Source organism: Dendrobates tinctorius, unplaced genomic scaffold (assembly GCF_039654945.1).
Source record: "Dendrobates tinctorius isolate UK_male_01 unplaced genomic scaffold, ASM3965494v1 ptg000006l, whole genome shotgun sequence".
Lineage (NCBI taxonomy): Eukaryota > Metazoa > Chordata > Amphibia > Anura > Dendrobatidae > Dendrobates > Dendrobates tinctorius.
The window spans coordinates 3,154,775-3,298,953 of record NW_027361674.1 but is presented as its reverse complement, the minus strand read 5'-3'; the positions used below and the strand labels follow the sequence as shown (position 1 = coordinate 3,298,953).

Below are 144,179 nucleotides of genomic sequence, written 5' to 3'. Positions count from 1 at the left end.
TTGGAGACAGCGTCTATATCGAACACACGGCGGATATAGTAAGTGGCATCTTGGATCTTCTGAGGAGGTTTGTGCTCAACAGTGACCACAGTCAGGGTGTCCGTCCACCATATGAGCCCATACTTACCTTTGCATACCAGATGCAAACGTCACAGAAGTCTCAAAAAAACAACGTACACATGAATGATTAATAATAATATTCATGCAAAGTGTTAAGTGATATTGTATATTATTCTATTTTTATCACCACATGTGTACCATGGATATAATATAGGGCAGTGATGGCGAACCTTTCTGAGACCGAGTGCCCAAACTGCAACCTAAAACCCAATTATTTATGATGAAGTGCCAAATGCCCCATCATGATCCCCTTCATGTAGAAATATGTCCCATCATGATCCCCTTCTTGTAGTAATATGCCCCATCATGATCCCCTTTATGTAGAAATATGCCCCATCATGATCCCATTCATGTAGAAATATGCCCCATCATGATCCCATTCATGTAGAAATTGCCCATTCCACCACCTCAATCATTTCCTCCTCCCCATCACCCCATCGTTGCCCTTTCCCCATCACTCCCTTCCTTGGCCCTTTCCCCATCACTCCCATCACTGGCCCTCTCCCCATCCCTCCCTTCATTGGCCCTCTCCCCATCACTCCCATCATTGGCCCTCTCCCCATCATTGACACACACACCCACCACAGCAGCTTCACTGGCACAGCGGCCACACTCACCTCTCCACGCTGGCAGCTTCCTTCCTCTCACTGGCACAGCGGCCACAGAGCTGAATGACGATGTCATCCAGTCGCGGCCACGCCGCTCAATGTGTGAGGCAGGAAGCTGCAGCTCCGGTACAAGGATGAGGCGATGCCACGTGCCAGCTGAGAGGGCTCTGTGTGCCCTCTCTGGAAAGCGTGCCATAGGTTTGCAATCGCTGATATGGAGGTATATTGGCAATAATAGTTCAGAAATGGAGAAACAAGCAGAGTGTAAAACCCAAATTAAGTAAAAAACATATTTTATTAAATAATTGACAAACCTGAAAAGAAGGTACAGTTGGGAGCAAGTACTCAGAGGAAAAAGGGGATGCAATGCACAAGGGAACAGCTAAACAATGGGAAACTATGACAAGGGCAACAGCAACATTTATACATGATGGAAGTGAATACATAATGATAATAATTAGTGACAGAAATATATGTGTATTATGCTGCCCAAAGTAAAATATTCAGTGCAAAAAAATTGCAAATAATACCTCTTCACTGCATTTTTTGTGATTATTTTGTCAACATTTTTACCTGGTTTTTTTATGTGGATTCATTATTCTGATTATTTTACTTTTGGCAGCATAGTACATATATATTTCTGCCACTAATTATTATCATTATTTATTAACTTCCATTGTGTATAAATGTTGTTGTTGCCCTTGTTATAATACCCCATTTTTAGCTGTTCCCTCATGCATTGCGTCTCCTGAGTACTTGCTACCACCTTCTTTTTAGATGCAAACGTGCAAGACTGAGGCCAAAAGATGTCATTTTTGACCTCTGTTTGGAGAATGGGGACCTGTAGGAAGTATAAAAAGTGAATATCAGGAAAAATCGCCAACGTATACAGTGGTTTGTGAAAGTATTCACCCCCTTGTTTGCTTTTTTACCTATTTTGTCACATTACAACCTGTGCTTACATATTTTTGTAATCCGATTTTTGTGCGATACATTAGCACTAAATAGTCTAAGTTGATGAAGTAAGAAAAATGTAGGCATAAATTAAATTTATGGGATCAAATAACTAAAAATTGTCATGTGCATATGTATTCACCACTTTTGCAATCAAACCTCTACAATTTTCTGGTGCAAGCAATTACCTTCATAAGTCACACGTAAGGAAGTCCACTTGTGTGTGATCTAAGTGTCACACGTCTGTGAGTAAATACACTTTACCTTTTCTGACAGGCCACAGAGGCTGCAACACCATTAACAAGAGGCTCCTCTAACCAAACACAATGAAGACCAAGGAGATCTCCAAACAAGTCAGGGACAAAGTTGTTGAGAAGAACAAGTCAGGGTTGGGTTATTAAAAATATCCCAATCTCTGATGATCCCCCAGAGCACCATAAAAACCATTATCATCAAATGGAAAGAACATGATACCACAACAAACCTGCCAAGAGAGGGCAGCCCAGCACACCTCTCAGCTCGGGCAAGGAGGGCATTAATCAGAGAGGCAGCACAGAGACCAAAAGGTAACCGTGAAGGAACTGAAGAGTTCCCAAACAGAGACTGGAGTATCTCTCCATACGACCACAACAAGCCGTACACTCCATAGAGCTGGCCTCTGTGGAAGAATGGGCAGAAAAAAACTTTACTTACACACAAAAATTGTAAGGCTTGTTTTGAGTTTGCCAAAAGACGCCCCAATGTATTGAGGAAGGTGCTGTGGTCAGATGAGACCAAACTTGAACTTTTTGACCAAGATAATCGCTATGTCTGGCTCCAAACCAACACAGTTCATCACTTCAAGAACACCATCTACACAGTGAAACATGGTGGTAGCAGAATCATGCTGTGGGGATGTTTTTCGGCAGCTGGGACAGGGAAAATGTTCCTAGTCAAGGGGATGATGGATGGTGCGAAGTACAGGGATATTCTTGAGCAAAACCTGCTTCAGTCTGTCAGTGATTTGAGACTGGGACGAAAGTTCACCTTCCAACAAGACACTAACCCAAAGCATACTGCTAAAGCAACACAAGTGGTTTAAGGAGAAATCTGTGAATGTTCTGGAGTGGCCTAGTCAAAGACCAGACCTTAATCCATTGAGAATCTGTGGTCAGAATTGAAGCTCGCTGTTCACCAGAGGACACCATCTACGTACTGTCCGGCTCATCGTTATTGGCACCCATGAAGTGTAAGTACATAATGTGGAATATCTCCTGAAAAAAAAAATGAATAAAGTGAAAGTTTTTTGTATAGAACACTTGTGTTAAATACAAAAGAGCAAATGATAAACAATAATTTAAAGTAAAAAACAATGGGAGGGAAAAATAGAAAAACCTAAAGCTTGCTGTGACACTGGTATGGGCACACTTTACATTAAATTAGTATGGAAACACATTTTGAATCGCCTGTGGTAAATCACAAATGAGAATCATCTGTGATTAATTGTCGGTTCCCATGTGACATGAATTAGCCAATGAATAATGACTCCAGTGTTTTAAAAAAGCTACATGCTAGGCCCTGTTCCTTTGTCACAATGATGAAGACAAGTGAGCTTTCTGAGGACATCAGGACTGCTATTATTAGCAAACACAAGACTTCCAAAGGGTATAATGCCATCCTCAAAGACCTTGGTATCACAGTTATAAAAGTGCACAGTGTTATTAAGAAGTTTGCCAAGCATGGAACCGTCCAGAACCTCCCTTGATATGGGGGAAAGAGGAAGATTAACAAGAGTGGTCTTTGAAGGTTGGTGCGAATGGGAGAAAAACATGTCAAAGATCTGAAGGCCAACCTGGAACACTCTGTGGACACGGTTCCAACAAGTACCGTACACCGCACATAACCAAGCAGAGATTTACGGGCGAAGGATAAGAAAGAAACTTTTGGTGAAGAAAAGACATAAAAGGAACGATGGATCTTTGACAAAGAGTACCTTGACATACCACAATGCTTCTGGAAAAATATTCTGTGGACAGATGAAACAAAAATAGCTTTTTGGCAATGCAAAGCAACAGTTTGGTTACAGACGGCAAAATGAAGCTTATAAGGAAAAGTACATCATACCAGCAGTTAAGCATGGTGGAGGATCCATAATGCTGTGGGATTGCTTTGCTGCGTCTGGTACTGGAGGCCTTGACCATATCACAGGAATCATTAAATCAGAGAATTATCAAGTATAAGAAAACTTGGTTTGAATCGAAGATCATGGATGCTCCAGCAAGACAATGACCCAAAGCACACTTCCAAAAGTACACAGGAATAGTTGAAAAAGAAAGAGTGGACTGTTTAAAAATCACCAGCAATGAGTCGACTTCAATCCCACTGAAAATCTTTGGGGTGAGCTGAAATCTGCCATTGGGAAAAATAACCCAGCAAACATTCAAGAGATTGAACACACTGCAAAGGAAGAGTGGGGGAAAATACCAGCTGAGAAGTGCAAGAAGCTTATAGATGCCTACAAGAAATGTTTGGAGGCTGTCATCAACGGCAAAGGGTGTGCAACCAAGTATTAATTAGGGGTGCCTTTATTGCTGCACATGCTATATATTCTGTTTCTTCTTTGTAATTGCAACATGTAAGTTGGAAAGCAATGTTTTATTGTTGTTACTTTGGACCACTAATTAAAAAATCCTGAGGATATTACTTTAGTACATTTCCACTTATTTCTGAAGATACTGTAAAGTCTATGAAAAAATGAAGGGGTGCCAATAATGGTGAGGAGCTCTGTAACTTGAGGGCGCTGCAAAACACAAAAATGCCTAGAGGGTGAATATTTTCACAAGACACTGTATTTTCAACTAGGTACCAAAGTGAACTCATCAAGGAGTTCTGCAACTTTCTTACATGCTTAAAGGGGATATCCGGGACTTTATGAAAAAAAAAAAATGTATCTAAGCAGTAACAGGCAGATAATTGCAGCTTACCTCCTGTTGTGTACAGTGCTGTTCTTCCCCGGTCACAGATGCTCCTGCAGGGGATTCAGAAGCCTCTGTTGGCGTCACGTCTACAGAGTGGAGGCTTCTTTTCCGCTCCGCTGTGTCGACAGGGCAGGACTTCTAGGGTCATTCTGATTGACAGCCAGATCCCGCTGCCTAACTGGTGGAGTGGATAGTCTTAAAGATGCGCGCTCAAAAAATAGGTAGCAGTGCTGGCTAGACTGGGATCAGACCCAAGTTCTAAGGTATATAATACACAGCAGCACTCGTGAGGGTTTCTTCAAAATATATACTTTTGTATTATTATTCACACAAGTTCACCACAGTGATAAATGACAGAGTGAAAAAAGAAAAATTATATCCAAGTGATTTCTTAACGTTTCGACCCGAGTCCCGGTCTTTCTCAAATTCGCAGTGAGCTTCTGATAAGAAGGTAAGTAAGTTAATACATTGGTGGTAGTGGGTTCCCTGGTATCAACAATGGGGCCTGTGTCATCAGGCTATTCACATAATGTCCACACAGTGTGCCCTGCGTTCACTGTGGAAGACACAGGGGTCGGGTCGAAACGTTAAGAAATCGCTTGGATAAAATTTTTTTTCTTTTTTCACTCTTCTGTCATTTATCACTGTGGTGAACTTGTGTGCAGAATAATAAAAAAGTATATATTTTGAAGGAACCCACAGGAGTGCGGCTGTGTATTATATGCCTAACTGGTGGAGTGGGCTGTCAATCAGAATGATACCTGCTGTCCCACCCCGTCACGTCAGCAGAGGCAGCTGAATCTCTGGCAAGAGGGATCTGTGACCACTCTGTGGCGGGGAAGAATGGCGCCGCGCACACCAGGCAGGTAAGTTGCAGTTACCAGCCTGTTAGTGTTTAGGCCCATTTTTGTGATTGGTTCCAATAAGAGCACGCTGGTTTTCTTTAGCAAATCTTTTAAGAAATCTTCCTCAATTTCCTGGTTTCTTCTTTTTCTTCTAGGACATGTTTACTGACTGCATCACTAAAAAGCTTCCCATCCTGCTGCGCCGCGGTCAGGTCCGCCTGGTCGTCATCGATTCCATCGCGGCTTTGTTCCGTTGTGAGTTTACAGCCAAGGACGCTGCCCTTAAAGCAAAACATCTGCAGTCGCTCGGGGCCAAACTTCATCATCTCAGCAGCAGCTTCATGGCTCCAGTATTCTGCATCAATCAGGTAACGCCCTGTGACAATCGCTCCCCTATCTCACCAGTTTGTGACCGAATGGTGATTTTTCTCTTTTAATCATAATAATTGTAACTGGTTTCTTATTGATACATGGAGCCTAATTTTTTTATTTTATATTTTTATTATTGGCAATATCAGGAAGGAAAGAAAAAAGAAATATGTTTTTATTCATTTTTTTTTTTTTTTTTTTTTCAAAGAGCACAAACCCACTCAGATCCATTCTAAATCTTGTTGCTCTTTCAATTATTTTTATATATCATACCTGTTTTTTTTTTGTTTGTTTTTATATAGAGGTTGAGACTTTTTTTTTCCTTTGTTTTTATTGCTTTTTCTTATTTCAGGCATTCGTTTGTCCTATAAAGTTATAAAAGAACTTTGTGGACATTTCAACATCACAATTTTTTTTAGTTGTTTTCCCCTGTAACTTGGTCTCGGTTACAGTAGAATTTCAGCCTTCTGCCTATACTGGTGACCTGATAGCTCCTGCTCCCTCTCGACCTTCAGCAAACACATTGCTGGTATGGGAGGAGGAAGTGCTGTTGCAACTCTCATTCAGCATGTGTATATGGCGATGAGGAAGACAGAGGTGGTATTAAACCATCTCTGCCTTCTATATAAAGAGTCCAGCCATCTTTGACAGCCGCCTCTGTGCAGTTGCTTACTTTGTGAAGATGTTCCCAAACGTCCTTGGAGCCAGCGAGTCAGTAAGGCCTTATTCAGTCCATATTTCAGATCAACTCTTTTGTCTTACTGAACCTAATCACAGTATTACCCCAGAGTACAGATGGTTATAGAAGTTCTCCTTTTAAAGCATGATCAGTGGAGGTCCAGTCTTGATCTAGGTATAGTCCAGTAAAGCTGGGGGCAACTATGGACCTTATCTCATAAAATAAAATCTTTACTCCTATTCACCAGGTCACGGACACCATGAAGGAGATGGACTCAGTCCTGAGTGATTTAGGGTAAGACTTCCTACATACGTCAGTGCCATGGAGTTTGGTTTGGGGGCACCATGGCGCATGCACGATTAGCGGCTCAGTTTGTTTCCTCCTTGCCGTCCAGCTTTGAGAGAAGGGTTGGGGGTGACGCTGGTCCCCCCCCCGTACTGGCGTTCAATTATATCCTGACTTAACGATTTCATAACTACAAGGATCGGTTATAAATTTGTACAATCTGCTAGAGGGTGACCATGGCCGCAATGTTGATCAACCGCCAAAGATTTCTATATGCCGCTGCCACGTTGCAGAATGTAGCAAGTGAATGGGATTATAATTCAGACTGACTTTATTATTTTTTTTTTTTTTGGACAGGCTACAGGATAAAAAAGTACAGCCGGCACTGGGCATCTCCTGGACCAACCAGCTATTAATGAGGCTTATGGTCTCCCGGACTCAGATGATGGCGCCTCCCCCCCATCCAGGAGGGATTTTACGGAATATGGAAGTTGTTTTTGCACCTCATATTCCGCCCTCCACTTGTTACTACACAGTAGACCTGGAAGGAGTGAAGGGAGTTGACGTTTCTTGAACAGTTCACGCTCTGACCTGGTGAATGTGCAGATAGAAGAAAGTGTAAAATGTGAGAGAAAAGTCTGTAAAATGGGGCTTATGGCCCCAACAATCAACTTTCTCACCCCCCATTATATCCTCTATCCATAGATGCTGAACGACAGAGATATTAGGAGATATAATGCGGGGTTTATATTTATCCTCCCAGCTGCACTTTTTTCCGGATATGCACTTTATGTTTTGTAATAAATATTTACATAACTTAATCCAGTTGGGTTTTTTCATTCTTTAATCCTAGACAACGATCAAAGTTACTAAAAAAAAATTATATATTCTTTTTAAGAAAACCTGTTGTTAGGCCAAAATCTGTAATTTTTTCTCCCTGGTGTAAAAGCCGCTGTTCTGAATCTGGCACAGTTTTTCTTTTCATCTTGCATCTTTCCATTCCTGAGATATGGCCACATCTTCCCTGTATAGAAATTTAGTCTTGTGATCCACAAGAAGATGCACAAAGAAGTTAAGGACCACACCCACTTCTACAACAAGACTTGATTTATAGGGAAGAGGAGGTTGTGTCTCAGGAATGAAGAGGGACAGAAACAAAAGAAAAATAGCGCCGGATTCAGGAGAACAGCTGCATTTACATCACATAAAAATGACAGATTTATGACATGTGACAGGTCCTATTTAAAGGGAGTGGATCTCCACATCTAACCCTCAAACTACTAAACCACTAGTTGATATGGAAACAAGTTCTTAGAGGAACAAGCAGCCATTGAGCTTTACTACCTCCTGGCTTTATAAAGGGGTACTACTATAATGGCAAATGTTCTTTGTATATTTTAATGTTAGAAAATGTTCAATATTATTTTCTGTGACATTTCGGTCCAATTTATATATTCATCTGAATGCACCCTTAGTGTATATGGCCACAGGATTTTAATTAATTTAACAAAAGAGAATATTTTGGTGTAGAAACTGAATGCAAGGTTTGCAAATTCTCGTTGAAACCTGCAGGATTCTAGAATCAGAATGGTAGAGTTGGAAGGGACCTCCAGGGTCATCTGGTCCAACCCCCTGACAACCCTGGAAGTCTCTTAAGGGTCTTAAAAACTTTGTCTGCTGTGAAAACTCTGCATAAAGACTCTGTGTGCACATACCCCAATGGTGTAGTTTCCAGACTTAGGTGCATGTGTGGTCTTCACAGCACTATGACTTTTTCTTTTTTCCATCCCCATATAAGCAAACAATAAAAAGGTTTACACTGAATGACAGCAATGCAAAGGGTGAAATTTGCATAAAATCCACATTTCTCCACGAAAAGTGCGGCTTTTGTTTGTCATTTTTCCCATGTGCAAAATCCCCAGCATTTCTTTATGTTGTATCCTAAAACTGGTAAGGTAAAATGTACAAGTATTCACCTGCACTAAACTGAAGAGGTTCTGAAAAAAGTGGTACATAAAAATATAGTAAAATAATAGTAGACTTACTTAAGATAATCGATGTAGCATGTAAGTAGGACCAATAGATGATCAAATGTGGTTATCTGCGGATGTAGTTGCTGAAAATGGGAGCTCTGTTGCTAGGTTGCGAGAGACGCCAGCACCTCACGCGCTCCGGCCGGAAGCGACGCTGAGGACGCGGCGTATTTGAAGGGGGGCGGAGCTGATGTGACATCACAGAGCTGCAGGATGGATAGGCGTATGGGACAACATATATATTTTTATGTGCCGCTTTTTTCAGAACCTTTTCAGTTTAGTTTAGCGCAGGTGAATACTTTTACATTTTACCCTTCCTGATTACCTTTAAAAGAGAACCCACAGAACCTGTTCTTATCACCAGCTGCTTCTATCTTTACGGTTCTATCCTCTCTGGGTGGCAGGTGCCAGTGTACATTTTTTTTATTGAACTTTTACTAGTATCCTAAAACTCTTTGGGTTATGTTCATACAGATTTTTTTTTTCACGTATTGGATATTTGGTGTTGATTTTCAGTGCACAAATCTTCAGCAGCAGCGACGACATGCATCGGATCCCCACAAATGTCATCAACACATGGACACTGACCTTAAGTGTGGAGATTTGAATCCTTCATGCAGAATCAGCGCGGTAATTACCCTTTGTAATGACAAAGATAAATTCTGCACTAAATCTGCATGTAATCTGCGCATTTCGCTGCAGAAAAATCCACATCAGATAGGCAACCTGTGAACTTAGCCTATAGGCATGTTCACACAAAGGTTTTGGACCAAATGGGTTACCCAGGCTCCTACACCTACTTCTCTTAGATGTGTAAAAGGTCCAGAAAATCTCCATCAATCACCTTATTAATTTATAAGGTGGGAGCATCTAGGAGCCCCCCAAAAAAATTCGTCTGTGACCTCCTGATAATGGAAAACTACCTAATCTTGCATTAGTCCAGGTTCAGATGGGTGCAATTCTCAGTACATACCCAGACTACAATGCCCGGACTGACCGCAAACCTCCTGACCTTCAGCCCATAGCCATATATAAAGGCTGTAGCCACCGGTCAGCTCGGGCATTGCTGTTTATACGGACAGTGAGATGCGCTAGTGTGAACCCAGTCTTATGGTGTGAGGGATGTACCAGGATTATCCAGTTCTGCTTTCCTTCTCCCATAATCAGTGTAGCCTGCACATAATGGAGATCTAAAATTTCTAATTTTCTGCTCAACGATCGAGCTGCAAAATGTTCCTAAAGGCAGCCATATACCTCAGATAGCGACCAGCTGACTGCTATTACCCCCAAGCCTTCTAGCCCCAAAGTAGTCTGCAGACCCCCATGCATGGAAAATGATGGAATTCATTAAGTCATTGGGTTCAGGCAACATTGCTGTTATCCATGTTGATCCCTAAAGGGGTTGACCACTATTAGGACAACACCTTCTTAAACTAAATGTTCGACCTTTATAAAATAAACAAATCTATACTCTCCTCCCATGTCGGCTCCATTCCTGTAGCGTCGGAACTTGCGGTGTCGGGGCTGTGTTGTGGTGGAATGACACGTGATGCCCTGTGACCAATCACTGCTGGCGTCACTGTGTCCGCCTCCTGTCGAAATGAACATGAAGAGGAAGTCAGAGATAAGCTGCAGCCCGAACTGCCTCATGTTCAATTCGACAGAAATCACATGTCATTCTACTGCATCACAGCCCCTGGACCGCGGGTGACAACACCGCGAGCACGGAGCCGGCACGGGATGAGAGTATAGGTTTATTTTATCAAGGCCGATCATTTAGTTATAGAAGGGATTGTCCAAGTAGTGGACAACCACTTTTAATGTTTGCAATCCCCACCCCACCCCACCCGATATGAAAAAGAAACATGGATGCCAGGTCAATAGTAAAAACGAACACATGGAATAAAAATAGAGTAAGACTGGAAAATACACACTGCTGAAAAATGGTCGGTTTATTCTCAAGCAAAGAAAAACAAATTATATAGCTAATTGGGGCTTAATAGAAAGTTCACACTGATTTTTAAAAGGATTTTGAAGCAGATTCTGCTCTAAAATCCACATAAAAACACTTCAAATAATGTAAATAATGGGAAAACACGTCTATAGACTTTTGATTAGCATCAAAACACAAAAAGACATTGTGATAATCTATATATATAAAAGTGAATATATGTATGTGTGTGTGTGTGTGTGTGTATCACCAATCACGAAACATCTTTCATTTCACCAGAGCTTTTTAGAAGAAGCTGAGCTGTGACTGGTTGCTATGAGCAATAGTTTTCTCACTCCATGACAACACCTCAGCAGACATTGCCATGGTGGGAGAAATCTAGCATTCCCAGGAACATAAGCTCCCAGCCATTGTCTGCCCCCAGAAAGGAGCAGAAAGCACATGACAGAAATAAATCGCTCCTCCTTGCCATTTACCCATCACACATCCTCCATTCCATAGAAGATGCAGGATAGGAAAAAAGTGGTCAGACAATCCGCGCTGCGAATCACTATGAACATTTATTATTACAGTGGTCGTTATTCGACGTGTTTCGAAGTTTCACAGAACTCCTTCCTCAGGTGTTTTTTTCCTGAGGAAGGAGTTCTGTGAAACTTCGAAATGCGTCGAATAACGACCACTGTAATAATAAATGTTCATAGCGATTTGCAGCGCGGATTGTCTGACCACTTTTTCCCTATCCTGCATCTTCTACGTCGGTCCCTCGTGGATCTGTGGTTTCTGCAGCAGCGAATCCTCCATGCTTATTACAAGCTCCATCTGGTGAGTGTATTATTTTTAAATTGATATAACTACACTGGATAATGCACTATTGCGCTATTTCTCTTCAACAGTATCCTCCATTCCATAGGCACATCTTCCCTCTTAAAGGGATCTCCGGTATGGAAGTCAGGGCAAATCCATCCAGCGCTTTGGTTTTGACCCCAGGCCTCTCTTAAAGGGATCCCTGGTATGGAAATTAGGATGTCGGATATTAGGGGTAGTAGTCCGATGGCTCTGTCTGGCTGATGGGATGATGTGGGATATTAGGGGTAGTAGTCTGGTGGCTCTGACGGAATGATGTGGGATGATAGGGGAAGTAGTCCAGTGGCTCTGGGTGACGGGATGATGTGGGATATTTGGGGAAGTAGTCCGGTGGCTCTGGCTGACGGGATGATGTGAGATATTAGAGGTAGTAGTCCGGCGGCTGTGACTGGATGATGTAGGATATTAGGAGTAGTAGTCTGGTGGCTTTTACGGGATGATGTGGAATATTAGAGGTAGTAGCCCGGTGGCTCTGACAGGATGATGTGGGATATTAGGGGTAGTAGTCTGGCAGCTGTGACGGGATGTGGGATATTAGTGGTAGTTGTCCGGTGGCTCTGGCTGACGGGATGGTGTGAGATATTAGGGGGTAGTAGTCCAGTGGCTCTGGCTGATGGGATGATGTGGGATATTAGGGGAAATAATCCGGTGGCTCTGGCTGACGGGATGATGTGAGATATTAGGGGTAGTAGTCCAGCGGCTGTGACGGGATGATGTGGGATATTAGGAGTAGTAGTCCGGTGGCTCTGACGGGATGATGTGGGATATTAGGGGTAGTAGTCCGGTGGCTCTGGCTGACAGGATGATGTGAGTTATTAGGGGTAGTAGTCCGGCGGCTGTGATGGGATGATCTGGGATATTAGGGGTAGTAGTCCAGTGGCTTTGACAGGATGATGTGGGATATTAGGAGTAGTAGTCCGGTGGCTCTGACGGGACGATGTGGGATACTAGGGGTAGTAGTCCGGTGGCTCTGGCTGACGGGACGATGTGGGATATTATAGTGAATGCGGCTATACGGAGTGGACGGGGCTATACACTCAGAGATATATATACATAATCATTATAATTTGTTATAACTAACCGTAGTTAGTTACTATGCTCAGGCAGCGCCGGGCTCTTCAGCTAGTCTCTATATATAAAACTGAATGTATGTATCACCATCCAATCATGAAGCATCTTTCATTTCACCAGAGCTGTTCAAAAGAAGCTGAGCTGTGATTGGTTACTATGAGCAACAGTTTTCCTTGCAACCAATCACAAAGCATCTCTCATTTCACCAGAGCTGGTTAAAAGAAGCTGAGCTGTGATTGGTTGCTATGAGCAAGTTTTCCCACAACACCTCAGCAGACACTGACAGGGTGGGAGAAATCTAGCATCCCCAGGAACATAAGCTCCCAGCCATTGTCTGCCCCCCCCCCAGAAAGGAGCAGAGAGCACATGACAGAAATGAATCCCCCCCCTCTCGTGGCCATATACCCATCACACATCCTCCATCCCATAGGCACATCTCTCTAAGGCCTCTTTCACACATCAGGTTTTCGCCGTCAGGCGCGATCTGGCTCTTTTGACAAAAACCGGATCTGGCGAAATGCAATGCCGGATCCGGTTTCCCCCCCATTGACTTGCATTTGCGCCGGATCGCGCCGGATGGCCATGCGTTTCATCCGGTTTTCGCCGGATCCAGCAATGTGTCGCAATCCGGCGTCTGGGAAAAACAGCTACTGTAACGTTTTTTGTCTCCGGCGAAAAAGCCGGACCCGCCGGATCCGGCGCGTCTGGCTTTTTCACACAATGAAAGTCTATGAGCACCGGAACCGGCGAAAGCCGGATCCGGTGGCCGGATCCGTTTTTTTGGGTCTGAGCATGCTCAGTAGCTCTGCCCGCAGCACACATATATAAAAGCATGACAGTGGGACCCTCAGCCACACCCAACATGCCACCCAAGACAGGAACCAGGCGCAGGAGAAGGCAGGAGACCACTGCAGCACCATCAGCACCACCACCACCCCAAATGGAGCAGCAAAGGGAACATGCTGAACAACGGGAGGGGAGTCCAGCAGCAGATGAGAGACGGTAATTATCAAATCCCCCATTCCTCAAAACTAGGGCCAAGGAATATCAAGATATTCATTGGCCCTTTGTTTCTCTTTATTCAACAGCCGCCCAAGAGATGCAGCAGCAGCAGCAGCACTGGCAGCAGCACCACCCACAGCCATGGAGTCTGGCCAGCAAGAGGACAGCACATCTTCTTCTGGGAGCCCTCCCTCGCATCGTCAGCGTTTGACGGTAAGTTTTTATTTCCAAAATCCATCATCTCTGTAATATATGTCTATTCATTGGCTTTTATTTCAAAACAGGAATCACAAGCTGAAGAGGAGCTCCCAGAAGAAGAAGGAAGGGGTGGACAGACACCTGGAGTGGGCTCACAATTGGTAAGTTTTTTGCATCAAACACAGAAACACAACATCACACTACACACAACACATAGAAAACAATGTACCGCAGACATCACACAGCAAACAAATATGCCAACATCCAAACACATAAATTTTTTTCTTTTCTTATCTAGTCTTCCCAATCTGGTGCTCGGCCAAGAGGTCCTCGCAGTGCCTCCCAGGGTCGTCGGCGACAGCAACGCGGCGGTCACCAGCGTGTAAGTATAATATTTAAGTTAAATTTTGGTACACTTTTTATTTCATGTCTTAAAGTGTGATGACTAATTTTGCTATTTTTCTATTTTACTTTAACAGCCTTCACAGCGTGCTCCCGACTCTGACGGTGAGGATGGAGGAATTGATGTGGACCACCTCATCGATCTCGTCAGAGAAAGGGAGCCGCTATGGAATATGGCTGACCGCCGCCATGCTGACCTGATTGTTACCCGACGGCTCTGGGAGGAAATCTGTTCGCTCCTTGTGGGCCGCTGGGAGGACCTCGATGCTCGGGCCCAGATTAAAGAGCGTAAGTATATACAGTACCGGTTGCTTGATGTAAACCAGTGTTTCCCGAACTCCAGTCCTCGTGGTCCCCACGGATCATGTGTTCAGGATTTCTATTTACTATGGAAATCCTGAAAACATGACCCCTGGGGACCATGAGGACTGGAGTTTGGGAAACACTGATGTTGTATACTAACCACTTTGTCCTTTCTCGTTTCAGGGGACAGAATTGTGAAGCGGTGGCGGTCTGTGAGGGATCGTTTCAAGAAGGAGTTCAATAAAGAGATGCGGGCCCCGAGTGGATCTGGAGGACGCAGGAGCAATTACAAGTACGCACGAGCCCTGTCGTTCCTCCGGGATTCAATGGTCACCAGAAGGTAAATATTACACACCACATGTGAAAAAAAAATGTTTAGATGTAACTTTTTTTTTTCAGCCAGGGCCATGCCATGTCACTATTTTAATTGTTTTTTTTTCTCTTTATTCCACAGCACAGTGAGCAGCACTTGGGAGCCTGCACGGTTGGACCCTTCTGAGGCGATCCCTGAGGAGACCGGCACCGAGGGACACTTCGACCGCCCCGGTACATCTGCACCTTCCCAGCCTTCCCACACATTCGACCCATCTGTCCCATCCACCAGCACAGGAGCATCGTGGCCGCCTACATTACATGAAGCTGCTAGTGAGGAGATCGCTTTCCCTTTACCCCACCCTTCTGCCCCTGCCACCTCTAGTACACCTGCGGGTACTGGGCGGCAGCGGCAGAGGGGTCAGGAAAAGACTTATGCGCCAGAGTTCTTGCATCTGAATGCATCTTTCCAGAACTGTCTAAAAGTCTTGTCAGAGCAAATCTCCGCAGGCTTTCAGCAGATCAACTCCAGCATTCTGGAGGTGAAGACACTTCAGCAAACCATGCACTCAGAAGCAAGATCTTCGCCAAACCACACCTTTTTCAGGTCTGTTGTGGAGCGCATGGAAACGCTCTCTCCTAGCCAGCAGATGCATGTAATGCATTCATGCCACGGTGCTCTCCAGCACGTTACCTCCCAACCTCCTCCTCCCACCCCAGTAGTTCCTCCACCTGCACCCCCTCTAGCCACTTTCCATCCTCCCCCTCCTATTACATACCAGCCACCTCCCCAGTACCAGCCACCTACCCAGTACCAGCAAACTCCCCAGTACCAGACATCTCCCCACTTCCAGCAACCTGCCCCGAACCAAACTCCTTCCCCATACAACTTTCCATCAACATCCTCCGCTCCTACAGTCCCTGCCCAACCCTCCACTCCACCGCCCACCACCTCTTCTGCCTCCCACATGTCCACCCATTCTGTAGCTTTTTCCACACCTTCACCTCTAACTGTTCCTTCCCCACCACGATCCCAGTCCTCTCTCCACACTCCCAGTGTCGAAGTGTCCCGCAGCCCCTCCAGCAGTATTTCCATCCCACACTACACAGATTTATGATGTGTTTTGTAATAAAAATGCCCAGTTGGTTTCAAACCTTTATTAAAAAAGTTTTTTTAACTTTAAAAACAGTTTACAAAAAAAAAATGTAAATAAAAGTTACATTATCGTTTACACTGGTTGTCTGTCATTTCTCTCTGCGGCGAAATATGTTTAAAAAAAAGGTTAAATACAGGGTATTTAAAAGGTAAAAAGGTATTCAAAACCAGGTATATAACTGTGGGTAAATTTTAGCTTTTTGCCACAGTCGTGTTCCTGGTTGTGTTTGAAGCAAAGTATTTCACCTAAAAAGTTGTGTATCTTGTTGGTGATTTCCTAACAATGTACACAACTTTTGTTAAAAGGTGAAATACTTTGCATAAAACACAACCAGGTACACACCTGTGGCCTAAAGGTAAAAATAGTAAGACCATGACAAGATAGCCAACTTTCGTTGTCAAAGGTACATACTGTTGGTACAGAAGGTACACAAGTTTGGTTAAGGGCACAAATCTTTCACACTCTGTCATCCTGCCAGTGTACTCTGCCTTGAGGTGACATAAAGTATAGTGCAAAATTGTCCCTCATTACTGAAACCGTCACAGAACTTCTAGTGGTAATGTCATGGTAATCTTGCAAGGTGGTTTCTTCAGAGGTGTCCTCAATGGAAATGGGTTCCTTGCAGATAACAAAATTGTGGAGTACCACGCAAGCTTTGATCACCTCGTCCACAGTTTCTGTCTTGAGGTTGATCGCAGTCAATAGGACCCGCCATTTGGCTGTCAGAATACCAAAGGTACATTCAACCATTCTTCTTGCTCTTGTGAGGCGGTAATTAAAAATGCGTTTTGTTCTTGTCAATCCCCTGCTAGAGTACGGTTTCAAAAGGTGTTCTGACAGCTGGAAGGCTTCATCCCCTACACAGACAAATGGCATAGGTGGACCAGATGTTTGCGTCAGCGGTCTAGGGGCTGGGAACTGGAAGGTGTTTCCATACAGTTTACGCCCCATGGCAGACAGTTTGAAAACTTGAGAGTCATTGGAGCGGCCATAGGCCCCAATATCAACAGCAATAAATTTGTATTCCGCGTCAGCGATGGCCATGAGTACAATTGAAAAATATTTCATGTAATTGAAATATTCCAATCCCGATCCGGCTGGCTTTACAATGCGGATATGTTTCCCGTCCACAGCGCCCAAGCAGTTCGGAAACTGACATATCTGTAGAAACTTTTCTGAAATTTCAATCCACCTCTCTGTTGTGGGCTCTGGTAAAAACTGTTCATCTAAGGAGTCCCACAGTGCACGGCATGTGTACTTCACTATTCCAGATATGGTGGAAATCCCAAGTCTGTACTGGAAATACAGTGACGAAAGGGATTCTCCAGTTGCAAGAAATCTGTGGGGAATTAAAAAACAATCAATTAGTTTAAAATAACAGCATTACATACCAAAACTCAGCTACCACCAACAAGATTGCAGTGTAAGTGTGCTCTGATGCGAGCATATCCAATAAATGTGGCTTACCTTAAAGTCACCATCAGACGCTCTGCGGGTGAAACAGAGAAGCGGCAATAGGTGTCCGCTTTTCTTATGAGGTGTGCAATGCGCTCCACCAAGTAATCAGAATTCTCCATTTTCATCCGAACATATCCAAAAAATTTATCTGGGTTTCGTCGAAGGTCCATGCAGAGTGTAGAATAGACCCCACGCGTCATTCTCTTGGCTGTGATGGGGTGGATCCACAAACGTCGTCTACGATGCCTGATGCGCTGCTGTCTCGCTCTCTCCTTCTCCAGAACAATCACCCTCAAACGATTCGCCTCCGCTGTAAAATCCGCCAAATTCTTCAAAATATTTCCAATCACAACATCCATCTTCGCCAGTCACTTGCTCTTCTCTCCAACCTGCACTTTCTCCTCTACAACCTGTCAAAGAAGGTCTGTAGGAACACGGTATATATAGTTTTTCAGTAGCCAATCCCGTTCGGACGGCCACAAGGGGCCTTTTTAAAAACCGGATCCGGCGTAATCCGTCGAAAAACGGATCGAAAACCGGATGAGACGGATCCGGTTTTGGCTGTCATGCGCAAGACGGATCTGGCAGAAAACCGGATCCGTCACATCCGGTTTTACAAAACATTTGCTGGATCCGGCGCGCCGGAACGCGCCTGACGCCGAAAACCTGATGTGTGAAAGTAGCCTTAGGCTGTGTTCACACACAGCGTTTTTTTAGCGGTTTTTACAGCTGTTTTCACTTTAAAACCGCTAAAAATAAGCTTCCCAGTCATTTGTATGCATTTTGCACTTTTTGTGCACATTGATGCGTTTCCTACCGCGAAAAAGCCGCATCGTGGTAAAAAACGCAGCATGCACATTAATTTTGCGGATTTTTCCACGGTTTAGGCTTCTTCCATGCGGTTTGAAACCGCTGCGGAAAAAAACGCACAAAAAATGCGCAAAAACCGCCGGGGAAAAATAGGTGCGTTTTCTGGGAAGGGATTCAGGTTTTTGAGCAGAAATTTTCTGCAACGTGTGCACTTAGCCTTAAAGGGATCTCCGGTATGGAAGTGAGGACCGTTCCACTCAGCTCTGTGGTTCTGACCCCAGGGTTTCTTAAAGGGATCATTGGTATGCAAGTTAGGGCAAATCCACTCAGCGTTTTGGTACTGACCCCAGGCCTTTCTTAAAGGGATCTCCGGTATGGAAGGCAGGGCAAATCCATCCAGTGCTTTGGTTATGACCCCATGCCTCTTAAAGGGATCCCCGGTATGGATGTCAGGGCAATTGCCTTCAAATGCTCTGGTACTGACCCCAGGCTCTCTTAAAGGGATCTCCTGTACGGAAGTTAGGGTAAATCCCTCAGCGCTCTGATTCTGACCCCAGGGTTCTATTGAAGGGATCATTGGGATGCAAGTCAGGGCAAATCCATCCAGCGCTCTGGTTCTGATCCCAGGCTTTCTTAATGGGATCTCCGGTATGGAAGTTAGGGTAAATCCCTCAGCACTCTGATTCTCACCCCAGGCTTCTATAAAAGGGAGTATTGGTATGGAAGTCAGGGCAAATCCACTCAGCGCTCTGGTTCTGACGCCAGGCCTCTCTTAAAGGGATCCCCGGTGTGGAAGTTAGGATTGTTCCACTCAGCGCTCTGGTTCAGACCCCAGGCTGATGGGATGATGTGGGATATTAGGGGTAGTAGTCCGGTGGCTCTGGCTGACAGGATGATGTGGGATATTAGGGGTAATAGTCCGGTGGCTTTGACAGGATGATGTGGGATATTAGGGGTACTAGTCCGGCGGCTTTGACAAGATGATGTGGGGTATTAGTGGTAGTTGACCGGTGGCTCTGGCTGATGGGATGATGTGGGATATTAGGGGTAGTAGTCCGGCGGCTGTGACGGGATGATGTGGGATATTAGTGGTAGTTGTCCGGTGACTCTGACTGACGGGATGATGTGGGATATTAAGGGTAGTAGTCCGGTGGCTCTGACGGGATGATGTGGGATATTAGGGGTAGTAGTCAGGTGGCTTTGACGGGATGATGTGGGATATTAGGGGTAGTAGTCCGGTGGCTCTGGGTAACGGGACGATGTGGGATATTAGGGGTTGTAGTCCGGTAGCTCTGGCTGACGGGATGATGTGGGATATTAGGGGTTGTAGTCCGGTAGCTCTGGCTGACGGGATGATGTGGGATATTAGGGGTAGTAGTCCGGTGGCTCTGGGTGACGGGACGATGTGGGATATTAGGGGTTGTAGTCCGGTAGCTCTGGCCGATGGGATGATGTGGGATATTAGGGGTAGTAGTCCGGTAGCACTGGCTGACAGGATGATGTGGGATATTATAGTGAATGTGGCTATGCGGAGTGGGCGGGGCTATACACTCAGCTTTAAATATATAGATATAATCATTATAATTTTTATAACTAACCGTAGTTAGTTACTATGCCCGGGCAGCGCCGGGCTCTTCAGCTAGTCTACTATAAAATAAACATCAAAGATCCTCGTATGACCGTACCCCATCATGTCAAATTTATTGGGGCATTTCTAGTAGTAAAAAAACACAACCCAAATTTGATTACTGATTAAAGCAGAAAAAAAACCTATACTCAAAAACGGCATCAAATACTGACCCAAATAGGTAAGCTTTTTTGTAATCATCTGTATTCTTTAGCCAGAAAAAATCCACGTAAAACAAAAATTGTGTGTGAATATATCCCTAAGTCCGCATTCACACGTCAGTGTGGCGTCGGCAGTAGAGATGAGCGACTTTGCCTTTTTTTGGGTCGAGTCGGGTTTCGCAAAAGTCGGGTCGAACGAAATCGGCCAATTATCGTGAAAAGTCGAAGGCCGACTGAAACAGGAAACCCAATGCAAGTCAATGGGGAAGAAAAGTCGGCAGGGAGTGGAGGACAGGAAACACACCTACAGTGCCCATTTTAATGCCCAAAACATCAATTCTTATTCCTTAAGCTTGTCAACCTTAATTTACTTTATAATAATAGTTAGGCATTGAAAACTGGGGGTTATTTGGCTAAAGTTGTGAGGGGGGGTAGGGCTGGCTCCAGATTTTCGTGGGCCCAGGGCAAAAGAGTGTCAATGGGCTCATTTAACACATGCCACAATTCATGATTCTCTGATACGGCAGAGAAATAGCGGTATAGTACAATGAAAAATACTTCACTTCTTACATCTCATGACTGCTATCCATTTTAAATTTTCCAATAGCTCCAAAAACGGACAGTATATTACTTCGTTTTACAGAGCTATACAGAGTAATAATGCCCATATATTTCTCCATACAGAATCATTGGTCCCATATAATGTTTGAAACAGTATATGATGAGCTCCACATAATGCTACAGTATATGTTGGTCCCCATGGATGAAGCTCCACTGTCTTATGGGCCCAAATAATGCTCCATATATAATGGGCCCCATTTCTAATGCTCCAGTGTATAATGGGCACTGTAAATGCTGCTCCAGTGTCTGATGTCCACCTTTGGCATGCTCCAGTGTATGGTGGCCCCCATATATCATTCTCCAGAGTATAGTGCTCCCCAAAAATTGCTCCCAACCTTTAAAACAATTAAATAAGTCTCCTCGCTAAGGAATCCCTGTACTAGTCTGGACTCCTCATCGTCCCCATCTTCCATCTCTCTGCACTTGGACTGTTTAGGCAGAGAGCATACAGACATGATGTCATCGCGCTCTCTGACCAGAATGTCACTGTCAGGAAACGCGGAAGACGTCACGGCGGTGGAGCAGGGAGAGGTAAGTATTTCAACTTTGCAAGTGCTGTGATCCTGAGCAAGTGGGGGGGCCCACTCGTTGGCGAAGGCACTGGCACAGGGCCCCTCATAGTACGGCAGTGTGTCTGACAGCGGTTGGGCCCTCCCACCGGCAGAGACACTTTTGCGTACTATGAGGGGCCCTGTGCCAGTGCCATCGCGCATGAGTATGCCCCCCCACCTGCTCAAGGAACCTGCACTTTCATCTGCATCTTCCTCTTTGTCGCCGTGTAAGGTAGTATAGTATGCGGGAAGGGGAACCTGAGTTTCATCAGGGTCAGATTCTGGCTCAGTACACTGCGAGGACAATGTAGTACTCTGAGTGAATGTACCAGCAGAAAAATCTAGCAGTGGCTGTGCATCAGTGCACTCCATGTCCGATTCATCTTGGACTGGGGAATTCACGATTTGACTTGATAACCCAGGCATGGTATGTGAGAAGAGCTCCATGGAGTAATCTGTAGTGTGGCCTGCCGTATCCTTCACTTTTGGTAGGGGTGAAGGACACAAGGAATTGTGTTGTTCCTGACCAGGAGCCTCCACTGACAACTCAGTGCTTTTATTTTTTGAAACTTAAGAAGAGGAGGCGATAGAGCTGGAGGCTGTGTCAGCAATGTAAGCCAAAACTTGTTCCCGAAGCTCCGGCTTTAAAAGCGGTTTACCTACTCACAGAAAAGGGAGCCTTCGAGGCCTTGTGGAGCCAGACGATGATGCAGGCTCAACACCTCCTGCCTTAGGTGCTATTGTGCTTTTGCCACTACCAGCAGATGCACCGCCACCCCCACCACCCTCAGTACCAACTGGCAACCCCCGCCAATTCCACGGCCTCTTCCACCATACTTCCTCATTTTTGGAAAAATGTACCCAAAATGCCACCCGCTATATGGTACTGTAAAACAAGGTACACTGTGTATATAGTATTGGGGAGAATTTGAATCTCCCTAGAGATTTTAGGAGGCTGAACTATTATCTCAGGCCCACTATAGATTACACCTCAATTTAACAGGCTGAAATAGGCAGGTGTATGACAAAGTACAAGGTGTGTATATAGTATTGGGGAAAATTGGAAGCTCCCTAGAGATTTTAGGAGGCTGACAATGATGCTCTCAGTCCAAGTATGGCAGCAGGCAGCCTAATAAGCAGGACTGCTGCACACAAAAGTGTGGAAAAATGAACGCTTGGTAACTGTGCAGAAAAGAGGAAGAAAAGTATTTTTGCTTTTAAAAAAGCAGTTTGCACAGCAGTGTGCAAACAGCAATGCAGCTATCAGGGAGCCTTATAAGGCAGCCTAATAACCAACAGAGCTGATGCACAAAAAATATAGCCTCCCCTGTCACTGCACATAAGCTGTTGTGTTGTACAGTGGAAATCGCTACCAGCAGAAGCAGTTTTTTTGTATCTTCTTCCCTGCCTAACGCTCTCCCTACAGAATCAGCAGCAGCAACCTCTCCCTAGGCTAAGATCAGCATAAGTAAGATGGCGGTCGGCGTGCACGCCCTTTTATAGCCCCTGTGATGCCACACAAAGCCAGCCAATCATTTGCATGCCCTTCTCAAAGATGGTGGTGACCGCTGCCTATGTCATCGCGTTGCCCACAGTGTGCGTCCTTCATCACTGGCTGAAAAAGGGAGCTGGAAGCATCATTTGAAACGCGACTTTGGCGCTCTGGTGGCCGACCTCGTGGCCGACCTCACGCTATGGTCGGGTTTCGTTTCATGAAACCCGACTGCAGCGAAAGTCGGCGACTTATGAATTTGACCGACACGTTTCCCTCAACTCTAGTCGGCAGTACAAACAGCTTTAGGCCGGGGTGACACTTACAAGTGTGATGCGAGAAACTCGCTCGAGTCTCTCGCATCAATACCCGGCACTGCCACCGGCACTCGGACCGGAGTGTGCGGCTACATGTATTTCTATGCAGCCGCACACTCCGGTCCGAGTGCCGGCGGCAGTGCCGGGTATTGATGCGCGAGTTTCTCACATTGTACTCAAAAGTCTGACCCCGGCCTTAGGCCGCTTTTAGACAAGTTTTCATTTCAGGCTCCGTAAATGAATCATCTGCAAGTCTACTGACCTAAGCTGACCCCCTCATAGGCATACATATGACTGATAGAGAAAGTCGGGCGAAACTCTGTACACAGAGCGTGAAATACACGTCAGAAAATAAACTATAGCAATGTGCAAAGGGTTGAATACATATAATAAAAAAAAGTAAAGTTAATATAAAAATATATACAGTGGCTTTCAAAAGTATTCACCCCCTTGGCATTTTTCATGTTTTTCTACCTCACAACCTTGAATTCCACTTTTTTTTAGTGATTTGCATCAGTTCATGTACAGTAAGGAACATGCCTACATCTGTGAACATTTTGTTTTCTTTTTATTGTGAAGCAAACAACAAATAAGGTGCAATAACTGAAAAACATCAGTGTGCATAACTATTCACCCCACCTACAGTCAGTACTTTGTAATGCCTTTTTTTACAGCAATTACAGCTGTAAGTCGCTTTGGATAAGTCTCTATGAGTTTTCAAGTTCTTGCCACTGGGATTTTTGCCCATTCCCCAAGGCAAAACTGCTTCAACTCCTTCATGTGAATGGTTTCTTCTGGTGAACAGCAATCTTCAAGTGTGACCACGTATTCTCAGTTGGATTAAGGTCTGGGCTTTGACTAGTCCACTCCAAAACATGTACACTAGTGATGAGTGAGCATGCTCAGGGGCTGTCAATGTTCCACCCCTTAGTGTGTCTGGGATGCAGTTACTGACAGCTCAGCCATCCAGTCTGGCATAGGGGCGTGCTGAAGCTGTCATACTTTGATTGACAGCTTGGCCATCCAATCTCATACAGGGGTGTGCAGAGCTGTCAATGTGTTGATTGACAGCACAATTATCCAATCTGATACTGTGAGGCGTCGGCTACCTTCATGTGTTCATTATTCAAGTTAATTGCCATGCTTCTTAACTGAGCTGTGTCTAAACAGAACCAGAAAAAGAATAATCCCTAAAAATTAACTTTTAATTCAATCACTAAAAAGCATAATACAGCAAAATTACCTCAATACATAGGGAGGTAGATAAATAGATAAGAGGGTCAGGTAACCAAATGGTTCAATAATTCACAGACAATAAGGGCCAAAAGCTACTTCGCCCTAGTATGCCCTACCAAGACCCTTCCTGACCGCGGAGGTTGGCACCCTAATTGTTGACGATGTGGCGTCCCCGCTCAACGTCGGCGTCCCTAGTAACGCCCTAGACCTCCCTACATATACAAAAATAGGGGACACAAAAAATACCCACACTCACACCCACAATACCGAGAATAGTGGAGAGACAATAATTGTCTCGTGCTAAAAAAAAAGTGCTAGGTGCTGTAAACTTATCTCGTAGTATAGGACTGTAAACTTATCTCATAATAGAGGACTGTAAACTTATCTCGTAGTATAGGACTGTAAACTTATCTCGTCGTATAGGACTGTAAACTTATCTCGTCGTATAGGACTGTAAACTTATCTCGTCGTATAGGACTGTAAACTTATCTCGTCGTATAGGACTGTAAACTTATCTCGTCGTATAGGACTGTAAACTTATCTCGTCGTATAGGACTGTAAACTTATCTCGTAATAGAGGACTGTAAACTTATCTCGTCGTATAGGACTGTAAACTTATCTCGTCGTATAGGACTGTAAACTTATCTCGTAGTATAGGACTGTAAACTTATCTCGTCGTATAGGACTGTAAACTTATCTCGTCGTATAGGACTGTAAACTTATCTCGTAATAGAGGACTGTAAACTTATTTCGTAGTATAGGACTGTAAACTTATCTCGTAGTATAGGACTGTAAACTTATCTCGTAGTATAGGACTGTAAACTTATCTCGTAGTATAGGACTGTAAACTTATCTCGTAATAGAGGACTGTAAACTTATCTCGTAGTCTAAAAATTCTTAATAATTCACAGAATGGGTATCAGCAGAAAAAATAGAACTTATCTCGTAGTCAAAAAAATTATACTACCCTGCTGAAATAAATCAAACCCATAATAGAAAATCTTAGAAAAAACGTATACAGAGAGATCAATGTCGCTAGTCTGCAATAAAAGTACACATATTTTTTCAAAAATTGAAAACCAGCAAAAAACACTGTAAACACTGCACACTTAAATAATGGAAAAATAGTATCTGTTAGACAGCTGTTGCACATGCGCATAAATTTAATCAGCCCAATATGTCCTGAGGCTCAGTCAACCTCAAAAGATGTACACAATGTCAAAATGAGCAACAGTATTGATATAAGGCGGTACTTCATGAGGTTTAAAGTTGAATCACCTCCATACGCCTAAATTCCTCATGGGGCACAATAAAATATAACACCGTGCAGTAACCCTTCATATATGCAAGCAAAATAGATGAACTATATCAGACATCCTCCCCATGGCAGTATCTTCCAGAACTCTGCCAGATGTACATTCAGCCTGTGAGGTTTGTGCTTTCCTGTGCCTTGAGTTCTGTATGCTTAATCTGTTGCCTGACCTTGGACTTCGTTCTGACTAGTCGCCTGTTTAACCCCATTCAGCTCTGATCCGTTATCCTCCTGGTACTCTGACCTCAATGACATTCTAATTTTCTCACCAGACTTGGACACTCACCAGGAACATGTCTGTGTTGTGTTACAGAGATTGAGGGAGAACTCTCTGTTTGCTAAATTAGATCAATGTCTTTTTCTTGTGCATGAAATCTCTTTCTTGGGTTTATCTTGTCAGCAGAAGGGCTTAAGATGGACCCTGGGAAGGTGCAGGCCATAATTGATTGGGTTCAACCTTGTGATCTTAAGGCTTTGCAGTGTTTTCTGGGATTTGCCAATTATTATAAAAAAAATTATCAAGGGGTTTTCACAGATTGCAAAACCACTTACTGACCTTACACGTAAGGGGGTGAATCTCAATGTTTGGTCGCCAGGTGCTATCAGGGCTTTTGAAAGATGAGTGTTTTATGCCCGCACCCATTCTGATCGAACCTGATCTCCAAGAACCGTTCATTGTGGAGGTGGATGCTTCGGAGATCGGAGTGAGGGCAGTTTTATCGCAGGGGCCCAAAACTCTATCCTGTATCCATGTGCTTTTCTTTCTAAAAAATTTTCACTGGCCGAGAGAAATTATGATGTTGGGAGTTACTTGCTGTCAAATTTGCCTTTGAGGAATGGAGGCTTTTTTTGGAGGAGGCGTTCATCCAGTTACGGTGATCACGGATCACAAGAATTTAGCTTACATTGAATTGGCTAAAAGGTTAACTCCTAGACAGGCCAGATTGTCCTTGTTTTTCTATCAGTTTAATTTTTCTATTACATTCAGTCCAGAGTCTAAGAATGTGAAAGCCGATGCATTATCTCGTAGTCTAGATTTGAATAATTTCTCCTCCAGAACCTCCATCCTCCATTATTCCTCAGGGAATTGTGGTGTCTATGATAACCTCGGAGCTGGAAGAGGAGATTCGTAAAGCCCACTCATTGGCTTCTTCCACTTCCCCAGGGTCCACATTTTTTGTGCCTGTGAACCTAAGATTGCAGGTGTTACAGGAATTTCATGATTCCATTTTAAGTGGTCATACTGGGGTTACTGCCACAAGGAAAAGCCATTGCTAGACTTTTTTGGTGGTTGTCCATGCATAATTATATTAAAGATTTTGTATCTGCTTGTGAAGTCTAAGTCAGTCATAGCCAGTCGGCTGGGGAATTGACTCCATTGCCTATTCCAGAAAGACCATGGACTCATTTGGCCATGGATTTCATTACAGATTTGCCTCTGTCTGATGGGAAGACTATTTGGGTGGTAGTTGATCGATTCAGCAAACAAGCTCATTTTGTTCCTTTGTCAGGAATACCTAATGCAGAGACACTCTCCAAGTTGTTTATTTCTCATATTGTAAGGTTACATGGGATCCCTCTGAACACTGTGTCTCTTAGGTTAGTACAATTTGTTTCTAAATTTTGGAGAGCTTTTTGCAGTAAACTAGGGATTAACTTGTCATTTTCAACTCTTATCACCCTGAAAGCAATGGTCAGACTAAGAGGACAAATCAATAATTGGAACAAATTTTTAAGGTGCTTTGTGGCAGCGCAACAGGAGGACTGGTCTTCGTTTTTACCTGTCACTGAGTTTGCTTTTAACAGTCGAGTAAACCAATCTACCAGAACCTCTTCGTTCTTCTGTAATTATGGTTTTCATCCCCGTTTTGGTGAATTTTCTAGAATTAGCTCTGAATGCCTTGGGGTTGAGGTTGCCGTGCAGAGACTTGAGGATGTCTGGAGGGAGGTTCAAAAGAATATTGGGACTGCCCAGATTCGCCAAAAGCGAAAGGCTGATAGATGTTCGGTGGGTCCTGTTTTTGAGATTGGGGATAAGGTTTGGTTTTCTTCCAGGAACATTAAATGTAAAGTACCGTCGGTGAAGTTGGGTGCAGATTATTGGTCCATATGAGATCCTAGAGGTGGTCAATCCTGTGGTATTTTAGATTAAAGGTTCCTCATCCCTTCGCATCCCTAATATAATTCATAAATCCCTATTAAAGGAGTATGACCCTTCTGCATTATCTTCCTCATCCCTGCCTCCTCCGCTTTCAGTAGATGGTGGCCTGGAGTATAAGGTTCAGAGGGTTGTGGATTCTCGGAGGGTCCGTAATTCCCTCTAGTACCTCATCCACTGGAGGGGATACGGACCAGAGGAGAGCCCTGTGTCCCTTCTCGAGATGTGAAGGCCGATTGGTTAGTCAGGACCTTCCATCTAAAATTTTCTGGGAAGCCTGGGGGTCCAGTGGCACCCCTAGAAGAGGTGGTACTGTCATGGTTCCACCTCTCAGTGTGTCTGAGATGCAGTTACTGACAGCTTGGCCATCTAATCTGGTACAGGGGCATGCTGAGCTGTCAATGTGACAGCTCAACTATCCAATCTGAGATTGTGAGGCGTTGGCTGTCTCCATGTGTTCATTATTCAAGTTAATTACCACACTTCTTAAGGCCGGAGTCACACTAGAGAGAAATACAGACGAGTGCTATGCGAGAAAAAAAAAAATCGCAAAGCACTCGGACCAATGTTAATCTATGGGGCAGCTCCCATCATCCTTTTTTTTTCTCGCTCTTATTATACGTGCAGGTGAAATCGCAGCATGCTGCGATATGCACCATATTACGTCCGAGACTCGCCAATGCAAGTCTATGGGTGCGAGAAAAAATGGATTACACACGGACCATGCGTGTGACTTATGAGAAATACGCACTGGTGTCCTTTAGAAAAGCCGGCAATTCAGTGCGCTATACAGTAAACTCACACTGACAGGTTAACATAGAAAAGATAGTATACTTGTATACACATAGAATACAGTAGGTATATATACACTGCTCAAAAAAACAAATTGAACACAAGTAAATCAAACTTCTGTGAAATCAAACTGTCCACTTAGGAAGCAACACTGATTGACAATCAATTTCACATGCTGGTATGCAAATGGAATAGATAACAGATGGAAATTATTGGCAATTATCAAGACACCCTCAATAAAGGAGTGGTTCTGCAGGTGTGGTCTGTGGTCCCCAACTCCGTACCAATGCTTTCTGGCTGGTGTTTTGGTCACTTTTGAATGTTGGTTGTGCTTTCACACTCATGGTAGCATGAGACGGACTCTACAACCCACACAAATGGCTCAGGTAGTTCAGCTCATCCAGGATGGCACATCAATGCGAGCTGTGGCAAGGTTTGCTGGGTCTGTCAGTGTAGTGTCCAGAGGCTGGAGGCACTACCAGGAGACAAGCCAGTACACCAGGAGACGTGGAGGGCGCCATAGGAGGGCAAAAACCCAGCAGCAGGACCGCTACCTCAGCCTTTGGCGAGGAACAGAATGAGCACTGCCAGAGCCCTGCAAAATGACATCCAGGAGGCCACAAATTTGCATGTGTCTGCACAAACGGTTAGAAACCGACTCCATGAAGATGGTTTGTGGGCCTGATGCCCAAAGATGGGGGTTGTGCTCACAGCCCAACACCGTGCAGGACGCTTGGCATTTGCCACAGAACACCAGGATTGGCAAATTTGCCACTGGCGCCCTGTGCTCTTCACAGATGAAAAGCAGCTTCACACTTAGCACATGTGACAGTTTGGAGATGCCGTGGAGAACGATCTGCTGCCTGCAACATCCTTCAGCATGACCGGTTTGGCAGTGGGTCAGTAATGGTGTGGGGTGGCATTTATTTGGAGGGCCGCATAGCCCTCCATGTGTTTGCCAGAGGTAGCCTGACTGCCATTAGGTACCAAGATGAGATCTTCGGACCCCTTGTGAGACCATATGCTGGACCGGTTGGCCCTGGGTTCCTCCTAATGCAGGACAATGCCAGACCTCATGTGTATGGAGTGTATCAGTAGTTCCTGCAAGATGAAGGCATTGAGGCTATGGACAGGCCCGTTTGTTCCCCAGACCTGAATCCGACTGATCACATCTGGGACATCATGTCTCGCTCCATCCACCATCACGTTGCACCACAGACTGTCCAAGAGTTGGCAGATGCTTTAGTCCAGGTGTGGGAGATCCCGCAGACCATCCACAACCTCATCAGGAGCATGCCCAGGCGTTGTAGGGAGGTCATACAGGCACGTGGAGGCCACACACAATACTGAGCCTCATTTTGACTTGTTTTAAGGACATTACATTCCACTTTAATTTTGTGTGTAACTCTAAATCCAGGCCTCCATTGGTTAATGAATTTGATTTCCATTGATGATCAGATCTAGGATGTGTATTGGAGTGTTCCCTTTATTTTTTAAAGCAGTGTATATATAGTTGTGTCTCACTGACTATATATAGACTGTATATATGTTTTCACAAATATTTGAGGTCATGGATTGATTATATGTCCATTTTGGAAGCCGGCGAGAAAATCTCGCCGTACGGATGCTTAGATGCGAGAAAATTGTATCCTCACATTGAACATGGATGACATACTGATCACTGTTAAGGGAACATTTCTGCGATTCTCGTCCGTAGAAAACGGACCATATTTTTTTACGGTGTGTGTGACTCCAGCTTAACTGAACTGTCTCCCAGATGTATGTTCAGCATGTGAGGTTTGTCCTTCATCTGTTGCCTGACCTTGGACTTCGTTCTCACAATCCGCCTATTTAACCCCTTCAGCTCTGATCCGTTATCCTCCCAGTACTCTGACCTCAGAATATTACCTGACTACGCTTTTGTCTCTTCATTTTGTTTATGACAAACCCTCCTGGCTTCTGACGGACTCCTTGACCACTCTGTTTCACGGCTTGGCCACGAATAGTGACTAGTGTCACACTAACCAAATCAATTTGGTTACGCTTGAATATGTTTGCGTTCCCGGACCTGCATGTCTCGAAGCTGTTCGACACCTACAACACATACAGGGATTGCCTAACAGGAAATAGAATAGAATATGCAGCCATGGCGACTCGAACATAGTATTCGAGCATGCCGAAGATACTCTATTATCACCCTCACTCATCACCAATTTACACATTTCCGCTTAAACCACTTACGTGTTGCTTTGGGTCAGTGTCTTGTTGGAAGGTGAACCTCCGTCCCAGTGTCAAATCACTGACAGACTGAAACAGGTATTGCTCAAGAATATCCCTGTATCTCACGCCACCATCATGTTTCACTGTGGCAATGGTATTCTTGGAGTGAGGAGCTGTGTTGGTTTCGGGTTAGACATAGAGTTTACCTTATTAGCCAAAGGGTTCAATTTTGGTCTCCCAGGTGTCTTTTGGTAAACTCAAAATGAGCCTTAAATTTTTTTTTATATAAGTAAACGCTTTTTTTCTGGCCACCATTCCATAAAGGCAACCTCTATGGAGTGTATGGTTTATTGAGGTCGAATGGACAGATACTCCAGTCTCTGCTTGGAAACCCTGCAGCACCTTCAGGGGTACCTTTGGTCTCAATGCTGCTTCTCTGAGTAATGCCCTCCTTGGCCCAGCTGAGGGTATTGGTGGGCGTCCCTCTCTTGCCAGGTTTGTTGTGGTACCATGTTCTTTCCATTTGATAATAGATTTTTTTTTTTTATAACCCAACCCTGACTTGCTCTTCTCAACAACTTTGTCCCTGACTTTGACTTGTTTTGGCAATCTCCTTGCTCTTCATGGTGTTTTGTTAGTGGAGCCTCTTATTAATGGTGTTTCAGCCTCTGATGCCTTTCAGAAAATGTGTATGCACAATGTAAGTGCATATTAACACATGACCATTAACCAAAGAAAGCATGACCTTTTATTATTATTACCTTTATGCATTATTTGCAGTTTATTTTTTACTTTTTAGTTCAGGATATTTGTGTTTTTTGCTTTTTCTGGTTAATGGTCATGTGTTAATATGCACTTACATTGTGCATACACATTAACTTACTTTTCTCAGTTCAGATTTGTTTTTTATTCATTTCATTGTGCATTCAGTGCATATATGGGTGTGACCGCCCTCTTTCTGAGCTGGGAAAGCCATCCAGTCTGGCCTAAGCTGTTACAAGTGGTTCAGCCGCTCGACCCTTATTCACATTCACGCCACTTGGCAAGTGAAAAGGTTTTAAATACTAGAGTAGGGACTGTCCCACAAGGGTTGCCGTGACATGGCGGGATGACTTGTACATTATTTTGATCAAAATTATGTTTACTAAATACCATTATTATTACCTTTATGCATTAATTGCAGTTTATTTTTTACTTCAGGATATTTGTGGTTTTTGCCTTTCAGAAAATGTAAAGTGTTTATACTGACAGACATGTGACTCTTAGTGACAGGATGTCCCCTGTGTGCAATTTAAGAATGTGACTTAAAAGGAATTGCTTTCACCAGAAATTTTAAAAAGGAACTTGTCACGAGTTTTGGCCAACATAAGTTACGGCCATCACCTTCTATAATGCTGTATTATCTGCCCTCAACCCAACCTGTAAAAGAAAAATAACTTTTATTATACTCACCTGCAGGGTGGTCCGGTCTGAGGGGTGTTGCTCTTCTTGGGCCGGTTCCTCCCATCTTCATGTGATGCCGCCCTCCTGCTTGCTTCGTGTCACGCTCCTGCGCAGGCGTACTTCAATGTACTGCAGTGCGAAGGTGCTGGGAAAGTTTAAAGAACCCCCGCACTGCAGTACTTTGCTCTGCCCTCAACAGGACAGTGTCGAGGAGGCTGTCTGGATGACGCAGGGACACATCATCCACAAGAAGCAAGCAGGAGGGCAGCATCACAAGAAGATGGGAGGCACCTGACCAAAACAAGCGACACCCCTCAGATCGGGCCACCCCGCAGGTTAGAATTGTCATTTTTCTTCTTTTACAGGTCAGGTTGGGGGCTTATATACAGCATTATTGAATTCTGTATATCAGATCTGAAAGGTGATAGAGTGAACCTGTCACCAGTTCTGGCCAACGGCCTTCATAGCAAATGTACATATGCACAGCTAAATGTTTATTTTATCCCATAAATTTAATTTTTGCCTATATTTTTCTCACTTTACCAACTTAGACCATGTAGTGCTGATTATATATTTTGTAAACACAGGTTGCAGTGTAAAAAAAAAAAAAAAAAAAAATCTATGTAGTTATAAAGCCAAAAGAAATGAATACTTTCGCAAGACACGCATATGCATATAACATAGGCCATTTCCCCTACCAACCAATCACACAGCAGCTTTTACTTTAAACTAATTTGGTAAAGGGGTATTCCCATCTCCAAAATCCTATACCAATATGTTATAGGTGTAATAAAAGTAAAATACCTCCAATTACAAATGTAGTATAGGTTCTAATTCGCTAGGTCTCTTTCCTCATATGCAGGACCTTAAGTATCCATGGTTACGACCACTAGCAACCAGCTGTTGCTATATCAGTGGTCGTAACTATGGATACCTAAGGTGAAGCTGAGGGCCAGCGAGGGTGATATCCATAAAAAAAAAAAAAAAAACCTATTCCATTTTCATTAAAAAGCACATTGGTTATAGATGGATTTTGTACTAGAGACACAAAAACGGGTAATTCTTACCAGCGACAGTCACAGGCTTAAAGTGCATTTAAAATCATACGTGTTTCAACGGTCGTGCCGTCTTAATGTTCACAATGATTAAGACGGCACGACCGCTGAAACGCGCATGATTTTAAATGCACTTTAAGCCTGTGACTGTCGCTGGTAAGAATTACTCGTTTTTTTGTCTCTGGCTATAAAGATAGATTTTGGACTAAATGTGCTTTTTAATGAAAATGGAATAAGTTTTTTTTATGGCTATCACCCTCGCTGGATTTCTGCTTCACCTTCATACTACTTGCAGCACTGCATGATCCGCGCGGTGGGACTAGAGAGGAGGTGAGCTGATCTTTGTTGCTTCTTTATGGATACCTAAGGTCCTGCAATGGAGAGACCTTATGAATCAAACTACTACACTTAAACTGGAAGTATTTGCTGCTATTATTAAACACATTATATAGTGTCAACTTCTGGTTTCAACTGTATGTAAAGAAACAGCTGCATGTTTTTCCTCAATATCTGACAGGAAAACAGAATAAACCTTTCCAGTTTTAGATCAATTAGGATTACCATAATTATTAACCCCTTTCTGCCATTGGACGTACTATTCCATCCATGTGACCTGGGACTTAATTCCCATGGACGGGATAGGAAGTCATAGCGATCAGCGGTGCTCCAGGGGGGAGGGGGCACCATGTGTCAGGGGCAGTCACGGACCGTCCCCGGAACATTAACCCCTGGCACACTGCAATTAAACATGATCGCAGTGTACCGGGGGCACAGGGAAGAGCCCCCTCTCTGCGCGCTTCCCTAAGACCCCCGGAGCAGCGCAATGTGCTGTGTCGCTCCGAGGGTCTCCTCCGTGCAGGCCCCCGGATCCAATATGGCCACGGGGGCCTTCGGGTTCCTGCAGGGAGGCGGCTTCCTCAGTGCCTGCTGAGAGCAGGCATGGAGAAAACCTGTGCAGCGCCTGTCAGATCGCTGATCTGACAGAGTGCTGTGCAAACGGTCAGATCAGCGATCTGACACTAGATAGGGATGTCCCCTCCTGGGACAATGTAATAAAGTTAAAAAAAACTCTTTAATTTTTTTTAAATTCCTAAATAAAAAAAAAAATTCCCTAAAATTTTTATTTCTAAATAAATAAAAGTACACATTTAGTATCGCCGCGTCCGTAACGACCCGCCCTATAAATCTGTCCCACTAGTTAACCCCTTTAGTGAATCCCTTCAAAAAAAACAAAGCAAAAAACAAATGCTTTATCATCATACTGCCGAAAAGTGCAATAACACGCGATCAAAAAGACAGATATGAATAAACATGGTATAGTTGAAAACGTCATCTTGTCCCGCAAAAAAGAGCCACCACACAGCGTCATCAGCGAAAAAATAAAAAAGTTATAGCTCGCAGAATAAAGCGATGCAAAAATAATTTATATAAAAAAATTTTATTGTATAAAAGCGCCAAAACAAAAAAAAAAAAAAAAAAAAAAAAAAAAATATAAATGAGGTATTGCTGTAATCGTACTGACCTGAAGAATAATTTTATTTGTATGGCTCTACGTTATAAAGTTCTATGAAGCACTTGGGGGTTCAAAGTGCTCACCACACATCTAGATAAGTTCCTTGGGGGAGGAGGGTCTAGTTTCAAAAATGGGGTCACTTGTGGGAGGTTTCCACTGTTTAGGCACATCAGGGGCTCTCCAAATGTGACATGGCGCCCGATCTCAATTCCAGCCAATTTTGTATTGAAAAAGTCGAACAGCGCTCGTTCCCTTCCGAGCTCTGCCATGCACCGAAAAAGTGGTTCCCCCCAAATATCAGGTATAAGCGTACTCAGGACAATTTGCACAATAGCCTTTGCAGTCCATTTTCTCCTGTTACCCTTGGTAAAATAAAAAAATTGAACCTGAAGTAAATTTTTTTGTGAAAAAAAGTTAAATGTTCACTTTTTTTTTTTTTTAAACATTCAAAAAAGTTCCTGTGAAGCACCTGAAGGGTTAATAAACTTCTAGAATCTGGTTTTGAGCACCTTGAGGGGTGCAGTTTTTAGAATGGTATCACTTTTTGGTATTTTCTATCATATAGAACCCTCAAATGAGAAATCGCTGGTCAACTTTTAACCCTTATAACTTACTAACAAAAAAAAATAAAAAATTTGGTTCCAAAATTGTGCTGATATAAAGTAAACATGTGGGAAATGTTACTTATGTTTGTGTGCCGTATCTCTGTGATTTAAGGGCATGAAAATTCAAAGTTGGAAAATTGCGACATTTTCAAAATTTTCTCCAAATTTCCTTTTTTTTCCACAAATAAACACAAGTTATATCAAATAAATTTTACCACTAACATGAAGTACAATATGTCACGAGAAAACAATGTCAGAATCACCAGGATCCATGGAAGCGTTCCAGAGTTATTACCTCATAAAGGGTCAGTGGTCAGAATTGTAAAAATTGGCCCGGTCATTAACGTGCAAACCACCCTTGGGGGGTAAAGGGGTTAATATTTGCCAAATGCCAGAATAATGTGAGAGAATCTTCTAAGGCATTTTTATTACTTACTGCAAAGTCAAAAGTTTCCATCCATTTCATTAGGATTTGGTACAATTGCCCTTAAAAACTGAATGACTTGAGTCAAACATTTGGGATATCCTTCCACAAGCTTCTCACAATGGTTGGAAATTTGGGCCCATTCCTCCTGACAAAACTGGTGTAACTGATCCAGGTTTGTAGGTCTCCTTGTTCGCACCGTCCTTTTCAGCTTTGCCCATAAATTTTCAATAAGATTGAGATCAGGGCTCTGTGATGGCCACTCCAAAACATTGACTTTGTTATCCTTAGGCCACTTTGTTACCATTTTGGCAGTATGCTTTGGGTCATTATCCATTTGGAAGACCCATTTCCGCCCAAGCTTTAACTTCCTGGCTGATGTCCTGAGATGTTGCTCCAGTATTGCCACAATCTTCTTTTCTCATCATTCCACCTATTTTGTGAAGTGTGCCAGTCCCTTTTGCAGAAAAATAACCCCACAACATGATGCAGCCACCCCCATGTTTCACAATTGCGATGGTTTTCTTAGACTTCCAAGTTTCTCTCTTTTACCTCCAAACGTACCAATAGTCATTATGTCCAAAAAGTTCAATTTTAGTTTTATCAGACCACAGGACCGGTCTCCAAAAAAGTCTTAGTTACTCACCGGTTAACGGTATTTTTCGGAGTCCATGACAGCACCACCTGAGAGAGGGGATCCGCCCTTCAGGAACAGGAAACCTACAGATACAAAAGGGCGGCACCTCTCCCACGCATCAGTTGGATTACAGAGCACAAGAGGACCTCCAAGGTTAATGCATGATTTATGCACAGTATTATCTAAATATTTATCACCAGTGGACATATGCAAGAGTAAGACGTGCACTCCCGATTTAACTAAGGGAAGGGAATATACGGGTGCTGTCATGGACTCCGAAAAATACCGTTACCCGGTGAGTAACTAAGACTTTATTTGGTCATCCATAACAGCACCACCTGAGAGAATTACAGAGAGTAATAACTACTTTAGGGAGGGACTACAGCCTGCAGTACCCTTATACCAAAAGAGAGGTCTGCGGACGCACCCAGGTCTAGCCTATAATGACTATAAAAGGTGCTCTGAGAGGACCAAGTAGCCGCCTTACATATCTGGTCAATGGAAACTTCCGATCTCTCAGCCCACGAGGTCGCCATGGCTCTGGTGGAATGCGCCCTCAGCTTCCCGGGTGGCGACCTGCCTTTTGAGGTGTATGCTATTGAAATCGCATCTCTAATCCACCTGGCTAGTGTATTTTTTGACACTCTACAACCTTTCCTAGGGCCTTGATGGGAGACAAACAAGGCATTCTCTTTCTTCCAGGGATCGGTAACTGCCAGATATTCTATGAGGCACCTCCTAACATCCAGGTGTGTAGTTTATCTTCCTTTTCATTAGCTGGATTAGGGAGGAAGGATGGAAGGACTATCTCCTGTGTCCTATGAAAGCTAGAAACTACCTTAGGTAAGTACGCTGGATCAGGCCTAAGTATTACCCTATCGTCTTTAAACTGTAAACAAGGAGGATGCCTAGATAATGCCTGGATGTAGCTTACTCTGCAAGCTGACGTCAGGGCTACCAGGAAGGCTATTTTGAGGGACAGGTTTTTTTATGGAAGCTGATGAGATAGGTTCGAATGGAGTTTCCGTCATAGCCGTGAGGACTAGGTTCAAGTCCCACAGCATGAATCTATCCTTCACTATTGGCCTGGATTTACCTGCCGCCTTAATGAACCTACTGACCCAGTAATTACCCGCGATGTTGCAGTTAAAGAGGGCCCCCAAGGCTGATACTTGTACTTTAAGGGTACTGGTAGAAAGCCCCATATCCAGACCTTTCTGTAAAAACTCTAGGATCTGAATAGGCGCAGAATCCCCAGCGACTACTCCTGAGTTCTGAAGGAATTTTTTCCAAATTCTGACGGTATTTTGTAGTAATGATTTTTCTACTTTTAAGTAGGGTGTTAATCAGGTCTGAGGAAAAACCTTTGTCTATTAGCAGTAACCGTACAAACTCCACGCCGTCAGATGTAGGCCAGCCACTTGAGGATGGAAGACTGGGCCCTGGGATAGGAGATCCGGGATGTCCGGAAGAACCCATTGATCGGACACTGACATGGTCCTGAGGCATGAGAACCATGCCCTCCTGGGCCAAAATGGAGCAATAACTATCACCCTTGCTCTGTCCTTTCTGATTTTCCTCATCACCAGGGGTAGTAGAGACAAGGGAGGGAAGGCGTAGGCTAGCCTGTAGTCCCACTTTATCAGAAAGGCATCTATCGCCAGAGGATTCTCTCTGGGATTTAGGGAGCAGAAATGTCTTAATTTCCTGTTTTCCTTGGTGGTGAAGAGATCTACCTCTGGATGTCCCCACTTTTGTACAATCAGGTTGAAGATGGAGGTGTTTAGGGACCATTCTCCTTGCTTTAGCAGATTGCGGCTTAAAAAGTCTGCCGTGATGTTTTCTTTCCCTTTTATATGTAGAGCTGTTAAAGATAGAAAATGCTGCTCTGCTAGTTGGAACAACCGCTCTGCTACAATCATCAGGGGTTTGGAACGAGTCCCGCCTTGGTGGGTAATATAAGAAACGGTGACCTGTTTGTCAAAGAATATCCGTACGTGATGGCCCTGTAGATACACAAGGAGCTTTTTAACCGCCTGCTCCACTGCTGTCAATTCTTTCAGGTTAGATGACAATTCTATCTGATGATGCTCCCATAGGCCCTGGACTAGAATCTCACCCATATGAGCCCCCCAAACGGAAGGGCTAGCATCCGTGGTGACTATGCGGGTTATTTTATACTCCCCAGGGTACCCCTCTGGATAAATTATCATTCTCTAGCCACCACTCTAGGGACTTCCTTGTGTTTCGGGACAAGGTTAGCTGGTCCTCCAAGTAACCCCCAAGGACTCTTTGATGTAATAAAACCTCGCCCTGTAGTTTCCTTGTATGAAACTGTGCCCACTGGACTGCCGGAATACAGGATGAGAGGGAACCCAGAAGGGACATGGTTTTCCTGAAGGACATGGTGGGGTTATTGGAAGCGTTCAGGACCTGGTAGTGTAGGCGAACAAGCTTCTCCGGAGGCAGACGGCATTGTTGTTTCTCAGAATCTAGGATTAGGCCTAAGAATTGCTGGACTCTCATCGGCTGTAACCGAGATTTTTTGATGTTCAGCAACCATCCTAACCGCTCTAGGGCAAACATTGCCCTTTGCAGCTGTTCCAAACAATGATCTGTCGTTTTGCCTACAATAAGAAAGTCATCCAGGTAGGGGACCACTAGAATGTCTGATTCACGCAGATTGGCCATGACCTCCGCTACCACTTTAGTAAATACTCGGGGAGCGACTGCCACCCCAAAGGGGAGGGCCGCATATTGGAAATGTCAAACTGACCCATCTAACTGAACCGCCACTCTGAGAAAACGCTGATGAGCTGCATGAATGGGTATATGGTAGTAGGCGTCCTTTAAATCTAACACCACCATAAAGCAGTTTTGAAACAGCAATTTTATTGTGGATTTAATAGTTTCCATTTTGAACGGATGTATGACCAGAAACTCGTTGAGGGCCTTAAGGTTTATTATAGTCCTAAAGGAGCTGTCTGGCTTGCGGACCAGGAACAGAGGGGAGTAGAAACCCTTCCCCCATTCTCCCTCTGGAACTTGTTAGGACCTTCTTGCCGCATAGATCATGAACCTCAGCCTCCAGGGCAGCTTGTTCTGATGTGGAAGATCCGCTATCATCTTCACAAAGTCTTTTGCTTTTGTCCTTGGGTTAATATGCACATGTCGGACCAAAGCACATTCATCTCTGGGACACCGAACCCATCTCCTTCCTGAGCGGTATTGATGGCTGGACATTCCCATCTTGTTTGTACTTGTGTATAATTGTTTGTACAGATGAACGAGTCACCTTCAGGTATCTTGAAATTGTACCCAAGGATGAGCTAGAGTTTTGTTAGTCCACAATTCTCTTCCTGATATCTTGGTTGATTTCTTGAGCCTTTCCCATGATGCTAGACAAAGAAGCAGTGTTTTAGGTGTTCATTAAAATACATCCACTGATGTGTCTCTAATTATGTCAGATGTTGCCAAAAAAACAAAATCAGAAGCTTCCAAACAAATGACCTCATCATATGGGCAGTCCAGAATTGTTTAAAGACATAGTAATCTTAGCGTATGTAAACCTTTGACTTTGCAGTAAGTAATAAAAATGCCTTAAAACATTCTCTCTCTCTCTCATTCTGACATTTGACAGATAATAATTATGGTAATCCTAATTGACCTAAAACGAGAAAGGTTTATTCTGATTTCATGTCAGATATTGAGAAAAACATGCAGATGTGTCTTTTTACATAGTGTATGTAAACTTCTGGTTTCAACTGTATTGGGATAGGATAGGAATACCCTTTAAGAAATGAAAGCTCTGACTATTTGCTTTGAACAACAAGGCTAGTTTGATGAATGAGGCCTGGCTGGAGAGAAGGAAAGCTTTATACAGCCGCAAAATGTGTTTGAGGTGATAAAGAAAAAGAACATGGAAAATTTACAGACTCACATTTGCACAAATTCAAATACACGGCGTTATTTCATTGCATACAACATAAAAAGGTGTAAGAGTAACCATTTATTTCAGTATTGAGGTCTTCAGTTCACTGTGAAAAATCCACAAGGATATAAACATTTCACTTTAGAGATGATCGGAAAAAATAAAAAAAAGTCACAAAAGTGCTGCATGTAAACCAATGTCTACACAAAATGGAGCATCATTACCCATAGCAACCAGTCAGATTACACTGTTCATTTCTCCAAAGCAGGCTGGTAAATGAAAGACGCAATCTGATTGGTTGCTATGGGAAGAGCTCCATTTTGTTTCTACACCAGTTTTCAGATCTGATCTTGGATTAAAATGTGTAGATGTAGATTATCCCCAGGCTGTGATTATGTTCATATGACTCCGCTTTGGAATAATGCAATGGAAGATATTAGACTTAATAAAATGGTGGTCCATGGTTCATGTAGTAAAAGAAGTGCGCAGTCCCTGTCCGGGCAATGTAAACAGTTATTTACAATATAATGGATTCCTTCCCTACCTCTAGAGTGGTCTTCATTGTAACAAAGTCCCCCCCCACCCTCCATGAACATGACCGAAAGCCAACAGGTTTTCTGCCTATGGCTTGGTGGCTGTAACAGTCACCCAATTATGCGTTTTCGGCATTTTATATATTATATTTCTACAGACAACAGTGAAAGCAGCAAATTATATACATCATACACACCTATAAATAAAGGGGCCAGGGAAGAAGAAGAAAAAAAAAAAAAAAAAAAAAAGGAAAAAAAATTATATAAAATCTAAATTTGTCTTAAAAAAAAAAAAAAAAAAAAAAGTAAAAACATCAGACGGGAACAAGCTTCTTGTTTGGGGAGGGGGAAGCTTAGTCTCAGTGCGTTCTTCGTGGTAGCGAGTCTGCGCGCAGCTCAATGAGCCAGGTCTGTGTGACTGGCGCTCAGACCTCGGTTCTCAGTCAGACAATTATTTCGTTCCTGTGAAAAGAAAAAGGGGAAAAATATATTTAATTTTTTTAATCAACGTGTATAGAGCTCAGCAAAAACGCCTGCCGACAAAAGGTCACCTCTACAGACCCCCATTGGAAACGACAGGGGCCAGTAGGGCGCCATTCTCATGTCAGATCGGATGGTGACGTCAGCAATAAATGGGTGCGAACAATCTTTGAATGGCGTACTGTTCCCTAATGTAGTAGTATTTAAAAAAAAAAAAAAAACTATTGTAATTACTAAAAGTTTTCAAATGTAATAATAATTAAAAAAATAAAGTTAAAAGTTTTCAGTGTCAAGTGCCAACATGTCATTACAGCCTACACATGGGTTTTCTGCCAAAAACAGCACCCCTGTTGTCTAAAGGCTGTGTCTGGTACTGCAACTCAGCTCCACGGATGTGAATGAGGCTAAACTGAACTACCAGACACCTTATAGCTTTGGAATTTAGGATTACATTTTTTTTAGTAATAAAAATAAAATTTGAATTACCGTAAGAAAATTTTAGAGAACCCCTTTAAGGTAAAATTCCACAGTACAAACTTATTGCTGCAGGTTTCACTCTCTACATTGTCAAAATATGCTGACTGCTTCAAAATCTGAACTGTTTGGCGCCCCAAAAGTCCCTAGTGGTTTTGCTGAGGATAAGTTGAGTATTTCAGCTATTATTCTGTATGTATCTGGCTTTTATGCATGCATATGGCAGAAATGGGCAATCACCCATGTAATGGGCGTACTGTTGGTTGCCAGATTGTGTTGCAGACAAAAGTGACTGTATAGCCCCAGTAAATATTTAAGGTGTTGTGCACCTTTGGAGCTTTTTATTTTTTGTTAAATGCATGCACTTGAGGCTAAAAATAATTTTTGCTATTGAGATGTTATGTCCTAATACATGAACATTACCAATATTCGCCATATCCAAGCATAAAACCCACTTTTTTTTTAGAAAGGTCCCTTAAACTAAAAATTAAATCCCAGCTTGGACAAAAAGTAAAATCTGTAAGGACAAACGTGCCATTTTCCTGCAGCACCTCCACAGGAGAAATGAAGTATTACACACTGCTCATTAATAATTTGCAGGGGAGAGCACAAAACACGATGAGTCCTCCAGAGCAAGAAACGCTCTTTGCAGCCTCTCTACTTTGCCAGATAGATGGGGGTCCTTGAATCTCCTCCCGCCACAATCATGTTTTAGCTTAGAGGTCCGATTTAGGTATTTAATAATGAGGTTTCTTGTCCTGGACTATTAATGGCCTATCCTTAGGACATGTCACCAATATCAGACCGGTGAGGTTTCGACATCTGTCCGCAGTATCGGTGGTGGCTGGTTGTTCGCAGCCGGGACGGAGCAGCTCCAAGCGCGGTTTAACATTGTCTGTATTGCAGATCAGCCCTTATTCACTTCAATAGGAGCTGAGGTGCAGTAGCAGAGGATGGCCACTACACACCGCGTGATGCTGTGCACCGTTCAAATTTGGCTGTCAAAAGACCTGCAAACAGATGATCAGCGGGTGCCCCGGGTGTCAGACCCCCACTGATCTGATATGGACAACCTATCCTAAAGATGCATCAATATGTCAGGGCAGACAACCTTTTTAATGAGCTAGACGATCATAATTAAGGTACTAGAGAATGTGGATGATATCCAGAGAGATGGAGCAAGGGAAAAATCAGATCTAATCTCCCCTGCACCCTTCAGGATACATAAAGTGGGCACAAGTAGTGGTAAAAGCACGTTAGTCCGTTATTAGGTTAGTAAATAGCGGTGGACACAAGTAGTACATAAGCAATTTAGTGCTAGGATGACTTTTCAGTAAAGATCTTGACAAGCAGAGCTCCCGAACTTGGCACAGCCTCTAAGCAAGTCTAAGTTGCACTGGCACAGCCGACGCACGTCATGCATCCGTACACACACTAGCACTACAGGAGGTAAGGACTGGGCGTCTTACTTGCATGTGGTCCTCAGCAGCTTTGCCGCCCGTGTTAAGAACATTCAGAGAACTGGCACGCTTCATGCTGCAACCAGGGTAGTGGACATGCAAGGACAAACCAATGAGAGTCACTGGAGGTCTGCACAAAGTAATACAAGACATATGCCCCTTGCCATGTGCTGGCAGGCAAACACTATTCCTTCAACACTAATGGTACCTGCACTATTACCGCACGATACCGATCACACCCTGCTCTACAATAACTGTGGCAGAAAGAAAGGTTTCAGCAGGTTCCAATGTCCTCCGAGTCCATAGGCACCATACCAGTCTTGTTAGGCCAAGTTCATACTTGGTGCCTGTGTGTGAGCGATTGGCATATCTGATGCACTTTACTAATTTCAGGCCCTTTGCAAATTCCCTAGAACCTTTACAGCAAATGTAATGCATCAGTTAAAGGGATTGCTCTGTAGTAGAAAAACATGGCTGCTTTCTGTCAACGCCACACCTGTTTACAGTCGTGTATGGTACCGCAGCTGAGCCCTATTCACTTCAGTATGGCTGAACTGCAATATCACACAAACTGCATCCCTGTTTATGGAAGAAAGCGACAATGTTTCTCTAACCCCTTTAAGCCATTTACTAGTGTTAAAGCGTTCCTGTGGTGTAATAGTTTTGGGTTCATTAGGGTAAGTTTTCAGACAAAGCTCCAAATACCCTGCTCAAATTCCCTCTATACAGGGAAATATTTTTCTCTGCCTGCCACCATAACTAGGGGGAGCTCCCTGCATAGGGACTTCTTTAACTCAATAAATCTGTATGTAGGGAGCTCCCCCTAGTGGTATCTGCATGCAGAATGTTATCATGCATCTCCGTATACAGGGAGCTCCCCCTAGTGTTTTCTGCATGCAGACCATTATCATGTATCTGAATGCAAGGAGCTCCCCCTATTGGTAACTGCATGCAGACCATTATCATGTATCTGAATGCAAGGAGCTCCCCCTAGTGGTGTCTGCATGCAGAATGTTATCATGGATCTCTGTATACACGGGGCTCCCCGTTGTGGTTTCTGAATGCAGATCATCCTGTATCTGAATGCAAGGAGCTCCCCCTAGTGGTGGCTGCATGCAGATCATGTATCTGCAAGCAAATTTTCATGCATCACTACATGCAAGGAGCTCCACTAGTGGTGACTGCAGGCAGAATTTTATTTATCCCTGTATACAGGGAGTTCCCTCTAGTGGTGGCTACAGAAAACAAACATTTATCTATATGGACTTTTAAAAGGCAGCCAGAGATTTGGAGCTTTGTATCATCCATACAATGTCAAATCAGCAGAGAATGTTTGACTCCTTTAGTCTATGCCTTATGTCCATACAAAGTGAACCAGGTTTACACATCCTATAACATACAAGGTGATAAATGTAAGGCCTTTTTCTGCAGCTTATACTGGTTAGGATTACAGCTGTAAGTAAAGAACACAGAGAAGACAGGTGTATTCACATAGATGCATTCTGCATTAGTACGATCATGCGGCTGAAATCAACGCTGGTTAGGAACAAACCCATTAGGGGGTTAAAAGTGATTAACAATCAGGGAACAGGATTATCAGAAGCAGATTTCCTTTACATTTCACCCATTAAACACCACAAGGTTAAAAAAATAAAATAATGAACCAGGGTTAAAACTTAGTCAATTTATTCAGCAATATGTTATACAAATGTTTCACATTTTTAATGACCTTGTTAGGGCAAATAGGATTTTTCCCAAAAGAACATAAAAAAAAACAAACAAAAAAAAAAACAACAAATTATTTAGCTTTGTGAAATATTAAAAACACACTTCTTAAATTGGCATCCAGTGTAAATCTATACAAAACGGAAAACGGGGTTAATTTCCAATACTCCATTTTTTTTAAAATCATTATAAATGCAATAAATTAAGAGCAGCAGAGATAATATCACTATAGCGCCATCCAGCGCGGGCGATGAGCAGGACATGAATGACTACAGTGTATGCACAGAATTGCAGTGGTGGCTGCAGAAAACCACAATGCCTATAATACAAAGTGGACAATCCCTTTTCAAATAATTCACTTCCTCTCTGTAAAATAGTAACCATCTATTTTTTATGCTGCAGTAGTATTGCTAAAGGGGGGTGCAGTTCTAAAGTGAGTAATTATATAATTTACCAAATATTGCCCTCCTTTAAGTGAACATATTAAAGGGGCTTCCAAAATTTAGGGCAATTTTTTCCATTATTAAAAGTGTTGGTTGGAACAGGTCATCAACTATCCACAAAATATCCTTTAGATCGGTGGGAGTCCAATTGCTGGGACCTGCCAGGATCATCCCACTTTGAATGCAAATGCAGTGCGCGCACTCGACCGCCGCTCCGTTATTTCTCTACAGGGCTCCTCCACAAAGTCACAGAGAATGAATGGCGCAGCGATCGATCCACCAATGGCCTAAAAGTCATCACCTTATCCTTTAGACAGCTGAAAACCTTGCTCCATCTTGACATCCCCTCAATCTTCTCCTTTGCTCCGGTAGCCCCAAGGGTCACTGTAGACTTGGTGGTTTTGTTTTTGTGCATATAGGCACAGACGCCAATGACTAATGCAAATGTTGCATGGGTCTATGGCACAAAATCACTGCAGAAAAGTAAACAGACAGGCAGGGACCACCACCAGATCCCGGCAGGAGGGGGGCGTTTTATAACATCCCTTGCTGTTAGTATAGTGAAATCCATACAAACTCTTCAAAGGGGCTTGTGCCGCCACACACTCCTGCTCAATCTGATATCAGGCACTGAGAAACTAACTGCACACTGGGGTAATGTGCAGGGGTCTTACTCCAAGTAATAGGGAGCAGATGCACACTGGGAGACCATCCAACTGCCATCGGGTACCATAAATGGGACCTATTCTAATTAGACCCTCTTTATTGCCCTCGGTGATGGTCGAATGCCACAACAGTTGGATCTTTCCATTTCCAAAGTCATATCGGGCAGGGGGATAAGTCTGCCCAACCCATTTAATGGGAGATACTGGAGTTGATAACTTCAGAACTGCTCTCATCAGGCAGCTTCTTGAAGGAGCACTTAAGATTTTATCACGTTTTAGAAGTCTTGGATTATCTGGCCTGTGTATTATAAGCAGTGCAGCCTGTGCCACGTTAAGCCCCGCAGATATGAAACAAGGGGTTCTCCCTCTAGCACAGTAAAACTGATACCCGTGATCTATACACACATTTTTCGCATTGAGGGCCCCATCCTTAAAGTGAGGAAACACGTTGGATCTTTCACAGTTGCAGTCACACAAAAATAAATTCTATGGATTAAAATCTTGTAAGTGTTCACATCGGTCTGCGATCCCTGAGGAATACTACCACCAGCAGAAATGCACGCTCGGCTCATGCCCTCTCCAGCCACCAAAGTGTTAAGTGCTACAGGCGGGGGGGAATACAGCAGCTCAGCTAGATTTGGATAATTACCCCGGATTCTTTGGTTCACCGTCTCGTGAACTGCCTCCTTTCAGCTTCCTGACCAGCTTCTCGCTGCTGCGTCGTATGGAAGCTCGGAGTTTGCTAAAAGAACCGCTGCGTTTTAAAGATCCAGTGCCGTCCTAGAACAGAAGGTTGAAAGGGGGTGAAAAATTGACTTTGGTAATGTGCGGATCGGGAGAACATTGGAGTATATAACTTATGAGGCTACCCCTTAAGATACCAGTTGTGGCACTTGCTAAATTAAAAGTGGGCTAGTTCCATCTTCATAGATGGATATTGTCAGATAGTACGTGTAAAATCAAGCACTTCTGCAATTTAGGCTATGTGCACACGTGTGGAATTCCATTCCGTGGGAAATATGCGAGAAACCCATATTTTACATTCCCACGTATTTCCCGCGGGAAAACTAGCGATTTCCAAGCGTAATTAGCTTGCAGAACACTAGCGTTTTCCAAGCGATCTGTAGCATCGCTTGGAAAACTGACAGGTAGGTCACACTCGTCAAACAGTGTTTGACAAGTGTGACCAACATTTTACTATTGAGGCCGCCTGTGCAGCATCAGTAGTAAAAAGATATGTTAAAAATAAAAAAAAAAAATAAAAAATAAAAAAAAATCGTGTTCATCTCACCTTCCGGCGTCCCGCGCAGCGTTCCCAATCATCACGATGCTTCCGGCATATCCCGTTCCCATGGATGCCTTGCAGCAATGACCTTTGAAGACGTCGCGGTCTCACGAGACCACGACATCAAAGGTCATTGTCGCAAGGCATCACTGGGAACGGAAGATGCCGGGAGCATCGCTGAGGCCTGCTGATGCTGCGAGGACCGCCGGAAGGTGAGGATATCATGATTTTTTTTTTTTTTTTTTTTTACAGGGATATGGTACCCAGAGCCTGGAGGACAGTCTCCTCTCCCCCAGACCGTGGGTACCATCTGCAAATGTTCTACTTACTTTTCACATGGTGGGCACAGCCACATGCAAAGTAAGCGGAACAATGCATTCCCATGTGATTCCGCAAAATTAATGCAATGCTGCGCATTTTTTCACGATGCGATTCCGCCACGGAAAAATACGCAGCATTAGCACAGCATGTGCGGAATGCCATAGGATTGCATGGGATGCTTTTTTGCTGCAAAATCGCGTGCGAAAATGCAAAAAAACGCTATGTGTGAACTCAGCCTTACTGCTTATTAAAATTTGCATCCGTTATTGAGATATTAACACTTATGTTTTCTAGCAGTCGTGGTCGGTCTCCTAGGCAACAAGCTTTTTTTAACAGTTAAATTGCAAATATGTTGGTATTTACAAGCACTGGGACAAAACCCATTTATGAAGAGTAGAATAACCCCTTAAAGGGGCTGTCTCCCATAGGCAAGGTTTTGGGACACATTTTAGAGGGGTGGTCACATCTTTCATCTCTTAGAATCTAGAGAAAAGACTAGCTATGTAAGAGCAGCCCCCATAAGCATGGTGGTCACACAAGCACAATACCACTGTAACACATGGGCCCCTTATTCTCATGGTCCCAGCAGTCAGAGCCACATTGGTCGAGCGATTAACACTTATCTGGTATACAGGAGATATACACACTTAGACAACTTAGTATTATATTTCTATGCAGCGCCACCACAGGACAAACTAAACATTACACCAGGTCTATTAAAATCGATAGGTTGTCTGTAGTGCAGGAAAGGACTGTGTGATAGAAGCTCTTTGTGCCGGCTCTACACTCTCACCGAGAGAGGAGGATCCTAAACATACCCCTCCTATATCAACTCCATATTTCTTTATAGGGTATATGAAAATGGGCAAGCCCTTTAATTTAAACAGGTTATCATGTTCAGAAAACGCTCGTATATTCACAGCTCAGTGTAAAAAAACACACACAAAAAAAAAAAAGTGCATTACTTCACCTCCCCAGGTCCAGTGCAGAGTCTCACCACTGCTCCAGTTTGTCTCGCATTGTCTGCTGTGCTAACATCACTGCAGCCAATCACTGAACTTGGCGGGTCTTCCTGTATACAGTACAAGCTGCTCGGCGTCACAGAGCTCAGTAATTGACTGCCGTGACATCACAGCTGCAACCAAACAGGGGAGACAGAGGAAGCAATGGAGACTCAGAATTGGACCTGGGAAGGGTAATGAAAGAAAAAGTTTCCTTATATAGGATAGTTGCACACAACGTCTCTTTCAGGTGGTTCCGCTCTGTAAACTGCCTGAAAAAGCACTAAATCTTTGATCGCGTCACATTTGCAAAGTCGCAAAGCGGTTAATAGAAGTGATCCGATCTACATCACGTGCAGATAGAATTCTGTGTGTTAGGAGCTTATTCTCGGCACATTTTGTGCGCCCCTATTACAAGTGTTAATCCTGGTGTGAACAAGAGTCTATGACCCAAAGTGACAACTTCTAGAGATCACGGACTCTGGCCGGGACTTGCCTCCATAATAAGCTCACACAAACCGGTCCATAATATGCTGGTCTGAGACATAGTAACCCACAGACAATATGAAAAGGGAAAAGTATATGCACACAAATAGGGATCACCACAAAGATATGAAAAAAGTATCAATTTTATTAATGGACACAACAAACAGACACTTTGTGATTAAAAACAATTAAAAAGTCTGAACAACCAGACATTGATAACAAAACAAAGACAATGGGTTGTTTTTAACCACAAAGTGTCTGTTTGTTGTGTCCATTAATAAAATTGATACTTTTTTCATATCTTTGTGGTGATCCCTATTTGTGTGCATATACTTTTCCCTTTTCATGTGCTCTAATCCATTTATATGCACCAGGTGATCCCACCTAAACTGATATTGTGGTTGGTGCCCGTTTACTCTATATCTTGTCAGATAGTAACCCACAGACGTGACGACAGTGGGGATCGGGGCTTCTGTACTCTACAGCACCAATTCAGTAGTGATGGCAGGAGAACGTCATTCCTTAGGCTCTCCAGTCACTGCTGCATACATGAAACGGCAATAGATTTCCTTTTTCACACCAAACTGCAGCTTATAAATATAATTTTCTGAAAACGTACCACAGCCATATGCACAGTTGGCTTTATGTTCTATATCATTTTAATTACATTAAGACCAAGTATAACAGGGCCATAATATCTGACACCCGCCACCATGTCTGCATCCGAATCCCGCAGTATGTTAGAATGCAAAGGCCCCACGCTACCTGCAAGAATCCACAGGAGAGATGATAAATGATTGCAGGTGGTCCGACTGCGGATACCCTCCACCGAACCTGAGAATGGAGCCGTAATGAGCATGTGCGACCACCACTCCTATAAGCAATGAGTGGAGCAGAGGTCCCACATGCTCACTGCCATTTCATCAAGACCCCAGTTCTGATTTGTTTAGGAGTCCCAGCAGTCTGACCCAAGTGACTTATCTGTTGATCGTGAGGATAGGTGAAATATATTGTATATGGGACAAGCCCTTTAAATGAAGCAATCTTTCACTGTTCTGCAGACGTTTGAGACCATAACAGGGAAATTAGCGCTGCCCCTGTCCTCAGGTTCCTTGGCTGGTTGGTGCATGATCAAAGGGTCCCTCATTGACTGACAGAACAGGGCATTTATATCCCTGCATGCTCGAGCACCTCATTCATTTCCTATAGGGTTGTCAGCGGCCAGGAATGCTCCATTCCAAAAGAGTATAAAAGTGCCCTATCGGTAAGTGTGGGCTCTCAAGGTCATACACCAACCGATCAGCAAGTTATCTACGGAGAACCCCTTTAAGTCCAGAAGGATTCATATTGCACAACAACCATGGTTAGCCTTCCAAACAGCAAATATCTAAAAATGGTCTGTGTCTCCATATCACTGTGGGTTCAAAGGGGATATCTGGCACCTCTTATTTCCACATCGGGAGGTAGCACTACGGATGTGGCGTCTATCATGCACTGGCCAGGCTTTGTGCATGTGTCCGCGCCACTCCTGCATCAGATAATGTTGCGTTCCTACAAATCCAACAGGACAGGTGGCATGCATGATCGGCAGGTATCCTATTCAGTAGAGATGGAAACCCCTTATCTCACACCTGTAAGATACTTGACAAGATGTTGGATGCTCTGACAGTGGCGCCTCTGGCCCCTTTAGGCAGAAATGGAGGCTTACTAGAACATTCACCACTTTTCTCTATCTACTGCTTCGTAGATGTCCATCTTGAGGATTTTAGAAACACCACATATTACATGCATGTAGGTCACTCCTTGCAGATAAGGTCCACTCAGGACAAGTTAGCAAGAAATAGAAACAAGCAGACAAGAAGACGGACAGAGGTCAGGTGGAGAGAGTTTATTAGAAGGTAGAAAGACTTATACACAAATCACCATACACTTTTAGGATTAGTAGAAGAAGCACAACTGCCATGAAGTCACACTAAAGACTGAACGAGCTCTAAATCCAGTGAAGACTCAACGCCGGAGACCCATGAAGCAAACGTTGGATGGTAACCACACCATGGGTCTCCACATCCGGGTTCAAGCACTTGCAGAACATGCTTTGTAATTCTACAGCGTACAGGTGGTCTGGTTAGAGGTCCACTTCATGCCGTTAACGGACCACAAGATTATTAGTTACCTTCCATGAGAGAGCAGCTAGTTGAGAAGTGCTTTCCTAGTGGCGTAATACATTATAGTAACACATGGCTTCATGATTGGTTACAATTCTCCATTGCTAGATTACAGTTTGGACAAAGCTACAGATATACAGTTAAGAGAAAAAAAAAAAAAAGTGTCAGCTCTTGTGGTGAAAATGGTCAATTTACAAAGGAAGTGTGTATGACAGCGTGGACGGGGATCCTACAGAAGTGCTAGACACTGCGCTCAGTACTGGAGAGAGAGGTTAAAGCTTGAGTAGATGGAGCACGTCCGTCATGCAGGAGACAGAATTAGTATCACACAAGGCATCTACGCCTGAGGAGAGGAAATGGAAAGAGAAAAAAAAACAAAAAACATCTCCATGAAAAGGCTGGAGAGTTAATTCACAGTTTTTCCCCTTAAGACAGTATTTCTAGGTCGCATGGCCCAGAAGACATCACAATCTGGTCATTTGGAGAAATAAATGCTTTAACTTCTTCCCAGATGTCTGGAAGAGGTACGAGTATAGAGCTACTTGAAGGAGAAAACCATTTGTTCTATGCACGAATGGTTGGCGAAGGTCTGCAATTTCCAATCGCCGATCTATAGAAGTTACTCAGACAACCCCTTCTAGTTGCTTATGTTTCCACCCACTAAAATAAGAACACCTATACTCCTCTCCAGCACTGTTCCAGCAGTGCTGGCACTTGCTCTCCCAGGGCTCTCATGACATTATGCACCGCCATCCCTGTGGTCAGTGCTGGCTGTTCTCATCTGTCCTATGGACGTAACTGACATCAGGGGAGCGCGAGAGAGCTGCTGCAGCTCTCACTTCCTCCAGATGACCGATTTGTCTGAAGGAGGGTAAAGCGAAGCCAGCGCCAATTGGCAATAGGGATCGCGTGACAACATCACAAGAGCCCTGGGAGAGCTTGTGCCCTCACAAAAGGGAGTATAACTTATTATTTTACTGGGGGTAAATCGGGATTGAGAAGGGGTTGTCTGAGCAGTGGACACCCCCTTTAGCACAGAAAGTTCTGTTACTGAAAATCAGACTAACAGGAGAAGAGCAATGATTTGTTGGAACAGTGGGTAGAAGAGGAGCCTTGCAAACTGCAGTCAGCTGACATTCCCGACACCTTTTCCAGTTAGCAGGCCACGTCGTCACATCCTCCACAGAGCTTTGTTCTGGCTGCCATGGAGTACAGGCCAGGGTCCTGAAAATTGTTTTGCTCAACTCATTAAAAGTGGGTTGTCTTATACACAACCTGTATTACCTACCCACAGGATAGATGATAAAATGCATGATCGCTGTGGGAATAACCAAGAACGAGGGTCTTAAAAGTTGTTTGTAGATGTACAACCATTGTGCCATTTACGGTCTATTCACACGTGTGACTCTGGGACCCTCATTCTGGAGTTTGGGAGTATCGGCGGTGATCATGCATTTGTTGTCTATCCTAAGGACTGGTGATAAATGTAACTGTAAAGTGAAGGGGTCGCAGAAAGGAGGTTGAACTTGATCATGGACTATGCCAAACTTTAAATGGATTTCTCCTTTAAGGTCTTGGTTATAAGGTCAAATATAGGAACCAACATGGACCAGGTTAAGAAAGGCAGTATATTGTAAAGGCTAAGTATCTAATCTATTAGCAAAGGGAGAAAGAGCACAATGACCAAAAGTCACAATGCAAATCACTTATAGCAGTCACACCACTGATATATTCTGTGTGTCCAACGTTACAGGGCTATCTGCTATGGGCCCATACATAATACACTCTAGAGTAATACAGCCAGAGGGAAGACACCCCCCGAGTACTGGGATCCCTCGGTGGATGGAGTGGAGGGGGCTGATCGCAAATTACTGCTATTAACCAGGTAGGAGTCTATTCTTGAGACTGGTATAAGTGACTTTGCATGGCAAGCACCAATAGGGAATACATGCAATAATTACATGAACCTAATGACCACATGCATATAAAAAAAAAAAAAAAAAAAAAGAACCAAAACAAGTGTGAATGGAAGGTATCAATGAAAGAAGCGTTTTGTGATGAGGGCAGGATGGTGTTCATGAGAACGAGTAGAAGGAGCTTTAGCAAATATCAGGATATTTATCTGCGATGATCGGAGGTCGGTCATCACATCCGTCTCATGGGATCAGAAGTGCAAACTGCCATGTGTAGAAGCAAATAATGACCATGCAGAGGGTACATGCCCGTGCCAGAAATGAGATTTTGTCGGCTACCTCTTGCTAAAATCCCTAAAACAGAGACTTGTATCCAGATAAACTCCCTGCACTTTCATATGTGGATGGTGATAGCCTATACACCCCAATAGCATCACGAGGGTCCAGAAGGTAAAAATGGCAGCGGCCGCAGCAAAATTAATCACAGACTGCAGATTGGCTTATTTCCATTTCAAAAAGGATTTCTAACAAGACAAACCCTTTAATATTAAAGGGGTAATCCAATCTTACAATGATGGCGCATAGAAAACGCCACCAATAGGAAGAATGAAGGGGGAATGATTTAGTGCTGCAGACCCTTCAAACCGTCCTATACGCGTTGGTGCTGTGGGGAATAGCAGCGCCGCTGCAAAGGAAGACAGTCAGCAATTTTCACCTCTTTCAAAACTGCTGATGCTACATAAAAGAGGAGAGCAGTCTAGTCCTACCTGGAGTAATGCTCATGCAGGATGCACGACTAAGAAAGCTGCATTTTAAGGCTATGTGCACACGTACTTTTAAGAGCTGCGGATTTGTCCCCACAGATTTGTAAAATACCGCAGGTAAATCCACAGGTCAAAAGTCCTGCTGTTTCACACCTCATAATGGAGACGGTGTGAAACCGCAGCGGATTCCGCACAAAGAATTGACGTGCTGCGGATTGTAACCTGCGGAAAAATCTGCAGCATGTGCACTGCGTTTTTGGTTTCACCATTGAAAACAATGGTACTGTACAACGCAGCAGAAACTGCTGCAGACCCGCAGGGCCAGAAATGCTGTGGATCCGCAGCAGAATCCGCAGTGTGTGCACATAGCCTAACACCCCCCCAATTTCACAATTGCGGGTGGAGTGCGCTACAGTCCCTTCCCTTCCGAGAGAAGACAATAGTAGTCAATTCAGAGAGCAATGTGGAGAGTCAGAGGAGCATTAAAATGAGGATTTCTTGGTTTACACTGCTCTTCCTAGTCCTCTGCAGCAGTTGTCAGAGGTTTAAGAGTGCAAAGATCAAACCCAGCGAACACAGAGATTGTGTACTGTTAGGAAAAAGAGCACCCATTTAACTATAGGCAATTGCTATAATAGCAAGCCCCTTTACTGTCACCGACTCCCACCTAAATCTTCACTTTTTACCTATTTTTAAGCTTTTGGCGTGAAAAGGAGCAGACATACATCATGCATCTTACAAAGTCATGCAAGAACGTATCACAGGCAGAAAACACTGTAATAAAATGACAACATAAAGTATATGGGATATGGTACGTTTTCTTCGTAACACAAAATAAAAATATGATATGATGTAACCAAAATAAGAGATCGGACGAGGTTGGAGAGTCACATGAGGGTCACAAATAATATTCTGGCTTCATAGTCAATGTCACCTTCATCCCTGGCTAACAGAAGAGTCGTCGTTTCCAGCATCACATTCTGTTAAGTGCGGCCCCACATGCTAAAAAATAGTGATGAGCGAGCGTGCACGGATAAGGTGTTATCGTAACATGCTCGGGTGCTAACCAAGTGACTTTGTTGCGCTCGAATAATATGTTTGATTCCCCCTGGCTGCATGTCTCGTGGCTGTTTGACAGGCGAAACACGTGCAAGGATTATCTGTTTGTTAGGTAACCCCTGCATGTGTTGTGGCTCTCAAATAGCCGCAAGACATGCAGTCGCAGGGAGTAGAACACATGTGAGCACGCTGAAGTCACCAAAGGACCCAAGCTTGCTCAGATAACATCTTAATAGCTCATCACTATTAATACGTCACAGGAGGTGGTCATTATGGGTTAATTTCATTAAAGGGGCCGCAACATAGACCTAGAAATACTGTTGTAATTTCCCTTATCTAATATTTGCACGTTAGGCAAAGAAATTTAATACAGAACATGCGGAGTCCAGCAGGAATGAAGGGAAGAGTACAGTACACAGTTTATGAATCAGCAGAATATACGAGGTAGGGTCCCGTGCGGCACAGGGTCGCGGCTGAGATTATTATAGGAAATTGTGCAAAAGTGGAAACGATGCTGATTGAGTGTCTGGGTTCAAAGGAAACTACAAGGAAGATGGTGACTAGATGTTGTATTCCTACATACAAGAAGCCCATCCCTTGCAGCAGCTCCTACAGGGGAGATCACGCATAACGTCCAGTCCGCCAGAGCAAGAGACACTTGCGAACCATGCACCCAAGTGAAAGGGAGCGGGAAAGTGATGACCTTGTCTACAGATGTTCACAAGCATGAAAGGAATGGGATAGATGAACAATGCCTGCCGCTCGCGCACACACACACACTCACACTCACTCCGATTTCAAGCAGCTCTACTGAGCTGGAAAATAAGTCCTCAGAAAAGAAGTGGCAGAGCATGCACGCGCTCTCTTTTTAAAGAGGGTCATTTGTAATAATGTGTGTTCTGGTGTAAATGTTGCTGTTCTCCTGAAACCAGCGCTGTTTTTCTCTTGTTCCTGCGCCTCTCCGTTCCTGAGATATGGGGTGTATATAATTATGGTTCCTGCATATAAATATGGGCGTGGTCCTCAAGACAACACCCTCTAAGAACTGAGGGCCACGCCCACGAGACTGACAAGACTACATTTAACTATAGATAAGAGAAAGTCATCTCTCAGGAATGGAGAGGGGTAGGAACAAAAGAAAAATAACTCCGGATCCAGGAGAACAGTGACATTTATAGCAGGTAAAGAATTTACCTATTTATGACAAGAAACACGTCTCCTTTAAGTGTGAATAGAAGCTATAAAAATCTCAACGTAAACTCTGGCAATTATCCTAATATGATATTAGTGACAATATAGTCCTGGACGACCCCACTAAGGCAAATCAGTTCTATAAAAATGGCAGTATTCTGAGCGTCGCAAGACAAGGAAATTATGTAGATTTCCTCGAAGATGTGAAACTACATACAGGCATGCAATCTTTTATACAGTAAAGCATTAGCAAGAATATAAAAAAATATATATATATCTAATTTTGTAATAGGCCCGATTTAGTGAATAACGGAGCTTTATTTTAGATTTTTGATTTCCGTGCCAAATTATGGGAAGAAAAAAAAACACTTTTTCCTTAAGAGATGCCATGCCTGTAGTGAATGTTAATGAAATCTTGTCAATGGGAACAGGTGGTAACTAAAAAAGGAGAGCGCTCTACTCCTACTAATGGAGATTTGGGTAAAGGACAACCCTGGACAGTCAATCAGCATCAGAGGACAAGGAGAGGAGGTCAGATGAGAGATAATCAGGCAGGAGGTTTGCAGTGTATTATTCTGATTATTACAGTACAGATCACAGTAGCATGCGGATCACATTAATGAGTTTTAGGACAGGTCTTGCAGGCCATTACTTGCCACACTGTGTACTGTACTTACCCCGTTCCACTCTACGCTCATACTCACTTCCTCCCCTCCGTCAGGACCGCTCTCGTACTTTACCACGTCCAGACTCTCTCGGCTCCTCCTTTTCTCAATGCTTTCTGGGTCGTTTAACACTTCGGCCACTCGCTGCTTGTGGACATTGTCTAGTCCCTGTGAGACAGGACCCTTGCGTTACAAGTAAAAAAGGAAAAAGCCCCGAGATAAGTAAGGAAGGCAGAAACATGACGTACAAAAACGTCAAAGCCTGGAAAGGAAAGCCGATCTTCCCTCCAGGAGGCATGCATCTTAAGGCAAGGACACCTTGACAATATTATGACACCATAGAGGACACACACGTGAGCCATGCAGTTTGAAATAACACGACAACTGTGCTCCAACATGTAAAAATGGCTTTACAGGTAGTCAATGGTCTTTCCCAGGGTCCTCAAATCATTTCCTAATATTGAAGTGCTTGGTGATCATGCGATTGAGGTCTCTGGCTGTATGTTTTCCCTACAGTGCTCTCTGCTGGCAAAATGCAGTATTACAAGCTGGCCACTGAAATAAATGCTTGATAGGCGGCTAGACCGTTCACCAGAGGCTTTGTCCACTGTCTTTGTAACAATTTAGTTATTTTCTTAGCAATTTATACTATTTTTCGCTGGCCCACTTTTAAAGTGAACATTGGTTTAAGCAACCCTGTCATTTTTATGTGTAGTGCAAGTGTACAGGCATTACTATTAAGTCTACCAGAGGGGTGTACACACAAATGAAACCGTAAAAAGCCTGCCTCTTAGCAGCTGTGGTATCACGGTGCACCACATGCTCAGTGCCGTTGCCAAATTATGGGATTATGGCACTGATCGAGCCATCTAATGGAGTATAAGGCTACGTTCCCACAATGAGCTTTTGGTGAGGTTTCGACGTTGCAGATTTTATGCACCCACTAATGTGACTTTTTTTCTTTAAAAATATGCAACGCAAGAAAAAAAAAGAAAAAAAAAATTACCAAAAGCTAAGTCACACTTCACAGTTGTCATCTATCCTCACATTCATAGGAAAGAAATATAGACTGAAAATTGGCATTTCCCATTAAGCAGAAAAACGGACTGATGAATGCATGCAATTACAGCCACAGGACGAACACACAACACAGAAATATCCCATCAATGAAAATTACAAAACGGCACACTACGAAAAATGGCAAAACAATTGGTCTCGGAGATGAAATGTAATTTGTTTGTAAACAGCTAATGTATAAAGAGAATATGCCAATGTGTTTTTAATTCCAGAAGTAGTAGAATGGCTCTATGGATGATTATCCCCTAATAAAAATGTATGTTTTTTTTCCTTTCAGGTTTTTTTTTTTGCAGAAATCCAATGTGCCAGTCACAGGGATGAAGCACTCACAATAATCACGACACAACAGTTTGCCACTTACCTGCTTCCGTGACCTCATCGCTGCTTCCTCTAGTGTTTCAGCTGCTTCAAACTTGCCCTGACGTCTATAAAGTGCTCCAAGGTTTTTCAGCGTTGTGGTCACCGTTGGGCTGGACACAGAAGCAAATTATTTTTAGGCAAAGCGTATGTACAAAGAGTTTACAATTTTCTGTACATTGGTTTAAGATAAAAGTTTTGCATATCGTGTAAAAGATTGTGTGATATGCAGACACTGCCGTTTACTAATTGCCAAAGGGGAGGGGATAAAAGAGCAGATTTTCGCCAGGAACACCACAACCAGCCAAGGATTTACACTGCTAAAGAGGAATAGGTTATTACATGGCGGCCATTTAGATAAATGGTCATACATGTGAGAAAGGACCACTCGAGGACTGGCTCTTAGAGAAGGGTCCCTAGCGGTCCTGGTGCGTCTCTATAAACATCTAAAATTTCACAATAAGGTATATAGGCAGTGACCACATTCATGAGAGAGCCCCGTTAACAAGAGGGAATCATTGCTCTGGACTTAGAAAAGGACCACCCCGTTATGGATGCTGTCTCAGTATCTGATGGACATCCTATTGGTACTTGCAATAGATGGCTCCTCTGTACCAATAGTTATTAAATGAGGACATCTGGTACCCGGTTTCCGCAAGACATCCCATTGATGTCAATATCTACTGTGTATTGCAAACTTTCACCTGGGGAGGTGTTGCAAGGATCTACAACAGATCAGAGTTGATTCCTTGGATTGTGACCAACAGGACACCATGTGATTAGCTGATTGCTGCGGGGTCCTTTTAACAAAAGAAAGGGATTGTGCAAAGCAGACAACCCCCTCATCCATGAGCAGCCTTTTGAGCAACATCTGCAGTTGTGCCACTGCCATTTTCAGATCCTCCACGTGACATTCCTACCTGTCAACTTTGCATGCTTTATACCAGCCTCCGTATTCTCCGAACGTGCCGTCCTTCTGTTTCCCCTAAGACAAACACATTCAGATTCATCCATCACATCATAGCAGAGTTTTGTGCTCTGATGTAATCACATATGTAGTTTTGAGCCTGTACGGACCAGAAACGCGCAAAGACTACTAGAAGACCATCTCCATGCAAGCAACCACTGTCTATACAGCAGCGCCACCATCCAAATACCAATGCGCTCTAACTACTCATTTTTATATGCAGAAGAAGGGCATCTTGTAGCTGCAGACGCAACATCAGGTTTTCATTGGTGTTCTACCACATGCAACCCAGTCAGGTGAGCACCAACCTCACCCCCTGCACTAGACGGATATCACCCTATGTGCACTTGTTTCTCTTTTTTGCCAAAGCCTTTACCTTGATATCATTGCTGGTGATAAAGTTTTGACCCCAGCACCTTTTTCTAGTTTTTCTGACCATGCCAGATGCCACAATACTACTAGCCGTACAGCCACATGTATGGGGCCAGAGCCACCGCTTGCAGAACCCACGTATAAGGTCTAGTGATTTTCCTTTTGGTAAAACTTACTTTAAATTTTTCTCTTTCTTCAGCGTGCATCCAGATTGGTTTATTTTCATCTTCAAGAGAAAACAAAAAGACCAGAGGATGTAAGGAGAACGTCACTTACAAGGGGAGAAGCCATTAACTATGAGTGTTTGAGAGTACTGTCCTTACCGTCCACGGATCCAAACTCCCTTTCATGTGCTCGGGTCAGGATCTCCTTGTACAATGTCTCAGCCTGCTTAAACTTGCCTTGTTTCAGATAACAGGAAGCCTGGAACGCGGGAGAAGATTTTCAGGGCTTCGGTACCATTATACGGCGCAGAACGCATAGGATGGCACTGTTAGAAACTTACCAGATTGTTCTTAGTTTTTGCCACGTTTGGATCGTCCGGTCCCAGCTTGGTTTGGTAGATCTCCAGCGCTCTCTGGTAGTAATATTCCACTTCTTCATATTTGCCTTGGTTCTGACACAGCAGCGCCAGGTTATTCAACTGCTTTGCTACATCTGGGTGGTCCTTGCCAAGTACCTAAAAAGGCAATCAAAATATTCAAGGAATGCTATTGCCTCCTATAAAGCGCCCAACCCCAAGAGTTTGGAGATTGCGAACTTCCTTCCTTCTGAAAAGAAGCAGATAAGAGCCTTGTCAGTCGTTAAGATCTACCGCAATAATCGTGCAGAGTGCTCTGCTTCATAGACAGACGGACGTCCGTGGAAAAGGCTAAGGAATACCTTAGTAAATTTTTGCTGTATTTTATGCAATAGGTGGAACTTAAAAAAAAAATAAATTAAATAAATAAAAATAGTACCATGTTAAGTCCCTTTAGGGGACTTAAACCTGCGATTATCTGGTTTCCTATACTACATAGTAAAAAAAAAAAAAAAAAATCACTCACAAAGCACCATCCTGGCAGGCATGGGGGTCTTCAGTGGATTGTGGTGCCAGTGCATGTGGGAGATTGTTTTTAGTGATCTGTGTGTGGGATGGTAGTGCTTTAAATGCCGCTGTCAAGATTGGCAGCAGCATTTGAAGGAGTTAGCAGCAGCAGTGGAGATGAGCACCACTCGCTGCTGTTAAAACAGGCAATAATCCGCCTCTATCACAACCGTCATCTGTCAGAAATGCGGCATGCTGAGCCTCTGAGCCTGCTCCAGACTTGTACTGAATTCAGTAAGCATTGCTGAGCTACTTAGCAATTTTGGGCAAAAATATTGCCCATATATACAGATAAGCATAAGGTGGCCACCGTTTTTGAGCACTCACCTTAGCATGCTGCCCTTTAAAACATAATGCTGGCCAGAAAGTAAGTGGCATCTGCAGATTTCTGGAAGCTTTAGTTACTGGACTAATGGTGATGTGAACGATTATTCTCAGATTACGCTACCTCCAGGACACACTGCTACTGTGCAAAACCCATAGCTTGATCTTTTACATCATGCCTTAGACGGCGTCTCTGTCTGCAACCTCCGTATGTGTCAGGCAGCGGCGCGAGAATGCAAGTGTCTGCATGTGCTCAGCCGTTGGTGACTTACCTTTTCTCGGATCTCTAAGGCCCTCTTACATAGAGGTTCAGCTTCCTTGTACTTCCCCCGTTTCCCGTAGAGTACAGCGAGGTTATTAAGGGTGGCTGCAACCTGCAAATTAGAAAGACACCTCTTAATATCCACAGGCGAAGAACTCCGCGCAATCACACCAAAGCACAGTGTCTGAGGACGAGGGCAAGACACCGCAGAAAAGCAATTCGTGAGAAAAGAAGGAATTAACATTTAAAAGGGACGGAAGACGTATTCGTTTGGACGAAATGACATTGTGGGACACAAGAATAACAGCACAACGATAGATAATTTCCGGAAGCAAAAAATTAACTAGTAATTTCTGATTAGATTTCCTTATCCGAATAATATGTTAAAGGCTTATGTGATTTGTTCGTTCTACATGTTTTATGATATATAGTCAACTGCCCTTTGCGGAAAATAGTGTGAAATTTCTTGGTTCTATATTCTATAATGGACGGTAACATGTATGCTCTGTGGAAAATGTTTATTACCATAGGCTAATTGTATGTTGTGCATTTTTTTTATGTCCTGAAGTGCAATAAATGAATTTAAAAAAAAAAAAAAAAAATTAACTAGTGATTGCTCAGAAGACTGAGGTTGGACGAAACGGTGGGCCAAGTCAAGGGACATGTTTATTTTAACAAGGCCAGCCATTTTTGATGTATAAACCTTGCAAGATGGGTGTAGCAGTGACAGCATTTATTACTGCCACCGCCTAGTGTAATTGGCCTTTACAAGATCCATCTTGTTGGGTCGTCGCAGCAGAAAAAAAAACCCCACACACAAAACTGGAGTTTCTACATCCAAAAGTATTAAGAAATAAAAAGGCCATGTAGGCTGGACAGATTAATGTCCACACCAATGAGCAATATTTGACCTGACAGCGCTCCTTTTAAGTTAGCAACTAAATTTAAAAAGCAACTTCTGCAAAAAAAAAAAAAAAAAAAAAATTTCTGTTATTCCCTCTGGAAATGTAAGGCAAAACTGATAACTCTACATTTCTGACACTGTCTGCAAGGACAGAGCTCGTCATACGAGCAAAGCTGATATCCATTTACAGGAGGGACAACAGAGCAACTGTACAATGCCAAGAAAAGTTGCATTTAAGGGGAAAAGTATTTGTATGCGACAGGTAGGTGTCAGGAGAGAAGGCGGCAGGTCCTGTTTTAAATCTCCAAAAATCAACTTTAGCATTGTTTCTTAAGACAGATGTGAAATAAAATGTCCACATCATCTACAGTAACAAATAAAAAAAAAACTAAAAAAAAAAAAAAAAAAAAACAGTGAAGGGGCACATTTTTTTCAGCTGGGTCTGAATGCAAATTTAGAAGCGGCAGGTTTGTTGTAGAAATATCCATGAAAATCAAGTTCTGATCATTAGAATGTTCTGTGGATCTCTGCAAGCCTCATTTAGGAAATTAGGATGATTGTAAAATATTCTGTGCTGTGTGAATATGCACTGTATATTAATACAGTAATCAGTGCTGGAGTAAGGACCGTGGCATAATCAGAGTGGGCCGAGTGCGGTGATAATTAGAGCTGATTGACACGTGGCATGTAGACTTCTCTATGACCCTACCTGCCGCTTCTAGGAATCAGCCGGGTCATTGGCAATCTGTCCTGTTGAGTTTAATGTTCACACTTTAAAAGCATAAATTAGAATATCCTATGTGGAAGGTTTAATAGATGAAAAAAAAAAAAAAGCCAGGATACTGACCGCCGGGTGATCTTTTCCTAACGTCTTCTCACGAATAGCAAGGGCGTCGTTCAAGAGATTGGCAGCGTCTTTGTATTTGTTCTGGTCCCTGGAACACAGTAAGAGAAGCAGAAGGCATAGTTCACACGATGCAGAGGGACCGGGGGGCTGAGATGTGATGATCGAAGTAGGACCTGGTTTAGTTTTCCACCATCGCCTCTTACCTGTACACCAGAGCCAGTATGTTAAGCATTGTGGCAACATCCGGGTGATCGTGTCCGGAGGTCTTCTCCAGGTCTTCGAGAGCTTGCTTGCAGAGTGGCACAGCCACTTCATACCTGCCCTGGGACGCGTACTGGATCACTAGATTATGGAGGGTCCTTAATCTCGCTGGGATCTCGTAGCCACCTTGCTGGGCAGCGGCGGCCGCGCTGCTGTGAGGCTGTTGTACTGCAAACACCAAAAAGAATTGAAATTAATTTAATATGAAAGCAGAAAACACTGGATACTGTGGCATCAATAAAAGCATTTTTTTACCTTTCCCACAAGGTTTATTATTAACTTGTGCTGCCATCACTTCAGTAAAATCATTGCCTACATAATATGACATCACTGTGTGCATTATCTTTCCACTAAAATGTCCCACCACTATCGTCACTATGCACCATGACCATCACCACCATCCTATGACGTCTTCATGTGCATAGTCTATATTGTGACATCACTGTGTGCATTACTCAGGTTTTTTGCTCATGCTGTTAAAAATGGCTCCGGTGCTGTGACACCACAGTGTGCAGTTTCTGCATTGTAAGTATATAAGGAGCAGAGGAACTGGTGCCTGATGTGGCTCCTTGAGCGCTCGATGGACATGCTACTCACTTCCTGGCCCTTGATCGTCATCATCATTAGGGAAGAGGTCATCCAGAGGTTCCTTGGAAGAGTCACTGTCTTTATCATCCTATACAAAAACAAAACGCATAAATCAAAAGACAATCCCCTCCGACATTCACTAAATGACGTTTATATTGATTTTTATGCCATTTTAGATTTTCCACACGAACAGTTTTTAGCAAATATCACATGTTTTATTCTAGCCGCCAACAGCAGAGACATTGCACGGCCATTCCTATTCACAATACATACCAGTATGTTAATTCAGCAACACTGACTAATAACTGGTGTAATACAAACAATAGTTCTGCATCGGGTCCTCCATAGCCGCAGAACAAACCGTGGCTCAATATATTCCAATGAGCATGACTTGTAGCCTAGATCAGTATTATAGAGGAGAGAATTGATTGGCAGCACCCTGGTCCAGCGGCCAGGTCAGTATTGAGCCCCTGAAGAGGAGCCGGAGATGCTGGCAGGTTTGCAGGACTCCCATCAGCAGGCAAGAATACTGACCCGGCCGCTGGACCAGGGTGCTGCCAATCGATTCAGAAGTAATTAGCGCAACCTCCATCATTAACTCCCATTCAGCGGACATCGACTATAGACCAGGGTGATGCAAATCGATTCGCTCATCTGCGATCCGTAATAATGGATGAAAAAGCCTCCTTAGTGTGCACAAGTGACTGATCAGACTAGGCTGGAAAATGAGTCAACGCCCTCACTTTAATGGCCCATTCAGACGTCCGTGGATTTTGATCCGATCTCAGACCGCAATGCACGGACTGGCCGGCGGGTTTCCCAACCCGAATGAGACAGTCTCAGAAATATATGAAGCAGACACGTTCAGGTCGGGAGAGCAGGTCCATGCTTAAACTGTGTGGCACGGATGTCTGAATGAGCCCTAAAGAGGAGCATGCAGCGTTAATGATGTCTTTGTTTCAGCAAGTACTTGAATTTCTGAGTTTTAGAGGATTCTCTTACAACTTTGCATTATGCGGATCCTCCATTATTCCTCCTGTGTGTCGCACCGTGTCAGTACTGTTTGGAGCGTGTTACTCGGTGTTGAGAAAAGAATACAGAACTGGATGGGCATTTCCTGAAGGAAATACATGGTGCTTAAACAGCACTGCCAGCTTTACAGCAGTGTATCAAGTGTCGACTGTAAGAAAGTAAAGTGAGAATATGAATGTTGTGTATAGCCACTTTGGCACCACGGTAGCCACTTTGACCACTTGGCAGCCACTTTAGCACATTCGGCACCTCAGTAGCCACTTTGGCACATTTGGCACGTCAGTAGGCACTTTGGCCACATGGTAGCCACTTTAGCACATTCGGCACCTCAGTAGCCACTTAGTAGCCACTTTGGCACATTCGGCACCTCAGTAGCCACTTTGGCCACTTGGTAGCCACTTTAGCACATTCGGCACCTCTGTAGCCACTTTAGCCACTTGGTAGCCACTTTGGCACCTCAGTAGGCACATTGGCCACTTGGTAGCCACTTTGGCACATTCTGCACATCGGTAGCCACTTTGGCCACTTGGTGGCTATTTTAGCCATGTTGACACATGCTGCCACTTTGCCTCGGGGGCCACTTTGGCACACTGGGCTTCTAAAGCCACTTCTAAAGTGAACCTTGGCACTCGGTAGCCACTTTGGCACATCAGTAGGCACTTTGGCACCTCTGTAGCCACTTTGGCACATTCGGCACCTCAGTAGGCACATTGGCCACTTGGTAGCCACTTTAGCACATTCGGCACCTCAGTAGCCACTTTGGCCACTTGGTGGCCACTTTAGCCATGTGGACACATGCTGCCACTTTGCCTCGGGGGCCACTTTGGCACACTGGGCTTCTAAAGCCACTTCTAAAGCGAACCTTGGCACTCGGTAGCCACTTTGGCACATTCGGCACCTCAGTAGCCACTTTGGCCACTTGGTAGCCACATAGGCCACTTTGTAGCCACTTTAGCACATTCGGCACCTCGGTAGCCACTTTGGCACATTCGGCACCTCAGTAGCCACTTGATAGCCACTTTGGCACATTCGGCACCTCAGTAGCCACTTGATAGCCACTTTGGCACATTCGGCACCTCAGTAGCCACTTTGTAGCCACTTTGGCACATTCGGCACCTCAGAAGCCACTTGGTAGCCACTTTAGCCATGTTGACACATGCTGCCACTTTGCCTTGGGGGCCACTTTGGCACACTGGGCTTCTAAAGCCACTTCTAAAGGGAACCTTGGCACTCGGTAGCCACTTTCGCACATTCGGCACCTCAGTAGCCACTTTGGCCACTTGGAAGCCACTTTGGCACGTCAGTAGGCACTTTGGCCACTTGGTAGCCACTTTGGCACATTCGGCACCTCAGTAGCCACTTGGTAGCCACTTTGGCACATTCGGCACGTCTGTAGCCACTTTGGCCACTTGGTAGCCACTTTAGCACATTTGGCACCTCAGTAGCTACTTTGGCCACTTGGTAGCCATTTTAGCCATGTTGACACATGCTGCCACTTTGCCTCGGGGGCCACTTTGGCACACTGGGCTTCTAAAGCGAACCTTGGCACTCCAGCTGTTGGAGAACTACAACTCCCAGCATGCCTCAACTGCTGCAGGTTGCAAGGGCATGCTGGGAGTTGTAGTTTTACAACAGCTGGAGTGCCAAGGTTAGCCATCAAGGGTGGGGCTTTTCAGAAGCCATTGGCGCGCTACGCCTTTAAGACCTTGAATCAGCGATCTGTCAGCTTCTATTAGCTAATACTGGTCATGTGTGGAAGCTGCATTTGCATAGCTGCCATCTTTGTAATGTCACTGCACCTGCGCTGTGGCTTCAATCCATGTCAGTTGGGGGTCATGGAAAGGTCGCCATTAATTCCCATGGGAAAATTTTTGCTTAAAATGCGATTTAAAAAAAAAAAAAAAAAAAAAAAAAAAAAAAACTACAACGCTGATCGACTCCAAAAATACATAGAACACCTGTCCACGCCGAGGGCTTCGAAACACCGCCTGAACGGGGTCTCTGCGACAAGCGGTTCGGGCAGCATTAATTGCAGAAAACGCAGAGAAGAAGAACAACTAGATGTGTATTTCCTGAAGGAAGTACAGATAGTGCTTTGAAATGGTGCCCGGGCTGCCCCTTTGAGACTTGCCTGCTGCCCCTGCAAGACTTTCAACGGTGGGCGGGGCCCCCTGGGTCCGATTTGGTGGGCGGGGCGGCTCAGCTTCCGATGTGGAGGCCGGGGCGGCTCAGCCTCCGATGTGAATCACTTTGGCGCACTGGGCTTCTAAATCCACTTTGGCGCACATTCTCTCTCAGGGGCATGCGTCATGTGATGAAGCTAGATTTGCATTTGTGCTTTGGGTTTCGCTTTAAGAGCTGATATTATCTGACAAACTGTGTCCTGGTGGGGTCATCTAAAGTTCGTAGGCGTTTGCAGGGTAACTGGGTCTGCCTGCGCATATAAATGAGCTTAACTGCCGCAACTGGTCCTCAAATTTGAATCGCCTCACGACTGCCCCATGTATTCCTATGGCAAAATTTTCCCATTTAAATGTATTGAGACAATGCATTCCAATGACGGGAAAAAAAATTTTCAAACGCAAATTGCGCAAAAACTACAAATCTGATCGACACGAAAAGCCACCACTCGTGGATGCTGGCTTCGAAACGACGCCTCAACGGAGTGTGCGTGTAGCGGTTCGGGCCGCATTAATTGCGGAAATCAACTGACTAATAGGAAGAAGTTAGCAGCGTTCGGATTACATGATAGTGCTTTGAAGAAAGCACTATAATAAAATATAAGAAATCGGATTACAATATGTTGCTTGATCTGAGGTTCAAGCACCATAGTAAAGTAAATTTGCATTACATGGCCATATCTTTAGGTCGTCACTTTCAACCATCACACTCAGTAGGATCAATCGAGTGCAATGCGGATATTTTACCTTTCTGCCAGATGCCCTCACCCCACCCAGAAGTGCTTGGCATCTACTTAACATACCAACCAAGCCTTGCATAAATACTTTCCCTGATCATTGGTGATGGAGGAGGATCAGGAGAGAAGACGGCCAGCGGACACAGTTTTCGACTAGCATATATCATATAGGCAATGCCAACAAAAGTGCATGGCATATTTTGGTAGGCATACAATTATTCAAACCGGACAAGATACAGCATGCAGGTGACTGTCCAATCCCTTTAAATCATTTAGTATTTTTATTTCAGGTCGCCTTTAAAAAACAAATAAACTTTTGAATGATTTATAACGTGTAATTTTTCCATGACTACACAAATTAAAAGGGAGTGAAAAAGACTAAAAGGTTACATACCGATGGTGAAATATCGTCGTCATATTTTTTCAGCTGATTCATGAACTCGAGATGTTTCTTTTCCTCCTCCAGTTGGGCCACGGACTGTTCGCTGCGCTGAAGCTTCTGCTGAGTGTTGGCCAGCTCGTCCCGCAGCCACTGATTCTCCTGGCACAGCCGTCGGACCTGGGCTCGCAGCTTCTGTTTCTCTGACTCGACTGCATTCAGGTGGTTGGATAAGGCCATCATAACCTAAAGGGGAGAAACAAACATCAGAATTACACATAGCCGACAATTTCTAGGGGTGCCTAGCACACTGATGGCTTCTATGTGAAAAGGAAAAATAAAAAAATTAATGTTCCAGAGAAAATAGGGATTTTTGTGTACTCACCGTAAAATCCTTTTCTCCGAGCCATTCATTGGGGGACACAGACAATGGGTGTTACGCTGCTTGCCACTAGGAGGACACTAAGTAAACCAGAAAAAAAGTTAGCTCCTCCCCTGCAGTATACACCCTTACGCTGGATGAGATATCTCCAGTTCGGTGAAAAAAATCAGTAGGAGCTTAAAGTCAACAATAACCATAACTATGTCAAAACCTAAGAATGCTACAAATGAGCCAATAGGATTAACAGGGCAGGTGCTGTGTTCCCCAATGAATGGCTCGGAGAAAAGGATTTTACGGTGAGTACACAAAAATCCCTATTTCTCCTACGCCTCATTGGGGGACACAGACAGTGGGACGTCCTAAAGCAGTCCCTGGGTGGGGAGCATACATCTGCTAATACCCCATGTACAACTGAGTCAACACTGAGGTACTGCCGATTGCAGGATGCATCTGCCGAGAGCTGCATCTGCAGAGGCCCGAGAATGAATTTGGTAATGTTTTGTAAAAGTATGCAGACTGGACCAAGTAGCAGCCTTGCAGACCTGTTCTGCCAAGGCCTGGTGCCGAATGGCCCAAGAGGCGCCTACTGACCGGGTAGAGTGCGCCTTAATCCCCGCTGGGACAGGCGCGTTCCTGACACTGTAGGATTCTTGAATCGTTAAGCGAATCCACCTGGCTAGTGTTGCTTTTGAAGCGGCTAGACCCTTCCTATGCCCCTCTGGAAGTATGAACAAGGCATCTGACTTGCGGAAGAGAGCCGTCCGCGAGCTGTACAGTCTCAGCGCCCTAACCACATCCAGGGTGTGGCGGGCCTTGTCAATGCGATGGACTGGTGCCGGACAAAAGGAAGGCAAAACAATTTCCTCAGAGATGGAAAGAGGAGACGACCTTGGGCAGGAAGGACGGTGACGTTCTGACAACCACCTTGTCCTGATGAAAATTCAGGAACGGAGAACGGCAGGACAGGGCTGCCAATTCCGAAACTCGTCTGATTGAGGTAATTGACACTAGAAAGAACACTTTCCAAAGACCACTTTCCAAGAGAGGATGGTCAATGACACGTCCTGCAGCGGTTCAAAAGGAGCCTCATGTAAGGCCCCGAGAACCAGGTTAAGATCCCATGATTCCAATGGCCTTCTATAAGGAGGCGCCACATGGGAAACTCCCTGAATGAACGTCTTGACCTGAGGTTTGGTGGCAATTTTGCGTTGGAAAAACACTGACAAGGCCGAAATTTGCCCCTTGAGTGAGCTAAGCGCGAGGCCTGATTTTAATCCGGATTGAAGGAACTCCAATATGGCTGGAATGGAGAACACCAGAGGGGATCGACCATGATCCTTGCACCATGAAAAGAAGGTTTTCCAGGTGCGGTGATAGATGCACCTGGACACAGGCTTCCTAGCACTAATCATGGTGGAAATCACGTCGTGAGAGAACCCAGCCTGTGCTAAAATCCAGGATTCAACGGCCACGCCGTCAAAGACAGGGCCCTGTAGTTCTAGTGGTAAATCGGGCCCTGTGAGAGCAGATCCATGCGATCTGGAGTCGCCAGGGGACGTCGGCGACTAGTTGTATTAGTTCTGCATACCATGCTCGGCGCAGCCAATCTGGCACGACTAGGATCACTGGTACTCTCCCTCCGCTCTGATCTTCTTGATGACCCTCGGAAGCAAGGAAAGAGGGGGAAAGATGTACGGGAACCAGAACCGGTGCCATGGCAGAACTAGGGCGTCCGCTCCGATGGCACATGGATCGCTCAATCGGGCAATGAACCGAGACACCTTGTTGTTTAGTCTTGAGGCCATGAGATCCACATCCAGAGTCCCCCAACGATGAGATATCTGCTGAAAGACTTCTGGATGAAGAGACCACTCTCCCGAGGCAATGCCTTGGCAACTGAGAAAATCTGCCGCCCAATTTTCTACGCCCGGGATGTGAATTGCTGAGATGGGCGAATGGTTTGTCTCGGCCCAATGGAGGATGTGACTCATTTTGTGCATGGCCATCCTGCTCCGGGTACCTCCCTGGAGGATGATATACGCTACAGCCGTGGCGTTGTCGGATTGGATCCTGATGGGGTGACCTGCGAGGAGATGGTGGAAACTCCGTAGAGCTAATCTGATCGCTCATATCTCCAAAATGTTGATGGGGAGACGTGACTCTCGAGTCGACCAACGACCCTGTGTCGTGTGGTGACGAAAGACCGCACCCCAGCCGAGAAGACTTGCGTCTGTGGTTACTACCAACCATCTTACTGGGAGAAAAGACCTCCCTTGATTCAGGGGGGACTCAGTGTCCACCACCTGAGGGCTTGCCTGACCCGCAGGGACAGAAGGATCCGACGGTCCAGGGAGAACGGGTTCTTGTCCCAAGCTAACAGCAACGCATGCTGTAAGGGACGGAGATGGAACTGCTTCCATCGCAGCCACCATCTTTCCTAGAACTCTCATGCTGAAACAAATGGAGTGAGAAGTTGGTTGGGAAAGAGTCCGCGCTGCCTGTTGTAATGCTTGGGTCTTTTCTGGAGGGAGAATAACCAACCCGCGGGAAGTGTCCAAGATCATTCCTAAAAAGGAAATCTGCTGAGCCGGTTTCGGGAAAGACTTTTCGAAGTTTATCTTCCACCCAGGAGTGAAAGTGTATTTACTGTTATATCCAGAGATTCCTTGCAGGCTGGAAGGGACGGACCCTTGATGAGCAGGTCGTCCAGATACAGTAACACCACTACTCCCCGAGAGTGGAGAATACCCATGACAGCCGCCATGACCTTGGTAAAGAGCCTGGGGGTGGTGGCGAGTTCGAAGGGCAAGGCAACGAACTGGAAGTGTTCCTCATGAATTGCAAAACACAGGCACTGCTGGTGGGACAGGCAGATCGGAATGTGAAGGTAAGCTTCCTTGATGTCGATGGATGCTAGGAACTCTCCTTTTCCCATTGAAGCGACAACTGATAGGAGAGATTCCATTCAGAATCGCTGTACCCTAACAGTTTGAGATCCAGAATGCGTCTCCCATCGTCCTGTCCTTCTTTGGAACCACAAAAAGGTTTGAATAAAATCCTCTGAACCTTTCGTGATGAGGGACCGGAATGATGACTCCGTCCCTTAGCAGAGCCTGAACAGCCCAAAGGAAGGCTCTTGTCTCTTTCTTGGGGGGGGGGGGGGGGAGAAGGGAAAAACCGAGTTGGAGGGAGGGGGAGAGGAAATTTCTATCTTGTATCCGGAGAACACCAGCTCCCTGACCCACTTGTCGTGGACGACCGCGAGCCAGGTGTGGCTGAAGTATTCGACCGCCTACTTTGTCGGTGTCCGCCGGATACCGCAACAAGACCTTGGGTAGATCTATGAGATCTACTGGCTCCCCTAGATCCAGAAGCCCTAGGCCTGGGTTTCCAAGAGCGGTTAGGTCTGTATGAGACCTCGGAGCCTCTGTCTCCGCGCGGGGACCGACCTGATCTGGAAGAGAAGATAGAGGAGGACCAACCGGAATTGTTGCGATAAGATCGAAAACGCGTCGGCTGTTGGTTGCGAAACGGCATAACAGCCTTTTGTTGAGGAGAGGAATTTACTTTTTCCCACGGTAGCATCAGAAATGAGCTGGTCCAGTTTCTCTCCAAAAAGACGACCCGTTTTAAAGGGGAGAGAAGTCAATGATCCGCCCCGCCAGTCGCAGAGCCATAGGGCTCTTCTAATGGAGATCGCATAAGCGGCAGTTTGAGCAGCGCAATTGGCGGCATCAAAAGAGGCGTCCACTACAAAGTCCGCTGCGTGAATTATCTGCCTGGTGACAGTGGTTGCCTCCGGAGGAAGATTGGTGCCCTGGAAGGAAGTAATCAAGACTTCTGCCCAAGCGGCCATTGCCTTAGTAACCCAAATTGCAGCGAAAGATGGAAAAAGCGCTGCTCCTGAAGCTTCAAAAACTGAACGGGCAAGGTAGTCAATTTGACGATCGGAGGGGTTTCTGATTGAGGAACCCTCAGAACCGGATAGGAGCGTTTTAGAAGCAAGACACGATACAGGAGGGTCCACCGGAGGGAACTGTAACCAATTCTTCATTAGGTCTGGATCAAAAGGATATTTAGCCTGAGTAGACTTTTGCCCTGTGAACCGCTTATGTAGACGATCCCTATGTTTCTGGACAATTTCCTTAAAGTCCGGATGGCTGGTAAATAACCTGTGCACACGCTTGGTTTTCTTAAGTGAGATAGGATGTGCTGGAACAGGAATATTTTCCTCATCCAACTTCAGAATCCTGTTGACTGATTCTGTAAGAGAATCAAGCAACTCTTGATCAGTTGGGGGATTCTGATGGGCTGAGGTATCAGATTCGAATTCAGAGTCGTGCTCGCTGTGAACCTCAGGAGAGGGAGAGCGAGAGACAGGAGTCGCAGAGGTGCGACCGAGACTAGGGGGACGCGTCATGGGTCCGCTTTCTAGAGCCCTGACCATCTCTTGAATGATTACGGCCCATGCTGGTGGACGGTTCCCGGCCGATGCCAGAGCCCTCCTCGGGAGGCAAGGACGCTTTCTGACTTAAAGAGTCCTCCCGGAGGGAGAATATAGCCTGGGTCAGAGACTCCACTGACCGTGACAGGGACGCAGCCCACTCAGGGGTACTAAACGCAGGAGGCCCATCAGCAGCGGCAGCGAGGGGCGTTTGAGCACAGGTCGGGTCGCAGGCCGTGCATAACAGATTAGTCTGTGCACTGGGTAAGGCAGACTTGCAAGTGGTACACACGGTAAAAAACGCAGTGTGCTTCTTATCAGCCCGTTTAGCCTCCTTAGTTTGAGACATAGCGCTCCTGAAAGGGTTAACGGCAGAGTCTCTCTGCAGCTTCAGGGAATGTGCCGGGAAGGGGTTAAGCTTTAATCTGAGGGCAGATGCAGCTTATCCTGTGCTGTGTCCCCTGGGAGGAATAGCGGTGGCTCTGTGGTGACACCCAGTATCCGGCAGCATTCAGGCCTCACAGCTCATATCCAGAGCAGGCTGAGGTGAAAGACATGGCCCCCGAGATTAGGATTGCGCGTTGTTAGTAATGAGAGGCGCCAAGAGGGGGCGGCGACGTTAGTGCTGGCGGCGCTATTTAAATTGCGGCCTAGCAGGCCGGAAAAGCCGGGGACTAAATTTTCGGCCTACCCACGGTAGGCGCCGGGGGCGGCGCCATTCAAATTGCGGCCTAGTAGGCCGGAAAAGCCGGGGACTAAATTTTCAGCCTACCCGAGCGCCGAGACCGGGGGTGGGGGAGGTGGGTCGCGGTGCACCGCCTCTGATGCCAAGTCGGCGCTTCTCCCGGGGGCCAGGACCCGACCCCATACCTCCACTCCAGTGCTCGGCAGGCCGCGCTGTCCGGGGCCATCCATGCAGGTCTTCTCATCCTCCTGGCTGATGAAGCAGAGCTGGAGGGGTTCTTAAAGGGGTATGCTCAATCGATCCTCCCTATGGCAGGGGGCTGGAGAGCTATGTGGCTGATTCAGGCCAGCGCTGTTCCAGTCTTCTCCATTGCACTCCATGTGCCTGCCCTCGTATCCGTGGAATACCGAGACCGCAAGGATCATCGCCAGAGGAATCAGCCCCGTACGTTGCAGGAAAGTGTACGGGGAGGTATACTCCGCATGCTTGCCTGTTGTTACGGGGGAGAGCGGGCCGTAGAAAGGAACCGTCGCCCCCTTCACTCCGTTAATTAAAAAATAAAAATTTACAGAAAATTCAAAAATAAAATAAAACGGTGGGGTCTGAAACCAGACCCAAGTGCCTCCTATAGACACTAAGCAAGAACTGGAGATATCTCATCCAGCGAAAGAGTGTATACTACAGGGGAGGAGCTAACTTTTTTTCTGGTTTACTTAGTGTCCTCCTAGTGACAAGCAGCATAACACCCACTGTCTCTGTGTCCCCCAATGAGACGCAGGAGAAAGTAAAGAAAGGAGAATCACTGCATCAGGAAAAGTTGCATCTTTCCTGACTTCAGTACAGTGGAGATGTAGTTTGTAGCTACTTCCAAATTAATATATAGATATGCCACCGCTGGGGCCTGCATCCATCTCCAAGATAGAGCCTCGACGCGCGCTGCCAGGAACGGAGAGGATGGTTCTCTCAGTCCATTTCTATCTGAGCTCTGAAAATTGACAAGGGTGCCCAGATCCTCATCCAAGATAGGCGAGGGTCCCAAAGCGGAGACCAACATCTACTGATCTAGCTGGACCTTGTCTATTCATGAATGGCTGACCACATATATGTTAAGTCCACCTTTAACAGCCTTTCTCCAAGCAGACATCTTTATCAGACACCCCTTTAATCCTGTGTGCGCACTGTAGATGGGGATAGCCTAGTGCAACCTATGTCTAAACAGACAGGGTCCTGATCTCTGAAATCCCCACAAGCTACCCATTACCCATTTTCTTTATGATGATCCTGCAAACAGCTCTCCTTGTCTGAGTACTGCATGCTCTAAAATATCCCACTTTAGGCATTTAAGCATCTATCACTTATCCAGAGTTGATAAAACGTGGGATTAATTGGGGAAAATTCAGCTGATGAGAGTCCCAACATCCCCTGTGTGAATGGAGCAGTAGCGAGCCTATGCGACCAACACTTTGCACATGTTCACTGCCGCTCCATTCACACAATGGTTTTGGGACCTGTCATTGGACCCTCTGGAATCACACCTTTATCACCTATCCTGTAAATAGGGGGTATGTTTATTGGACAGACAGATATAGTCTCAAAAGTTGAACGCAAACCATGTAACATTTTTGGGCTAAACACACGGGATGACGCAAGCCTAAGATATTTCAGGAGCGTGCACAAATCTGTAAAACTGGTTGTGTGACCCGCCAGCTGCTACATGGTGACACATTCCCTGATGAGCAGCAGGGCGGTGTACCGTGCAATTACCTGTGCTTCACTTAACCCCAGCTCCAGCATCTCCAAAGACTTGCGGATCATGTTGGATTTCTCTTCCACCAAGTTGCTCTCGTCATCCTTTTTCAAGCACTTCAGTGTTTCCAGCAAGCTCTGGAGGATGGAGTTGTGCTCGTTTTTCAAGGCCTCCAATCCTTGGATCACCTGCTTGGTCTTAGAAATGATCTCATCTTGGGTGAGTTTCTCCAACTTGTCTTCCTTCAGAAACACCATCGTGGACATGTTGTCATACATTCTGCAAAACATGAGAATGCCGGAGAGTCAGAACTGAGCCAGAATGTATCAAACCCAATCTAAGCCCGATGTAAAAATTGCAAAAATAAAACGTTATTCCTTCACCAAAAATCGTCGACACGTCCATTAACTTTGATTCTAGTAAGCACAAACAACTCCTTGCGTCAGACATGGACGAGGGTGGACTAAGCTACAGTAGGGACTGGGCACTAAACGTGTTAATAGAGAAGACTTTTGGTGGGTCCATAAGTCCTGCCCCATGCAGCGGTCACACATTGCCCCCACTGAGGAAGACAAAATCACAGACTCACATCCAATCTTGATCAGATTCTCAGATCAAAATTGTCAGTGCAAGTCTATGGGTCTGTGAAAACTTTGGACAGCACTCTGAGGCCATCTGTGTGCTCTCCATTTTTTCACGGCCGGTTTGATATGAAAAGCTTGAGAAATCTCAGGATTTTTTTAGCCCCCATTCACAAAAATGGACAAGACACTGATCAAAGACAGGTGAAATGTGGAATTATTTTATTTTTTTTAGTCAGAAGAGACTAAGAGGGTGGCTGAAACGTGGCACGAGGAAGAATGCTTTCTTCTGAAGATCCAATTTGTATGCCAACCAGAATAAATACTGCCAATTCTGCACATTATCTTATCTTTGGGGAAACAGAAGCTGAGATATCGCACCCTCCGGCCCATTTTTTTTTTTCTTAAACGCACCAGTAAATCAAGTAATGTTATTTGGAGCCTTCCAAAAGGGGTCACTATTAATTTGAAAGACAATATTCCACCCCTCTAGAATTTTTTTCCTCCCCTTTTCAGCAGTTAGTGTACTAAACGATCAAAAGGAAAAGCTAAAGCTGAACTGTGCAAATTTATTTTTTACAAAGTGACGGCAAAAGTGAAGTCTGTGGCTCCAAACCACTAAAACAAAAAAAAAAAAAAAAAAAAAATATCAAAGAAAATGGCAAATAAAAAAAACAAAACAAAAGAGGAGTCACAAGACGCTGGGAGGACACCCGTCAAGGAATTAAGATTCTCGTAAAACAGACCTCCCCATTATGGCTCATGTACCCTATGTAAAATTTTGCAATAGGAAACCAGAAAGTATTAAGGAAATGGGTGCTCTGGAAACCAAAAGAAGAAGTCTCCTACAGAATATGCATTTACATAGGAAACATACAAAAAGATAAAGACTTCCCGTATTGTATGGCTTGCCAGGACCCCAGAGATACATTGGTCAAGACTGCTACAAACAAGTGGAAAAAAAAAACACTAAAAACAGGTCACTTATTTTATTGTAGATGCCAAGGGCTAAGGACCAGTGACTTTGGAACTCAAGGGCAAAGATACCAGGCTTCAAGACCACAAAAGGCATTTTGGCTTGTTTATTTATAGGCTGTGTTAAATTGTGATGGCATCATGACTGGGTGTGGCTTCTTTTATAGGCTTTGTTCTATTCTGATGTCTCAATCATGTTTGATCACTTTTAGGAGGTGATCCATCGAGTCAGGTGGTCACGTCTTTTGAGGTCACACTTGTCTGTGAGGTCATTACGTGGTTTTGATTTGTTACGATGAAGTGAACCTAGTGTCACTCTGTTTTTATCTTTGTCAACTTGTGGTGCAGTTACGTTTTTATTACACCGATGTCATAGTGGTGAGATTATCACGCCACATTTATAGGCTGTATTCTATATTGTGATGACACAGTAGTGTGTGAGCTTGTTTCTAAGTTATGACCTACTGTGAGGAAGTCACTATAACTTTAAATTTACTTTTAACAAAGCTGTGAACTAATCCTATAATGTCACAAACCAGTCGCACCAGGACGGACTGCATCCATCATGCATTTAAACTGTCACTGCGTGTAAACAAGTAGTGACAATTCAGTGCCGACAGCTGTCTGAGAGGCATGCTGTCGGTGCCCGCACCCAGATCGCTGTGATCAGTCAATCTGACTGACCGATCGCAGCATGATCGCGCAGGAGATGCTGAAATATCAGCACTTCCTGCCCCTGGCTGTTAACCTCCTAAATGCTGCGTTCGAGTAGCAAACAATGCTTTAGCATACCGCTTGGAAAAAGTGGAATAAAATGCGATCAAAAAGACGAATGTAAATAAAAATGGTATCACTGAAAATGCCATCTTGTCCCGCAAAAAACAAGCCGCCATAAAGCTCAGTCAGTGGAAACATAAAAGTTATAGCTCTTAGAATAAAGCAATGCAAAAATAATTTTCTATAAAAGTTTTTATTGTGTAAAAGCACCAAAGCAAAAAAAAAAAAAAATATATAAATGCAGTATCGCTCTAATCGTACTGACCCGAAGAATAAAACTGCCTTGTCAATTTTACCACACCCAAAACGGAGGGAAAAAAAAAATTAAAAATTCCTGAATTGATGGTTTTTGTTCATTCTGCCTCCACAAAAATCAGAATAGAAAGCAATCAAGGTATAAAAAAAAAAAAAAAAAAATCAATCATGTCCCCGAAAACAAAAAAACAAACAAAAAAAAAAAAAAAAAACACACAAAAAAAAAAAAGCTTGTCCCACCAAAAACCAAGCCCTCACATGACTGTGGGACGAAATATGGACAATTATAGCTATCAAAATATGGCGATGTATAAACTTCTTGCCAAAAAAAGTCTTTTAGTATATGACAGCAGCCAAAGATTAAAAATGGATATAAATCGGGTATCGCTGTAATTGCACTGACCCGAAGAATAAAGTAGTCTAATCACTTATACTGCACGAGGAACGGCGTAAAAAATAAATAAAGCCAGTTCACCTGGTCTGGATTTGCTCGGTGCACATTTATCCTGTGCACTACACTGAGCGCTTATACCGGGGTTTCTGTGTAAATCTCTGAAATATGCGATTCAGATAGAACTACCAGCGGATGATTCCCTATAATGAGACAGATGTGGAGGCACTGTGGACGCCATAGGATCTGTGATCCGGCGGTGTCAGTGTTTTTCGGCGTGCATAAAAACACGGTCCACCATAGTTTTGTGCATCTCTGAAAGGAAGGACAACTCTGAACAGAGGCCAGACAGTGTCCAGAGTAACTCTGCTGCCTTATTATAGTGAATGGATCCATTGGGATTTTCATTTGTCATGTAGCTTGGAGATTTAGATGGAAACCCCAAGCTACGTGCTCAGCGTAGAGCACCAGATAAATGTGATCCAAAACGTTATGTTCCCAATAAAACTTCAACTCAAAAAAAAAAAAAGCAAGTCTCACTCAGGTCCGTCATCTATTAACAGAAATATAGGAGACTTCCACGCCACTGGTAGCACAAACGGTCTGGAAAATCAAAATGGCTCATTGCCCCCAAAAAGAAATTCAGTGAATTCTGCGCTCCCTTCTGGGCCCCAGTGTGCATAAACCACCTTTAGCATTCACATTTGGCAGGGATATAATTTCCAAAATGGGGCCACACGGGGGGGGGGGGGGGGGGGGGATTCTGCTCTCTAGCACTTACGGTGCCCTGCATATGGAGCCCGCAACCTATTTCAGGAAAATATGCACTCCAGGAGGCAAATAGCGCTCCATTCCTACCGAGACTCTCCGTATGGCTAAGTGGTACTGTACAGCCACATATGGTGTATTTCTATATTCAATGGGACAAATTCTGGTGCCAATTTTACCCACTTCTTGTGTGAAAATGTTAACCCCTTAATGACAGCCAATACGTCTTTTTACTGACCTGAGATAGAGAATTTAATCCCCATACAGGTGACAATCCAGCAGCTGTGGGCTGTACACTATAGCTGACAACTTGCTGTATCACAAACGATTGGTGTTGGCACCATCCATATCTGTTTAACCCCTTATTTGCTGCTGTCAAAAGTGACCACATCAAATAAATGGTTAATAGATTGTGGCAGCTTTCGCATTAATCTAATTGAAAACACAGAGCATGATAGTGTGGTCCTGATGTTTGCTATGGCAGTTCATGGCCAAATAGCGGCATTAGAGTCTCCCGAATATAGTGGTCAGTTCAGAAGTTAGCGACATTTAGGTGGTAAACAAACACTTTCATTCCTGCTATGCCACTTTGCATTAATTCCTGAAAATCACCTGAAGGGTTAATAAACTACCTGACAGCAGTTTTTAATATGTCAGGGGGTGCTGTTTTTAAAAATGGTATCACTTTTGGGGTTTTCCAATATATAGGACCCCTAAAGTCACTTCAAACTGGGATAGGTCACTCAAATTTTTTTGTAAATTTCCTTGAAAAAATGAAAAATTATTGCTACATTTTTAAACCTCCTAAAAGGCTAACAAAATAAGTTAGCATTTTAAAAATGGTGCTGATGTAAGGCAGACATGTGGGAAATGTTACTTATTAATGTTTTTCTGTAGTACGACTATCTGGATTAAAGGGATAATCATTCAAAGTTTGAAAACACCAAGGTTACTTACCGGTAGCTGGTTTTTCCGGAGCCCATGACGGCACACATGAGTATACAGGTGCCGTCATGGGAGACAGGAAAACACTAAGGTTACTTACCAGTAGCCGGTATTGCAGAGCCCATGACGGCACCTTTATACTCATGTGTGCTGTCATGGGAGACGGGAAAATTGCAATTTTTTACATTTGTCAAGTTTGATATTTTTTTTTATGAATAAACACAAAACCATATCAACCTAAATTTACCATTATCATAAATTATAATGTGCTACGAAAAAACAATCTCAAAATCACTGGGATATGTTGAAGAATTCCAGAGTTACTGCCATAAAGTGACACTGGTCAGAATTTAAAAAATTGGCCCCGTCACTAAGGGGTTCAATCTGGGGCTGAAACAAAATTTGTATGGTAAAAATGTAATTTTTCCTTCACTGCCCAATGGTATAAAGTTCTGTGACACACCAGTGGTATCAATATGATCATTACACCCCTAGATTAATTCACTCTGTAGTTTGTAAAATGGGGTGACATATTGGGCGTTCTACTGTTCTAGCACCTCAGGGGCACTCCCAGTGGGTCATGGCACCCTCAAACCATAAGGCTGTGTGCCCACGATGCGATTTTTAAGCGTTTTTTGCCACGATTTTCGGCGCGAAAATGTTTAAAAATCTTGTACAGAACGCACCCCATGCATTCCTATGGCATTCCGCACATGCTGTGCTCATGCTGCGCTTTTCCGCGGCGGAATCGCATCGCGGAAGAAAAATCGCAACATGCTCATTCGTTTGTGCGGAATTGCAAAGAATTGCCGCGATTCCGCACCCATAGGAATGCATGAGAATCGCTTACTTCCCGCATGTGGCTATGCCCACCATGCGCAAAGTTAAGCGTCTCATGTGCGGTTGGTACCCACGGTGTGGAGGAGAGGAGACTGTCCTCCAGGCCCTGGGTACCATACCCCTGTAAAAAAAAAAAAAAAAAAAAAAAAAATTAAAAAAAAAAAGGGGTATATTTACCTTCCGACGTTCTGCGCTGCATTCCCGGCCTAGCGTTCCCAGTAATGCCTTGCGGCAAGGTCCTGTAATGACGTAGTCTCGCGTGACTCTAGTGGTCTCGTGAGATCACTATAGCAACGCGAGACCAACGTCATCACAGGTCTCGCAAGGCATTACTGGGAACACTGAGGCCCGGGATGTCGGAAGGTAAATATACCCCGATTTTTTATTTTTTACATTCTTTTACTATTGATGCCGCATAGGCGGCCTCAATAGTAAAAACCTGGTCACACTTGTCAAACACTGTTTGACGAGTGTGACCAACCTGTCAATCACTTTCCAAGCGATGCTTCAAATCGCTTGGAAAGTGCTTGAATATAGCACGCGAAAATCGAGGCAAAATCGAACATAATCGCGGTAAGATCGCGTGGAAAAAACCGCGCGATTTCTGGGAAGGAGTCCGGTTTTCAGTGTCCGGATTTAAACGCTACGTGGGCACATAGCCTAATAGTAAAATATCCACTATAATATGGCGCTCCTTCCCTTTTGAGCTTTGCACTGTGCCTCAATAGTAGTTTTCACCCACATATCGGGTATTGGCACACTCAGGAGATATTGCACAACAAATTTTGGGGTTAATTTTCTCCTGTTACCCGTGAGAAAATAAGTTTGGGGCTAAAAGAAATTTTGCGGGGAAAAATGTGGGTTTTTTTTCTAATTTTCTTAGGCTGGTTTCACATTAGCATTTTTTAGCGCAGTGCATCGTGCGCGTCCTTGCTCCCCTACGTTTAACATGGCGGGCGCATGATCTAGCGTTTCCACGCGTTCATGTGCGTTTTCATGCACATGCTTTTTTTGTAGTGTGCGCCTAGGCGCGCCTTACGCAACCTGTTGCATTTTTGGGTCCATCCATCGGCGTAAAAAAAAAAAACAAAAAAAAAACACGCTTGCGCAGGGAATGCGACAAAATAACACATTACAGTCTATGGGAACGCAGGCGTGCACATGGACATGCGCACGCCTGCGTTTGAAATTGCATGCGTTTTAAGAGTTAACATGGCTAGAAACTGGTTAAAACGCAGGTGCCTAAAAACGGCAAAAGCATGCAAAACGCATGATGCGTTTTTTGTATATGTTGCTATTGTGCACGAAGCGCAGCGCTAAAAAACGCTAATGTGAAAGTAGCCTTAGCTCGGCTATAAACTTCTGTAAAACACCTGGTGGTTCAAGATTCTCACCACACATCTAGATAAGTTCCTTGGGGGGTATAGTTTCCAAAATGGTGTCACTTGAGGGGGGTTTCCACTGTTTAGGCACATCAGAGGTTCTCCAAACATGACATGGTGTCCGCTCTCAATTCCAGCCAATTTTGCATTCAAAACTTGAAACAGTGCTCGATCCCTTCCGAGCCTTGCCATGTGCCCAAACAGCGGTCTTCCTCCACCTATGGGGTATTGGAGTACTCAAGAGAAATTGCACAACAGTTTTTGGGCTCCATTGTCTTCTGTTACCCTTGATAAAATAAAAAAAAATTGTGTCCGAAGCAGGGCTGTGGAGTCGGAGTCGTGGAGTCGGAGTCGGTGCTCATTTTGGTGGAGTCGGAGTTGGAGTCGGTATAAAATGGACCGACTCCTAAAATATATAATAAATTGGGTACAGTAGTTCAATGCAGAATGTGCTGAATATTTTTTCATAGGAGTTTGGGAAAGTTATGAAATGTTCTATAAATGGCTGTTCTATTCCTGATCTAAGGCTACATTCACGCACAGCGTTTTTCCTGTGTTTTTTGAGGATACGTTTTTCCGCTGCAAAAGCTGATCATCTTTTTAAAAAACTGCATCACCTGAAAGGTTTTTGAGCTCATAGATAATGTTACTCAATAGCAAAAGCAGATTAGAAATCTGCTCTATCCATTTATCCATATCTGTCTATCCATATCGTATCTGTACCAAAAAGAATGAAAACCGGGTAGTACACCAATATATATTCTGTTCTATCTAAATATCTTGATTATTGGATCATAAAAAATGATTAAATGTCTGAGGTTCACATTGTACTACAATAAATTTTTCACTTAAATATAAGCAATATATGTGGGAGTCGGAGTCGTGGAGTCGGAGTCGGTGTAAGGGAAATTGAGGAGTCGGAGTCGCAGGTTTGGCTTACCGACTCCACAGCCCTGGTCCGAAGTAAAATTTTTGTGGAAAAAAAAAAAAAAAAAAAAAAAAGCTTAAAATGTGCATTTTTTTCCTTCCACATTGCTTCAATTCTTGTGAAGCACCTGAAGGGTTAATACATTTCTTGAATGTGGTTTTGAGCACCTTGAGGCTGTGTGCCCACGTAAGCGGTTTTTTTTCACGTTTATGCGTTTTTACCGGCAAAAACACTTAAAAATTGCTTAAAAGAAGCATCCAATTCATTTTAATGCATTCTGCACTTTGTGCATATTGATGCAATTTTCCGCGAAAAAAACGCATCGCGGTAAAAAACGCAGCATGAGCATTAATTTTACGGAAAAGTCCGCGTTTTTAGCTATTTTCTATGAGACTGGGGACGCGCATAAAAACCGCGCGAAAAACCGCGTGTTTTCTGGGAAGGAGTTTTCATGTAAATTTTCCAAATTTACATTTTTTCCACAAATAAACAATACATTTTGAAGAAATTTTACCACTATCAAAGTACAATGTGTCACGAAAAAACAAAAAAAAACAAACAAACAAAAAAAAAAAAACACAATCTCAGAATCACTGGGATCCGTTGAAGCGTTCCAGAGTTATAAACACAAAGTGACACTGGTCAGAATTCAAAGGCCTGGTCATTAACCTACAAAATGGCTTGGTCCTTAAGGGGTTAAATGCCATTTTTGCAATTAGGTTTCACTAACAATTTTGCATTGTTTAGTTTCCCTGAACCTTCAACTTTGATGTGGTCTGTGGTCATCAGTCAGCTGAAGGAAGCTCAAGAAGGAGGGACATGTTTATGAAACTGAAAACTGATCATTCCTTTAAAGCCCCCCCATAGGTGCAAACATTTTAATGAAACCTGATTTAAAAAATTATTTTTTAGCCCAAAATGCATGCATTTATGAAAAGAAAATTGTCCCCGAAGATTGACGACTCCTTTAAAGCCCCCAAACACGAGACCAACGTAGCCGGGCTCGTAGACTAGACTGCTGTGACAGTATCTGTAAAGCAGCGCCATCTTCCCCTCCTCTATGAATCCTGCCAGTATTAAGGCAGCATATAAAATAGATACGGTATATATCGTGCCTATAAACCCGGCACACTTTCCTCTTCAGTGTAGACTTTGCTGAAAAAGCAAAACCAGTATCCCGAGCGAGAGCTTCCATAGAAATTCTCTGGGTCTTCAAGATTGCCGATCGGCCCAATTATGCAGAAGCACAATCCTCAAGCATCAATATCTGGAACAAAGACCGCCACGTGCTGGGAAACTAAACCGTACAAACCGCTGGCATCTATTATTCATGCATCTCCATGTACAGTGCCAGTCATCGCTCCTCTGTATACGGGCGCACTATCTGATCCAGGATGGCTTACTGGAAAGGGGTCTGTGCACAGTGTGACAGCAGACCGGGCGCTGATTAACAGGGATCGATGGTCATTTTGAATTAACCTCTGGGGGGCATCACATATCAATCACTGCGAGGGATGAGAAGACAGAGGTCATGATGGCCGGAGGCTGATAAAGCAGAACGGGATTTCTTTATTGCCGGCTCAGCAGCAGTCGTGCTATAGGAAAGAGGGAGAACAGGGAAGGCCAAAGTGCTGAACTAGAGCCGCTTCTACACAATTCATGAACTCATAGAATTAAGGCTCAAAAATAAAATTTAAAAAAGAAGGATTCTCTTTTTTACTCTATTTTTAAGAATAAAAGCAAAGAAAAATATACAAAAGAAATAAGGAAGAAAAAAAAAAAATCCCCAAAAGAAGTCGTTCCTAATAGCAAGCTTGTTTTTTTTTTTTGTTTTTATTATTTGCTGAAGATCTGGAAAAATGCTGCAACGCTCAAATTTAAATCCAGGAAAAAAAAAAAAAAATTGAGTGCACAAGATTTCTGAAATCATTGCTTTTGCTGGTACTGGTTTTGCCATAAAAAAAACAAAAAAAACAAACGCAACAGAAAATAACTAACACATTTAGTATTTGAAGTAGAGAAAGTAGTCGGTGGCTTACACTGGTATCAAAACCAGTCTCGTAGCTACATTTCCAGCTATAGAAGTGTGGCTCCATTACCAGAAAGCAAGATCTGCAGTGGGAGAGAATGTCCACATTGCTAGGACAGGACGGCACTCGGCCATCACCCGCCGACCTATTATTTTTGGATTTATAGCCTAATTAAACATGGTCATTGCCAACTGCGGAGGTCAAGGGAGAACTGAATCACTGGCCTTCATGAGAAGAACGACAGATTTAGGTCACCAGCACATAAGCGCCAGCGAGGGAGGGACGAAGCCCTTATAGAAAAGGCAAGAAAAAGCCTCAGCAAAAAGCATGGCTGCGTTTATTGAGCGGTGAAATAATCAGGGGCAGCACACTGGCAATACCTCCGCCACGACATTGCAGATTCCTAACTCTCAGGAGCAACATTTCAGCTGTGACGTCACAATGGAAGGTGCAGAGTATCCTACACTCTATGGAAGGCCAGGCTGTGGAGTCGCGGAGACAGAGGTTCAGCTGGGAGGGTCAGTATCCTCTGGCGAATACTAGATCCACCCCAGCTGCATTGCCAGAGGTTGCGGACCCCTGCCCTAGAAATACACACTGCACCAAACACTTTTGTTTCGGATGGCAACCCTGAAATAATACACTGCCAACGCTCTTGTTTTTGGCCTCATGAGCCATCGTTGGACCATCCTAATAAAAGCCCCGTCCTAACATGACCCATTATTTGATGGCAGCACCATTCATTCTCTATGGGGCTGCCAGAAAAAGCCAAGCACAGCACTCAGCTGCCCCCGCTGCTCCATTACGAGGTGGATGGAAGTGCCCCGTTCTGACTGGTGCAGGTTGCAGGTTTCCGCTAAGGCCTCTTTCACACTTCCATTTTTGACCGTCAAAATCCGTCAGTTTTAGAAAAAAACGGATCCGCCATTTTTTTTGGCGGATCCGTTTTTTCCCCCATTGAGTTGCATTACCGGCGGATCTTGACGGATGGCCATCCGTTGGATCCGTTTTTTTTGCGGATCCGCCAAAATGTTTGCGTCCGCCGGCATGCCTGGACGGACCCTGCAACGTTTTTTTTGCTGTAGGATCCGCATTTTCCAGTGCGCATGCCCAGAGAAAGGAAGTCAGCCGGGAATTTAACCCTGAAATCCTTTCTGGCGGTGGAAAAAAAATGTCTCTCTCTCTCTCGTCCCCGGACTGCGGTTCCTTTAAAATTCTTCAGCCAACGGATCCGTCAAAATACCGGACCGCTGACATTCGTTCACTTCAGTTAACAACGGACCCGCTTTCCACCATTTTGGCGGATTTTAACTGATGACAAAAAACTGAAGTGTGAAAGAGGCCTAATCAGAAGCCTTCTGGCGATAACCATTCCTTAATGTATCGGGAGATGCATGCACACCCATAGGCTCCCAATCTACTGACATGGGCCACACCAGCCCATCACTTCACCTTTTCTGCTGGGTAGAGCAGCCTGGCTGACTACGACTACAAAACACTACAGCGGAATTCAGTAAAAAAAGGATTTTTATTTTAAAGTGGCACCGACTGAGGTAAACAGCCGTAATCCTCTCGGTGATGTAAAGCGAGTTCTGGGACACTATCCCGTACACATTCACGTGACTTATTGAGAGACGCTCAAGTCCCATTTCTAGCGAGCAATAACCTTTCTCCTCACGTTACAGTATCACATTTCCCAGTAATCAATGAACCAACTATAACTGGTCTGTGCCAATCATCACTGGCGGCGACCTATGTTCTGCGAGGGTGACCCAGGGAGGGGGAAACAGAAAACCGGAAAAACTGAAAACGATCCCTTGAGCCATTTGGCAACAGACTGCTTACGACAGTGTTCTCCAGTCAGGTTTGTTCTGGAGGACAATACAATGGCCAGACTGAGGGAAATGTACCCTGGAACATGTCGAATCAGGTAGGAAGTCGGCAGTGATTACTAATCACGATCCTCGTCCTGCCGCAAACCTTACATCGCTTGAGTCGGCCTTAAAATAAATTCAATATCAAGGTGTATGAAGGATTCCAATTCACACTTTATAACTAACCGTCTACAGCATTAAAATGAACAGTTCCATAGTCAATACTCTACCAGCACTATGTGTGCTGGACATTCTTATCGCTCACTTTCCAGCAAGCTGTGATATTCAATGACTCGCCTGCCCTATATCTCTCTGCTATAGCTGTATGCAGCAAGAAAAGCAGAAGCAGAGAGACAAAGCCCCATCCAGACTTCTAGTAATCAGTCTCGGCTGCTGGACAGATTACACTCGACAGCAGGCAGCAAATTAGACAAAAAAAAGTGAACCCCTAGTGGCTGGCACTTTAAGGCGATTTTTTGAAAAAAATTTTTTTTTTAATATATCAACATATTTTTCTTTGCTCACTTAATGGGGTTGGAGTATGCACACTGCATGTTGTGATCCGTAGAGGATAATACACATTATCAGATTACTCCAGCGATCACATCACACACCATCTTCTCCCTCATCACATGGAGTCCCTCCTGAGAGAAGGAAGAGAGAACTGTGCATGGAAGGCATTTTCACTTCCATCTTAGGATATTGAAGACACAAACGTCAGAGGTTGACGCTTTGATAGTGAGTGTTCAGAGCAAGTTTTTGGATATGCACGGAGACATTTTTGTAGAGTTTTCAGAGCAGAATGTGGTGTTTTTTTTTTTTTTTTTTTTTTTTTTTTTTTTGAGTTTCTGCTCCAAAATGTCCTAAAACCCCCTGAGAGCACATACCTTTAGGCCATGTTCACATGCCACATTTTTGTTCCTGCAGCTGGAGTCTGCTCTCTCCAGGTATTTGGCTTTCCCAGAGTGGTGTGCAGATTACAGGCCTTTTCTTTTGCCTGCGGATTTTCCGCATCTTATGGAATTCTGTGTGTAAAATCCGTACATGAAACTCTGTGCACCCACAAAGAGAAAGGGACATGTTGCGGACTTGAAACACGGCCCGCAGGTCAGTTTACATAGCAGAAAAGTGAGATTTCTATAAATCCCATCCACTTTGCAGGAGCAGTAATATGCTGCATTTTTTTCTTTTGGAACAGAAACTAGGCAGTGGCAAATAGTCATCATGGGAACTTAACCTTCTGAAAACAGTTACATGGCTGTGTAGGCAGAGGACACTTTTTGTAGAGATACAATGCACCAGAAATCTAGTCTATATCGTATATACAAATAAGGCAGGAGTGTTATGTTTTATTTTTTTTTTAAACTATGGACGCAAAGTCTAATATAACATTCATCTATATATCGGAACTATAAATGATCAATGCTGGGGCCCGCGCGCCCCTGCTCCTCTTTTCTTGTACGATAAACTGCATACAGGCAAGATTTCAGTTTAGGACAAGCAAGTAATAGGATAATGAGAGGAGCAATGCATGCTGAGAATTAAAGGTAAGGAATGCCCTGCACTGATAATGCTGGCTGAATGAAGATGAAGAGGTACTGCCCACTGGAAAATCAAAGAAAAGTGTATGGCAAATTACAGAGCATGAGAGTGGAGTCGGCCTGTTCACCAAAAGCAGTTTGGAATGGTTGTTAGGGGTAAGGGCAACAAGACCGTACTTTTCGACTGTTACTGTACGAGATAAAGTGTTTACAAAGGGCTTAAAGGTGTTTGTAACAGGGAGGACACGATGCGGAGCGTTAGAAGCTGGTACATGTGAGTCAGTGGAGTGTAGCCCACACAAGCATGAGCTCACGTCCTGAGAGACTCCTGCACACAGCAGAGGACATGGTGCGACGTGGCCAAAACGCTCCGAGTGCCCATAGTAACTATGGAAAGTGTGACTTACACAGAGCCTTCATAACCAGTCACATCAACAATGACGAGAGCTGCGATGTTACCTCCACACTCAGGAGGAGGACGATTGCCCCATGGAATCAGCATTTTAGCCGAGGGGTCTGCACTTATTGTGCCCTGCAGAAAGAGGTCTCCATCTGAGTAACTGTTAGAGGAACGTTAGACTTGTAGAAGGGGTTAATCTCCTGCAGATCAAACCCATCTTCAGCTAAAAAAGCAGCTGAGAAGTGGGTAGAGTCTAACAATTGTTTTTGTACCACTGCAGACAGAGCAGTGGGGGGGGAGGCTCCTGCTGCAGCCAGTCATGTCACATAAGACAGTGAGGGGGATCCCTTGAGGTAGGGAGCTAAGCTGGGATACAAGACCATGATATGCGCCGTGCAGTGCTAGACAACAACCCTTTTTGGGGAAAGATACGGGAAAGTTAAATTACCAGATAACTATTGATATTCTAACGTAATTGCATCCAAGTACAATGTATGTGAGGATTTTATTTTTGCATAAGCCACAGAGGTGGGCTCCTTTCATCTATATCTTCAGCCAGATGTTCCCTTCTCTGCAGACGAGATTATCCGGTACGCTCACATATGGTATTCGGCAACAGCCATTCCTTGCAGTAGGTATGTACGTATATCAGGGTGTGACTGGTCTGGGCTTGATGGAGCCGTACATTTTCTTACTGCAATGGTAAAGGAGAAGATAGACGGCTCATTTACTGCAGCTATTAGATGTCTCAGGGGAACAGACATTCAAGAAGCTTCTCGGTTGCCAGGACTGGTCTCCAGCTGAGGTCTCTCCAGTATACAGCAGGGATATCTCTGCACTGTGCTCTGGAAGACCTGGAGAAGCTGCCATATAATAGCCAAGAAGATCCAAACCTTCCTGCACTGCAGGGCAAACACTCGTTTTCCTGCCTGGATCCATGGATTTCTATGGTCATCTTAGTACAGGCACACCAGTAGTCCATGGTCACAGAGCTAGCAGCGCAACAACATCTAGCCAGGCCTACTACTCAGCAGCTAGGAGGAGATTTGCAGGGGATCTGGTCCAGCAGACATGGATTGGGTCCTACAGATCTTTTGGCTTGAGTCCCGGGTGGTCTCCCATAGATAACCCTGGGTTTCTGTGGCCGATCACTATCCTTGGCATGGATGCCAGCAATGAGGGCACAAGGCCTATGAGGGGCAGTGACTGGCTGCAGTGGTAACAAATTTATGCAATGCCATTACTGCAGTCATATGGGGGAACCATTAGAGTTGTGGGGGATTACAGAGGTGAGCAAGGTATATTTTTTTTTTTTTTTAGTTTAGCACTGTCCTAAACGATTTAACAAAAATGGGTGCAATAATGTACCACATAAAGAAAGACTTTAGCAATATTGGTAGAAAGCCACAAGAAAGCCCCTGTGCAATACACAGATGCTGGAAAGGAGTCTGGAAATTAAGGAGCCCCCTCCTCATCTCATACAAGCCCTTGGAATTTCCTAGCTGAGAAACCGGACATGAAAAGGGCAACATTACACATGATTCTATAAAAGAAAAGTCTCCGGCAAACCCCATCCAGGAGCTAACTCAGCAGAAAGGGTTAAGAGAGCAATTACACCAGACAGCCAGAAAATGGGATTAAATAGAGCAATCATCAGAGCAGCCCCGGAGAATTACACGGGCATCCAGCGCAGATCACAATCAGTGCGCCCGGGAGGCCGTGGCACCACCTGAATAACAATGCGGGCATGCGGCTCGGCTCTCACATCGGAGCCCGTGCGCCTCTCTTTGTTGCCAGGCTCCATTGTCTGAGGCAGCAGGGTGACGGTGCCCGATGCATCACTGGCAGGGTGTGCCGAGGACAGCCCAGAATAAGGAGCAGGCCCCATCTCATTAATAAAGCGCAGCAACCAAGAGAAACTCTGCACACGTAACCTTGCAACGGGAAAAGCGGTTGCCATGTGCTGACGTGAAGGTTTACGGGCAGTCCGTGCCCTCTGCAGTAATGTACCTAACAAAGCCGCCACCGTGTGCCACTGCATGGCATGCAGGGGACCATGCATCATACCCCTCTCCTACCCCCTCAAAACACCAGAAGTAAACAGTGTGCCGTGCACTTTTATGGTGGATTAATGATTTTTTTTAACATAATTTACTTGCAAAAAAGAATGCATCAAAACAGCGTGCATTAGCTATTATTTTCCTGCAGTTCTCAATGCACCCCCGCACTATAGTCTAACCCCACATCACATCCACCTGTTCCCTCCCGCACAATAACGCACTATAACCTTCCCTGGCACAATAATTGCCCCTTCCTACCGCAATATTGTTTCTACCCTGGAAGAATTTTATTAACCCTTCCCTCTTACACTACCATTCTTTTTTTTTTTTCCCACCGACAAACCATCCAGTTTTGTAGGGGGCCTTTAAGGACAGCCATATCAAAACAAGCTCGCATCTCCTTTCCGTGCCCCTCTGGGCTGAGTACCCCATACCCACACTTCGGTGCCAATATGGCATGAATTAAGCCATCCTGGGACATACCTTTAAATCCATGGGGTCCCACAGCAGGCACTTGATCCGCCTCAGATACAGACCCTTTAAAGGGGGTTAATCCAGCTCTGAAAATTGGGTCTTCTCTGCCGATCACTTCTGTCTGTCATGTTTCATACTGCCATGATCAGCTCCTCCTGAACGACAGGGACGAAGACTAGCGCTGTAAAGGTGGATGGGCTTTTAAATCAAAGCATGGGATTGATAGCTTCATGTCTTGAGTGGTCCACCTGCTTCCCCCCCCCCCATATCAACATGTGAAAACAGGGGTGGGCAGGACAAACGGATAAAAAAAAAAAAAAAAAGAGACTGAAGAGGCACGGGCGACTATGCATACAGCGCACACCGGATTTTTTTATTTTAGGAATTTGGAGAGCCCCTTTAAGTGTAGCACAATGCCCCTGCAGCTGCTCTATAGAAGACAGCAGCTGTGATGCAGGTATTCCTACATGGACACCATTTTACCCTCCGTATTGTCCTCTCTGCACATGACTAGCATTGCTTTATATTATTCTGGATTGGATCTGGAGGGGGGGGGGGGTGATGCATGGCACTGACACCGGGGCATATATTAACAAACAAGCATGAACCCCACAATCCGTCATGTAGCTCCATTCCCACTAGGAGGGGGGGGGGGGGGGGGGGGGGGGAGACAAGGCCAAAATAGCTGAGCTCTGACCCAGACATCCCAATATCAGGAGGATAACCAGGAGAGGCAGATTCTGCAGCATATCCAGCCAGGTGAATCAGTAGGTGTATACCCACAATGACTCACTGCTGCCGATCCACCTGCTCTCCGGAGGGATAATCACAAGAGATGATCCAAGCCAAAGAGTCAAACTGACAGTCCTTGCAACCTCGGCCGCAGTAATCCCACCACAGCTACGGGCGGGAGTCACATGTTGCAGACCAGGTTTATCTATGTAGTAGTTATCTCGTTGTTTCTAGGGGACATCCTCCAGTCTGCCAAAATCTGCAAATGGCTGAGGAGAAGCAAGACCAGAAAGGACGGCCCCGTGCCGAGGCAACCATCGCTGTCACCTTATGGGCGGCATTTTGTAAAGAGGAGAAGACTGATATATCGGTTTGTAGGCAAATATTCAGTCTAACTTGTTATTTATCCACTGGGATCCCTGCTCATTCTGTGGTTAGGGGTCAAGGGGGCGGTCTTAATCAGTGATTGACAACCTCCACCGAAAATGGCGTGCCTAGAGATAACTTTTGATCACAGATTAAGATGCCCATTGGTCTCCTAAACCCAGAATAAGCATGAATTAAATGGATAGACTACAAGTTATACTGAATATACGGGACATAGATCAATCTGCTCAGCTCTTCCCACTCTTGATCAGAGAGTGTCCAGAGATCGGACTGCAAATTTGTTGTGGCAGGTTCCCTTTAAATTCATCTTTCTGGTGTTGTCTACCTGTATAATTGGTGCCACTCGACCTAAAGTGCCATCAGTAGAACTCCGGTCCTTAGCGGGTCATTTCCAGTTCACAATCTTCATCAATCGAGAAGCCAGGACATTTCCAAGTATTCATGACGTGTCCCGTGAGATTGGTGTTTTGTAATACTGAAAGACCCTCATATTGGGCATCTAAACGTTTCTCCTCCAACTAGACACCCCCGCCAGGACAATGCAGTCTAAACCTAATAACCCCATCACTGCACAGCACCCATAAAAACACAAAGTATCCACAGAACAAGATGGATGGAACTGCCATGCTCCCTGTATCGATCCAACAGCACGACCCCGTGATAATACTTCCTCCATCTCTGGGACTGTAGCAGAACGGTACAACCAAGGACAATGGAGCATCTTGAGCCGCACATCGCTGCTCCCCACCTCTAACACGTGTTCGATGACAAGATCAACTTCACAGACGAGGGCCGCCGCACTCTGCACCCACAACTACGTAACGTACATCATCCTGAAGAGCAATGACGGTCACTGATACGATACAATGTCTGCATCTCTCACAGGAAGTGTCTGGGCCATTACTACGGAGGCTCACAGAAAAACATAGGGGCAACATTGTCGTCAGTAATGGAGATTCTTTTCCCTATTACATAGAAAATCCCCATATCAGTGCAGCCACCATCCATTACACCACAACCCCCCCATATCAGTGCAGCCACCATCCATTACACCACAACCCCCCCCCCATATCAGTGCAGCCACCATCCATTACACCACAACCCCCCCCCCATATCAGTGCAGCCACCATCCATTACACCACAACCCCCCCATATCAGTGCAGCCACCATCCATTACACCACAACCCCCCCCCATATCAGTGTAGCCACCATCCATTACACCACAACCCCCCCCCCATATCAGTGTAGCCACCATCCATTACACCACAACCCCCCCCCCCCCCATATCAGTGTAGCCACCATCCATTACACCACAACCCCCCCCCCATATCAGTGCAGCCACCATCCATTACACCACAACCCCCCCATATCAGTGCAGCCACCATCCATTACACCACAAGCCCCCCATATCAGTACAGCCACCATCCATTACACCACAAGCCCCCCATATCAGTACAGCCACCATCCATTACACCACAAGCCCCCCATATCAGTGCAGCCACCATCCATTACACCACAAGCCCCCCATACCAGTGCAGCCACCATCCACTACACCACAAGCCCCCCATATCAGTGCAGCCACCATCCATTACACCACAAGCCCCCCATATCAGTGCAGCCACCATCCATTACACCACAAGCCCCCCATACCAGTGCAGCCACCATCCATTACACCACAACCCCCCCATATCAGTGCAGCCACCATCCATTACACCAGAACCCCCCCAGTATCAGTGCAGCATCCATCATTACACCAGACCCCCCAGTATCAGTGCAGCGTCCATCATTACACCAGACCCCCCAGTATCAGTGCAGCGTCCATCATTACACCAGACCCCCCAGTATCAGTGCAGCATCCATCATTACATCAGACCCCCCAGTATCAGTGCAGCATCCATCATTACACCAGACCCCCCAGTATCAGTGCAGCATCCATCATTACATCAGACCCCCCAGTATCAGTGCAGCATCCATCATTACATCAGACCCCCCAGTATCAGTGCAGCATCCATCATTACATCAGACCCCCCAGTATCAGTGCAGCATCCATCATTACATCAGACCCCCCAGTATCAGTGCAGCATCCATCATTACATCAGACCCCCCAGTATCAGTGCAGCATCCATCATTACATCAGACCCCCCAGTATCAGTGCAGCATCCATCATTACACCAGACCCCCCAGTATCAGTGCAGCGTCCATCATTACACCAGACCCCCCAGTATCAGTGCAGCGTCCATCATTACACCAGCCCCCACACCCATGCAGCCCCTTCCTCCATGACTGTGCACCTAACATGGCCTCCTTCTCCATCCTGCAGCCTGACCTATGACGGAGCAGCAGTACTCCGCCATGTCCCACAGCCGCTGCACTCCCACAATAACACCCGAGCATAGCGCCAGCACTGCCCCCTGGCGGCCGTACCGTTCAGCGGTCCGTACTCTTCAGTGGTGACAGTAGGGGTGTCCGGGGCTTTATACCGGGGATGCCGCGTCCTCCTGTCACCGGCCCAGGCCCGAGCCTCTCCTAGCTGACAGCCGAGGTCCAGGGGCGCATCCTCCTCCTGCAGCTGCTGAGCCGGTATCCGCCTCTGTCTGCTCCCCAATGAAAATGGCGAGGTCTCCTCCCCGCCCAGAATGCACCGCGGCGAGCCATGACGTAATGTGTCCGCTCTTAAAGTGACAGCGCAGGGGGGAAGGGCCACTGCTGTCACTACCGGGGAGCAGTGCGTCATGGTGACCACAGACGTTATGGTGGTGGGTGATGTAGTAATGCATGGGCCATTACCTAGGTGTTACTGTTGCTGGCGCCATTGGTAGCGCAGGTCCCCTTAGAAACAGATACCTCTTTAAGTGAACCAGTTGCCCATAGCAACCAGATTCCTTGGTACATGGAGTAGTTGTCCATAGCAACCTATTTTTTCTTCTTTGCAGCAGTTGCGCATAGCAACACAACTGATTTCTTCTTAAGCGGAGCAGTTGCCCATAGCAACCAAAGGATTCCTTTTGCAGTGGAACAATTGCCCATATCGACCAATCTGATTTCTTGCGACATGGCGCAGTTGCCTACAACAACCCCTAGAATTCATTCCCTGTAGCAGTTGTTCATATCAACCTGCTTCCGTCTTCAGTGAAGCGATTCCTGATGTGGGGCAGTTGCCCATAGCAACCTACCAGACATAAATGCCGCTGTTGCCAAGAGCAACCCATCTAAATTCTTCTCGACAACTCACTCAATTCCTTAAAACAACGACCAGATTCCTTCTAAGTATCTTTGAAGAAAGAGAGCGGAGAGCTTATTCATTTGTATGATGCTCAGGTGTGAACGTATAGAAACTGATCCGCCTGTACCTAAACCAGTGTCTAAATCGCAAGTCACATGATGCACGGACGCCGTATGGCCGATCACAGCGTCTCTGTCTGTTATAGACTCCCCATGCCGCCGCAGGCACACGACACCCTCATACGTGTCTACCAATTGCAACTAAACTGTCTGTTACCAATGGCAACCGTTAGAACTTTGACAGTGACCACAGTAAACAGTAAAAGAACCAGTGAAACGTATTCATTCTCGGCTTCTCTTTCTGCATAGTGCCACTTGCTACCAGGCCCAGTGCGAGAGCATACAAAGCACTACATTTCTGAATCGACCACTTGGAAAATGCCCAAGTAGGAGGTAGTTATGGCAGATCTCACTGCCGTTCCCTCCTGGGCTATACATTCCAATCTCAAAAATATCTCCATCCCATTAGCTGGTCTGCACGAGTGATGACCAAAGGCCTAGTGTAAAATTCCACGACCATCCCGAAATCACTCATCAATGTCCCAGCTGCTGCCTTCCCCGGTTCTGCTAACCACAGCGGAGGGGACAGATGGCGCTCCTGGCTTCTGGAAGAAAAAAACTTACGTTGACAAAACTTTTTTTCCAGTAGAAAATAAAGGCTTGCTAAAGTCTCCGATACCCTAGGCATGCATTGTAAGATATAGAAAGAAGCCGCCACAGCCAAACATCGCTTAAGGGGTTAGTTCTCATTCTCCTAAAATGGATATTATTGGCCAGTATTAGTAAAAGCAAGCACTTTTGTAATGTCCTGCTCTTGAGATATTAACACTTTTGTTTACAGCTTGTTTCCTAGGAGACTGACCACCGCTGCTACGTAGCTTGCAAGCTCCGTGCTGAAGCTGGCCTGAATTAAGATGAAAAACCACGCTCCTGGCCAGCTTCAGCGCAGGGTTTACAAGCTCAATAGAAAATAACTTGTAAGCACTGGGCATGATCTGCTGTCTAGGAGCAGTAGTCGGTTGCCAAGGCAATGAACTGTAAATAAAAGTGTTAATGGCTCAAGCCAGTAATGCAGCTTCAATGTCCTATCATTCTTTGTAAGTTATGGTGCAATCTTATTGTTTTTTTTACTTATGTTTTCTTTGGTTGGCACCTGTTCACAATAGCTAAGACGTGCTGGTCCCGTTCTCTACATTATTTGTATTAATGTCTCAAGAGCGGCTGAAAATTAAGCAATTAATAAGCAGTAAATTGCAAAATATCTTGTATTTACCAGCACTATATGACAATACCCATCTACAAAGATGGAGATAACCCTTTAAAAATACAGGATTGGGCATATGGAAATTCCAGATGACCGATCCTTCTATTTCACAATATATCTCAGCTGGGAGGGTTCAGACACCCCACATGCCACGCACTATGTCACTGTAGCACCGCAGGGTAAGGTTAGGGAATAGGTTCACGTTGGGACTTACAGGTTGGAGTGACCGATTAACGCAATATTGAACAAATGACAATCAGCCAGTAGTCTAAATGAAGTCAATTACCCAAAAACAGACAAAATATTCAAGTCCAGTGGCTAAGGCTGCACTGAGAACCCTTATAGAGCAAATGCAAAACACCCTAAACAATGGGGTCAGTTGAGCTATAGGTTTAAATATAAGGACCTTAGCATATGGTAAAAGCCATTTAGGGGTAAAAGAAGGCAGCAAAAAGCCTGTAGGTGGATGCGGAGATACAACTCTTTCCCCTGAGGAAGCCACGCTTAGTGGCGATACGCGTGGTCTCCACACACCATGTTGTGACCGGGTATTTGCATCTCCGCATCCACCTACAGGCTTTTTGCTGCCTTCTTCTTTTACCCCTAAATGGCTTTTACCGAACCGGTCCTTCAGGTGCTATGGTTTATACCTTCAATGTTTTTTTTTTATTGTTTTAAACATGTGGTCTGTACCTTGTTTGTGTGATCCTGTGTAATCACGCTTTAATAAAATGTATTGTTTCTAATATTTGAAATGTATTCTTGGTGATCCTGGCCATTTTTTGTACACACTTCTTTTTTTCTTGAGTATTAACATAGTCATGTTTTAAGTGTGGGGCTAGTGATCCCTATTATTATTTTGTAGTGCCCTCAGACTTCTTTAATGCCCTCTATCTTATTCTGCGCTAACTGAGACAGATAAAAAAAAAAATAAATTAAAAAAAAAAATAGTTTTTTATTCATTTCATTGTGCATTCAGTGCATATATGGGTGTGACCGCCCTCTTTCTGAGCTGGGAAAGCCATCCAGTCTGGCCTAAGCTGTTACTAGTGGTTCAGCCGTTCGACCCTTATTCACATTTACGTCACTTGGCAAGTGAAAAGGTTTTAAATACTAGAGTAGGGACTGTCCCACAAGGGTTGCCGTGACGTGGCGGGATGGCTTGTACATTATTTTGATCACAATTATGTTTACTAAATACCCTTATTATTATTATTACCTTTATGCATTATTTGCAGTATATTTTTTACTTTTTAGTTCGGGATATTTGTGTTTTTTGCTTTTTGTTTTCTCTGGTTAATGGTCATGTGTTAATATGCACTTACATTGTGCATACACATTAACTTACTTTTCTCAGTTCAGATTTGTTTTTTATTCATTTCATTGTGCATTCAGTGCATATATGGGTGTGACCGCCCGCTTTCTGAGCTGGGAAAGCCATCCAGTCTGGCCTACACTGTTACTAGTGGTTCAGCCGCTCGATCCTTATTCACATTTACGTCACTTGGCAAGTGAAAAGGTTTTAAATACTAGAGTAGGGACTGTCCCACAAGGGTTGCCGTGACGTGGCGGGATGGCTTGTACATTATTTTGATCAAAATTATGTTTACTAAATACCATTATTATTATTATTACCTTTATGCATTGTTTGCAGTTTATTTTTTACTTTTTAGTTCAGGATATTTGTGTTTTGCTTTTTGCTAACTGAGACAGGAGGCAACAAACCAGGCGGTGTGTGCGACATTGGTACATGAAAGACTCGACATCTGGTTGCTGAAACTCTGGTGGCAGAATGAATTCCAATTGGAAAATGTCACTCATGAGAGAGAACCATGTAATCTACGTTCAGGGTAGCCTAGGTCCGCACCATTGTGATCCTTGGCCACAATGTGTGCCGTGACCCCTAAACGATGTTCAAAAAGGGTTTATTAAAGGTAGATTTGGTCCAAAATCCACATCAAAAATAGCTTCAAATAACCTACTGATTTTAATGGGAGAGCCACATTACTGTTCAAACCGTGGAGTTTTTATTTTAAAAAGGTTTTCTAAATATCGCTATGGAAAAAAAAGGGACACGTCACTTCTTTGATACGGATTCCTCGTAAAACGCATCGTACTCCAGTACCTTAAGGCCATGTGCACACGATGCAGATTTCCAGCGGATCCGCAGCGGATTTTACCGTGCAGAAACGTTGCATATCCGCATTGTGATGTACAGTAGCATGTTAATCAATAGAAAAAAAAACGCTGTGCAGATGCTGCGGATTTTTTCCGCGCGGTTTTCTTGTGGTTCAAGATATGCAGCATGTCACTTCTTTTGTGTGTTCTTCCACCTGCTCCATTCTACAAATCCGCAGGGGAAAACCGCACAAAAATCACAAGAAAACCGCAATAAAAAAGAAAGAAATCCGCAGGAAAAATACAGGTCATTTGACCTGCGGATTTTTTCAATTCTGCGCGGAAAAATCCTAAGGCTATGTGCACACGTAGCGTTTTAAAACGCTCACTAAAAACCGGACTCCTTCCCAGAAATCGCGCGGAAAAAAACGCGATTTTACAGCGATTATGATCGCAATTTTGCCGCGATTTTCGCGTGCGTTATTCAAGCACTTTCCAAGCGATTTGAAGCATCGCTTGGAAAGTGATTGACAGGTTGGTCACACTCATCAAACATAGTGTTTGACAAGTGTGACCAGGTTTTTACTATTGAGGCTGCCTATGCGGCATCAATAGCAAAAGATAGAATGTTAAAATGCTAAAAAAAAAATAAAAAAAAAATCGGGGTATATTTACCTTCCGGCGTCCCGCGCTGCATTCCCGGGCCTCAGCGTTCCCAGTAATGCCTTGCGAGACCTGTGATGACGTAGTCTCGCGTTGCTATAGCGATCTCGCGAGACCGCTAGAGTCACGCGAGACTACGTCATTACAGGGCCTTGCCGCAAGGCATTACTGGGAACGCTTGGCCGGGAATGCAGCGCGGGACATCGGAAGGTAAATATACCCCGATTTTTTATTTTTTATTCTTTTTTTTACAGGGGTATGGTACCCAGGGCCTGGAGGACAGTCTCCTCTCCTCCACACCGTGGGTACCAACCGCACATGAGACGCTTAACTTCCCGCATGGTGGGCATAGCCACATGCGGGAAGTAAGCGATTCTCATGCATTCGTATGGGTGCGGAATCGCGGCAATTCTTTGCGATTCCACACAAAAGAATGAGCATGCTGCGATTTTTTCCGCGATGCAATTCCGCCGCGGAAAAAAGCGCAGCATTAGCACAGCATTTGCGGAATACCATAGGAATGCATGAGGGGCGTTCTGTACGATTTTTAAACTTTTTCGCAGCGTTTTCGCGCCGAAAATCGCGGCAAAAACGCTTAAAAATCGCTACGTGTGCACACAGCCTAAGACCAACGTGCACAACACCAGTCTTAATCAGCCCCATTGTGTGAAGAACGCAGGAACGGCTGCAGCACAAGTCTGTGGATGTCCTTGAGTCCGTTATTGAACGTGATCGAACATCTCAGACCTTAAAATAGCCGAGTATTGATGCCGCCCATCCAACCAGACAGAGCGGAGATCTGCAAATAATGGGAATGCATGCCCACATACAGGTGTGCCAACCTTATGGAGTCATACCCAAGAATGCATTCACTCTGCTTAGTCACAGAAGCAGAAGAACAAATCCAATAGCAATGTCAGGCGCTAATAGGCCTTACTGTGTATGTGTAGACACAAACATGCTGCCCATCCTTTGGGCCCCTGCGCACCATAAGGAGAAGCCCCTGTTACATAGTAGTTGGGGGTCCAGTCCCTACAACAAGGGCACCAATCTTCTCCTCTGTGCCTACTCCAAATTCATCTACATTAGTACCTGGATGTTCCATTCAATTACTGCAATAAGATCTGAAAAGGCACAGTGGGTTAACACAGATACTATATGAGACTTTTCTAGGATGGAGTGACTATCCCTTTAAGAGAGAATATTGGAAAGCCCTGCAGAAGTGATCCAATTTTTTTTTTATGCTGAAACTTCATATCCCGTATCCTGTCCCCATCTGCAGGAAGCACTCGGGTGCTGGAAGAATCCGCCAAATGTATTAATTACCGCATTAATCAAAGCTTCTAGAAAGTCCTGTTTAATTAAGATTACAGAAGTAGCAGCTTAGTGATAACGATGCAGGCTTCATGGTCTATATTTAATCTTAATCACAGCCGGAGAATTTGGGCGATTTTTATGGGTTTCATATGCAGAAGGATACAGCATAAAGTAGAGGTCATTCACCAAAAATGCTTACATGCCCACTCCGGTGCTTCTGATGTGTCAAGTCTGGCATTTTGTACTGCGACCTTGATGAAGTGTGTGATGGTGTAAGATGTGCCCTTTAGGCTAAGTGCACACGTACCGGAATTCTCGCGGAAATTCCCGCGAGAATTCCGGAATTCCAGTCCGCGGGAAAATCGCATTTTAAATTCCCGCGATATCCCCGTGGAAAAACTAGCATTTTGCAAGCGTAATTAGCTTGCAGAATGCTAGCGTTCTCCAAGCGATCTGTAGCATCGCTTGGAGAACTGATTGACAGGTTGGTCACACTGGTCAAACATAGTGTTTGACCAGTGTGACCAACTTTTTACTACTGCGGCCGCCTATGCAGCATCAGTAGTAAAAGATAGAATGTAAAAAAAAATAAAAAATGGTGTTATTCTTACCCTCCGACGTCCCGCGCATCCGTTCCCAGTAATCCTTTGCGAAAATGCCCGCGATGACGTCAGTTCTCGCGGGATCGCAACGTCTCGCGAATGACCGCGAGACTTCGCGATCCCGCGAGAGTGGACGCCATCGCGGGCATTTTCGCAAAGGCTTACTGGGAACGGGAGCATGAAGAGAGGCAGGAAGACTGCGCGGGACGCCGGAAGGTAAGAATAACAATATTTTTTATTTTAAAATTCAATTTTTTACAGGGATATGGTACCCAAAGCCCGGAGGACAGTCTCCTCTCCTCCGGACCGTGGGTACCATCCGCAATTGTTCTGCTTACTTTCCGCATGGTGTGCACAGCCACATGCGGGAAGCGGAACAATGCATTCCTATGGGTGCGGGATCGCCGCGATTCCGCAAATGAATGAGCATGCTGCGGTTTTTACCGCGAAGCGATTCCGCCGCGGTAAAAACCGCAGCATTAGCATAGCATTGCGGAATCCCATAGGAATGCATGGGATGCTTATTTTTCGCGTTTTCGCGGCAAAATCGCACGGTTAAAGCCGCCGCGGAAACGCGAAAAAAACGCCACGTGTGAACTCAGCCTCAATGAATTTGATGCATCCTTCTGAAACAATGCGCCAGCTCACGACATACATGCCAGCTAGTGACAGGCATACATCCGTGTCCTAATCTAGATGTCATAATCTGCGCCACTTTTGTGGTGTAAATAAGGACGACATTTGTGTGCCACACTAAGAATGGAGAACAAAAATTGGAGAAGAGAACTGTCTGAGCACTTGAGGACTAAATTTATTGAAAATATCAACAATCTCAAGGTAACAAGTCCATCTCCAGAAATCTTGACATTCTTTTGTCCATGGTGCGCAATATAAATCAAGAAGTTTACACCCCATGGCACTGTAGCTAGTCTCCCTGGACGTGGCCAGCAGAGAAAAAATGATGAAAGGTTCAACTGCAGGATAGTCCAGATGGTGGATAAGCAGCCTCAGTCAGGTTCCAAAGAAATTCAAGCTGTCCTGTAGGCTCAGGGTGGATCAGTGTCAGCGCAAACTATCCTTCGACATCTGAATTAAATGAAGCGCTATGGCAGGAGACCCAGGAGGACCCCACTGCTCACACAGATGTAAAAAAGCTAGACTGTTGTTTGCCCAAATGTATGCGAGTAAGCCAAAATCCTTCAGGGAAAGTATATTATGGACACATGAGAAAAAGACAGAGCTTTTTGGTAAAGCACATCATTCTAGTGTTTAATGAAAACGGAATGAAGCCTACAAAAATATAACACAGACCTACAGTCAAATATGGTGGAGGTTCAAAGATGTTTTGGGGTTGTTCTGCTGCCTCTGAAACTGGGTGCCATGACTGTGCGTAAGGCATCATGAAATCTGAAGATTACCAAAAAATTTTGGGTTGCAATGTAGTGCCCAGTGTCAGAAAGCTGAGTTTGTGCTGGGAGGCGCCAGACCCGGACCTGCGACACACATCGGACCGGACCGCATCGAACCACCCCCGGGTGAGTATAATAAAACTTGCTGTGCTGTTATGGCTCTATCCGGTGGCCACAGTAGGAAATGCAAACAACTGATCAGTGGAGGTCTCGGGCAACGGACCCCCACTGATCTGAAATTGATGACATATACATAGATTAATTTTCTTCAGGATAAGTCCTGGACCTGTTTAATCAAAGGCTCAGAACATGTCCAGCCTCCTTTGTCTCAAGCATAGGCTGTCACTTTCACTATTTCCATCAGTCACATGAACAATAGTACATGTTCAAGACCCCACTCTCAAGACCAGTAGGGTCCCAGCGATCAGTGTGGATTGGGTGATTTCTTAATGATGGTAAGACTATCCCTATAAGTAAACTGGAGTCGATGATTGTGGGTAATCAGGAGTAGCTGAATTTAGACAAAGGTTTCAGATTCGGGATTAAAACTCGTCACTTCTTGGTGGATGGAAAAAAATCACTTTAAAATCCTTGTGCAAAACATAGTACGAGGAGGGAATTTACTGGCAAACCTCGGTTAGCAGCTCCCCTGCTGTTCAGAATTATTCAGGAGGAAATTACTAATTAGTAACAGAGCAGAAAACATGACAGGCAGTGAACAAGCGCAAAACAAAAGAAAAATAGGAAAAAAAACAGGATTATGAGAAATGTAATGACAGCCTCGTATACCATACGCATAACCAATAATAATCCTCAAAAAGAAATCTATAGATCCCCTCAAGCTTAATACAAAAAATAGCAAATGCTTAGTAGAAAAAATCCAGCTCACCGCAGTAGAATCCAATGACCGTGTACAGAAAGAAGTTTGTGTTAGCAGCAAACGAGTAGTATCAAAGAAGGAAAGGTATCCAGCAACAGATCCATCAGTGAATAGTTATTTAAAAACAAAAATCTTTAATGTATAACATGGTTAAAATTCTGGTATAATACCATTAGGTTAGAAAAAGGCAAGTAACCCGGGAAACTCATGGCCTTACGCGTTTCAAACCAACAGGTTTTTAATCATAGTTCAAAGTGTGAACTATGATTAAGAACCAGTTGGTTTGAAACGCGTAAGGCCATGAGTTTCCCGGGTTACTTGCCTTTTTCTAAACTAATGGTATTATACCAGAATTTTAACCATGTTATACATGAAAGATTTTTGTTTTTTAATAACTATTCACCGATGGATCTGTTGCTGGATACCTTTCCTGGTTTGATAAAACCAAATGCATATACCATGCACGACTGATCAGCCCTTATCATCTCTGTTCACAATTTCACTAATATCTTGCCTCATAGCTCCACAGTCTTTGAAGGTTTAACGTGCAATCATACTTTTTGTGCATTATTCTGAAGGCCCTTAAAGGGGTTTTCCATCTTCAGATAACCTATCTCCTGGCTGCATTTTGTTTAAAAATACAAAAAACAAATTGTGCTTTACTCACCTCTTCAAGTCCAGCACTGAGTCTCCAACACTGCTGATGGAGTCTGTTGTCATCTGCAGAACCGACATCACGTTGACAGCACTGCAGCCAACCAATGCGCTCTGAGGCTCGTGGCGTCTACATTTTCAGAACTGCTGAGCTCAGTGATTGGCTGCAGCGCTGTCGATGAGACGTCAGTGCTTCAGAGACACTGGGCAGTGGCAAAGACTCGGCTCTGGACCAGGGTAACAACAGAAAAAACAGGATTTTTTGGGTTGCTTACCGTAAAATCTGTTTCTCGGAGCCTTCATTGGGGGACACAGAGACCATGGGTGTATGCTGCTGCCACTAGGACGCTGACACTATGCACAAAAAAAGGTTAGCTCCTCCTCCGCAGTGTACACCCCACCGACCGGAAGTTCCTCAGTTAGTGAGAAAGCAGTAGGAGAAGTAACAGAATAGATTGAAAACAGAACAAACAACTCAACTGTAACAAACCAACAAACATAAGAACAGGAGTTGTAGAACATGGGAGGGTGCTGTGTCCCCCAATGAAGGCTCCGAGAAACAGATTTTACGGTAAGCAACCCAAAAAATCCTGTTTTCTCGTTCGCCTTATTGGGGGACACAGAGACCATGGGACGTCCCAAAGCAGTCCCTGGGGTGGGAAACAAACTTCCATCAGGCCAGTGGACTCGCCACCGCAGCCTGCAGAATCCTTCTACCTAGGCTGGCGTCCGCCGAAGCGTAGGTGTGGACCCTGTAGAATTTCACAAAGGTGTGAACCGATGACCACGTTGCAGCCTTGCAAAGCTGCAGCGCGGAAGCTCTGTGGCGCACCGCCCAGGAGGCACCCACCGCTCGGGTAGAGTGCGCTCTGATCCCTGGAGGGGCCACTCGATGCTTGACCCGGTATGCCTCCAAAATTGCCGATCTGATCCAGCGCGCAATAGTGGCCTTTGAGGCTGGGTGACCTTTCCTCGCCCCATCAGGAATGATGAACAGAGAGTCTGACTTCCGCAAGGAAGTCGTCCGGGCTAGATAGACTCTCAATGCCCTGACTAGGTCCAGCTTGTTCAAGGACCGCTCCCGAGGGTGAGCTGGGCTCGGGCAGAAGGATGGCAGAACAATGTCCTCATTGAGGTGAAACGAAGATACCACCTTCGGAAGAAAAGAGGGCGGAGGCCGCAGAACTACCTTGTCCTGATGAAGGACCAAAAAAGGAGAGCGGCAAGAAAGTGCTGCTAATTCCGACACGCGCCGGATGGAGGTAATGGCCACCAGAAAGGCCACTTTCCAAGAAAGGAGGGAAAGGGAAACGTCCCTGAGAGGTTCAAAAGGAGGACCCTGCAGAACCTGAAGAACCAAATTAAGATCCCAAGGATCCACGGGCGCTCGGTACGGAGGAACCGTGTGAGCCACACCCTGGAGGAAGGTTTTGACCTGGGGCCGGGAGGCCAGCGTTTTCTGAAATAAAATGGACAGTGCCGAAACTTGACCCTTCAAGGAACTGAGAGCAAGCCCCGCATCCAGCCCTGCCTGCAGAAACGCCAGAATAGAAGGGAGCGAAAAAACCAAGGGCGCGATGTCATTGGTCTCACACCAGGAGAAATAGGCTTTCCAAGTACGGTAATAGATCTTCGAAGAAGAAGGCTTTCTGGCGTGGATCATGGTATGAATCACCCGATCAGAGAATCCTGCCCGTCTCAAAACCTCGGTCTCAACAGCCACGCCGTTAAATTGAGCGACCGAGAATTGGGGTGGCAAATCGGGCCTTGAGACAACAGGTCTGCCCTGTCGGGAAGCTTCCAGGGAGCGTCCGCGAGAAGGTTGACAATGTCCGCGAACCAAGACCTTCTGGGCCAATTCGGGGCGATGAGGATGACTGGAATCCCCTCTGCTTTGATTTTCTTCAACAACTTGGGAAGAAGAGGCAGAGGAGGGAACAGGTAGGGGAGCTCGAACTGTGACCAAGGGACGGCCAGAGCGTCGGCGCCCACTGCCAGAGGGTCCCGAGACCTGGACACGAATTGTGGGACTTTCCTGTTGAGGCGAGATGCCATGAGGTCTACATCCGGAGTTCCCCACCGACGGCAGAGCAGATGAAACACCTCCGGATGTAGGGACCATTCCCCTGCCGCGAGACCCTCGCGGCTGAGGAAATCGGCGGCCCAGTTGTCCACGCCGGGAATGTGAACCGCGGAAATCGTTGGAACAAAGGTCTCTGCCCATTGAAGAATTCTGGACACTTCCGCCAGAGCTGAGACACTCCGTGTCCCCCCTTGGCGGTTGATATACGCCACCGCTGTGGCATTGTCTGTCTGAATCCTGACAGGCAGGCCCTTGAGGCGCCTTTCCCAGTGGACGAGAGCTAGATGGATCGCTCGTATCTCTAGAACATTGATCTGCAGAGCTGATTCCTGAGTCGACCATCGACCCTGAACAGTGTGATTGCGGAACACTGCACCCCAGCCGATGAGGCTGGCGTCCGTAGTGACAATCTGCCAGTGAACGGGAAGAAAAGACCGCCCCAAGAGAATGAGGGGAGACGTCAACCACCAGTTGAGAGACCGCTTGATCCGGCATGAAAGGCGAACCGGACGATCCAGAGACAGAGCCGACCTGTTCCACCTGGACAAAATGGCCTGCTGGAGTGGCCTGGCGTGAAATTGGGCAAAGGGAACTGCCTCTATCACCGCCACCATCTTCCCCAGGACCCTCATGGCTGTCCTGAGGGATGGAAATCGTGTGATCTGTAATGATCGCACGCCCTGCTGCAGGGAAAGGATCTTGTCTTGTGGGAGAAATACCCTTGACCGACGAGTGTCGAACAGAAGGCCCAGAAACACAAGGCGTTGAGTAGGGACCAGACAGGACTTTTTCCGGTTGACGATCCACCCAAAACTGGACAGGGTGTCTAGAACGATCGCCACACTTAGGCGGGCCTGTTGAAAGGAGGGAGCCTTGATCAGGATATCGTCGAGGTACGGAAAAAGAACGAGACCTCTGATTCTCAACAAGGCCATCAACGCCGCCATAATCTTCGTGAAGACTCTGGGAGCGGTGGCGAGCCCAAAAGGAAGCGCGACGAACTGGTAATGTTCGTGGTGAATCGCAAACCGCAGGAACTTCTGATGTCCGGAAAATATGGGCACATGTAGATAGGCATCTTGGATGTCTATGGAACCCATGAATTCCTGCTCCTCCATGGAAGCAATTACCGAGCGTACAGACTCCATCCGGAAGTGGCGAAGGCGAACTCTCTTGTTGAGTAACTTGAGATCCAAAATGGGCCAAACTGCCCCGTCCTTTTTCGGCACCACAAACAGGTTTGAATAAAACCCTGTGAAGCGTTCCGATTCGGGAACAGGCACAATCACCCCGGAACTGAGAAGAGAGGCGATGGCCGAACAGAACCCCGGGACCAAGGCCGGATCCCTCGGCGGACGGGATTGGAAGAAGCGATCCCGTGGAAGAGAAATGAACTCTATTTTGTATCCTGTTGATACAACCTCTCTGACCCAAGCGTCCTCTACTGAGGCGAGCCAGACGTCGCTGAAGAAAAGAAGTCGACCTCCCAATTGGAAGGGACCCACGGGAGACCGATGGTAGTCATGCGGATGTAGACCGTCCAGATCTAGATCTGGACGGTCTTCCCTGGGAAGAGTGGGACCGCCAGGACGGAGTGGGCCTGAAGGAAACCTTCTTTCTTTCCTGACGTGCCTGTGGCCTTTGCTGGTTGGAAGGGTTTTCCGCCGTATTGAAACGGCGGAAAGTCCGAAAGGGACGAAACTGACGCCTTGGAGGAGGTCTGCGAGGCTTGGAGGGGAGAAGAGAACTCGTACCTCCGGTAGCGTCCTTAATAATCTGATCCAATTGTGATCCGAAGAGACGCACTCCCTGAAAAGGCAGATTGGTCAGAGACTTTTTAGAGGACAAGTCCGCCTGCCAGGCCTTGAGCCAAATTGTACGTCGGATTGCCACGATGTTACTTGACGCCTGAACTGCGCAAGATGCGGCATCCAGGGAGGCAGAAAGCAGATAATCCCCCGCATGGGAAATCTGATTGGCGATATCGGCCAAATGCTCTGGTCGTGCCTTATCCAGAATGCCCTGCCGAAGGTCGTCTGCCCAAGTGGATATGGCCTTTGCTGCCCAAGAAGAAGCAAAGACTGGACATACCGCTGCTGATGCCGCTTCGAAGGCAGATTTTGCTAGAGATTCTATGATCCTATCATTAGAATCTTTTAGAGACGCCACACCTGACAGCGGAAGGACCGTATTATTAGAAAGTCTGGACACGGGAGGGTCCACCGAGGGAGAAGCGGCCCAGTTGTCCGTGAGCTCCTTAGCAAACGGGTACAGTACGCCGAGACGCTTTCCTCTTTGAAAGCGTCTGGTCGGATCTGCTCTCTCCTTTGTAAAAATCTTTCCAAACTCAGAATGGAAGGGAAACACCCTGCATGGTGTTTCCGCCCGTCTGAACGAAACCTCCTGATCTGAGGATTTCGCAGGGGCGTCAGCGATGTCAAAGGTATGGTGAATCGCGGCAATGAGGTTTTGCACCGTAACCTTCATGTTCGCATCCTGGTCCGAATCCAGCTCTAAGACCCCTTCCGATTCCGAAAGCGCTTCGCCTGACTCGGGAGAGGAGGCCCGAGAGGGAGACTGCTGGGGACTATGGGGTGAGGTAGGACGAGGGGAGGATTCCGCCTGGAGGTCCTGCCTGGGCCTCTTGCGACTGCCGCTGGCTGGCTCAGATGGGACGTCCTGAGACGTGCTGGGTCCCGCCGAAGCTCCCAAGGGCAACTTGTCCAGAACGGCTACTAGGGACTGAGACACCTTGGTGAGGTCTGCCACTGACTGTGATAGAGAGGAGGCCCAGCCCGGCATGGGGGGCTCACTCACCACTGGGGCTATGGATGGCTCCTGAGCGGCGTCGGACTGGATTGGATTGCTACAGTCCAGGCAGAGGGAAGTGGACTGACCTGAGGGAAGTTTGCGATTGCAAGAAGAGCACGCAAAGTACTTGACTAAGGTGCCAGAGGAGGCAGGGGGACGAGTGCGGTCAGACTTAGAATTAGACATACTGACGGACAGTCACTGAAGCCTTGCCGGAAGGTTGGGGGACAGGAGGCAGAGGAGGGTGTCAATCTGCAGTATGCAGAGCTACTCACGGTCCGGTGTCCTATCACAGCTTCCAATAAATGGAGATGCACGGTTCGTCCGGCTTGCAGGGGCACGGCTGAGGGAACAGCGTCCGGCTGACAGGCTGCGAAAATGGCGGCAGCCAGAGAGGAGCCAAGCAGGAAGCGCGCGCTTTCCTGCAGATGCAGAGGAGGGAGGTAGGCGGGGCTAGGCGCCGATGATAAAAATGGTGCCGCCCGCTAAGATGGTAGGGTGGGAGGGACGGCGCCGCCTCCGGGACGCTCAACCTGAGGGGAGAAGGCCGTGGGCGGGCTTAGAGCGGGCGGGAGGGAAGCCCGCCCGAGAATGGAGAAGGGGGGCGTGGCCGCGACGCCGGACAAGGCCCCAGATGAAGCCGGGGCCTGGATTAGAAGAGGCGGCCGCCTGTCAGCACAGGGCGGCGCGGAGGCGTCGCAGAAACGCCGCGGTGGCTGCTACTGAGGACAGCTAGGACCCGGCAGAGGGGGGGGGGGAGAGCTGTCCGATAACCAGCCAGGGCCTAAATAGCTGCAGCGGCCGCCTGGAGGCGTCGCAGCACTGTCACAGCGACCGCTGCCGAAGAATCCATGGAGTGGCCTGGCGTGGAACCCGCAGGGGAGAATGGGACTCAGGTCTCATACTTACCCTCCTGATCCGTTTCATCCAGCGTACTGTTTCAAGGAGAGTATCCTGCGCCTCAACCGACCGCTGGTAGGCGAGTGGGTGGGAGACGGGGAGCGAGGACCATCTGGAACGCCACATCCATGTTAGGGGTCTTGGTCCTGCTGTAGACTTATGAGGATACGGGGTGGCAGTACACGCCGTACTCATAGTCTCTTTGTGGGACTACAGATGTGACTATTCACACTGTATCCCTCCGGAAAAACCTGAAAAGAAACGACGCACATCGAGGTAGATATGGGTCTAATCAAAGACCCGTGTCCACCTCCTACTGACACTAAGCTAAACTGAGGAACTTCCTGCCGGTCGGTGGGGTGTACACTGCGGAGGAGGAGCTAACCTTTTTTTGTGCATAGTGTCAGCCTCCTAGTGGCAGCAGCATACACCCATGGTCTCTGTGTCCCCCAATAAGGCGAACGAGAAATGCAGTTTTCTTTTTTTTTTTAAACAAACAGCAGCAATCTGCAAGAAAACAGTAAGAAAATAAAATAAGATTGTGCATTTTTAAAAATAAAAAAAATATTTTATTATTGAATTTTAGGTGCATCTCTACAACAAGTAACTGCTGACGGTGCATTTAATTAACATTTTAATCCAATTTCTCCTATTTCCATCGAATCTTCTTCAGCGCTCTCTGTAATGTGACTTGTGCCATAAGGAACGTGATAGTAAAATTCCTCTTGTACCATTCTCTGAAAAAAATAAAAATGGGTAAAAAACCCCAGAAGGTTTAATTGAGTATAATAAATACCAGACCTGCAGTATACTTCTTATAATATTTTGAAACTACAAACAAAATACATGACCCAAAAGAAAATATATATAAAGCTTATTACTGTAAGTCTAATTATTAAAAATGACCAAGGGGAAAACGCCACAGTAAGATTAAAAAGACATACATGTGGTCACAGGACAGTGGGTACCCTGTAAATAAATGGACAGTCTCCCTATAGCATAACATGATGCAGGCAGCCAAATATAGAACAATGATTGCACTTTATAGCCTTACCATACACTGCTTAGAATCGACGCGTGTTTCACCTGAGGCTTTCACAAGGGAAACGAAGGATATTTAAAATATACCTGGATCAATCAGAATTTCACATCAGTGTCAGCTGTGCTACTGACCCATTTATGAGTGGAGACACCAGCGTATATACTAGCCAGAGAGCATGTCTCCAAAGGAGAACGTCCTCAGGGTAGGATATGATGTCGGGCCGGAAGTGCAGCGTGTTCCACGTTGGAACGCAGATGCAAATTAATAACCAGTAAATGAAGCACATTCCACAGTGGAACGCAAAGGCCCTATCAGAGAGTTGTGCCGTACCAGGTATCTAACTTGTGATGCCCAAATACTTAAGCAGAGAAGGTGAAGAAAATAGTTCTCCATCTGACTTCCTTCTGGGCTAACAGCTTCTTCCAAATTACCCTCATTTTATCTACTGACATATACAGTATGATAAGTATTTTGCACATGATTTTTGAGATTACACTTTCACTTATTTTATGCACACATCTCAGTGTTGCCTATATTTTTTTTATATACATATATATGTACCTGTGTCACGCACTTATCACATGACTTAATATGTACAGTTAGGTCCATATATATTTGGACAGAGACAACATTTTTCTAATTTTGGTTCTAGACATTACCACAATGAATTTTAAACAAAACAATTCAGATGCAGTTGAAGTTCAGGCTTTCAGCTTTCATTTGAGGGTATCCACATTAAAATTGGATGAAGGGTTTAGGAGTTTCAGCTCCTTAACATGTGCCACCTTGTTTTTAAAGGGACCAAAAGTAATTGGACAATTGACTCCAAGGCTATTTCATGGACAGGTGTGGGCAATCCCTTCGTTATGTCATTCTCAATTAAGCATATAAAAGGCCTGGAGTTGATTGGAGGTGTGGTGCTTGCATTTGGAAGGTTTTGCTGTGAAGGAAACATGCGGTCAAAGGAGCTCTCCATGCAGGTGAAACAAGCCATCCTTAAGCTGCAAAAACAGAAAAAACCCATCCGAGGAATTGCTACAACATTAGGAGTGGCAAAATCTACAGTTTGGTACATCCTGAGAAAGAAAGCACTGGTGAACTCATCAATGCAAAAAGACCTGGGCGCCCATGGAAGACAACAGTGGTGGATGATCGCAGAATAATCTCCATGGTGAAGAGAGACCCCTTCACAACAGCCAACCAAGTGAACAACACTCTCCAGGAGGTAGGCGTATCAATATCCAAATCTACCATAAAGAGAAGCCTGCATGAAAGTAAATACAGAGGGTTCACTGCACGGTGCAGGCCACTCATAAGCATCAAGAATAAAAAGGCTAGACTGGACTTTGCAAAGAAATAGATAAAAAAGCCAGCACAGTTCTGGAAGAACATTCTTTGGACAGATGAAACCAAGATCAACCTCTACCAGAATGAAGGAAAGAGAATAGTATGGCGAAGGCATGGTACAGCTCATGATCCAAAGCATACCACATCATCTGTAAAACACGGCAGAGGCAGTGTGATGGCTTCGGCATGCATGGCTGCCAGTGGCACTGGGTCACTAGTGTTATTGATGTGACACAGGACAGAAGCAGCCGAATGAATTCTGAGGTATTCAGAGCCATACTGTGTCCTCAGGTCCTGCCAAATGCAGCCAAACTGATTGGTCGTCGTTTCATACTACAGATGGACAATGACCCAAAACATAAAGCCAAAGCAACCCAGGAGTTTATTAAAGCAAAGAAGTGGAATATTCTTGAATGGCCAAGTCAGTCACCTGATCTCAACCCAATTGAGCATGGATTTCACTTGTTAAAGACTAAACTTCAGACAGAAATGCCCACAAACACCAACTGAAAACCACCGCAGTGAAGGCCTGGCAGAGCATCAATAAGGAGGAAACACAGCGTCTGGTGATGTCCATGAATTCAAGACTTCAGGCAGTCATTGCCAACAAAGGGATTTCAACCAAGTACTAGAAATGAACATTTTATTTACAATTATTTAATCTGTCCAATTACTTTTGGTCCCTTTAAAAACAGGGTGGCACATGTTAAGGAGCTGAAACTCCTAAACCCTTCATCCAATTTTAATGTGGATACCCTCAAATGAAAGCTGAAAGTCTGAAATTCAACTGCATCTGAATTGTTTTGTTTAAAATTCATTGTGGTAATGTCTAGAACCAAAATTAGAAAAATGTTGTCTCTGTCCAAATATATATGGACCTAACTGTATATTATGTCTCCTTCCTATACATCAGCTTTGCCTGGTGCTTAGTTATATCTGGTTTTCCCCTGATACACATCTTCTTATTTGTGCGTCTTAATCAGCTATCTTATATACAGTGCCTACAAGTAGTATTCAACCCCCTGCAGATTTAGCAGGTTTACACATTCGGAATTAACTTGGCATTGTGACATTTTGACTGTAGATCAGCCTGGAAGTGTGAAATGCACTGCAGCAAAAAAGAATGTTATTTCTTTGTTTAATTTTTTTTTAAATTGTGAAAAGTTTATTCAGAGGGTCATTTATTATTCCACCCCTCAAACCACCAGAATTCTGTTTGGTTCCCCTAAAGTATTAAGAAGTATTTCAGGCACAAAGAACAATGAGCTTCACATGTTTGGATTAATTATCTCTTTTTCCAGCCTTTTCTGACTATTTAAGACCCTCCCCAAACTTGTGAACAGCACTCATACATGGTCAACATGGGAAAGACAAAGGAACATTCCAAGGCCATCAGAGACAAGATCGTGGAGGGTCACAAGGCTGGCAAGGGGTACAAAACCCTTTCCAAGGAGTTGGGCCTACCTGTCTCCACTGTTGGGAGCATCATCCGGAAGTGTAAGGCTTATGGAACTACTGTTAGCCTTCCACGGCCTGGACAGCCTTTGAAAGTTTCCTCCCGTGCCGAGGCCAGGCTTGTCCGAAGAGTCAAGGCTAACCCAAGGACAACAAGGAAGGAGCTCCGGGAAGATCTCATGGCAGTGGGGACATTGGTTTCAGTCAATACCATAAGTAACGTACTCCACCGCAATGGTCTCCGTTCCAGACGAGCCCGTAAGGTACCTTTACTTTCAAAGCGTCATGTCAAGGCTCGTCTACAGTTTGCTCATGATCACTTGGAGGACTCTGAGACAGACTGGTTCAAGGTTCTCTGGTCTGATGAGACCAAGATCGAGATCTTTGGTGCCAACCACACACGTGACGTTTGGAGACTGGATGGCACTGCATACGACCCCAAGAATACCATCCCTACAGTCAAGCATGGTGGTGGCAGCATCATGCTGTGGGGCTGTTTCTCAGCCAAGGGGCCTGGCCATCTGGTCCGCATCCATGGGAAGATGGATAGCACGGCCTACCTGGAGATTTTGGCCAAGAACCTCCGCTCCTCCATCAAGGATCTTAAGATGGGTCGTCATTTCATCTTCCAACAAGACAACGACCCAAAGCACACAGCCAAGAAAACCAAGGCCTGGTTCAAGAGGCAAAAAATCAAGGTGTTGGAGTGGCCTAGTCAGTCTCCTGACCTTAACCCAATTGAAAACTTGTGGAAGGAGCTCAAGATTAAAGTCCACATGAGACACCCAAAGAACCTAGATAACTTGGAGAAGATCTGCATGGAGGAGTGGGCCAAGATAACTCCAGAGACCTGTGCCGGCCTGATCAGGTCTTATAAAAGACAATTATTAGCTGTAATTGCAAACAAGGGTTATTCCACAAAATATTAAACCTAGGGGTTGAATAATAATTGACCCACACTTGTATGTTTAAAATTTCTTAAAATTTAACTGAGCAACATAACTTTTTGGTTTGTAAGATTTATGCATCTGTTAATAAATCCTGCTCTTGTGTGAAGTTTGAAGGCTCTAACTTATTTGCATCTTATCAAACCTGCTAAATCTGCAGGGGGTTGAATACTACTTGTAGGCACTGTATACTACACACACACACACACATATTCCCCTTTTCTATCTTTTCCTGCACTATATATAGCACTTTTTTGTTGCACACCATTTGCAACCATTATGCGTATCTACCGCTATAGACCAATTTTACTGTAGTATTTTCCACTTGCTCATTTGTAATAATTATAGTTAGTACACTTTATATATTTTGTTTAATATTTATTGTCTTGGAATCCTGTTGTGTTGGGTCATGTATACTGTTTATAGATCTCATATTCCTGTTGGACACATGACCATACATTATGATTAAATTTATGTGTACTAATTAAATTTTCTTATAATACTGCTAAATATCAGACCTTGAGGGAGTGGCAGGTTTGATGTGTGGTGTAAATGATGTAATAGTGTATAATATTGCCAGGAGTCTGCAGGACGGCAATGTCTGTCATAAATTCCCTATAAATAAATTGCATTGCAATAGGAATCTAAATATACATCAGCAGAAAAAAAGCGGTATATGGTGAATTCTGCTGGTTCTCATGTAAAGGGGGCAATGAAGGATCGGTACGATCCAGATACACAGAACAACACAGGGGTGGTCTGAGACACAGCAGAGCGAGGGCGCGGGAGGTCTGGCACGAAGCAGCGTGAAGGCGGGGCTGGTCCGGCACACAGCAGCGTGAGGACAGGCGTGATCCGGCACGCAGCAGCTCGAGTGTGATATGGCACTCGGCAATGCGAGGGTGGGGGTGGTCTGGCACAAAAAAGTACAAAGGAGGGAGTGGTATAACATACAGTAGTAGGAAGGCTGTAGTAGTCCAGAACACAACAGAGCTAGTGTTGAGGTAGTCCGGTCCGGCACACAGTAATACTAGTCAGGAGTGATGCGAAACATAGTAGGAAAGGACGGGAGCCATCCAGGACATGACAGAGCTAGGGCGGGGGGTATTCCGGCACACATCAGAGCTAGGGGAGGGGGTCCGAAACACCAGAGCTAGGGAAGAGGTAGTCCAGGACACAGCAAAGGTAAGGTAGGGGTGGTCCAGCATACATCAGAGCTAGGGAGGAGGGGGCGGATCCGGCACACACCAGAGCAAGGAAAGAGGTAGTCCGGGACACAGCAAAGCTAGGGGAAGGGTGGTACGGCACACAGAAGAGCTAGGGAGGGGGCGTTTGGGACACACCAGAGCTAGGGTTGTGGTAGTCTGGGACACAGTAGAGCTAGGGCGGGGGTTCGGCACACAGCAGACGTATGGAGGAGGGGGTCCCGCACACACCAGAGCTAGGACGGGGGTGGTCCAACACACAGCAGAGCTAATGAGGGAGGAGGGTGGGGTCCAGCACACACCTGAGCTAGGGAGGAGGAGGTAGTCGAGGACACAGCAGAGCTAGGGCGGGGCTGGTCCGGCACACAGAAGAGATAGAGCTGAGGTAGTCCGGCACACAAAATTTGTTCTCTGGTACAAGGAAGAACAGAGGAAAGCACTGAGGAGGAATGTAGTAACCTGACATATGGAGAGCTGGGGATTGAATAGTGTAATAGGTTGGGGAGGTGTAGCGGAGATGGGGGGGGTAGATTGTTTCTGAGTCAGGGAAGACTGGTGAACATACAAAAGAAATGGGAAAAATTTACTGAAAAATAAAAACCGCACAATTACTTTTACAAAAAAAGTTTTGTATACCATCCTCCCAACCATTAGCAAACATCCCATAATATACTATACACTGAGCACCGCAGTCCTCCAGTTCGGAGGATACAAGTACCTGTTATATTGTGAATGTTTGGTAAAGTTCTTGCTGAGGAAATCCTTATAAAAATAAGCCATCACTTCTGCATCCAGTGTCCTTTTCCGTCCTGTGAAGGGCAGAGAAGATGTTTGGCACGGATGGTACATTGGCTGAGTATTTTAATCATTACCATTGAGACAGCGATGTGCGGAGAGTCATCAGACTTCATGCCCAAGATGGAGATAAACACATTCCTGTTGCCTTGAATCAGCAATTTCCAATCTGTGCATCCACACCTGGTACAAAACTACAACTCCCAGCATGCAAAAAGGGGCTGTTTTGCAACAGTTGGAGAAATGCCATGTAAATATAGCAGTGACATTGCCTTCTGTATATATAAAAGAGTTGCATACCAGGACAGATGTCTAATCGCTGGGGACCAAACTGCCTGATGACCCCTGTGATCTGTAAAAGCCGGGGGGGTACCGAACCAGACATGGGACATACATAATTTACTGGCGGGATTATAGTCCGTTTTGCGATTAGGGAAAATATAACGGTAAAGTTTTCGTGACACAGAAATGAGTCCCAATTATAATACACAAATGAGAGACCACAAGTCACAGTCACAAGACCCCCAGACTTATCCCCAACCAGAATGACACAACTAAAGGCACAGTGACCTAAAAACTGGAAAACGTACAGTCCGAAGCATCTCGCAGGAAGTCTCACCTTCCTCATCTCTCTGCCCCAAACCCAAGGCGTGAAGGTTTGAGATGATAAATTCTTCTTTTTCCTAAAAAGAAAGAAATACATTCAGTAATGACGATGGGGTTACAGCCTGCAGAATAGTCTAGCCATTACTCTACTAGCAAGAGCTGAATTATACAGTCATGGCCAAAAGTGTTGCCACCCTTGAAATTGTTCCAGAAAATGAAGTATTTCTTGCAGAAAATTATTGCAAATACACGTTATTATACACACTGTGAGAATCATGTGGGAATAGTGGATGAGGGCAGGTATATCTCACCCAGATACCTTTCCTATGTGGCCTAGTCTGGTCAGTATCTCACCTGGTTACTAATGAATAATGGATGCCAGGTGGTTGTGTGAGGGTCTCAGCCTGGAAACACAGAGCCTGTCTGTGTGAGAGACACACGTGAGTGAAAGCAGTGCCCACTGTAACTGTGGTTTGGCTGGACGTGAGAAGCCCGTCAGTTGGTAGTTAGGTTATACCTTGTTTAGTTAGTGCCGGACAGGCAAGGATTTGTTTTATGTTTTATTTCCTTTATGCATTGCTTTCACCTTTAATAAACCTGACCCAGTGTCAGTTATACCCGGACCCCGGCTGTACGCCTGAGTTTCATGCTGAACGCACGTGACCTTTGACCCCAGCAAAGGCGATCCCCGGAGTGTTTTATCACAACACGTTTATTTCCTTTGTGAATATTGGAACAACACAAAAAAAAAAAAAAAAAAACACAAAATAAAGGCAAATTGGACATAATTTCACACAAAACACCAAAAATGGTCAGGACAAAATTGTTGGCACCTTTCCAAAATTGTGAGTAAACAACTTTCTTTTAAGCATGTGATGCTCATTCACACTCACCTGTGTCAAGTAACAGGTGTGAGCAATATGAAAATCACACCTGAAACCAGAGAGAAAAGAGAAGTTGACTCAATCTTTGCATTGTGTGTCTGTGTGTGTCACACTAAGCATGGAGAACAGAAAGAGAAGTGAACTGTCTGAGGACTTGAGAAGCAAAATTGTTTTAAAATATCAACAATCTCAAGGTAACAAGTCCATCTCCAGAGATCTTGATGTTCTTTTGTGTTCACAGTGCGCAACATAGTCAAGAAGTGTACAACCCGTGGCAGTGTAGCTAATCTCCCTGGATGTGGATGGCAGAGAAAAATTAATTAAAAATTGCAACGCAGTATAGTCCGGATGGTGGATTTTCTGAAACAATTTAAAGGGTGCCAACACTTTCAGCCGTGACTGTAGGTTCTGTCCAGACTGGCAAGTGTCTAAGTTGGGTCCACACAGCGACTCTGGCCACAACACAAGTTACATGCCCAAAGTATCATGCAGGTAAATTCATAAATTAAATAATACAAGGAACCCATTTCTTAGATAAAACATTGTAGCTGTAAGTGATGTAGTGCTTGCAAGGATTGCTCTGAAACTGGACAGACTACTAGATCAGTCCAGCTTCAGTGCCACTGTGCTTCTCTGATCCTGCGGAGGCAAAGATGCCTCTGCTTGCAGCAAGATAGAGCATTGATTCGGGAACACCTCACCATACAGCAGGCAGGGGCAGAGGATCGATGCATCCCTGAAAACAACCTGAAAATAAACCTTTAATTGCTATCTCTGGGTATGTAGGTATTTTGAGGTTGAATGTGCAGCTGCAGGGTAGACACTGTATGTGATATAGGCTACTCTGCCCTAATTATATGGATAATGGGCATACGATAAAGGGCATACAACAAGCAACAAATACAAAGCAGTAGCATCTTCTGTCTGAAATCGCAAACTATGCTAGCCCCTTAACATGACTATGTCACAAAGAAAAGTTACACCTTAAGGAAAGTCAGATTTTGATTTGCCCAAAACCTTTGATTCCAATTTTCTGTTTCCTGACGTAGATCCCGAAGTTTTCTTTCCAAAGGAGACTCGTCTGCCGGAACAAAGTATTTTATAGGTCGAAGATTGGAATATCTATCGGGAGGACCAATCCAATCATACTTGGAGTCCACGGGTGGGCAAAAACTGATAGCCTAAAAGATAAAAAAAATGGAAAAAATATATTATGGCTGTTCATCCCAGCAGTCTTTTTTTTTTTACCATTAGTAGTACCATATATACTTTTCCACCAGGTCGAGTAGATGAATTACTGTATAGCAATAGTGCCGCCTGCTGGAGAAACTGTGTTATAACAATCAGCATGAAGAAAAAAAAAGGATTTCAGCAAAAGGCAGGAGCAATTTCAACGTTCTATACAACGAGGAAAGCACAGAAAAGTTAGAAGGGGAAGAAACTCTACATCAAAGCTGCAGCCCCTTCCTTCTCAGGATTGGTGGGGGTCTCAGAGGCTGGACAGCCTCCGATTACAACCTGATGGCATATCACCATATAAAATGGGGAAACCACTTTAATCCTACATGTCGAGCTTCTGTAACACATCTATTAAACTTGTAATGCTGAGTTCACACTGGTGACTGCAGGTTCATTACAAAAAAAAAAATAACAAAACTCAATGACGAAATGGATCTGACTTAAGATGACCTCTAATGGAGCCCGACAGTCTCCATAAGGCTGGCAGCTCCCCTACACAGTCAGAATGACAGGATTGGTGCTGCTGGGGCCACCATATTTTTTTTTATTTTTTGCGGTGGCCTGTCTACAGCTTTTTGTTTCCTACAGGGGTAAATAAGAAAAAAAACACATGGAGCTATGAACCACCAAGAAATGTATATTAAAAAAGTAAATTTTTTAATGATAAGTATACAAAATACACATAACAATAATGTATCATAACAGATCAATAAATCAGTTATTCAAATCGGGGCCATGATGGCGCCGGGGATGATGTAATTCCGGACGCTCGGATACATGTGCCGTTTCCCAGACAAATCGCAAAGACCTGATACTGAGAAGTGGGGTATATAAGATGGGCATGTGGGGACTATTCATACCATCGTGCCCACTGAGGAAGCCAACGCGAAACGTGTGTTGGGACACGTGTCATGCTCGCAGCCAGGTGAGAACCAATAATGACGTGACTCCATTCACCAAGGGAGACACGCTGCTGGTCACTGACTTGAAAGTACTTATACTACACTATGTGTCCCTAATATGTGATAAGAGTCTGCCATTGGTAATTTGGCTTTTGTTATGAACATATGTATATTATATAATCTAATGAGAAGGCCCGTCTATCTGTGCTCATGCCTTCGGGGTGACACCACTTATCTAGTGCACCTTGTACCCGATTTGAATAACTCTGTGATTTATTAATCTGTTATGATACATTATTGTTGTGTACTTTTTGTATACTTATCATTAAAAATTTACTTTTTTAATATATATTTCTTGGTGGTTCATACGCTCCATGTGTTTTTGTTCTTGTGTAGTTGGGAGCTCCACAGGGTTAGAGCCCTCTTTTAGTCCCAATTGACAGCCTAGGGTCTGTGTATGTATATTATGGTTTTTGTATCTGAGATTTTGTATTATATGGTTAAAGTGCCGCCGTCACTCGGGAGCGGAGCGTGCGGCTCCATGTATTTCTATGCAGCCGCACGCTCCGCTCCCGAGTGCCAGCAGCAGTGTCGGGCATTGAGATGCGCATGTTTCTCGCATGTGTGAATCCAGCATAAAAAGGAGTATCTCGTAAAGATGACAGGCTTACAATAACAAGAAGCCTGGTTAGAATAGCAAATAACAGGAACCAAGTCATACCATGATTTCTCTGAGATTTAGCAAATCAGAGAAGTGAAAGAAGAACAAAAATTAACAAAGGGGTTTTCAAGAAGAAAATCAGATCTGTGTGGCCCAAAGAACCAAACAAGGAAATTCCTCAGGGAGATTAAGGTCTCAATAATGAGCACACACATATCCGAAGAGCCCATTCTCCTATTTTGATTGGGATAGAGAAAGAGATCTTTCAGTGGGCATGTAATATTAGTTATGCCAGAACAGATGGGTTCTATACAGAACATGTTCCACGTTTTCATGAAAAAGCTGGATTAGTCTATAGCGTAAAGCATGCCACAATATTCTCGGGCTTGTGATCAGTCATCGAAGTTCATGGATCTATAAATGATCACTTAGGCGAGCTGGGTAGAGTAGGAAGAATATGTGCATAAAGTGGAGAATGGTTTTCTTATTCGGGAGACAGAATGAAAAATCTTGGAAAATGAGGATTTTGCGTTCTTGTACTTTTAGTTACCTCCGTAACTTCTGATTTTTCGCTTAAAAGTGGAAGAAACTAGCTATTATAGGGTGATATATGTGTCCGGTTCTCGCTCTCTAGGGGCCAAGTCTGTAGGCGCGTTAGATCGTAGTGGTTGACAACTCATGTTGAAGACCGAGAGCTGATGGGAGGGTGTTTTAAAGAAAATGAGCAAGGCTTTCTACTGGTTTTAATGATATCATTTCTCTGTGTTTTGTTGGTAACATAAGCTAGCACTTTGTTTATTGAAGGCTATGGTAAATCCAGTCCTTTGCCCAACACAGGGAGCTAGGAGTCATGATCCTTCTTAGGTTACTGAGGCAACTGAGTGACAACCATGATTATCTGCAGACACCGGAGTTAAGGAACTGTTGCGAATCTTGAGTGCGTAAAACATTTGTTAAGTACCGCCACTTCTTTGGTGCCTGCTTCAGATTGGAAACTGCCTTGCGATCTTCATCCTCTTCTCTTGGTCATCTCTGTGGCTGTTTTGTGAAGATAATTATTCCATCATCCGATAAGATCTTTCAGACAGTTGCAGAATAAAAGTGCATTTACACTGCACGATCTCAAACGATAATAACTAGTAATGCTCATTCCCAATAATTGCGCAGTGTCAAAAGGCTGCCGATCACCTGATGAACTTGTTTGTTCAAAGGGTGAAATCATCTTTTGGCCAGCTTAAAAATCATTGATCTCGCAGCGCCTCAACCTGTAAAAACAAAAAACATACTTTCAAGTAGAATCTATTGGTGACCATTCTGTGCAATCTACTTGTTTCAGAAGGCTAACGAGAATAGGTGTTGCTGATCGGTGGTCGTTTAATGCTAATTGGGTAATGTAAGCCCACCTTAAGGAGAGGGATATAAAATAGTTGGGAACAAATTGGAAACATTTATTAAAGGTTTAAGATTAGGTCCTGATTCATGCAATAGTAAAAGGGTATGATCGCTTTGATGGTGTTGTATGACTTGAATTACTGTTCTTTGGCATTGAGAGGTACAGTATTTTAACATTCTTTGACTCAGAAGTATAGTGTGTTATTTTAAGTTCAAGATTTACTTTCTAATGTCAAGTACAGAAGTTAGGAGAATATTTAAAATTTCGGGCGTTAAGAAGACAAAACACTTGATGAATTGGGCTCTTCAAAATATGTCTGGCCACTTGCCCTTATATATGTTTCAATATTCTTAGGCCTGTTTCATACCTCCGTCGGCGGCGGTCAGCTGAAATCCGCCAAAGGTTGAAACAAACTGATCCGTCTCCGTTTAGCGATGTACGGATGACATCGGACCACGTAGCAGAGCGGAGCCGTGGAAGAAGTAATGCGGTGGGAATTAAAGTGATCGCGGCCGGGCGGTCGTCACGGCTGCGATCTCGTGCGATGTCGGTCGTCATCGGTGGGAGTCGAAGCGGGTGAGAGATTTTAGCGGCTCCCGGGATGGCATTCTATGGGTTAAAAAGCTTCACCGGCTCAAAATAGCAGACTGTCAAAAGAAAAAAAACGTTGCAGGGTCCGTCTCATCCGCCCAGGAGCCGCTAAAATCTTGTCGGATCCGTAAAAAAACGGGTGGGACGGACGACCGTCAGTCAAGATCCGCCAATATTGTAAGTCTATGGGGGGAAAAAAACGGATCCGCCCCTTTTTTGGCGGATGTTTTTTTTTTTTTTTTTTAAAAGTGGCAGATTTTGACTGAAGGGAAAAAACGGAAGTGTGAAACAGGCCTTATGACAACTACTTAGTGGTGACATTGTACCTCACAGTCACATCTTCCCTTTCCACAAACCTAGTCAGGCACGCTTTCTACATTCCAGGCGGAGGTCTTTGGTGGTGACTACGTCCTCCGTGAGTTGAGGGCTGCGGAGTAAACACTGAGCGCCGAATTCTTCTGAGTGCATCAATGGGAGTCGGCGTGTCCCAGGCCATGCAGCTAGCTCAATTAACTAGCTAGCTCTTCTAGAGGTAAGAGAATTGCAGGCTGTATTGTTAAAAAATAGCTGCCAGATGGGTTTTATTAGTCCCTTTTCTTCGAGTAGTATGTTCAGGGATGCGTTGGTGCACACCATCACCCACAGGAGGTAAAGAATCTATCTTTGCACTATTTGTACTATTTGAATAGGACTGCTGGCTATTGATATAGTAATTACTGTGCCTTTGTGGCACCCTCTCACAGCTACACAGCGTCTCTATGAGGTATTGTTGGGGTCTTTTTAGATATGTGCAAACCTCTTTATTGTAAATGTGGGCAATGGTGTCTTTTTGGGTTTCCCACTTTTTAATATATTGTATGTTATGTATGTCTTTTTGGCTACTCAATAAAGATTATATTTTTATGTACTCTTTTGGGTTCATATGTGCTCTCTTTTCGGATCTATAAATCAAGAACATGTAGAAATATAAGACAAGTTGTAAGGGACATTATCAGAGAATAATTATTTGATCCACTGACAAGCTCCACTTTTTCCCCTCCTGCCACCTGAACTTAGCATTGAAAAACAGATATAATCCGTACCTGTCACGGGCGTGTCAGATGCTACATACAGTCGCTCTGCATCTTGCTGCAGAAGGTCTCTGTGTTTGGCATTGCAGACACCATCTTAATCCTTCTGACTTTTTGAACCAGTGGCAACTTCCCTCCGGCTCTAATTGCCACACATGGACCTGGGTGTTTATAGACTCCCAGTCTGCTTCGGGGAGTCACAGGTGATAGTCACATTTTTCCCTTGTGAAGGCTTAGAGCTTTAGCAGTTGGCTAACTTTCTCTCTGGTGCTGTTAGAGGACGTTTGGTGTTAACTTTCTGAGTCTGTTCAAGATAAGTTGCTTCCCCTTTGTTTGTCTCCCTTCTTTGCTTTAGTGTACAGTGGGGACTGACCAGTGTTCACCCTCCCTTCCCTATTCAGGGCCTAGCTCTAGAGAAATACAGAGCGTAGGTTCCTGCTCGGCGATTGGTGTGAAACCAATACGGGAACGGTAGGGGAGGCAGAGTGCCATTAGATCTGCCTAGGGGTCTCCACTCCCCCTTTTCCCTAGGTGTTTGGGATTCCATCCCCTTGTGCTGCACTTAGTCTTCCCACACTGTGTGACACGAGGACAGGAAGTGACGCATCCGTTGCCATGGCAGCCGTGATGCGAGCTGGCATCTGCATCATGGGACGGGTGATGTCAGGAACACATGGGAACCTTGTTACCAGGCCTCACAAGGGAAAAATGTGATTATCACCAGTGACTCCCTGAAGCGGACTGGGAGGTTATAAACACCCAGGTCCCAGATGTGTGAATTAGAGTCGGAAGGAGGTTGTCGCTGGGTCCAATAGTCAGAAGGATTAAGAAGGCGTCTGCAATGCCAAACGCAGAGTTCTTCTGCAACTGGATGCAGAGCGACTATCTTTTGCATCTGACACACCCGTGACACCATGGCAATGTGACTTCCGAATCCGATGCTCACTTGCTTCTAAACCCCAGCTTCCTAACACAGCTTATGCCCTGTGACGAAGGTTTGGTGTCCGAAATGCGCTTTGGGGTGGACACAAAGGCACTGTGAGCCCCTGCTCCATTGGCGTCAGTCCTCAGGTATATTACCCATCATTTCTTATGACCATGGTATCACAACGGAGTCGGATTACAGCTTCTAAAGTGTTTTATCTAAAACCGGTGCTGGATTCACAGCTACTCTGCTCAGTAGAAACAGGGGACCTTCATGTATGTGAGTGAAGTATAGGGGCCATAACAGCAGCTAGTCCCAACTCACTACCTCAGAGAGAACTGGAGATCTGGTGAAAAGTAAAAAAAAACAAAAAACCTCCAATAGTGGCCAATAATATTATACAGTGGTCACTGGGTAATATAATTCGCTGCCATGTCTATCAGTGATTCCATAAAAGCACACTGTGCCCACGTAACTGCGTCAATAAAAGGCAATTTGATGCAAACACGTTAATTATGGAGATTCGTCGTCCACTTTGTGGACGGAGCTGTGCACTGAGCTGCAGAGGTAGAGCAGCCATTGAGCAACATCTCTGACAGGAATTGGCGCACACTGCAGCGTCAGGCTCGCGGCTGCACGGCATTCTGGGAGCTGCGCGCCATTAGTACAGGGCAGGGATGACGCAGGCGGTTCATGACGTCACCTTGGCAGTTATCGCTCGTGTGTCAGCGTCTCCGGAGCGCAGAGTGCGGGAGAACAGCAGCTGTGCAGGGTGGGGGCGAAGAAGGGGCACCCGGACACAGGACGCCGCCATTATCCTGCCCCCCTTTCAAAGATGGCGACGCCGGTTGTCTTCTACGCAGCTTTACGGCAAGACATCACTTCCGTTGTCGCTATGGCAACGTGGGAGTGCTGAGAGACGGCTTTTACAACCAGCGAGACGGCTGGTCCATGGTGACCCGTCACTGACAGGAGCCCGGAGAGGGGCGGGGAAGAGAGTACAGCTTGGAAAGGTGTGGAGACCCGGGACCAACCCCCGCTGCTGGGGAGACAGGTAGTGCCGCCGTGCTCTCATTACCTGCCAGAGTGTGTTAGAGCGCTTCCCAATAGCTGCATCAGTAACCTGGAGCGCTCCCGATGTCAGCTGATTGGCTCCACAGCTGCATGTGTCCGGGCTCTGTGACCGTCACAACCCATGCATGGAGAGCCCAACACACAGTATACTCCATGCATGGGTTGTGCCTGTCACACAACAGCCCCCACACATGCAGCTGTGGAGCCAATCAGCTGATCATCGGGAGCGCTCCAGGTTACTGATGCAGCTATTAGGAAGGGCTATAGCTATTCAGATAAGCTCTTATCCAAAGCTATTTGATCATCCTTAATAACTAACAAAAAACACCTTCAAAGGTATCAAGCGTTTAATAACGTCCCTTAGTCTGTATCAGTAGGCTCCACAATCATGGGGAAGGCTGCTGACTTGACAGATGTGCAGAAGGCAGTCATTGACACACTGAGCTTGCTGCTCATAGAGTGCTGTATCCAAGCATATTAATGGAAGGTTGAGTGGAAGGAAAAAGTGTGGTAGAAAAAGGTGCACAATCAACCGGGATAACTGCAGCCTTGAAAGGATTGTTAAGAAAAGGCCATTCAAAAATTTGGGGGAGATTCACAAGGAGTGGACTGCTGCTGGAGTCATTGCTTCAAGAGCCACCACACACAGACATATCCAGGACATGGGCTGCAAGTGTCACATTCCTTGTGTCAAGCCACTCATGACCAATAGAGAATGCCAGAAGTGTCTTACCTGGGCCAAGGAGCAAAAGAACTGGACTGTTGCTCAGTGGTTCAAGGTGTTGCTTTCAGGTGAAAGTAAATTTTGCATTTCATTTGGAAATCAGTGTCCCAGAGTCTGGAGGAAGAGTGGTGAGGCAATCCAAGCTGCTTGAGGTCTAGTGTGAAGTTTCCACAATCAGTGATGGTTTGGGGAGCCATGTCATCTGCTGGTGTAGGTCCACTGTGTTTTATCAAGACCAAAGTCAGCGCAGCCACCTACCAGGAAACTTTATAGCACTTCATGCTTTCCTCTGCTGACAAGATTTTTGGAGATGGAAACGTCATTCTCCAGCAGGACTTGGCACCTGTCCACACTACCAAAAGTTGGTACCAATACCTGATTTAAAAACAACAGTATCACTGTGCTTGAATGGCCAGAAAACTCGCCTGACCTTAACTCCATAGAGAATCTATGGGGTATTGTCAAGAGGAAGATGAGAGACACCAGACCCAACAATGCAGACGAGCTGAAGGCTGCCATCAAAGCAACCTGGGCTTCCATAACACCTCATCAGTGCAACAGGCTGATAACATTTAAGCCTAAGTTCACACTAGGCATTTTTGCAGCTTTTTTAATGCAAATTTATATCTACATTTTACAGTACAAGCAACGTCTATGAGATTTCAGAAATCTCATGCACACACCTTGTTTTTTTTGTCATCAGGATTTTGTGCTTTGCATGGTTTTTTGCACACTGGAGAATGTCACTTCTTTCAGCGTTTTTCACCCATTAAAATGAATGGGCGGTGAAAAAGCGCTGAAAACCCCCCACCAAAAACGCAGGTACCAGGTTTTGCTGCGTTTTTTGTTCCAAAACATGATTCTATAGAATAGGACTTCACAAGAGACAAATCTAGCATGCCAAAACTGCCGCAAACAATGCAAAAAAAAAAACAAGGAAAGCATGTTTTTTTTTTTTTTCTGCAGCTACTTTTCTACCAAGAGATCAGGTTTTGCTGCAGGAAAAAAAACCGCTGACAAAAAAACCTAGTGTGTACTCGCCCTTAGTGGTATAATAGGTGACAATACAAGACGGGGAAATTCCAGGCTCTTCCACCAATAATAACTTAACCACATGTACATCTATCAATAGTAATACTCTAAATACTCCGCCCTGACGGAGGATCCACCCTGATCTGAGAAGACAAGTTCTTTTACCTGGAATTAGGAAATCATTGCTCTCCTATGCTCACCAGAGGAATTACACTGAGGTAGGTCCTGTCCAAACACACAGCGCTCACGGGTAGGATGGGAAGCAAATATCTACATTGCCTTTTTTTTTTTTTTTTTTTTTTTTTTTTAACTTGAAAGCATGTTAACATAATTTGGCACATTCCAGCGCTAGTAATATCATGTTATTTGTGCACAGAGCTGATCGTTATCCAAGCCCTTAATACGGTGTCTGAGAGGAGGCATCAATATGGCTTTTTCATTTATGGTTTAGAGTCGGCCAGCAACATCATAGAAAGCAAAGTTTATGCAGCAAATGTGTAAGTGCTTATGAGGCTAAAACTACTGTGGACTGTGCAAGTTCTCAGGCTGTGATTCCCATGGTTTAGCTGCTTGATGGTGGACTCTTCTAGTTAGTATAAAAACATTCTGGTTTCACGGTCCATACCAGCACTACAATTTTCAGACTAGCCGCTGGTTGCCTGATCAAACGTGAAAGGTTCATGCATGCTTTTGTGGTTATTGAGTTTGGGTCAAGAGATTTGCTAACCCAAACTCAACATTGGTTGGTTACAGTCCATACACAAATGTGTGAAACCAACCTAAGTTGGGAAAACTATTGTCCCCTCTTCAATATGTTCCCTTAAGTGGCTGACAACTGAATTTTATGCACCTACTTGGAGTAGGTCAAGCCTGGATGATGATCAGCCATTGATGGAGCTGGACCAAAATTTACATGTAATGAGTCCAGGCAGTATGGGAACATGGTGTAAATATGGAAAAAACGGAGAACATTTTTATTGGGTACCATGTATGCTGGTGGACTTATCTATCATCCAATGTGCTTTAATGAGACATTGGGCATACTTTTTTCCCATCTAATCTTAGGAGCATTTTACCATACCCCGTAGAGATACACAGCATATTTCTAAAGGCCCTTTTACATTTAGCGATGCACCAGCGATCCGACCAGCGATCCCACCCGGTCAGGATCGCTGGTGCATCGCTAAATGATCGCTAGTGAGCTTTCATACAGAAAGACCTCACAGCGATTCAGCAGCGACGCAGCGCACGATACTTACCATTCACACACAGCGATCCTGCGTCCTCCCGCCCGCCTCCACGCGTCGCTGGACGTCACAGCAGGAAGTCCCAGCAGGAAGCAGACGACGAGAAATGGAGCCGGACATTCTCGCGCGATCAGCGATGGACAGCGGGGGAGCCGGTCGCTGGTAAGTATCACACATAGCGATATCGCTAGCAATATCGCTATAACGTCACAAAACCAGTGACGTTTTAGCGATATTGCTAGCGATATCGCTTAGTGTAAAACCCCCTTAAGGCTAGTTTCACATTAGCGTTTTTTAGCGCTGCGCTTCATGCGCAATGGAAACGCATACAAAAAAAGCTTCATGCGTTTTGCTTGCGTTTTTTAAGCGTATGCGTTTTAACCAGTTTCTAGCTACCTTGGATCTAATCCTTATAAACAGGGAGGAAATGGTTGAGGAGGTAAAAGTGGCTGGGACCCTAGGAGGTAGCGACCATGCTATTTTAGAATTTTGGATAACTAGAGGCGGAAGACCTGTGAAGACTCAGACGTCAAGGTTAGATTTCAGAAAGGCAGATTTTAAGGGATTCAGAAAGAGAATTGGAGAGATCCAATGGCTGGATATCCTTAAAGACAAAAATGTCCAGGAAGGATGGGAAATCTTGAAAAATGAAATTCTCAAAGCACAGTTGTTAACAATTCCGAAAAGAGGGAAGAATAGGAAGCAGTTAAGGAAACCAGGATGGATGAACACAGAACTTAAGCACATGCTAAAAAGGAAGAAAAAAATGTTTATAAAATGGAAAGAGGGAGGCATATCTAAAGAAGAATATAATGCTGTCTGCAGAACCTGCAGGGCACAAATCAGATTAGCTAAAGCTGAAAATGAATTGAGGCTTGCAAGAGATGTCAAAAGCAATAATAAAGGATTTTGGGGATATGTCAAAAGTAAAAGAAAAGTCAAAGATGCTATAGGATTTTTACAGGATGAAAATGATGAAATGGTAAGACAGGATGTTGAGAAGGCTGAACTTTTAAATTCCTATTTTGCATCTGTTTTCTCTCAGAAAGGAAATGTAACATCAACTGTTATTCACTGTCCTATTAAGGGAATAGAAGAATCCAGGATATCTATAAACAGAAAGATAGTGAGGAAACACTTAGCTAGCCTAAATGAATTCAAGTCTCCAGGTCCAGATGAATTACACCCCAGAGTACTGAAGGAGATAGCAGAAGAAATTTTTGAACCCCTCTCTATAATCTTTGAAAATTCTTGGAGAACAGGAGAAGTGCCAGAAGACTGGAGAAGAGCAAATGTTGTTCCTATCTTCAAAAAGGGGAAGAAGGTGGACCCAGGTAACTATAGGCCGGTGAGTCTGACTTCTATACCAGGAAAGATCTTTGAACAAATTATTAAACAACATGTATGTCAATACCTGGATAAGAATGAAGTGATTAAACAGAGTCAGCATGGGTTTGTAACTAATAAGTCATGTCAGACTAACTTAATTTCCTTCTATGACGGTATCACTGATTGGGTGGATCAAGGAAATGCTGTAGATATAGTATATCTTGACTTCAGCAAAGCATTTGACAAAGTCTCTCATACAATCCTTATTGAAAAAATGATTAAGTATGGAATGGACAAGGCAACTGTTAGGTGGATTCATAACTGGCTTAGTGATCGGACCCAAAGAGTGGTCGTAAATGGCTGCACATCCAGTTGGAAGAATGTCTCAAGTGGGGTACCACAGGGCTCTGTCCTGGGCCCTGTATTGTTCAACATCTTTATCAACGATTTAGATGAAGGAATTGAGGGTAAACTGATTAAATTTGCTGATGACACAAAGCTAGGAGGGATAGCTAATACTAGAGAAGAGAGAGAGAGGATTCAAAAAGATTTAAATAAACTGGAGAAGTGGGCAGCAACTAACAGAATGGTTTTTAACAGGGAGAAATGCAAAGTACTACATCTGGGCAATAAAAATGGAAAAAGCATATATAGAATGGGAGGAATAGGGCTAAGTGACAGCACATGTGAAAAAGACTTGGGTATACTAATAGATCACAGACTGAATATGAGTCAACAGTGTGATGCAGCAGCAAAAAAGGCAAATGCAATTCTAGGATGTATTAACAGAAGCATACAGTCTAGATCACGTGAAGTCATTATTTCCCTCTACTCCTCTTTGGTCAGACCTCATCTGGAATATTGTGTCCAGTTTTGGGCACCACATTTTAAAAAAGACATCAACAAACTGGAGCAAGTTCAGAAAAGAGCGACCAGAATGGTGACCGGTCTGCAAACCCTGTCTTATGAGGAAAGGTTGCAGGATTTGGGAATGTTTAGTTTGCAAAAGAGAAGACTGAGAGGAGACTTAATAGCTGTCTACAAATATCTAAAGGGCTGTCACATTGTAGAAGGATCAACTTTATTCTCATTTGCACAAGGAAAGACTAGAAGCAATGGGATGAAACTGAATGGGAGGAGACACAGATTAGATATTAGAAAAAACTTTTTGACAGTTAGAGTGATCAATGAGTGGAACAGGCTGCCACGAGAAGTGGTGAGTTCTCCTTCAATGGAAGTCTTCAAACAGAGGCTGGACAGACATCTGACTGGGATGATTTAGCGAATCCTGCTTTGAGCAGGGGGTTGGACCAGATGGCCCAGGAGGTCCCTTCCAACTCTACGATTCTATGATTCTATGATTCAAGTTAACAGTAAAAACGCATGTGATTTCAAACGCAGGCGTGCGCATGTCCATGCACTCGCCTGTGTTCCCATAGACTGTAATGTGTTATTTTTCTGCATTCCGTGCGCAAGCGTGCACATGCGTTTTGTTTTTTTGTTTACGCCGCTGGACGGACCCAAAAATGTAACAGGTTGCATCGGGCACGCCTAGGCGCACACTACAAAAAAAATGCATGCGCACGAAAACGCATACGAACGCGTGCAAATGCTAGACCATGCGCCGGCCATGTTAAATATAAGGGCGCATGGACGCACGCGATGCGCTGCGCTAAGAAACGCTAATGTGAAACCAGCCTAAGGTGTTGTCAGCATGGCACAATGAATGATCACAGCTTTAGACCTCATTTAAGTAGTGGTATTTGACTAAAAAACATTGAGAAACATAATTGTCAGAACCAACCAGTTTCGGCAGTCAGTCGATCATCTAATCTGTCTATGGGCCATTTCAAATCACTGTAAGGTATGCTGCCGATGTGGTGGCTCTCTCATAGAGCACATGGAAGTACTCAGAAAAGTATTTCTGCATATGGAACAGTAGTGGGAGAAAGCTGTCAGCCGATCAATCATACAGATAAGTGGAGACCCAGTGTGCGTGGTGCGTGTGGTCAGTCAGGACAGGAGAGTGCTAAGCCATCAATAGACATCTTTTCCTTTGAGAAGGCAGGGTCAGACATATAATGGATTGTGAAAGTATTCACCCCCCCCTTATCATTTTTTTGTGCTTTGCTACATTACAACATGGAATTTCACTTTTTTTTTTTGCATCCGTTCATGTAAGGAACATGCCTACAACTGTGAACATTTGGTTTTCTTTTTATTGTGAAGCAAACAACAAATGGGACACCATAACTGAAAGCTTCAGTGTGCATAACTATCCCCCCCCCCCAAAGTGTCAGTACTTTCTTTTGTTGCAATTACAGCTGCAAGCTGCTTTAGATCAATCTCTGATCTTTCCATATCTTGCCACTGGGATTTTTGCCCATTTCTCAAGGAAAAACTGCTCAGGCTCCTTTAAGTCTGACCACATAGTCTCAACTTTGATTAGGCCTCTCCAAAGCATGTACACGTTTCCCCTTAAACCACTCAAGTGTTGGTTTGGCAGTATGTTTTGGGGAATTGTCTTGTTGGAAGGTGAACCTCCATCCCATTCTCAAATCGTTGACAGACTGAAACAGATTTTGCTCAAGAATATCCCTGTATTTTTGCACCATCCATCTTCCCCCTCGACAGGCCACTTTCTATGTCTCTGTTGCCGAAAAACATCCCCACAACATGATGCTGCCACCACTATGTTTCACTGTGGGGATGGTGTTCTTATGCTGATGATTTGTGTTGGTTTGGCGTTTACCTTGTTGGCCAAAAAGTTCAATTTTTGTTTCATTTGACCACAGCACTTTCCTCCATACATTTGGTTAGTCTCTCACATGTCTATTCGCAAACTGAAAATGAGCCTTACAATTTTTGTGTGTAAACAAAGACTTTTTTCTACCTACTCTTTCATTAAGGTCAACTCTATGGAGTGTATGGCTTATTGTTGTCGTATGGAAAGATACTCCAGTCTCTGCTTGGGAACCTTGCAGCTCCTTCAGGGGTACCTTTGGTCTCTGTGCCTTTCTGATTAATGACCTCCTTGCCTGGGCTGAGAGTTGTGGTGGGCGACCCTCTCTTAGCAGGTTTGTTGTCATGCCATGTTCTTTCCATTTATGATATTGGATTTGATGGTGCTTCGGAGGATCATCATAGATTGGGATATTTTTTAAAACCCAACTCTGACTTGTTCTTCTCTTCAACTTTTGTCCCTGACTTGTTTGGAGATCTCCTTGGTCTTCATGTTGTTTGATTAGTGGAGCGTAAAGTGTATGTACTAACAGACGTGTGACACTTAGATTGCACACATGAGGACATCCTGTCACTAAGCATGTGACTTATGAAGGTAATTCCTTGCACCAGAAATTTTTAGGGGGTTCATAGCAAAAGGGATGATTTGGGACACGCCGATTTTTAATTTTTATCCTGTAAATATAATTTTTGCCTATATTTTTCTCACTTCACCAACTTAAAACTATTTAGTGCTGATGCATCCATCCCACACAAATCAGATTACAAAAATTGAAACACAGATTGTAATGTAAATAGCCAAGGGGGTGAATAATTTCGCAAGCCACTGTATTTGCAATCATCGTAGTTGTAGAGGAGATAGGTAGTATGTGTGCCCTGAGTTTGTAGCTGGGCCCTAATTTTTTGGCACATTTTCTATTGATGTCTATAGAAGCTCTGACTTTGTCTGCTTAAAAAAAAAAAAAACTATGCTGGATTAATCCAACCAACGAGCTCCTAAACTCCACACTAAAGGGAACCTGACATCCGAAAATTACCTGCTAAGCTAATCCCAGGCTCCTGCAGGCAATTGCATGAGAATTATAATGATGATTGTAGCTGAACTAAGTGTGTAGTTGTTTTCTTATACTTATCAAGCAAAAACATGCCTTTGTGAGTATAAAACCCTGACCCAGAGTCATCGGGGCGGTATAGTGTACAGGCCGAGTCACCAATTCCTTTCACTTTGATCGTTCACTCCAGCCAGGTGACGTCAGCCCAGACATCTGTGAAATCCAGCACAGATACTTCTGGTCTAAGACATAGGCATTCTGAGCTCGGATCGTGCAAGTCTCTGCACTGAATTTCAGACTTCACTTGGTTAGAGCGATAACATTGAAGGGGCGTTTCTTCAAACCATGACTCTGCCAGTATACCAACCTGATGACTCAGAGTAGCGGTTTTCCACTCTTGAAGGCAAGTTTTTACTTGATAATTATAGCAAAAACACTACACAAGGAGCCTGGGATTCTGATGTCCAGTCCATCGATACACTTAGGATCTGTCATTAATATTAGATCCGTTCACAATGTATGGCCATTCTCTGGTACAGAGATTCTGCTCCTATTGAAGGGAATAGGAGCTTAGCTGCAATACAAAGGCCACTGCATAATGTACAGAGTTGAGCTTTTATTCCCCTTGTAGCTGAAAACCGCTGATCTGTGTGGGTGCATGGTGTCGGTCACCCAACAGCGTGCCTAGGGATCAGTCATCAGTATGAGAATTCTGGGGAAGAAAACTTTTTAAATTATCTTTCTCTGATACAAGTAAAGTGGATTTGTCAGCAGATTTTTACTATATAAACTGCATACCTTATAAAATATATCTTAAACTTGAGACTGATATAGAGTTGAGGGCCAACATTTTTGAGACTGAGACACAACTTTTGGTCTTTACAAAGTTTGCTCCTTCAGTGTTTATAGACCTTTTATTCGAATGTTTCTATGGTTACTGAAGTACAATCAGCATTTCATAAGTTTTTAAATTTTTGTTGACAAATACATCAAGTTTATGTAACAACAATATTTTCAGCGTTGAACCTTATTTCTCCGGACTTCTGCCCTTCGCCCCCTGGCAGCTGGATATCTGCTTCTCGGCTGGATCCTGACTGGTGATCGCCCATTCTTGTCTCATCAGTGCTTGGACTTTATCCCAATTTCTGTGTGTTTGTTTGTCATCCCAGTTTTTGAGGATTGATCACAGGTTCTCAGTGGGATTGAGATATGGGGAGTTTCCTGGCCATGGACCTAAAATGTTAATGTTTTGTTCACTGAGCCACTTGGTGATCACTTTTGCCTTGTGACGGTCTCCATCATGCTGTTAAGTGTTGAGCTCCTGTAATTATGCCACATAGCCATCTAATGTTGACAAGCTACACCCTGCAGAAATATTGTTTTTTTTAGGCCTCTTTAAGTATATTTTGTATAGGTAATATTAGACGTTATGAGGCCGTTTGAGCCACATAACATGGTCATCTCCTACCACAGACTGTGTGGGCACCTTGCTGCCATATTGACTCCTGTATCTACCAGGACTCTTACTTGCAGCCATGTAATCTGGGTCAGCAGGAGAAATTCCTGTTCTAGCTTGTCAGGGAAACAGCTGTTTTCTGTGGATGCTTTGCGGTTCAGCACAGAGGTTTATGTCCTGATATATTCCTAGCCGCAGTCCTAGCCTGCAGATTAAGAGCTCATCGCTGCAGCGAGATTCCAGGCACGTGCACACTGACTCCTCACTACAGCACCAGCTCACCGGCAAAGAGGCTGCTGCAGTTGTATGTGGGTGGTTTGTGGCTCTTAATTTATCTGATTTAAGCAGGAAGATAAATTCAGGGAATTTACTAAATATAATTTGTATTAATATTATCGTAAAATGATCTATTAAAACTGACACATGAAAAAGAAAGGTGTTCATAAGCTGCTCACAGATCCCATATATTTCTAAATACCACAAAATGAGCAGATGGAAAATGATCAAGAGGTCACATTGCATGTCGCTATGAATTTTACTTTAGTCATTTCCCTACAAGCCCAACTCTACAGAACAAAGGGTTTCTTATTTGGAAATAATGAGGTTTATGCTGTTGCAATGTCCTCCAGGACCATGAAGTTAAAGGGTTTCTCTTAGATTCTGGACAGCTTCAAACAACCCCTTTCTAGAGCCAGAGTTTAAGAAAAACCCCAAAAACCTGTGGTTTACTCACCCTCCAGCGCTATCCCAGTGTCTGTATCTCTATCATGTGACGGTCCTGCAGCCATTCAGCGTGCTCAGTAGATCTGCCAAAGTTGACAAGATGAGCCGCTGAACTCCCTGACTGACTGCAGCTCAGTTGATGTGATGTCACCGCTGCAGACAATAACAGGCAATAGTTGACACTCAATTCTACAATCTGAGAGTGTGAAAAAGGGGTTTAAGCAAACTCTGGCTTTGGAAAGCATTTTTTTGAAAGCGAAAAACCCATTTAAAAGTCAACTGAGAACTGCTGTGATTTGGACACCACTGGTTTAGATGAGCGCATACCGATCATCTGAATCCATTTTTTTTATTGCCAAAGTTGGCTACACTACTACAGTGCTTTGCATCTTAAAGGAGTTATCAAACCCCTTGAAATCTTACATGACAGAAGCAGTAATTCTCACCCGGCTCCTAGCAATAACATTGTTGATATCACATATGACCGCTGCAGCCTATCACTGGCCTTAGTGGCGGAGACACATCACCAGTCAATAATTCACTGGAATAATCACAGGTCAGCATGTTATATCATCTCTGGAGTTTTTGGTAAATCAAGACCAATGAGATGTAGTAAATTATGTGTTCAGTAAGTGGTAGATGATCAGTAACTGCGAACCTCTAGAACAGGGGTGGGGAATCCTTTTTCTGCCAGGGGCCATTTGGATATTTATACCATCCTTCTGGGGCCGTACAAACTCCGCCCACAAAGTACATCCTGACTCTGGCACTGGTGTCAGGACGTAATCTTTCATTGCATGCCCTTCAGTGTTCAGTAGTGAACACTGCATGTGTGTGCTCACTGATGAAGAAGAAATTAATGAACTGGTGGCAATCAAAATATAACTCCCTGCCAAAGTACTGTGGTCCCTGTGAATCTGCCCGGGGGCCGATTTAAAGGTCATCGAGGGCCGTAAATGGCCCTGGGGCCTGGGGTTCCCCACACCTGCTCTAGAACAAGCAAACCTATCCTGGATTTCAGATAACACAAAGTAAGCCAAAACTTTATCGGCATAGCTATGACTTCCTCCAGTTCCAGCCCATCTTCTCCCTCAATAACAAGAATAAAGTGTCGGAATCATGGCGATGGAGTTGGAGTCTGTATAAAATGCACTAAAGGTACTGTCACACTTAGCGATGTACCAGCGATCCCGACCAGCGATATGACGCTGTCAGGATCGCTGGTACATCGCTAAGTGGTCGCTAGTGAGCTGCCACACAGGCAGATCTCACTAGCGACATCGCTGGGGACGGGGGTCGCTACTTACCTGTCAGACGTGGCAATCCTGCGTCCTCCCGCCCGGCTCCACGCGTCGCTCGTTGTCACAGCAGGAAGCTGACGACGAGAAACAGTCCTGAACGTTCTCGCGCGATCAGCGATAAGCAGCGGGGGAGCGGGTTGTTGGTAAGTATCAGATACAGAGATATCGCTAGCAATATCGCTATAACGTCACTAGTTATAGCGATATTGCTAGCGATATCTCTTAGTGTGACAGGCCCTTAACGTTGACTCCAAAAATATATAATTGGATACAGCAGGGCGTGCTGTAAATGTTTTCCTAAGAATTTGGGAAAGTTATTAAATGCCCTTTAAATGTCTGTTCTGTTCCTGATCTAAGGATCTCGGCTTTTAGTTGAGATGAATCTGTCTTGACACTTTATGTACGTGCTCGGTAGTGAGGCAGGGCTGTGAAGTCTGAAGTCAGGAAAATTGAGGTGTCCAAGTCTGGGGTTTGGCTTACGACTCCAGAGCCCTGGTTGGAACAATGAAAGTTAACCCTTTTAGCTTTTAACCATTGCAAGAACAGTGCTTTGAAATGCCTCATCGGAAAAGAGCTTTGACCGCCCATGGATACTGCCTCTTCATTCATTGGCTATAGGACAGGCTAAGCGCAGTACTCCGCCTACAATCCATCCCAATAGGGCATTTCAGAGCCCTGTTCTTGTGTGTCCCAGCAGTCCCGGTGATAACTTGAAATAATAGGAATAACCCTTTAAATTTGAGATAGTAGTACATGCATAGTACTATGAGAAATGCGATTAACATGTTGCTGAAAACTGTCCTCTCTTTCAGTTTAGATAATAAACGAAGGATTATCAGAGAATGGATATGGGTAATCAACATGCTTCAATCACAGCCCTTCAGGAGATCCAACGGAAAGTCAAAGATCTTGAGCAGAATGTGGCAAGCTTCAGCGGCTTACAGTGTGACCCTGAGTACAAAAAGTTAGAGAAAGCTCTGACCAAACATCTCTTTGAGATTGAATCTATAGATACAGAAGGAAAAGGGAGCATTCAGCAGGCCCGGAGGAGAGCTATTGAGGAGGTGGAAAGGCTTCTGAAAGAACTGGAGAAGACTGCAAACCATCCTTGTCGACTGGAGATCGAGCAGATTTTCAAGGAGGTTCAAAACCTGGTAGGTCAGCAGATAGGACCTTTGTATGGAGGGAGAGGATGCATCACAGAAGAGTTCGAAGAAGGTATTCAGAACATTCTTATGAGACTTACACAAGTCAAGACAGAGGGAAAAGCCTCCTTAAGAAAAGCTAGATATCGCACTTTAACTAAAGTTCTTGCAATTCAAGATATACTGGAAAACTGCTTGAAGCAGCAGGTGCTGGCCCTTCCCCTCTCCACTGATGCTCATCCATCCATATCTAAGATTAACTCCATTATGTGTGAAGTCAACAAGGCCCGCGCAAATCTGATGGCTCTCCTTGCTGGCGTAAGTGAATGTGAAACTTACAGACACTTATCTTGCGTCCTCTCCGGGTTCATAGCAGAACTGGACGCTTTAGATGTTTCCGGACATGTAGAAGTGAGGACATACAGGAAAGAGGTAGTTGAAGAAATCAACAGCTTATTTAAATATCTAGACATCGAAGAGGAAGCCCACTTCACCAGTGCTTATGACCTGGCTAAGAACCAGTCCATAGTCCAAATCGAAATGATCCGTCAACGACTGGCCGACATAAAAGCCAGTCTGTTGGAAAGACAAAACAACGTGTCTGAAATTCACTTGGGAACCAAATCTGAACTCCAGAGTCTTATAGCCCAGTTGGATGAAGTAAGTGTAGAGAAGAATCCTTGCATACGAGAAGCGAGAAGGAGAGCTGTGGTGGAGGTTCAGACTGTCATCACGTACACTGACCTCAAGGAGGCTATTGAAAGGAGACACAACATTGGCGATCAAGTCAATCCAGAACACCCTTCTCACATCGCCGTGTGGAGAGTTCTTGGGAGCCTGTCCGAGCTTCAGAGAGAAGTCCTGTCCTTTGACGGCAGAAGGGCAGATAGAAATTACATGAGGTTAGAAGAGCTCCTCACCAAGCAGCTGCTCGCTCTAGATGCCATTGATTCACAAGGTGACGAGCGGTCTAAAACGGCAAGGAAACAAGCAGTAAAGTTCGCCAATAATATCCTGAGCTATTTAGACATGAAAACGGATGAATGGGAATATTAGGATTTGGTTTACCTAAACTTGCACAAAATTAATGATTGTAGTAAAAAATAAAAACGTGAAGTTGATAATTTTATGACTTGGTACACCAAAGCCTGGTGTAAAACCGGTGTTTTTTTTTTTTTTTTTATTTTCTGTCTTTATGAATATTCTTCCAAAGAACCATTCCTACACATACAAGATTGAGAAGCTGAATGATGACATATCCAAAGCTAGTGACATAGAATTCTATGTATCCGCTCTTGGTATCGGGCGTTGTAATTATTGGGTTCTAGCCAATAAGCCATCAGTTTATGAAAGTTTATTGTTGTATTTTTTTTGTTTGCTCGCAGTTTGTCATGTCCAGTTCTATTGCTTGGTAGTTGATGGAAGTGAAAAGACACCCATCTCATTTTAAAGGGGGTTTTCCACTTTGGAAATCACTTGGTTGTTAAAGTAGCCTCATTCCGTGATCAGCTTTGATCTTCACAGCAAGTGTTGAATTCCCAGACAGTGCCTACAGAGGGGAAATGAAGCATTACGTTCTTTTGTTATTTATTATTCTTTATGTATTTAGATATTCATTAATTTTAGGTACATCATTACAGGGATCCTGACAGCTGATTTGTGCTGTCCGAATAATGGACAGCATAATTCAGAGTCTGGCTCCATCATTTCAGCCAACTAGGTTTTACTCTGCAGTGTTTTAGAGAGAGCCTATCAATTAACTAGTCCAAGAAATTGATCACCAGTGGCTTCTCAATGCCCCACTCCCCATGAGTGACAGTTCTTTTCCTACCTGGAATCACCTGTCAGGTTCACTTTAAATGGGTCATCCAGGGAATAATTATTGATTTATTACAATCTTACTACTTTTCTCCTGCACAACAGCCTCTGGCTCTGTATGAAACAATATTGTAGCCCCATTCAGGTGAATAGAACCAGCTGGAAACTTAGTTGTCTGCTGTGTAGGGATAAACTGGAAGGATTGCATTGCTATACCAGCAGTGAGGCTGCTTCATTCTCCGGCTCAGTGGAGGTCATTTAGGTCAGACCCCCTGTTAGATGGCATATTATAGTGATATGACAAAACTCCTTAAAGCAGGGGTCTCAAACTCGGCAGAGTAAATGGACCGCACATAAATAAAAATTTGAGCTGGTGGGCCGCATTCCTTTCAAACTTAAGAAACCTCGTACACACACGGCTCCGCTCCGTCCACCTCGTACACACACGGCTCCGCTCCGTCCACCTCGTACACACACGGCTCCGCTCCGTCCACCTCGTACACACGTGGCTCAGCTCCGTACACTCTGCTCCACACACCTCGTACACACACTGCTCTGCTACATCCACCCTGTAAACCTCTCCTGACCCCACACAAACTTACCTTCATCCAGCACCATGACAACCAGCGCAGCAGCATCCTGCATACACTGAGGCCCCTGATCATGTGACCCATGACTCCTCCCCCTCATGTGACCTCATCCCAGGTCCTGTGCACACAGAACAGCCATCACGCGCTCCTGAATGCGCGCCTTCAACCTGCCTCAGAGTGAGACGTGGTGCACCGCGGGCCGCAGATGCCTGCCTCAGGGGCCGCGTGTTTGAGTCCTCTGCCTTAAAGGGTTATTCCCATCTTCATAAATGGATACTGTTGGATAGTGTTTGTAAATGCAAGCAATTTACTGATTCATTAAAATGCTCATCGGTTCAAGAGATATTAAAACATTTTTTGTAGTTCGTTGCTTTGGAGACCAACCACTGTTGCTGTCTGCTTATTAGCTAGACAGCAAGAGTGGTCGGTCTCCTAGGCAATGCCCTGTGAACAAAAGAAAAGTGTTAGGCTGTGTGCCCACATTGTGGTTTGGTTTTTTTTGTGTTTCTGCCGCGTTTTTGCGGCCGTGGAAACGCTTAAAGGGAATCTTTCACCCTATTTTTGGCCTATGAGCTGCGGCCACAGCCATCAGGGGCTTATCTACAGAATTCTGTAATGCTGTAGATAAGCCCCCCGATGTAACCTGAAAGATAAGAAAAACAAGTTAGATTATACTCACGGGGGGCGGTGGGTGTCGCGGTCCGGTCCGGCGCCTCCCATCTTCTAGTGATGACGTCCTCCTCCTTACTTCTGCCGAGGGCGGCTCCTGCGCAGGCGTACTTTATCTGCCCTGTTGAGGGCAGAGTAAAGTACTGCAGTGCGCAGGCGCCGGACCTCTCTGACCTTTCCCGGCACTTGCTTACTGTGGCCGCAGCTCATAGGCCAAAAATAGGGTGACAGATTCCCTTTAAAAAATGCTTTAAAAACGCGTCCCCATGCAATCCTATGGGATTCCGCAGTTGCTGTGTCAATGCTGCGGATTTTACCGCTGCGGAAATGCATAGCGGTAAAATCTGCAGCATGTCCATTATTTCTGCGGAAACACAGCGATTCCACCGCCATAGGATTGCATTGAAATGCTCACGTTACGCATGTGGCGATGCCCACCATGCGTAAAGTGAGCGCTTCATGTGAGGATGGTACCCAGGGTCTGGAGGAGAGGAGACTCTCCTCCATTCCCTGGGTACTATATTCCTGTAAAAAATAGAATTAAAATAAAAAATGGGGATATACTCGCCTTCTGGCGGCCCCCGGAGCCCTCCCGCCTCTCATCCACGCTGCCATCAACTTCCGTTCCCAGGGATGCATTGCATGAATGACCTCTCATGACGTAGCGGTCTCGCTTGATATGACGTCATCAGAGGTCAGTCGCAAGGCATCCCTGGGAACGGAAGTTGCCGGCAGCGCCAATGAGGGGAGAGACGACTCCGGGGGCCGACGGAGGGTAAGTATATTTTTTTTTTTTTTTTTTTTTTTTTTTACTATTTTTAACAATCTATCTTTTACTATTGATGCTGCATAGGCAGCATCAATAAAGTAGTAAAAAGTTGGTCACACTTGTCAAGCACTATGCTTGACAAATGTGACCAACGTCTCAATCACTTTTCCAAGCGATGCTTCAAATCTTTTGGAAAGGCGCAAGCATTCTGCAAGCTAAAAACGCTTGTGTTTTGCAGGAAAACGCATGCGAATTCCGCATGCGTTTTACCCGCGGCAGGGAGTTGCAAAAATGCTGCGGACGTTTCCCCTGCATTTCTGCAACGTGGGCACTTAGCCTTAATCACTCAAGAACAGCTGCATATTTTAAATAATCAGTAACTTGCTTT

The 144,179-nt window shown here is 44.7% G+C and overlaps 4 protein-coding genes across 16 annotated transcripts in view; 2 read left to right on the top strand and 2 right to left on the bottom strand.

Moving 5' to 3' along the window:
• The window catches only part of XRCC3 (X-ray repair cross complementing 3), a 10,216-nt gene extending 2,578 nt beyond the window's left edge, over positions 1 to 7,638 (top strand). For both annotated transcript variants that reach the window (XM_073570118.1, XM_073570125.1), the window contains exons 5-8: positions 1 to 38; positions 5,640 to 5,852; positions 6,780 to 6,826; positions 7,175 to 7,638. The exon at positions 1 to 38 is cut by the window's left edge and continues 117 nt beyond it. In XM_073570118.1, the coding sequence (XP_073426219.1) occupies positions 1 to 38; positions 5,640 to 5,852; positions 6,780 to 6,826; positions 7,175 to 7,391 (515 nt within the window). In that variant the 3' untranslated portion in view covers positions 7,392 to 7,638. The remainder of the gene's footprint in view (positions 39 to 5,639; positions 5,853 to 6,779; positions 6,827 to 7,174) is intronic.
• A 32,894-nt stretch (positions 7,639 to 40,532) lies between these two features.
• Positions 40,533 to 95,705, bottom strand: KLC1 (kinesin light chain 1). 11 transcript variants are annotated; one of them, XM_073569974.1, is made up of 16 exons: positions 95,500 to 95,705; positions 75,753 to 76,014; positions 68,493 to 68,723; positions 64,159 to 64,237; positions 63,504 to 63,729; positions 63,301 to 63,388; positions 61,560 to 61,661; positions 60,382 to 60,555; positions 60,200 to 60,299; positions 60,053 to 60,102; positions 59,458 to 59,522; positions 58,542 to 58,650; positions 57,116 to 57,286; positions 46,903 to 47,033; positions 43,430 to 43,496; positions 40,533 to 41,468 (listed from the first exon to the last, which is right to left on the bottom strand). In XM_073569974.1, the coding sequence occupies exons 2-16, from the start codon at positions 76,011 to 76,013 to the stop codon at positions 41,403 to 41,405; spliced, it is 1,920 nt and encodes a 639-aa protein (XP_073426075.1). In that variant the 5' UTR covers position 76,014; positions 95,500 to 95,705; the 3' UTR covers positions 40,533 to 41,402. The 11 variants fall into 11 exon arrangements, with proteins under 11 accessions (XP_073426075.1, XP_073426095.1, XP_073426084.1 ...); XM_073569994.1 differs by having other exon boundaries at positions 57,143 to 57,286; XM_073569983.1 differs by having other exon boundaries at positions 57,116 to 57,271.
• Positions 95,706 to 111,604: 15,899 nt separating this feature from the next.
• On the bottom strand, positions 111,605 to 126,961 carry COA8 (cytochrome c oxidase assembly factor 8). The gene is made up of 5 exons (XM_073570105.1): positions 126,824 to 126,961; positions 120,323 to 120,520; positions 118,469 to 118,532; positions 117,773 to 117,863; positions 111,605 to 111,795 (listed from the first exon to the last, which is right to left on the bottom strand). The coding sequence occupies exons 1-5, from the start codon at positions 126,932 to 126,934 to the stop codon at positions 111,708 to 111,710; spliced, it is 552 nt and encodes a 183-aa protein (XP_073426206.1). The 5' UTR covers positions 126,935 to 126,961; the 3' UTR covers positions 111,605 to 111,707.
• A 74-nt stretch (positions 126,962 to 127,035) lies between these two features.
• BAG5 (BAG cochaperone 5) lies at positions 127,036 to 141,074 on the top strand. 2 transcript variants are annotated; one of them, XM_073570082.1, is made up of 2 exons: positions 127,036 to 127,174; positions 139,613 to 141,074. In XM_073570082.1, exon 2 carries the CDS (start codon positions 139,643 to 139,645, stop codon positions 140,999 to 141,001), a length of 1,359 nt encoding a protein of 452 aa, XP_073426183.1. In that variant the 5' UTR covers positions 127,036 to 127,174; positions 139,613 to 139,642; the 3' UTR covers positions 141,002 to 141,074. The 2 variants fall into 2 exon arrangements, with proteins under 2 accessions (XP_073426183.1, XP_073426192.1); XM_073570091.1 differs by having other exon boundaries at positions 127,037 to 127,174; positions 139,618 to 141,074.
• The last annotated feature ends 3,105 nt before the right edge of the window (positions 141,075 to 144,179 follow it).

Bases quoted from the DNA above. Each gene is read 5' to 3' on its own strand.
- KLC1 (XM_073569974.1), bottom strand. From the start codon at position 76,013: ATGTATGACAACATGTCCACGATGGTGTTTCTGAAGGAAGACAAGTTG. The intron at 60,300-60,381 runs GTAAGTTTCTAA...CCCGCGTTCCAG, and splicing joins CAAAAACTAAGAACAATCTG to GCTTCCTGTTATCTGAAACA. The intron at 58,651-59,457 runs GTAGGAATGTCA...TTCTGTGTCCAG, and splicing joins AAAGCATGCAAAGTTGACAG to CCCAACGGTGACCACAACGC.
- COA8 (XM_073570105.1), bottom strand. From the start codon at position 126,934: ATGGCGGCGTCCTGTGTCCGGGTGCCCCTTCTTCGCCCCCACCCTGCA. The intron at 117,864-118,468 runs GTGAGACTTCCT...TGCCCTTCACAG, and splicing joins GGGGCAGAGAGATGAGGAAG to GACGGAAAAGGACACTGGAT. The intron at 111,796-117,772 runs GTACTTGTATCC...TATTTTTTTCAG, and splicing joins AAACATTCACAATATAACAG to AGAATGGTACAAGAGGAATT.
- BAG5 (XM_073570082.1), top strand. From the start codon at position 139,643: ATGGATATGGGTAATCAACATGCTTCAATCACAGCCCTTCAGGAGATC.